The 144,179-nt window shown below is 39.1% G+C and overlaps 1 protein-coding gene across 9 annotated transcripts; it reads left to right on the top strand.

Annotated features, from left to right (window-relative positions):
* Window positions 1–27,471: 27,471 nt before the first annotated feature.
* Window positions 27,472–143,961, top strand: adgrb3 (adhesion G protein-coupled receptor B3). 9 transcript variants are annotated; one of them, XM_026190426.1, is made up of 31 exons: window positions 27,474–28,163; window positions 29,857–30,625; window positions 80,043–80,153; window positions 82,697–82,858; window positions 87,918–88,082; window positions 88,810–88,974; window positions 90,775–90,939; window positions 91,522–91,623; window positions 97,805–97,911; window positions 98,958–99,146; window positions 100,992–101,060; window positions 103,520–103,628; window positions 107,821–107,967; window positions 109,009–109,084; window positions 111,458–111,560; window positions 112,081–112,124; window positions 122,772–122,898; window positions 123,889–123,992; window positions 124,132–124,234; window positions 132,726–132,876; window positions 134,416–134,485; window positions 134,893–134,959; window positions 136,258–136,361; window positions 136,693–136,791; window positions 137,028–137,199; window positions 137,455–137,550; window positions 138,312–138,351; window positions 139,876–140,552; window positions 140,683–140,718; window positions 141,526–141,630; window positions 142,925–143,961. In XM_026190426.1, the coding sequence occupies exons 2-31, from the start codon at window positions 29,872–29,874 to the stop codon at window positions 143,111–143,113; spliced, it is 4,608 nt and encodes a 1,535-aa protein (XP_026046211.1). In that variant the 5' UTR covers window positions 27,474–28,163; window positions 29,857–29,871; the 3' UTR covers window positions 143,114–143,961. The 9 variants fall into 9 exon arrangements, with proteins under 9 accessions (XP_026046216.1, XP_026046214.1, XP_026046211.1 ...); XM_026190428.1 differs by having other exon boundaries at window positions 98,952–99,146; window positions 136,258–136,343; XM_026190425.1 differs by having other exon boundaries at window positions 98,952–99,146.
* Window positions 143,962–144,179: the final 218 nt, after the last annotated feature.

Below are 144,179 nucleotides of genomic sequence, written 5' to 3'. Positions count from 1 at the left end.
ACATCTGGTCCTATAAAATGGTCTCATATTCTTTGGTAGCTACTCATAATGCACTGCAATCATGGGACCTATTGTCTCATGAGCTGGATGTCTATACTATTATAGGACCCCTGCCATCCTGTTAAACAGTCTGCAACAGTCATTGCATTTTGAATGCAGTCTTTTATTTTCTCCAGACTGAAGCTCATTTAGACTTAGAGAAATGACCAAAAGAAAATCATTTTACTGTCTTTCAGTTATTCAGAGGTTGTTTGTGTGTGTGTGTGTTTTAGTTCTGCTTGCTTTGTTAAAACATAATTAATATAACAACATAGTAATTTTCAGTGCAGCACTTATTCTCCAAGCTGTTCTATGTCTATAAATATGTGAAACTGAATTTCAAAACAAATATATATTACTTATATATTTTATTTGCTTTTAATGTGAACAAAGCTTAATGACATGTAAAATGTAACTCAGCTTTAATTTGTTATCGATGTAAGTCATGATTTTATTATCAAGTACAATATTTGTAGGCTTTTAAAATTAAAACCCAAACATTGAGTATTTAAAAAAATAAAAACATTACCTGCCTTTTTTTTATGGCAAAATGACATCATCCAGTTGTATCATATTTTAATCATGTAGATTAATATCATTTCTTATGGAACTGACAAAGGATGCATATTGAAATATTTTCCAGACCAAAGAAATGCATGTCCATTGATGGACGTTCATTTATCAAATTAAATGATGCATTAAAAGTATTGAAAAATATTAAGAGAGTAATACACTAGTCCACTAAGGGCAGTAAAAAATGAGTCTGTCTAATTTTTTTTAATACAAATGTCCTGTTTATTGTATAAGTTTACAGATCTTACACTTACAGGTGGATAGAAAGAGTCTAAAATGTGTTTGAGCTGAGGCAGAGTTCCAGTTGATTTTCATCTTTATCATCAGCGTTTATGCAGTGCAAGTTATAATGTGCAGCCTGAGTCTGGCTCATTTTCCCCAGTGCAGGCCAAACTGTGCTACTGGGGTGTGCAAATCAGCCTGTGGCATAATCTGTGGTAGAATCGACACAAATTCTACACTCAGACTCCTCCTAGCATTCGGTTATCCCAAAAAACTGGTGAAGTGCTACTTGCTACACATAAGCAAAATTAATAAATAAGAGAGCTAAACCATTTATCCTAAATTTTCCTTTCAAAATAACTGAATAAATGATTCTTAAATGTATAATTAAAGATTGTTTTGCATTCCTTCAGTGTACTTGTCATAGAAAAAGGATGTAACTTTTTAAGCAAACTTTTACTGACTCATTAATGTGCAAAACGAGCACTGATTGTTTTCAAATTAGATTCAAGCTTAAGTAGTTCTTGCAGATTTCATACGAGAACGAAGGCGCAAAAATTACAAGACATGAAGACAGTGAAGTAAAATAACAAAGGGATTAAAAGTGACGAACCCTCTATCATACAACTGTCAAGGGGCTATTTTTACAAAAGCAGTTACTTGATAATGGACCTTTAATCTGCAGTGTTTGCCAGAAACCTTGCACCCTTCTACACACTTTTCTCTGTTATTAATTCGTTTTAATCCACCGCAGGACTTGAACAATGAAAAGTTTTTTCTGTTAGTTTATTTCCATTAGTATCTGGATAAATCGATCCAGCAGGATCCAAGACTGAAAAGCTATCTTCTTCTTCTTCATCTTACTATTATTATATTTAATGTCACATTTAATGAAAAGAAAAGGCAATAAAATAAATAAAAAGGCAATTGGACCAGCAAGTCTGAGAAGACTGCCAGTCATTGGAATTCTTTATTACTAATGTGTCGAATAGATAAATGTTGGGTTTTTGGTTATATTTCCAATATTCAATATGTAATGAATTAGGGAACCAAAAAAAAATTCCTAAAAGTCTTAATTTGATAGGGACCACATGTACTAATTTTTTCTTAAATGTTTCCTTTGCCTCAGTGCCTTGTTTTTTGCAAGTTTAGTAAATGACACCAGTAAGGAAATTAATTTATCATTCAGTATGTGCAGATTCACACCCAGCAGGATGAAATCATGCAACAAGCTACCATAGTACTAGCACTCAAATTAAGCAATATACTTATTAATTAATAGCTAACGTGACCACGAACCAAAAAGATAAAGATAAACAGAATAATACAGAGTCAGCGTTTTTCTTTGCATTTCACTTGCTAAAAGGATGATGGTGAAATCATTAACATGAGGTCCATTTAAAGCTAGAGGAACGCTGAAGAATGCAACATCCCAACCCACATACCTAAAGAAATGTATACCCCACATTAATATATATTGGAAACAGTGCAGAGGACATTAATATAAATAGCTATTTTCTATATAGATCAGTTTTACTGGTCAAATGTCATTAGTGTATCACGGGTTTACGAACATCACTGCAGTATTTCAAGCTACATGAAATGAGACTGTTTTGGAAAAGTGATTTGAGTTACTGAAAATAGTGAAAAGTAAGCACTACTGTGCATGCATGACAGCTGCGTGGGTTGCAGTGAGCATTTTAGAAATCCTACGTTCATGACTCCAGAGTCTCACATTAAAACTCAACTGTCTGAAAAATGTACCTTTATATTTAAATGTTATCTTTCTAATAAGGTTCGAAATGTTTTTTTTTTTTTTTTTTTTTACAAAACTACTCTGCTGGTAGAGAATTCAACTGTTTCAGATGTAAATTATATTTCCCTTCTTTTTTTTCTTTTTGCACAACTCCTGACATTTTAAAATAGTATGGCTAATTAATATCAGAATCAGCCTTAAAAACAACAACATTTGTTATATGTGGGATGTAACCTCCTTTAAATGTCATCCTGGAGCAGAATGGTCTCAAAGAAAAATGTATAACAGCTTTTTACAATAAAGAATATATTTTAATCTCATTACTGAATCTTTCCCGTTGTAGTTGTGCTGCTTTTGTTGGTGTTTTTTCTTTTCAATGACATAAAAACTTGACAGATAAGATGATGATGTGGGCAGAAAAAAAGTACTCCACAAATGTAGAACCTTTATTATTAATTTTTTTTTTTATTGTAGTCTTTTCTATTGTTGCTTTGAGAAAAGACTCTCCAATTTTTTATTTTATTTAGGACATGATCTCTGTGTCCTATGTGACACTAAAAAGAAGAAATCACATGTTTCTTTTCCTGACGAGACATCTTGATTGTAGACATTAAAAACAAAATTAATACAAAATAAAATGCAATTATTAACCTACAGTTTTTTTGCAGTTTTGCTACTACAGACTTTTTAAAAAAAAATTAATTTACCATTGTCAATCTTGGATCAGTTATTATGCCAAAAGCTTATGGAAGAGTATGGAAACATAACACACTCCAACAGTGGACAGGTGGACATGAATCAGTCAAATTTAACTAAACTAAACTAAATCCTTTTAACTGTACGTTAGCAAATTGATTTTGTAAAAATTCCTATTGTAAATTATTTTACATTATGGCGATTATCACGTGTGACGACAGAGCAAGCAAAGCAAAAACACTGGAACTGGGCCGTGTTACCATTAACTTATTTCTTCATCAATGTAGGCACTTCTGCTGCTTAAGAATGGGAAACATTTTCCTTTGAGCTCACACTGTTTTTTGACAAGAGAGTATTATATTTGTATACTTTGGTTTTAAACTATACCTGCTGCACAAAAGCAAAATGTGCAAAAAACGCTCTGAGCAGAATCATGCTATCAACTCAGCAGGAATTCAAAGTATGAATATAATGAGGAGAAAAAGCCACTTAAATGACTGCGTAGTTGTATTGAAGCTTTGAAATAAATTTAATTGTAAACCTAAAACATTAATTTTTATGACACATACATACCCATGCTTTCTTGAGTGTTTATCTGTTGTAAAATAATACACATAATTGCCATGTATTCAGCTGTATGCCATAGGTGTTTTCTGTATCTGAAGACACCATGCCTTTTTCTTGAATTAAAAAAAAAAAGTGAACCTATTGTTCCTGTTCTGACTCTGCTTTTTATCCTCCTTCAACAGGTATTATCTGTTTACAGCTCCCACTCTGGGGACCCAGTAAATATTGCTACTTTAACACTCTGCAGCCTCTGAGCTGTTCAACACGCTTCAGTTTTCAATGGATAAAAGCTAAATGTGTTTATCTCCTCTCTGCCACTGGAACTCTAGGAATGAATTTTAAACAAGGAACACAAACCAGCTAGCTACACCACAACATTAACACAACTGCATGTAGAGTCAAGTGGCCAAGTCATTACATTCTGCCCACAACTAGAGATGGGTTAGCTTATATTAAAAATTAATGTCCCAATATGCCTGCAGGGCCATTGTTGCTAACCTTGGTCCAGATACAGGATGCACTGTGTCCTCGGGGAAGGACCCGTGCCACCTGGAGTTACTTGGCTGACCTAAATCCTGGGCAACACTGATAGTGCCTGCTGTGACTCACCTTCTGTCTTTGGGTCTAAGGATATAGCAGGCAGTCTACCTGCTCTTTTGTGTGCTCTCAGTCAATTCCTGCTATAATATCAAAAATAATAAGAGAGTGATCTAGAGTCGTCTTTTACTCCCAGAAATTAGTTATCGTACCAGCAAATGTCTTCACAAACAAGCACAACAAACACAAACTTATGATTATTTTTTTGATGATCAACTAAGGCAGAGACTAGTTGTCCATATTTGTATATATATTGAAAAATATAGAAACTTGCATCAAATGAATGCTCACTATTTAGCTAAATGGAGGTTGTTTGTGGTTTATTTATTCAGTGTTCTTGCTAGGCTGTTGTCACCTTTGAGCAAAAGCTGAAAAAAACCTTACATTCATTGAAGAAAAAAAAATCGATGTTCATATATGTTTCCAGACATATAACATTATCTGTGTTTCATGATCAAGCTCCTGTCATAATCCTTTATAACATGAAAATGAACAAAGATGAATGAAAAATGATCGATGTCTCAATGCGGGCAGCTTATTTATCATCGGAACCTAATTTCTTTGATCTCTGACATCGTAGACAACAACTACTGAATGAAAGCGCTTTTCTCTGCAAACAAAGCCAGCTGCGACTCCACGAAATCATACACTATTTGTCCATCTGCTGGCAGACAATGTTCAAGATTTATCAGTGTCAAACATTTATTTTTTCCCCCTACTGCACACTAAAGTGTGTGTCATATCTAATACGGCTAAAGTGCACACGCTATCCAGACAGTGATTGTGAATAATCATATTCACTCAATTTGAACTTTATAAAGAAAGGTGGAAAGTCTGTTTAAAAGTACTTATGTTGAAGATAATGTAAAAGACTTCCCATTTCCTGTACTTCTTCATTGAGTTGAGAATTGAAGTGGATAATTAAATGTACTGCCCAGTGTAATTTGTCATGTCATGTGAAGGACCCAAGGCATTTTCACAGCGAGCAGATGCTACTCAGCACTTCTGTAGCAAAATCTTTAATATGGGTCACAGTTTCCTTAGCTGTTGTTCATGCCAGATGGCTAAGTTACAGGGTTTTGCCTTTCAAAATCACCTATGCTCACATTTTAATAGGATATAATTGCCTGTATTAATGAGATTCTAGTATATACTTGTCTCTGTGGCTGTGAGAAAAGTAGCTGAATCCCAGTTGCTCATACCGATCAGTAATGCTATATTGGACAGACAGTGTGTGTAGACACACTGGATAAAAAGGAAGAGGGCTGCTGGGTTGTTACATTCCTAATAAAGTCGAAGACATTCAAGAAATAACTATAAAACTAAATTCAACCAAACAGCATAGTTTCACTAAAAAGAAACACATCAGCATGATCGTCATGGCTCTGAACTTTAATATACTGTATGTACAAAGAGCTAAACAAACAATCAAGATTTCAACATTTATTTATGTTTTATCCTAAGAGTAACATTTCTTTTAATAAAGGGTGTCTATATTTACCGCAGATTGTGCGTAACCCTATAAGCACACAATTCCACTTTATAAAAATCTCTATAGTAGTAGATAGATGTGTGCACGACAATAAGGCCAAAAGAACAAGTTTTTCTTTATCAACAGGCAAATAGAAATGTAAAAAATAAAAAAGCTACAGCAGAAAATTACCTGTGACTAATCAAAACTGTAAATTAGAAAAATTATACCAGCCCTACAACAACGAGTCGGTAAGATTGAATCCATAGAAATGATTTTAGAACATTTTCATTTTTAGCTTGACTGCAAAACAAAAATAAATGTTTCATTTTCAAGGAATGTACCGTGCTAGTGCCCATTACAAGAAAATGGCCCATTTAGTGTTTTTTATTGGCCTGGCATCTGTACAGAAACCTCCAGGATACGAGGAGTTAAATACTGAAATGGTCTAAGATGTTATTACACAATTGCACTGACATTTACACAAATCACAAAGTTTTTCTCTGTAGGCTTTAAAAGTTTCTGAAAGTGCACTTTAGCTTAAAGTTTTTTAGTCAATTAGAAATGTATTTTAAGCCCTCCACAATACAAAAGAAAATGCAGAAGACCTGCAAACAAGCATTTATAGGTGCGGAACATGGTCCATCTTCGGTAGACACAGCATGACAGATAGGTTCTTTTGATTTGGCTCAAATGAGAAGCTGAGAGCAAAAGATGTAGCATGCTGAGAAACAAATGTAACCTCTTTTATCTTTTGCAACAAATACAGCCTGTAATCACATTCTGATCACTTCCACATTTATTGCAAAAACAACTCTGTAAGAAATGTACAAGCTAAAAAGGGATGCTGTTCAATTGCTTTCCCCAAAATAATACAGTAAAGTATAACTCGTGCTCTACATCACTTAACATTTCAAACGATGCTTAACCACCTGAAAGTGAGTGAGAAAAATGAATGGCCATGTATCTCATCACATGAATGCCTATGTGAACAGCATAAAGTCTAAATGTATTTATTCAGGCCTAACAAAGCATGCATTTAAATCCAGAAGCTTTTTAGAACCCTACCTTTTACTAAATTTGCATCTTTTTGCATTTAAAGTATTTAATATGTGGATAATATTAGCACTCAGGTGTTATCATTATATACAATTCCATAGCTTAGGAAAGTGCCCTTCTAGGAAGCGTGCTGCTTTCGCTCCACTCTGTGTTGTGATGAAAAAAAAACACTGACTTTATTGATTGTAGCAAAATAGTGGCTGTTGATTAAAAGACAGAACTGTGAGACTTTGACTTTTCAATCAATTTATTTATTTTTATTGAATATGAAAGATTTTAGATTGAATGATAGACTGAATGTCCTAACTCTGCATTATTAAGTCTGTGGTCATCTTTTACCTTGTTATCTTTTAGTCATTAAGCTCTGCAAACCTAATTTACCAGTCATGTCATAGTAAGCCCCTGTCTTAAAGACTGCTGGCTGTGTGCAGGGAGAACATCTGAAGTTATTGATCCACTGGACTCATATGACCTTCTGATCCAAATCACAGTAAGGCCTTATCAGTGACATCCAGGGATTTCTCTAAAGCTCTAATTGTCACTGAAGCTTTAAACATGAATGCTAGACAGAATACCAGAATATGCAACTTTTCTTTAAACGCCTGCTTTTGCCACGTCATAAAGCGAGACACAATGCGGTCCTGTATTAAAAACAATTCACCTGCACCTGTCACTTCTAAAACTCAGTGCCAGCTGCCACCCTGGAGGTTGGCCAAAGTGGCAGATTGTTACGTCAGCTTCCCTGAATTCACCCTAAACCCTCCCAAAAAACTGGCTGGATTTTGCTTATTAAAATACATTAAGTTATGTGTTATTGTGTGACTCATGACACATGCTCATTGGCCAATTTTGTTCTTACACTGACAGTACAGCCAGCTATTTGCAATCAGCACAGTGCCACACCTGCATTTATCTGTCTTATTTTAGTTTATCGAGCAAATATGATTTAATGGGCATTTCTTTTCTTTTGAAACAAATTGGTTAAAATCCTGTGGTTTTGTCTTCACAATGTGTTTTCTATTTCTCAGTGTTTTTCTGAAACTACACACCTTGACAGGCAACAACCAGACAGAGATGTTTGGCTATAATGGTGAAAACCAAACGCACCATATTAGTGCAAAGATCATAATAAAGACCTGGACACCTTGCAGTCAGAGTCGCCCATGAACTCCTCAGTATACCAGAGTCAAATGTCAGGCCATCTGTCTGACAGCTAATGTTGGGCCAAAGTGGGTCATGCAACAGGACAAATATAGAGAATAAAAGAATAAAAAAGAAAAGAATCAAGGTGTTGCAACTGCCTATTCAAAGGCCACAGCTCAACCTGGTAAAACTCTTATGTAAACTTTCTTTTCAGCATCGCTCAATATATTGCTAAAACATTTGTTATGATGCAAAAAAAAGAGGAATAATTAAAAATGTGCAGAAATTACCTTCTGGTGCACCAGGGGCTTCATGCTGAGGATCACACACCTCTGTCTTTCCTGTCATTATCTGATTGATGTGCCAGGAATACCCAGTCATAGCAAAATGCCAAACATTACTGTTACAAAATAATTTGTTACCAAAAATAATGAGCCCTCCTATTATTCACTTTTACAAGCCATCCAACCTGCTGCTATTACAGGACACAGTTCTGAACTATTGGAATTTTCAATCCACTACTGTGATCTGTTTAGTCAATAACAGAGTCCCACAGTTAGACTTGAACTGAGGGCACGCTCAGCATTTTAAAACTATTATACTAACAAAACACCCAGAATGTTTTGTTTATTTGTCATGTCGGTTTCTTGCCAAAGGGTTGTTCAGCATAAATGCATGTCAGCAGTACAAAGACAAACAGCACCAGCTAGGAACATCTGGAGCACTCGTTTCCTTAGTTTAAGATTTCAAGATGATTAATAATATCTTAAATAACCAATTATGTGGGCTTTGTCCATTTGCTTAACATTGAAACAACATCAGTGAATGTACACTGCATCTAAAAGTATTGTATTCATGCCTCGTGACTAAAATTAACATATACAGACACATTGTTGTTGCGGTTCAGGATCAGGGTCAGCCATGGATTTGAGAAATTGCCATTTTCAATCACGAATGAGAAAGATTTCCTTTTTCCAAGCAGATTTTATAAATTGTTTGTTACAGCGGAAAGCAGAGAAAGCTACAAGCAACTGATTCTGTTTGATGAAGCCAGGTGAGGGGCAGCCAGTCAAAAGAAAGCAGGCTTTCACTCATGGGGTCAGGCGCTATTATGGCTTGTTGGCGGCAGTGGATGATTTTATTTATTTAGTTATTTATTTTAGTTAGTTATTCTTAAAAAAAAAAAACGCTGAATGAGGGCTGTTCGATATAACGATATATATCGGATGACGATATAAAAACGTCTATCATTTCATTTTACGCTATCTTTTTTTTTCATGGTGTCGCAAAATAAACTGTTTACGGCTATATTTTTTCATCGTTTTGATGGTCACTGTAGTGGCTATATTAATTTCTTGAAGTTCTCTCTTTCTCTTATATTTAATATAACCACACTACTCGTTAGCAACAACAACGGTAACACCATTGCGTGTCCGCTTGTTTATGTTCCACATAAACCTTTCACAATAAAGCTCAAAATCCTGTTGAGACTTTTCAAAATAAACTGAATCACGTGAAAGAGCAGATTATTTACGGATGAGAAGTAAAAAAGAGCCGCCAGGTGCTTAAAAATAAACCTTAGACTCAAACATTAGAGCAGGCTTTTCCCCGCAGCACGCTTTGTAATAAATACTCACAACTTATGTCTAAAAATGTATAGTTTCATGCATCTGTTGAAACACTGGACTCCAGCTGCATGACGCGCAGCTGGAAACACTTCCCGCAAGTCGAGCTGCACGATATTCACAGAATTTACAGAAAATGTTACATTTTTGTGATTTATATCGTTATCGGACCATAGAATTCTTATTTCGGGATATGATATTTTGGTCATATCGCACAGCCCTACTCTGAATCAAGCAAAGCTTCTCTAGTACAGGTCAAGAACAAAAATAAGCTTCTACAAATGAGATTCGATCCAGTTTAAGATTTGTGAATGATTATGGTTTGGATTGAATGTGAATAAGAATAGTGTCTCAAGACACTGAATAAACCAATAACCTGATCTTTCCCTGCCAGTGCCAAAGCATAACCATAAAAATATAATATTAAAAAGTGACTATGAGATATACAGTACACCGTTTTTTCGATGGGATATGTAATGTATATGGACACAATGTGAAATATGTGAATGTCTTACTTGTTTATTATCAGCACATTGAAAATGTAACTTTAGTTTCTGGAGACAGGGTTGTATCAGTAAAAAAAACCAGCTAACTAATTTATGACTACTGCTGGCATTATCTTGTGCAACACTGACTGCATAATAGAATATTGCTCTCATTCCCAGTTGGGTCAGGGCTAAAAAGTAATACATGAAATCTCTGTGGTCAGATGACCTGCTTCTTTTGACAGAAGCTCACTCTTTGGACACACAAGACGAAGCCATTCAACTCACCCTTCTCCTGCTATCTTTGTTCGATTTAAGAACATCATTATGATTTTCTTTAAGTCACCTTGTAATTTGTATTTATGAAAAGAAACCTTCATCTCTCCATCTTAATGAACTATTTAAAATTAAGTTTCTATGTGAAAAGAGGCTTCTGACCCGGCATACATAAAAACTCCAAATTCTACAAAGAGTCAGCTGGAAAACCTAATAATGACATTTAATACTATTGATTTACTTAGGTTATTCACTTTCAATATGTACCAAAGTTTGCTTTTGTTCTCAGGAATTCTGAATGCAACAAATAAAAACTACTATAGTATAAACTATAATAGGTCTGACTTCTTACCTCTAAAGAGATTAGGATTCATCTCCAGATGCAGAAAACAAACTAAAGTGAAACACAACGACTGTCCTGAGATGACAGATGGATGTTGTAAGCCCACATAATCATCACATATTTAATGTTCCCTTTTTTGTAAGGCCAATGACTCATTGGCATTATAGTCTGCAGTTTCATATAAAATATTAATGTGTCTCTACAAGTCTTTAAAGTCTAGCCAACTTAACACTTGCAGCACACCTAAACCCCATATCAAACAGCAGCAGCTGCAGAGAAGCCCCAAGCCACCTCAGCTTAATCCAATTTGACTGGCCATCACTGTGGGCGATGCTGGATGGAACATTATGTGAGGTGGATAGAGCTTTTTACTCTGCATTAGTGGAAAGGGATTTATCACTCAGCATTTGACTTTGCAGTGAAAAAGTAAATTGGTCAAATCTTAATATTTACACACTTGTGTTCAACGATGGGGCTGTTTGAGTGATAAAATGAGCAATCTACCATTAACAGTAATAGAAACATACAAACAAAATACTGGGTCTTAGTCATTGGAATCTAGTATTTCTTTTATTTTTTCCTTCTACTTTTCATAATTAGAAACATGTAATTTTTTTAAGTAGCTCACAGGATTGTAAGCAATGTTGGCTATCACTCTTTGACCTTGAAATGAAATCGGCTGACTCTTTTTAAGGGTAGATGCACAAGTTGGACAACCTCCATTTCTGCTGCTTGGATGCTTCACAGCCTGCATATAATTTGTAAACTGGTGAATTGTCGGAGGATTCTGAGCTCCAGTGACAGAGAAAGTGCAAAAATAAGCTTTTAGCTAATCCACGCCAAACATATCAGACATCTGTCACTCGCAGTGCCGGCCAGCCTTCTTCTTCGCAAGCTCATTTGGTGCTTGAAACTAAAGATTTCAGGCACCATCTTCAAATTTTGCTGCTATATTGCTCTCTATACCTTTCCAGCTGCATGTACTCTATTTTCACTGCCAACATATCAATGGTTCCCTGTGGTTTAAATGTCAGTAAGATGCTCATTCCAACCGACAGAATTAACTTACAGTCAGCTCAGCAACGGGGGGCCCAAATGATGGGATACACCACATCAGGAGATAATGGCACTCACCTGAGCTGCAGCACAGTGAAAACAACAAAGATGTGAGCAGATGCAGAAGCACGGTGGCACTGTGATGGCCCCAGAAAAAGAAAAGCAAAAAAAAAACATGTGGGATAGTTTTTTTCAGATTTTATTTGAGGGAAAATATGGTAAAATATGTCATGATTCTGCTCTGTCTTTGACAACAAATAAAGCATTAGTGGGTACCGTTCCTTTATATTCACACATTCAAAACATGTACATTCTGTTGCATCTCTCCCTCTGTCTGTCTCTCTGAAAACAGATGGTGAGAAGGATTCAATCCTGGATCAGATGCGCACACAGAACAGGTACCATATATAGCAGCAACTCATTTCTCTTCAGCACTGTGTTACAAAGGAGTCTTTTTCAAAAGTGCTCCACTCTAAGGAACAAAACGTTGCTCAATGGGATAGCCCATAAGCCTAACAGTGCTTGACACAGTTGTTTTTTTAGCACAGCAACTGTTTGTGTCCTAAATGAGCTCTAATTATTAGGAATACTTATGTGATCGTGGCTGAAAGAAAGGAAGAAAAACTGTGCCGAGGAATATTGCAGTATTGTGTTTTTGTGAGTTTTTTAAGAGTGTAAGGAGACCGGCCTTTACATTTGACCCATCCCTCTGTTAACTCGGAGCAATTGGTATAACTCAGCATCTGTATTTCCTTAAAATGTGAAACAGAAACATAATCATGTGCTTTAATGGGGATTTTTAAAAAGTGTGCTTCAGTGGACCTGGGAAATGTAAAACTGAAAAGCTTTGGCACCCTCTGCTGTTAAAGTGATTTCTAGATGGCAGACATTTGTGCAGACCTTTGATACGGATATGGCAGAAAGCAGGAAGGCAGTCGTGCAGGCTGATGAAAAGAAAGATGAGAAATTGATTCTTTGTGAGATTTCAGGCCAGTATTTTGCTGTAAATAAACTTCCTATTGAATTTCTCTTTTTTTACAAGAAGATATCTCACTTTGATTCATGTTGGCTTTTTTGACAAAGCTTTTTTTATTCATTATTTATACAAATTCACTACTCTCCATTGAAAACACACATTTTCTTTTCACGTTGTTCAAAGTTCTTCTACCCAGGTGACGATTCCCAAAGGAACACCAGACTAATTGTTGCTGTTGGCTGTTGCATATCCACATAATGCCGTGCATGTTTTCTCATGCTCCCTGGAGTACTGAGCATTTCCGAGACTGTTATTTGTCGGAACAGCGCTTTGCCTGCATGGTGTATGGTGCGCTCTGGTTATCCAGGGTGAAGTAAGACAAACATTAATTGGTGGTACTGGATCCTTTGCTCTGTACCTGCTGTGAGCCCACACCACGCTTCGGTGTGGCAACCCCATCATCCCTCCCATCCGAAATCTCCTCTGACAGGGCCAGTAGCACAGAGCTCCTGGTTATCATTTATCATCCCAGCAGATTGGCTAGTGTAACATGCGGCAGACTGATGGGTCATCCTCATGCTGGGGACCTGGCTGGAGTAAAGCCGTGGCGAGTTGTCTGCATGATTGGAGAGCTGAGAAATGGAGAGGACGGCTTGTCATTAAAGAGAGAGGCTGGACCTCTCTAATTCATCTCACTAGTCACTGCGTTGTGGTGTAAGTTCTTCAGACAGCTCCAATATCATATTAGCACACCTGCAAAGGCCCCAAGAGGGAAGAACAGGCCTTCGTAGTGGTGTTCCTCACGTGCTCCCTCAGAGATGTACACCAGAGATTGCCCCATTAATATATCCCACAACTCACTGGGGGGTGGGGTGCGAGAGGTAGCGCCGTTCCAATGCACATCTGTAGGATACCACAGGTGGCGTCTTCCCTGCCACCAGGGAGGTAGCTTGATGGTGTTTTTCAGGGCTCATCAGCTCAATTGAGAATTTCTGGTGGGCTCTGTTGGCTGCGGTGTTACATAGTTTACAAGCCATCAAATTACTTTTCCCATTTTGAGTGCAACCCTGTGCAATGTTCAGCCAATTTTATTTTTGACTTAAAACAAGACTTTTCATCTTCACTCCCATTCATTTATTGTGAATGCCTCTGTACCATCAAAGGATGGTAGCTGACAGGGCATCATTTAGTCATAATCTCTCCAAAATGCCTTTGTTCCTCTTAAGAACTTGGGCACGGCAATAAATACACACTCGTACGCATGGACTGTTGTTCTGAAAAGGTCAAAACAAATATACTAATCAAAGATAGTGTGGAGCGATACAAGCTGCTCAATTAACCAGGAGGTGACTTGGTGGACTCCTGGGGATATTTGATGTAGTCTCTACACATTAATGAGTTAATTTCATAGCAATGCTCAGCTAGAGAATCTCTCTCTCTCCCCTGAACGTCACCATGGATACGAACTCTTTTTCAGTGTTAATGGGCCAAACATGGACAGTTTTGCTTTGATGACAAATTGAAGTATTGGCTGGCTTTCATCTGTTTTAGAAGAAATATGGCCTTAGACACGAACCTAGATTTCACCATCCAAGTTTATAGCGGCAATATAAACTGTTTTAAGGTTTTAAAGTGCATTTTTACCTTAATGGAAATCACTTTTATATTTCATCTTTGGCATCCAGTACCTCATCCGTCTTCCTGTTACACATCTCCTGGGATGGACAGCCTCAGACAGGCCCTACTCAATATTGCAGTGTAAACTGTGCCAGATATTTTTAGTGGTTTAATGAACTAAGCTACTGGATAAACAATCATTTGAATAGGTGAAGGGTCTTTAAAACACAACACCGAGTGATCCATTATTTTCATTTCATAGTGGAAGATTTTAACACGTACTATATTAAATTATTTTCTGAGCGCAAAATCTGTCAAAACTCACCCGCTGAGATACAGTATGCAGACATCAACATATTAGCAGCCAAAATGCTAATGGAGGAAATTCTGTGAGGAGTTGGGTGCTGCGATTCAAATGGACTATCTGGTTGTGATGACAGAGGCATAGTTTTACCATGACCATTCATGCTGCTGAAAGCAGCTCTCTGAGCAGATGTGATCAGCAAAGGCAGTACCTCCCTCCAGTCCAGATTGACAAGCCAGACCAGACTCGGGAGATGGATATCACAAGGGACAGCTGAGCTGCAGGAAACCAATGGTGCAGGCAGTTTTCAGCCAGTCTCATTACAGTAGACAGGTTGATCCAGGCAATTGCTCCTCAGACAAGGTTGTCTCCAAAGTACTAATTGTGCAGTGCAGTTTTGGGTGACATTTATGATGCAATTCTTTGGTTTAAAATTGACTGTAAACAACTGGAATGATTGTTTATACCTGAGAAAAACAAATTCATGTCTGAGCTGTAGTCGGCAACACGCTTTGGAAATATTAAACACTAAAGTAAGGTGAGATATACTTTCATTTAGTTCTTTAGACAGGCCACATTATTCAGAATTGAACCAGTGAATGTCCAATAGATTTGAACGATGGAAACATCTGATCTGGAGTTTGCTCATTCACCAAATCTAGCTTTCGTGCATTGTTTACTACTTGTTTACTACTTAGCATAAAATCTGCAGATCACTTATAGCCGCAGTCTGTCTGCATTTCAGCCATGTCTCATGTGCCTCATTCAGCATGGCAAAAACATAATCTCTGAGCATTAATCTTTATTATTCAGCAGAGCCTCTGCAGAATTTAAATCACCAAACATATATTCAAGGTCACGATACACACAAAAAAAGAAAAAAAATGTGCGGAGATTACGAAATCATATTGAATGCCTCAATGAAAATGTAAGTAGAATGCCTGCTATTGACTGAGGCACCTTTATTTTGCTCACTAAAACCATATTAAATACATATTTCATAACACATCCAAAGGCACTAAAGGTATTCAGTTGAAAGATGCATTTCAAATACTGTTTTTATGAATGGGGTGATTAAGCATTCTGAGACTGTAGTTTTTAGAGACATTACAGGTCAGTACTGACCACATACAGCATACATATTGAATTTATCAGAGTCAAATTAGAATTTAAGTTCTTGTTGTCGCTTTAACAGAAGACAATTCTTTTCTTCTTCTTCTTCTTTTAGTCATTTTGTATGAAACACTATATGAAACCATACACCCTTTTTAAAATAACTATAGACAACTCATATTTTGTGTCTACCTAGTAAGCCAGCATGAGAAGCAACATGTTTTTGGCATCACTGTAGCAGACAAAGACTCCTTTGCTTTGCTTGGGTTCTCATTCTGGATCCTATGATGAAAGAGCTTATCTAAGCAATAGTTTCAGACTCGATTAACAGTATAGCAATAGTCCATGTAAAACATAATCAGTGTTTGTGTCCTTACTGTGAAAGGGAATAATTTATACATTATTTGTTACTTTTTACAAAATTGTAATGGATTATGGTTTCCTCCTGGTAGAAAGTAAATCATTACAATAATCGTTACATGACTTTAGTCCCATTTAACAATATAAATCTAAAAAGTCATTTTTTTAAAAAGGAGGCACAAGATCTTTCATCTAGGGTTTGAGTTTTGACACAAAATCGGCTCATCGGTGCCTTTGTTATCTGCTGAAAATCAAGACTTTTTTCTGCTGCTGTCCTTGCAAATGTTTTGCAAAAAGTTGATGTCATGTTAGCAGCAGTGGAAAGCTGTTTCTGGAGCCACCACATTCCTGTCCTTTCATGCAATGCAAATTAAAGTAATGTCTAGGTCATCATTCCTCAACTCTGCTTATTTTCCCTTTCCTCCACACAAACCCAAGTCAGCTGATTAGCACAAACACAAGTCCACAGGAAAAAGATTTTTTTTTCTATCAACCCAATGTCCAGAGATGCATGAATAACTTATGTAGTGCAGGGAACAACATATTTATTTGGTTAGTGTTTGTAAAGTGATTATTAAATGTATTATTTAGAGCAATGTGTTATATTGCATTGCTACAGGAAAATATAATGTGATTACAGTACAGTTTTTTATACCAAACAGTGAATATATGAAACTAGAGGTGCAACTGGATGGACACAGAACATTCACCTAAGAGAGCAGGGTTTGAATCCTACTGTATGTAAAGCGAAAAGCCAGATTCCTGATCCTTAGTGATCATAAAACACATGCTTATACCCATTTAGTTTGAAGGGCTTAGAATGCAGAAGGGAACTTCTCTCTTTTTTCAGATTCTGCCATTTTTTTTCCTAGATTTCTGCCTACAGCAGCTTATATGCTAACTGGCTTGGAATAGCACTTACTGTAATATGGTAAATGTGAGTAAGAATGTAAACAAAACAGAGGGTTTTTATAAACGCAATACACTGGGTTAAGTTATCTTTTGTAAAATGACAGGCTTTTTAAAAAAAAAAAAAAAAAAAAAGCAGATGACTCTGTCACTCACCATTTACTAAGGGCAAACATGAAACCAGTGACTCATAGGAGATAGAGAGTAACAACCAGCCAAACAACCGGGTAGCTATCTTTGAAAGACAGATGTTTGCAGAAATGAGATTGGTCGAAGTCCTAATGAAGAAAATTCTTTGCAAGTGACTACTTGATTTTTTTTTTTTATCATACCTGAATATTTCCTGTAGTTGTGACTTTATTACCCAGTAGTCTCTACAATAAGTTGACTGGACCAAATCAACTGTGGGTCTCCTACAAGTGCATAACTTGAAGCGTAGAAAGAATTGTCTCATAAATGGGATCTTGTGGATGTCCTGAGAATCCAGCTGCCCTACAAGTGTTTGGAATCAAACTGAGCTGTAGTATGCTCACTTTAACATATACACTATATTGAGATTTTCAATTTAGATGAGCCAACACAGAGTTACAGTTCATAATGAAATAATTTCTGACAAAATGGCCATCCACTGATCTTTTGCTCCATCACAACTGTCAGCACATCTCTTTGTTTAATTGTGTGTAGAAATAATGTCCAGTTACACACATCTACTAAGCTGTATATTGATGCATTCCCATAACAACACATAGACTATAGCCTACCAATAGAGACCATGTAGTAGTGAAAAGACTCTTACCTCAAATATTACGCATCAGTTGATGTAGGTCTGCCGTCTAATCATATCGGTCTCTCTCCATCACCGCCATGGGCATGTCAGAATGAAGTCACGAGGAACATTATTGTAAGAGTGACCTATGCCTCAGTGACTAAATGCCATTACCAACAGAGCAACAACAGCATTGCATAGGCTATGACTGAAATTGTCTTATTTGGCTTACTGCCACAATAACAAAATAGTGTGTCACAGATTTGGCTTGAAGCAGCATTTACAAAGGAAGATGCACCAGTGTCAATATATCTCCAATTACTAGTCCAAATAAAAGTTGTGACCGATGAGGATATGCCCTCAGCTGCCTCAACCCACAAATCATTTTCCTGGCCAAATTTCCAATTTCTGAATCTAGCAGACGTACTGCTGTGGCAATGGCTGGAGAAAAGGAATGAGGTGCCACATCTTCCTGTGATTACAAAGAAATATGATAATCATGTTAATTAAAGGTTTGTAAATAAGAAAATATTAACACAAAAACTGTGTAATCAGTCTGCGCTGAGAAATATTGAGGTAAATGGGAAACCACATTTCTTGAGACTTACGAATTATTGTAAAATATCATACATGACAAAAATGAATTTGCATGCGTTCATCATAGATTTCGACACAAATCGTGATTAACAGTGCCAGAAAATGTGTTAATTTACGAGGAAAAAAATTATCTGTATTTTTTTTATGCTACTGAAGTTCTGTTGAAGTGTGGGCATGCTCTCAGGTGAGGAAGCTTATACTGTTAATTAAAATATACACACAAGCATTCCAGTCTAACCAAATTGGGGTTGTCCTGTCGGAAGCAAACGTGAAATGCTTGAAAAGTTTCTTATCACTTCACTTGAGCAAAAGAATTTCACTCTCCATTGTCTGCCAGAGAGGCTAATTATTTTATCACCAAAATTTTAATTAGCTGAATCTCAGCGTTGTCCATGGAGCTACAAAGCTTGATAGAGCCAACAGTGTGTGTGTGTGTGTGTGTGTGTGTCTGAGGCTTTTCATATTAAAAAACTATGCTTCTGCTGGAAGAGTAAAGGATGAATAAGAAAATGTTCCTTACGCTGCTTTAAAAAAAATGTCTGAATAACAATCTGAAATGCATTTTGGGAATGCCCATATTAATGTCGAGCCGATATCACAAGGCAGACCTCTCTGATTCTAGTTTCTACAAACAGTAGCATCAGAGAAAGTGATGAAAGGCTTGTGCAAACATACCAGGATTATCAATAAATTAAACTACTCCAGATCTGCTTGCACAATGCCTGAGATCTGAATTTTACAGCCGTAAAGCGGAATTGAGGGGGTTAAACATGACAGAGACTGAATTTAGTTCATGGCTCATGATTAATTACTGCAACTACAGAATAGAGAACTCAGCGGTGTTAACAGTGTATAACACCAATAGCAAAATTATGGGTTTAACTCACATTTTAGTCTGTTATTAATGACTAAGCAGCTCTTTTCCAATGAACTCCAAGACTGTCAGTTATTTCTATCCCACCCCTCTCATTTCCTCGCTGCATTGAGTAAAACAAATTACAGACAGGAAAATTAAAACGTGGCAGGCGATTTGTCGCAAAGATAGTTTGTTATTGCGTCCATTGAGAATTGATAATTGCCAAGGTGACCCGCGATCTCCTTTATTAACAAGGACAAATCTCTCTATGCTGACTGTTCAGGGGATCTTTCAATGAATGACTTGGTTTTTTTGTATGAAATGAGTTAAAGTGATACGCATCAGTCATCTATCTTTTAATTTATATATTTATAGACTAACACAAGAAAAAAAAGGTTAAATTATTATGTGATCATTAGTTTTTTTCAAAATTCTAATTTTATATTTATACACATACACACAACTGAACATATAACAAGACATTACACTGGCTGTTTTACTTATAAAACATAATGTGGAACTGCAAGGCAAGAGGAAAGATCTAACAACTGGTAAGATGAAGCACTGGGCCCCAAATCATTAAGTTTGGCTTCCAACCTGCTGTTTAACATGATGCTTTTAAGTCAGGAGTAGTTGTCAATCCACAGTGTGGGGGTATGGAATATTTACATAGCCAGAGAAGGGGGTTTGTGGGAGTCTAAGGCCTAGTTGGAACCACATTCAAAGAAAATGGATAAAGGCCCCGAGGAATCATGCAGTGCCGCATTGTCTCTGATGGGGGGGAAAAACAAAAAAAACAGGAACACTGCTGGGGAAAAATACCTTGATTTAAAATTCAGTTCCAAACCCAGGCATGGAAAAGCAAATAGAGGTGCGAGTGGAATGTAAAGCAGAGCTGTATGCACCAGACTGCCATAGTTTAGGTCACACATGCATGACAGGCTCTACATATATTTTTTTCCTGAATATTAAACTCCAGCAATAGAAATAGTGCCTGTTGATTCTTTTCCAGGCAAGACTGCCCTGCAATCATATACAAAGCTCATATACATTTTTAACACTTTATTTCTAATTATTTAATAATAATTCCAAATTATGCATGGTTTAAATGAGGAACGGTTTTAATATATTATTTAGCTCCTTTTTTGTTAACAGGTAACTCTGTAGCTGTGAGATTTGGACTGGTTTGGTGGAGAGCAGTGTCATTTATCTGAAAAAGAAAATTCCTTTGACTGGAAAGCAGAATAGTATATTCAACATAAAAAAAAACCCTAGCAGAGAAAGTAATCAAAGATGCTGGGAAAAAAATAGACGAGTCATCCTGGGAATTATACAATACTCTTGATGTATGATTACCTTTTTTTGTGGTTGCTTGAGATAGAAGCCGCTGATGATACAAAAGACTGGCTTTTAAAAGTTCCAATAAAATGGAAAAATTAGAAAAAGTTTTTATACCTAGTTCATAATTATCTAAAATACAGTGTGTGCATTTCAACAATAAATACCATAAATATGATCAAAATGGTCTAAATCCCATTACTCAATAGTCTGGTGTTTATATATCAAAATTACACACAATTAGACCATTACTGGTTCCTGAACCCATCCATTTTTGCTCAGCCCTCCCATCATATTAAACCTGCAATTTTCAGAGTGGAAATGTAGCATGTCTGTGCTGGTGGCTATAGTGGATTTATTTTTAAGAAACAAGCAATATCCATTACAATGTTTTTCTGGGCACACTTTAGGCCCCTTAGTACCATCTGGGGATCCTTTACCATGCCAGTCCTTTAAGGGCCACAGTGTATGGATTTTCTGATGCTGATTCCAGCAGGACATTATGTCTTGTCACAAAGCTCAAATGACCTCAAACTGGTTTCTTCTACACTGTAATCAAATTGCTTACAGTGCTTGGTTACCAGATCTCACTTCAATAGAGCACATTTGGGATGTGTGGGAATGATCATCTCATCATAGATATGCAGCAGACAAACCTTCAGCAGCTTTACTACGCTATCAAGTCAATGTGGCCCAAACTCTCTGGGGAATGTTTTCAGCACTGTGTTGAATCTTTGTCAGAAATATGTAATGCAGTTGAGTAAGGAGAGTTCTGTTTGAGGAACTGAACATGATTTATTGAGATAGAGAAATTAATCAGTGTATTTTTCAATAAGACTCCCGTGGCCCATCATGGCAGAACATAATCCCAGTGGTAATGGGATTTAGAACAGGACCCCTTTGGAGTCTCGATACCAGTGGTGAAGATGAAGACTGAGACTTGGATGGAGCTCTTAGTGACTTGAGTGAGGTGGAGATAGGGAGGAGGAGGGTTGCACGAAAGAGTCTGAAAGGGAGAATGATGGAGAGCCCAGATTTAAACCACACAAAGGCACGGCTGATTGGCTCAAAGAAGGCTGGCAAGAAGATGATTGGACTAGAGTAATGATGCCAGTATTAAGACTGACAGCGTGGGAAACTGGTAGCGATGTAAAGAACAGACAAGCAGCTGAACACCCAGGAAAGCAAGCGGATGAGTGATTATAGATCTTCCTTATTGAACTTATGCATAGGCTTCATTTCTGAAGGCAAAAGCAGGCCCAATATGCAGTAGTACCAGTAAGGTGTACCTAATAAAGTGTCCAGTAACTGTATTAAAACACAGTGTTTTTGACCATCAACTAATAATCACACAACACACACTAATCCAATTCTGAAAGTCTAGCATTTCAAATGGATCAGCAACTTTAAAAAACACTTTAAAAAATCCCCAAACGTTACCCATGTAGTACTGTTTACTCCTCACAGCACTCATACAGTAACTTTGTTTCTTTGATTTCCACTACCTACAAAAATAACTGTGTGTTATCAATGGTACATTCAATAATTCTGATCATGTTCAAGGTTCAGTTATGCTTTCAGGGCTTTTAGCTGAAAACAAGCAGCGGTAAGGGTTAAAAGCATGGGAGTCATTCCTGCTAAAGATGAGATCATATCACTCCTAAAAAGCATTTTCACTCTGCTGACTGACTTTTAGATCTCCCGGATTTCTGTGAAGACAGCCTGGAAACACCATAGGAGGCAGACCTTGGCCTAATGTCTCTGAGCAGAGACATTTCAAGACTTTGTTCTTACCCTGGATGGTATCAGAGTGCACTATGTCAGTACACCATAGAGTTCACCTCATTAATCACGCAAGGTTATTCTAAAGTGAGGTTTTAAGTTGAGAGAGCATGTCTCTGCAAATAAGGTAGTAAAGAGTCTGTGAAAAACATCAGAAATACATTTTCCCTTGTAAAAGTAATGAAGAATATTTAAACTTTAATGTTTGAAGCCTGTTAAATGCTTTACACACATTAAAGTTTTGATAGAAGTGGACCTCTGATACCTTCCTTTGTTCATTCTGTGTTTAAAAGATAATTTCCTCATGACAAATTTTAGATGATAAAGAATTAATTCTGTCGCTCTTTGTTTCTTTAGGAACTCATTGAGGGAACTTCTCGCTGCATATTGCAATAAATGCAAATATGAGTGGTGTTATTTACACTGTTGCCTGTGTTTGTGAGGAAAACATGGATTAAGGGAGAAAAAAACATAAAACGATATAATGGCATTGTTTTTCACAGCACTGTGTTTGTGAAAACACAACATTTTCTAACGGCATCAAAAATTAAATTAGCACGCTAGCAAACTAAATGTGGTTAATAATGCATTGTTATTGACTAGCAAAGATCATGTGTGCTCAGGAGTCAAAGGGCCTTTTCATGGGGGACTCATTTTAATACACTGATTGCAAGCGACTGTGCGGTCTTAAAAATGCTCTAACTATGCATCTTTTTTTACAGGCATTGATTAGCTCATATGGTTAACATACATTTCCCTTTGCGCCCACTTGAAGTGTTTATCGTTGCCATACAAGAAGTGTAAGAACTGCCCTCAGCACTTAACCCCATCCAGACTCCAGCACTCTGCAATTTCTGCACCAGTTTTTAATTAAACATGAAGAAAAATGGGAAAACAGCCCTTGAAGGGATGCACTCACACTTTAATTTGTTAATAGAGTTGTACATCATTAGGGTAATGATTGCACTGAACCATAAGACACAAGCCTGTATACACTGATAGTGACATCCAGTAGACATGATGCATAAAAAAGCAAAAAAACCTAAACAACCAAAACCATTACCACTAGCATGAATCTTTAATGCAAATACAGCAGTTTATGAATGCATCAGGTGGTCACACATGAAATCTTTGTGGACGCTCACAATCTTACGGTATGTGTAGATATGTTCACAGGAGTCATTGGCATGGCCGTGCCTCTTTGACCACACTCTTTGTGAGTTGAAGTTGCAAGAAAAAGAAAGCTTTTTCAAAGGTTCACAAGAAAAATTCGACAAGATTGTAAGTCAACATGAATGCAGTCTGCTCACTGAGACTCTACAAAGAACAGCAGTGTTGAATGGAAATGTCATTTGCTTAGCAGGTATTTCATAAAAGACGAAAACAAAGCACTAGCAAGGCAGCATTTTGACACAATAATGCACCAAATTTTCTTGTCTTTTTCAACACTTTGACATGGGATAAATATTTGAGAGAAGCACAAAACCACCAGCAATTCTCCTTGTGGACATTCTGAGCATGTGTGCAAAATTTCATCCAGTAGTTGTTGAGCCATATGACTCAAAACCACAGATGTTAACCTCCCACTGGCATTAGAGGGAAAAGTCACAAGATCAACAACGTTCATTGCTTGGGGAGCTTTTATGCCTGGGTAAATTTAGATGCCAGTCTATTCAGTAGGTTTCAAGTTTTCACTTTGTAAGTGACCTGTGTATAATTCTAGATAAAAACTCACTTAAGCAATTAAAAATTCGCTAGAGGTCCTAAAGGTCAGAGGAACTGGAAAGCCCAAATCATTCTCTGGAGGACAAGTAATGTCAGTACATTTCAATGGTTAAGATATTTCAGCCTGTGTTCAAGTGGTTATCCTCCTACCGCTCTCATTTCCATGCTACTTTTGTGGCATAAAAAACAAACAAAACAAAAACAGAGTGACATCTTTGGTAACAGCAATCATTAAACCTAACTAGCTGTGTGTAACGGAGAAGATTAGCTGTAGCACTTCTGCATGGCAATTTGTGGAAGAAAATGTAGCAGTGCAGAAAACAGCAGTGGAAATAAAACAAAAGAAAATACTCCAGAATCTGACAGAAATGCACAACTTCTGTAATGACAAATGGTGTAATAGCTTCTTCCACAACAGCACAGGAGGACGCACAAAAGAACTGAGCACTTCAAGAAAAACTTCCCTCAGATACGCTCATTTGGGGTTTACCAATACGTCATCCAGCTGAGATTCCTACAGGGAGGAGCCCATTATCACTGTGCAGACAGAAGTAACATATGGACTCCCTCGTCGTGATTGAGTTGAGCTGAAAGTCTGAATACATTTCACTGGTGTCTAGAGAATTCACCCTATATGCCTGCATATGTTTATGCACTGCACCATACTGTATGAATTGGTAGGTACACTGAAAACTGGAACCAAACATGTTTCTGTCGCTGATTCAATTTATATATATATTTGTATCCACTCACATGCTAATCATAAAGGTTGATTCACATCAATAAACTGATATTATCACATGATCAAAAGGCTAATGTTTATCACACTGCATTTTGCAACGGCCATGAAATGAAATGCAGCCATAATATCAGAGAGATATACTGTTCGGCACACGCGCACGCACACAAGTGTTAGTGTAGATTTCAGTCACACAAACACACACACAAACAGGAGCAGGTGATAATAGGGCTATTCTATATGCGGGGTCATGAATAATTCAAATTCCATGTGCTCAAACAGACTCGAGTTGACTGAATAATATGACAGATTCCGCAACTGCTATTAGATGAAAAAAAATATCACAAATGTTTTGGAGATTCTAGCAGAGGATAAACTGCCGTGCTGCATGTGCAACTACTACACTTGCTGAATGCAAATCCAAGACATTCAAAAAGAAAATTCAAGAAAAATTCAAGAAAATTCAAAAGCTTCATTGTTATCACACAGTGCAGCACAATCTTTCACTCTTGAGCTGACTGCTTACTTGGGCCACAATTTCTGGACTCACATTCCCTCATGAATGTAATCTTAAACGTAGTAAATGTAATCTTTTCTTCTTGTTGCAGTGACAACAATGCAACCACAGAGCATACCAGCTGGACTCTGGAAATGTCCTTGCAGAGGAGAGTGATGGCTGCATTCCTGGAGCTTGGCAATTGGCCTCCTCGTGAGTCAGTGGAGAGATACTTATTGTGTTTTCATTGTTCAATAAGGCTTTGCATGAATTTCTCCCACCTCTTGGCGTACTGAGCCAAAAGCTCCCTAAACACCCAAGTCTTCATTATGGCCGTGGAAAGTGGGCTGACTCGAGGTCACCCCTGATGTTCCACTGACTGCCTGGGGAAGACTGGAATTAGAAAGCTTCTAGTCACAGGCCACAGAAACCAACAGGACTCCAAGCTCCTTTATAAGTTTGGCAACCGATTAACAATGTTGTAAACGCTGTGTGGGATAGGATGCTGGAGATACAAACAAGTCCTTTCAGATTCTCACAACGCTGCTGCTCTGTGTGGTTCTGTAGCATTCTTTTGGAAAGGCTGGCTTAGAAACACTTCAGATTGAAACTTCCTGGAAATAAATAAACAAACAGCTTCTTCATGCAGCATCTGCTCAGATGGAACGCATTCAGTCAGGGCCTGAAAGAGACGGCCAGGCTAATGAGAGTTAACTATTCGCAGTAAAATGATTAGAGCAGCTGACCAAACTCTCCAAGAAAAAAGAAATCACAAAATAAAACTACACCAAACAGTTGTTTCTGTCTGGACTTACCAATTGAATGTCATCCTTTTTGAATATGCAAATAACCCAAATATGCAAATGAATTGAGCTCCAAGCTATGTGAAAGTCATGCACAATCATTTCTCCATCCATCCAAGCTCTACCCGCTTGTGTCCTGTGGAGAGTGGTGGTTGGCTGGAGCCTATCCCAGCTGGCATTGGGCGAGAGGCGGAGTAGACCCTGGACAACTATCCAGCCCGTGGCATGGCTAAAACAAAGACAGCCATTCCGTTACCATACATTTTCTTTTAAGCACATGATCAGGTCTGTGCTTAGCCTTTGTATGGGATACTGATAAAGAAAAGGCACATATGAAAGCAAAACCCTTCCTCCACCTTCATTTGGAGGGGCGGAGTGATCAGCAGGTGATTTGGATCACCCTGAAGCTCCCTATCCCCATTCCATTACAATTCCATTCTTCCCATGAGTTCAGCCAGTGGGAGATGAAGACTATTGCAGAACCATTTGTGCCTCATTGTCAGCGGCCAGCTGATGAAGCCTGGAGCATTTAGTTCACTACTGATGATTGAATGAATGCACATTTAGACTGTAAGAAAAAAAAAACGTTTGAAAGAGTTCAGGGAAAACATTAAGGCGGTCTGTGCAAGCACTCCCCCGAGAAAGCAGAATAAAGTGAAAGAAAAACAGCAGCTTTAAAGTTGCACCTGTAAGGTGAAGACACCCCGGCACAACTTTCCACAGACGGCACAAGTTGCCCCATAAGCATTTGTTCTTCCAGCAGCGCGAATTCGGGCGAGCAGGAGGACGTGCAGGGTGCTGCACATCGACAAACTGTGAAGAAATCAAAACAGCGGCTGTCACCCATCAGGAGAGAAGGGAAAATTACCAAACACACCAGCGAGCTCTCAAGTCCCACTGATAGAGCGCTCGAGTAGCATTTATGATCACGTTATTCTCACACCCTCCTCTTATCCAGAAAAAAAAATGTAACAAAAAATAAAAATAAAAAAATCCGTGAAATATTCCTGATTGGAGAAGGGCGCAGAAGCAAAGCGCAGTATTGTCTGAAGCACAACTGAGAGGGTCCAGTTCAGGGGGGGAAACCCTTTTGACTCGAATTAAAGGGAGGCTGTATGAGGGGAAAAAGAGAGAGAAAAAAGAAGGAAAGAAAGAAAGAAAGAAAGAAAGAGGGGAGGAGGAGGAGGAGGGCAGGGAAGAAAGTGGTGGCGGTGCCAGACGCAGCGGCAGTAAGAAGCGTACGTACGTGCTTTATCTTAGCGGCTGAGTGTGACGTGATATTGCAGCCTGCTCCTGGAGCTCTGCAAGCACCAAGCAAAGCGCGTCTATTTCTCTCTGTGTTGTAACTCACTGACCCCCCAACATCTCACATCCACCCACTACGGATCTTTTTTTCTTTTTCTTTTCCCTATTCACCCCCTTTTTGCGGAGAGGGGGGGTCGGTGCGCGACTTGATGGAGAAAACATTTCGGTGGGAAATAGAGACGTGGAGTCTGCCGAATTAATTTATGGTAAATACTGTAAGAATTGCTCTCGTCGTCACTCCAAGAATTTCTTCCCCTCTGTCTCTCCTGGTCTTTCTCCTTTCTTCTTCTTCTTCTTCTTCTTCTCCTCTCTCTCTCTTTTTCTCGGTGGCTGTCGTGTGTTGTTGCGCTCCGTTTTGATGGGAAAAACCCAGAAGAAGGAGACGGGGGGATATGTGCGGGCAGACCGGAGTGTAACGCATTTTATTTTCATCCATTGAACCATCTTGTTGCGCCGGACTTCTATTGTCGGGAATGGGGAGTATTGATTCACTGGAGGGCTGCAGAATTTATTTATAAAGGATGTGGTCAAGTATGTGGAAAAAATAGCCATAGCTTCCGCAGTGTAAGGTAAGACATTATTATTATTATTATTATTATTATTATTATTATTATTATTATTATTATTATTATTATGAGATGAAGGTCTTCGAGCAAGTGCAATGGCAATTTTCATATGTCATCTGTCAGTTAAAGTTTAGCCTCCCTCTCTCAAACATTTGCCCCGTATATTCATCACGATGGTTTTGGAGCGTTCATCCGCTCACATTAGTCCAGGGTGCTTAACAGAGGAATTTTAAGAGCTGATCTCTCTCTTAAGAGCCAAAAATCACTTTAAAGTGCCGAGCCTCGAAGTGACACTGCATGAGATGTAGCCCGTGGCCGACGTGTCTCTATATTCAGATTTCCTCTCGAGTCTAAATTGCTCTTAGAAGCCCGGCAATAAAATCAGCGTCTCTTGACCGATTTCTCGTCTCCAGAATACTGATTTTATTTTTCTCGTCTAGCCCTGGTCGTGAATCTTGTGGAAGGACGTGAAATCATGTGAATTTATCGCGGCAGAAAGCTGATCCAACTCAGCACCGCTTCCACAAATCCTTATATAACGCACATATAATTCTGGGGTAATGTGACGGGCGTGATTCACGATTCAAAGAGAAAGAAGTTGAAGACATATGCGCAAATGGATCTATTATGTGAAAACTGGTAGCCCATCTCTAGCCTACTTGCGATTTGAACGCCCACACAGACACACACGCAACACACAGTTCGAGACACGCGCGCGCATACACAGACACACAGGCGCACACGTACACACACCCTCGCGCGCATTCTGCTGTGACACTGCTCACAGCTGCATTGCCTGTAGGATTAAAGCAATCAGGACATCGCATTGCATTCTCTCTCTCTCTCTCTCTCTCTCTCCCACACACACACACATGTAGATCCGCACACGCACACATGCAAGCTCAGACATACAACACACACACACACACACACACACACACACACACACACACACACACACACACACACACACACACACACACCCACCACACACACACACACAGTCTCTTTATCAAATTGCATTGTCAAATATGTCAAGCCCTGACATGCAGGTGGTGTGGAAGAGGCGACAGTTCGCAGTGACCGAGCACACGCCAGGACATTAAAAAAAAACCCCAAATAAATAATAATAAAATATATATAACGTCAGTTTGTCTTCCTCATATTATCTAACTGTCCCGTGAGCAAACATTCACAGAGAACATAGCTTCATGTGCAAAGATACTGGTTACTGCGTAAAATGAGCAGCTGCACATTTTCCACAACTCGCGTGGACTGCGCTGACTTACAAAGGCTGCCACTTTCGCCGTTTCTTCCTTTTTGTCGCCAGATTTTCTAAATAGCTACATTTGTATATCTCCGGGGATTGTGCCGTACCGAATACGACCCAATTAATAAGTCTAAATGACTCACATTATTGCACCCACCTCCCTAAATAAAAATAAATAAATAAATAATAGCCGAAGCAACCACAAGGTGGCAATGCTTGCACAAAGTATAGTGATGAAGGATGGAGATGCAAAACACATGTTGCTGAGGTTTACCTGTGTGTCTTTTTGCCCCCCTTCTTATCATGGCAGGATGTAATAAGAACTATGTAAGCTCGTTAGTCAGACTTGGTAGTGATAATCTATCATGTGTTTATGTGCCCTGCTTTAACACCCCTTTGTGTAATCCTCTTCATCTTTCCCTGCAGGCCAAATGACATAGGATGAAGGCTGTTCGAAACCTGTTGATTTATATATTTTCCACCTATCTTCTGGTTATGTTTGGATTAACTGGTGCCCAAGATTATTGGTGTTCCACTCTGGTCAAGGGGGTCATTTATGGATCATATTCAGTGACTGAAATGTTTCCCAAGAACTATACAAACTGTACATGGACGCTGGAGAACCCTGACCCTACCAAATACAGCATCTACCTGAAGCTATACAAGCGAGACTTGAGCTGCTCTGAATACTCTTTGCTTGCTTATCAGTTTGACCATTACTCACATGAAAAGATCAATGAACTGCTGAGAGTCAACGAGTCTATAGTGTATTTGTGTGATTCAAAGAATATTTACGTATTTTTGCTGTATGACAAGAATTTTGTTCAGCTACGGAGAGTTTTCCCTTATGATTACAATGGATTGACGCCACAGAAGCTGGATGAGGAGGAGAAGTCTATTGTGGAGTTTCTAGTGTTGAACAAGGCCAGCCCTAGCCAATTTGGATGTCAAGTGCTTTGTACATGGCTGGAAAATTGCCTGAAATTAGAAAAAGGGACAGTGGAGACATGTGGGATTGTGTACACGAAATGCACATGTCCTCAGCATTTAGGCGATGGAGAATCAGAGAGCATGCTCATGCTCAACAACGTGGTTTTACCCTTGAATCCACAAACGGAGGGTTGCTTGTCACCCCAACTACAAGCCGGGCAGATCTGCAATCTGACCGCAGAAGTTAAACGGCCTCCTAAAGAAGGTGAGTATCCTGTCATCTTTCTTCTTTATGCTGAAATAGTTGTATATGGAATTAAGTATGCATAGAGAAGATAGCAATCATGTCAAATAAATGTGCACGTCAGTCACTCCTACCTCTGCCCTAATTGCATGTTTGAAGTGTGATGGCCCATGAAACAAAGAGCACACATAGATATATCTAGTGTAGTTGGCTCAGAAATGAGTCAACTTCAAGATAAAAATAAAAGAAGAAGATGAAGGAATAAAAGGGGAAAAAAGCTGCCGGGGGAGTTGGGTGTAGTAAAGACCACACCAGCACAAACCAAACCATCTAAAAAGGGGGTCTTTCATTTGGTTGGACTGAATTCAAAATGCACTATCATTGCTGTGAATTTTAAAATGGCTGTTTTTGTACACATAAGCAGAGTTAAAATGGCTGCAAATCCAAAGATAATTTTTTTTGTGTGTATATACATTTATGTCAGTGTCATCCATACAAAGACCAGCAGCGGTCAATACGGACACATCCTTCATTTTTATTGGCATGCAGCCTGTATGGCAAATGGAACGATTGGGATCATAGATGCAGCAGTGTCCAATTGGAGCACAATGCTCAAGCAATGCAACACATAAAGCTTGTGGATGAGATGTAAGAGTTAAGGATTGTTTAGCTTTGCAGAAAATACGGGAATGTATTTAGGTTATTTAATTTTAAAAACGAGCTTTTTCTTCTTTTCTTTCAAAGCTGTTCTAGAGGGATACTACTTTTGCAGTGCTGCCATAGAGCAATGCAACGTGTTTTCACTGTTTGTTGGAAATGAGCAATAACAATATACAGAGGAAAGACGGCATTTTCAGTTGACATGTAATTCACTAATGTGCATACATGCATCAAGCTCCCATGCATGCACAAACCACCTATTCATCCACACACATTGAAAAGTAGATAAGCGAATTATTATTTATGATAAGGGCTGTTATTTCTCTGTGTATTCGTGTTATCACTTAGTAGGGGGAGTTTTTTTCTTTTTTTAATCTTTTGTTGTTGTGTTTTTTTTCTCACCTACTGCGAAGAAAGCCATTCTCGACACATAACTGCTCGCATTTTAACAGATAGCAGAGAACCGTCCCACCTTGAGGAATACGCTACATACTTCAGGGAAGGGAGGGGTGTTCATCAAGGCACAATGAACCAAAAATAATGAATCAACCTTTTTTGGAGGGGGATGTGGGGAAATAATGATTGCAGGAATGTTATGGAGCTAGTTCCCTGTGGCAAGTACCAAAATAACAGTTGCTATAATAACACTCTGGATAACAGGTGGCAGTTATCTTATCACAAAGAAGAGACAAATATTGATTGCAGTAGTTCAGCTGTTCAGTTGACTGGAGATGAGCGCTGCTATGTGCCACGTCACATTTCCAGGCACGTTTTTCAAACGCACATATGTGGAATTTGTTTATCGTAAGATGCATCAGCACCACAGCATTCAAGATATTTATATGGCTTTTGTAAGAATTACTCTAGCTCTAGATTTCCGTGTGATTTTTAAGGTGGCTAACCTCCATCAAGTTGGATGACAAACCCATTTCGAGAATAGTTTAGCTACTGCTTCTCTAGAGCCCTTAAGCCATAATGCATACACCATCTGAAGAAAATTACCATTAACAATCCAGCCCCCTCACACACACAGTCAAATAGCATGTGGAGTAACAACAGTGAGTATGACTCAGCTGTGTATTTTGTCAGGTAATTTCATCATTTAGTAAATCTTACATTTGTGTCATAAATATTACCGGGAAGCGTTATGCTTCTTTTCACAGAAAATTCCCTGCTCTAAAATAACATTTGACATTTTTCTATCAGCATGTTAATAACAGCTTAAGAGCACAGATTATTTTTTTTCTCTCTCTCTCAGAAGATTTTCCACAAGCTTCTATTTATAGGGTTGGTTGATGGGAGGTTTGAATAAATCCGTTTTCATCTGGATAACGGGGAGATCACCACTGGGTTTTAAAAGAGCACTGCGTCTCCTGTGGCATCGTGGTGACAGAGTGGGTATTCCTGATGAAGAATAAAGCATTACAAACAGTCGACAAGAGCTCTATTTGATAAAATCACGTGTCTTTGATCTTCAGTTCCTGGTAGCGGGTGGCTTCGGAGCACATCAAAGAAAAGCAGGGCCGGAGGTTGTGTACTCCAGCCATGCCACAGAAACACCCCACCGGCGTTTCGCACAGACTGGGGGGTAACAGCAATTTGAAAGTTGATGCTCTTGATTATTTAAGGTGATTATTCAGGGGGGGAAGCAGATCCCATTCGGTGACATTTTGAAAGCCACAGCAATAACAATGAAATCCAGATGTACTACTCTGATGACTCATTTATGCAGTTTTATTTTTATCACATTCTCCCGTTGCATGAATAAAAGTTGTAAAAGGCAGCACAGTGGTGCAGTAGCACTCACAGCATGACAGATTTAATTTTGGGGTCTGTTTTTTTTTTTTGTGGGATTCCTAACACCTTCCACACAATCAAAATTAAGTCGGCTCAAGGCTCCCAGTTGCTCGTAGGTGAATACTCAACTGACTGTGTTCCCTCTTTGTGAGTTCCTGGATGTGTTTTTTTTTCCGCTATCAGCCCAATGAATAGTCGAGAGTGACTCCAGCTAATGTGACTCTGAATTTCAGAGCGCACAAATATAAAACTGCTTTAAGTAAAACCTTGGCAGAAAATGTCTCACACCTTCTATTCTGTCACAATTTTAAAGCATGTGCAAAAAGAGGCTTTCAGCAACCAGACAGCCAGAACAGCGCAACATTTTAAGACAGTTTTCTTACCCAGTTGTCCCCCCACCCCCCACCCATACACACACACACACACACACACACACACACTTTTCAGCCACGTTCTCTGCAAATACTGGTACTTCCATGCAAGCGGCTCTGTTCAAAGAAACCAAGTTTCACTTGGCTTCACAAACGCGGTCACATGGCATTGTCTTGTCTGATCTTTGGCTGAGGACAGATATATTATTCTCTTCCCTCATTTGGTTTAAAGTTGCCAGTTTTCAAGGGTCAGGGTCAAGGGGTGTCACTGTCTGAGAGGGATGTGCTTTGTCATGTTTATGTCAAAATGCCTCACTGTTACATGGAAACAAAACAACTCTACAAAAAACCCCTTCCTTCCTTAAATCACTGTCACTGAAACGCACCGTAGCGTTACACAGTCATCATTTAGAAATGAAAGGGGAAATCTGACTTTTCTCATCCAAACACGGTTTCGATTTGTCAGATAATCTGCCAGGTATGTTAGTTCATCTTACTCCTCTTTCCATGCCTCCTTTTTCTGTGGCGTGATTGAATTTTAGGTAATAGCGAATAAATCTGCCAAATGTGACTGTGGCAATAAGAAGCTTTATGCAGATAAGGGTTAATAATTAGTTTCAAACTTGATAATGCAACACAAAAAAATGAATCTCGTGTCGAAGATTTCGATTAATATTTAATGAGTCCACACAAACTAGGTCTTCAGATTCATTGTAATCACAATAAGTAGGTTAGAAATGTCTTGATTCTCTTTTTTTCCGTGCATGAACATTGATTTGATTCCTTCATGCAATATGCAATATGAATAAACTACATAAATTCTTTAGATGCGTTCTCAGGCTGCTCTTTACAAAGGATAATTTAAGTCGAAGGACAGGGGTTTTACATTTCAGAGGGAGAAAAAACTCTTTAAGACTATGTACAAATGCTTATTTGATGATTACAACTTTTGATGACACAGGCCGCGTGCAATGTGGGAAATGGCAATAGGATTTATTGGCAAATGAAATGTGTGTGAAGCGTTATAACGCACTGTCACCCGCCAAAGTCCTGAGCACTGCAGCAGCTCAGCCTCGCTGGCTCACATAGTGAGGCCTTTTATTCACTTTGGATCTCAGTCAAGTCACTCAGTAGTCACACTGCATTATGCTCACCCCCATTGTTCAGTACACTTGGAGGCCATTTTAGTTCCAATTCAGTGAAGGAGAGAGCTCAGATCAACAGCACAGAATCTGTTTTTATCTGAGACATGCATTATTTGTCTCAAATATTTCATGTGCCAATTCCCCCTGAAATTCTGGGCTCAATTACTGCACCTTTTAGGATTTTTTCGAGTTCCAGCCTGTGCCAGTTGTAATTTTTAGAAACTGTATTGTCTCCTTTTCTCTCTCTCTCTCTCTTTCTCTCTTTTTTACATGTGTCTGCTGTTCCAATTCTTCAGCATCCCTCTTACTAATGTAGTTAAGTGGGCATAGGAATACTAAAGGAAAGTTGTCATGGATTGACAAGGTCAACACTGAAGAATTACTATGAAAGAGCCAGCCATCTTCTTTGTCCATTAACTGTCTATTAAATTTTGCCTATTCAAAAAAGAAGAGATAATGCTGGTTGTGGAATGATTACATTTTATGCTCTAATCAGTTACACAGCTTTGGGTCAATTTCAGTCGGTTTTGTGAAACACACGGGAAACTAATAAAATGTGGTCAGACATTATATCCAAAATTACTTCAGGATCCACGAGTCTGGGATTCCCAGGCATAGATAATGGAGTTTGGAGGTGACTGAGCAGCTCCCCTCTGTGCGTGGCACTTAAATATACATATATAAACTTTACATTGCTTAAATCGTCCAGGTGGTGGCTACTTCCAGATATAAAAGTTCATGAGGCTCTATGGGGACTGTTAAGTCATTTTACACGATGGCAGAACCACAAAAACTGTTGTTACATTTAAAGGTCTTCTTAAACCACTCACGCCGTCACGCATGGATGCAAATGAGCTCTTTGGAAACACAAAAGTCTCTGTTTTACATGGGATACAATTTGATGATAAAGTATAAGGTCCAACATACGAGGCTGACCCTAATGTCATTGAGTGATAGATAATACCAAATAGCACCGTCATAATAATAATAGGAGATTCAAACACGATCCACACGTTTTCACAGTTAACACACATAATTTAGCTGTAGAAGCTACTTTTGAGTTAATTAGTGTTAAGATTGTGCTTTCAATCAATCATCCTGACAGTTTTTTTTATATCTGGAGCTACTTTATATTAACCGTACGCTGTAGGCTGGGCTGAGATTCTAGATATGATAACCTGGCAGCGAGGTGGATGCAGACCAGCTGTGAATATTGTTGTTCATTTGACATGGATTGGTGATCTCAGTCTTGAGCCTCTTTTTCGGCAGCATGACAATTGGGAGTCAGACTGATAACTCCTCCTCTATATGCCCAGACTGTGCACTGCCAACTGCGGCAGAGTAAATTAAAGCCTTGTGTTGTCAAAACTGCTCTGACGTCAGTAAACAGTATACAGTAAATCCAGGAAAACCTGAAATACAATTTAAAAAGTGAGGATATGATTTATTGCATTACGTCTAGAAAACATTACACAGCAAGAACATACCCTCATACACCCCCCCCTCCAAAAAACCACACTGCAAATTATCTCATGATTAATATGTATTAATGTGTAACATGTATGCATTAAAACTAAATAAGAAGTAAAAGAATATTGCCTTTATGAGCTTTATAATATAATACATTATATTATTAGTTAATTTTGCAGCTGGTTGCACGCTGTTTCATTGTACAACTTGCTTTTTATATATATAGCTTGGTATTTTTAACAAATGGCGTTTTCATCTAAATACATCATATTTATTGGCTACATTTATATTTCTTAAAATGTAAAAAAAAAAGAAAGAAAATTCACAAAAAACTGAAACATAAAACTTGACAATATTTTCCTGTGAACTAAACTACTGAGTAGCAACAATTCAAAGTGCTTCAAAAAAATCACATGTAACATACAGTGTAACACATTACAAAATTACACTTGGAAGCTAAGTTCCTTAAATTTGTCCAAACAGGTCCAAATCGTGCATCTACTGAGGGTTAATCTCCAACCTCTTTGCAATGTCATGTAAATGACAGCTTCCCCTTTTCAACTTTACAGCCAGCAATGGACACCACTGCAATTAAATTTGCGAGAAACAGTTGTTGCCTATAATAAAGCCATATTGCAGCAGGAATTGCAATCAGAGTAATGGCTCATGCAGTGTCGTAGCCTGTCTAATTCTCTAATGTTTGGCAGCCACACCCCCTAAAATCTGCAGTGTTTCACTAGCAAAATTCTGCATAAGAAATGAAGAAACGTGCATGTCTGATTTATTAGTGTGTGTATCCCACCTGTAAACTCACTCCTTGCTATGAATTCCAAACGGTGGAACATTTGTGTGCTCATATATCCACGCTGCACCAGCTCCCACAACTACTCATAAATTCTTCTTGAAATGTCACACATTTGCCTGTTTAGAATTCAAGTTCCCATTCAACTCTTTGAGCTTTCCTATTAAATAAAAATAATGCAAAGTGACAAATATAAACCTCAGCCACGTTGTAGGCTGTGAAAATGCTGAACTGAGGCTGGTTTGGTGCACCATTGACGTCACCAGTTAAGCCAGAAACCAATATTTCATTTTCATGCTGTTCATGCTTCCATCAATTAGCATCATGTCCATCAATTTAAAAGTAAATGTTTTGAGTATTTATGCATAATTTAAGATGTGTGCTCTAAAATCACTGTATTGGAAACACTGAAGCAACAGCAAGCATCAGAGGTTTTCAGCTCTTAGAGTCTGTCACTGCAAAAGCCTGTGAAAAACTGAAATGCGTAGGTTTTAGGTAAGGCAAACTTTTTTCAGATCTTTTCAGTGTTCCACTCCAAAGAATTCATTTTAAATCCCATCTTGCAGTACACTGCTGTTGCATGACTTTTGCCACAGTGTGCATGGCTGAAGCTGATACAGCTCTTTGTCAAAGCCTCCAAACAGTAAGCTACTGCAGTTTTTCATCTCCACACAACACATATTTATCATAGAAACATTTCCATTTGCAATCAGGTCTTGCTCGACATCACAGTGTATCAAGTCTCTATTTTGCAATTTATGAGTAGTAATAAGTGGACCAAAATCAAAGGACTACGCACTATTATGATCTTCTTTCCTTTGAAAAGGCTTCTTTATGAATGCAAACATAGCAAGTAATGAATATCTGTAAAAGAGGACGTCTGTCTCGTGTTTCTGTGATATAAATAAGATTTGTTTATTGCCATCTTATGTTTAATTCAGTACAATGACTCTGATTTCATGCTATAGCAAAATAAAATATTCCTGTAGTCACTTTCAGTGGAGCAAAGGTAACGCGCTGTACTTGATTTTATTTTATGTAACTAGAACGCCGTGTGAAATGAAGGTTTGGTATCTTTGTCTCACAGCAAATTGGAGCAATTCAGTACATTGTAAAAACAAATTTGGACAACAGCAATTTGGATTATCATATGACAACTTAATTTAGACTGCTACAGAGCCTCGGCAACTGCCCTATTCATCTTTCTAAGAAAACATGAACAACATTCACATGAGTCTGTTGCGGCTTTGCCCTGCAGTTGTGAGGCTGAGGCATGTCTTTGAAGCTCTTATTGCAAGTAAACATTGTGAAATGTCTTAAACATTTAAAAAAGAACCAAATCATATTCTAACTTTTGTGTGGGCTGGCTTAATATGGTAAATTTTTTATCAAGCCCTTGTTGTATGGTGCCAGAGATTTTAATGGGAATTATGCACTGCTTTCAGCCTCTCAGTTGCATGCTTCTGCATTTCAACCCAGTTAGTTTTGGCCTGTCACTGGATAGCTATTTCAGCCCACAGAGGAGAGGCATTTGCATAAACATCCACCCACAAAACCTGGCAAATGAGTCTGTCACTCAAAAACACTGTCTATGTGGTAAAGTGGAGGCAAAATCCAATTTTTTTTCTCAAGGGGCTTCTTTAGCTGCTCTCACTGGCAGTCCCTCTGCAGGGTATGGCAAGTGTCCTCATGTAGCTGTAATGGATGTTGCTTTTAAACTTACACGGTATACTGTGATCTAGGGCAGCAAACACTGTACACTTAGACGCAGCATCACAACAATACAGTGTGTATTGCCATGTGTGCGATAATGTTGATAAAGCGGAAAATCTAAACTGAATGCAAGGACAAAATTCCTGCGTGCGGTTTGTTCATTTCTTCTATAGAAAGTTATGAACAAGGTTAATAAAATAATCTGCATTACTAATAGTGAAAGTTTTAGACAATGTATTTTTTGTTTGAAGAAAGTGGCATTTTTCTTGCAATATATATTATATATATTTTGTATATTATTTTAGGAAAATTAATAGTTATTGGAGATGTATGTCAATGAGAATGAGAATAAATGAATGAATCCCTTTTAACCATGAACAATTTAGAGTACAGTGCCACAAGAAGTGAAAAAGAACTTCAGGGATATCAAAACCTACATTTTGATCATGTTCGTTAGGCTATATAAAATATATTTCTTTGGATTTATTTTCAAGTGGCAGCATGAATACTTGGCAGATTCAGGATGTGACATTTCAGTGATGGACATCAAAGTAAGACAGCAGACATTTGCTTTCACTGACTGCATGTTTCCACGGAGCATTGTGGTTATTCAGTGCCACAGTGTAAGGAGCACTGTTATGTAACATACAATGAGATTCAGAAATTATCACTCTCACTTTTGTCCAATTGTCAGCTTGTCCACAGTTCTCTGTCCTTCACAGCATGATAGAAACTGAATTGCAGTGATTCTCTTGATAGTCGATCATAACTTAATAATAGTAGCCGGCCATGCAAGTCATGTAAGTCAACAAAGTGACACATGTTTTTGACATGATTTTGGCTTATCACACTTACAGCAAGTCACCTTGCTATTGGAATTTACCAGAAAATTATTAAGTGCCAATATTGGGGCAGGGATAGCTCGGTAGGTAGCGTGGTCACCCCCACGATCGGAAGGTCGGGGGTTTGAATCCACTGAACGGCTACACTGAGGTACCCCTGAGCAAGGTACCGTCCCCACACACTGCTCCCTGGGCGGCTGCCCACTGCTTCACTGAGTGAATAGGTTAAATGCAGACAGAGTAATTTGCCCACGGGGATCAATAAAGTATACATTATTATTGTTAAAAACAAAGGGATTTCAAATGATAATATGTAAAAAAAAAAAGTCTAAATAACTGATATGTTAGGGAAAAACTGCATGTCTTTATGTAATGTAATGCAATGCATATCCTTATTTTACAGAATTCGTGCCCTTATTAATCACATCATCCCAAATCCATTAAATGATTGCATGAAAAGAAAGGGTTTCTATTTTTCCTTGAGTGACACTGGAATCCAGCTTTCCTTCCTTCAGACAATAACAAGCTTAAATAGAAGTAACTCCTAAGTCAGTGCCCATCGCTGTTTGGCTTATCGAGTTAGAAATATATGGACTTAATTTACAAGTCAGCTTTAAACCACATCCATGGCAAATCAGATCTGAGTAGAATTTCTGGACACTGTGCATGTCACAGCCTGCCTTTTTAAATCACATTTCAAACTATCCTTTTCACCACTGGCGACCAACATACAACACTGATGTCACATCCAGAGCAATGTTTTCTACAGTCATTGATCCAGAGCATGGTTAGCCTGCCAGCATTGCTGCACATCCTCAACTCATCTGTCACTGATGCTTTTTGGTGCAGTGGCAGAGTTCTGCATCACAATGGCACCACCGCAAGTGCACAGTAAAAAGGAAAAAAAAAGAAGTTACATGGCAAAATGTCCTGCGGATTTGATCAGATTGTCACCTGTAGGTGATGATGCAATATTGCATCAGATATTACTCTCAGCTATATATGTACACTCTGCAAGACCGCAATGATATAGTGCTTGTGTCAGGATTGTAAATGGTAAACTTGTCAGTCTGTCTTCCATTTAAAATCCTACACTGAGGCAGCTTGTGGGCTTCTTATCACATTTCAGCTGTGACTGTAAAAAGGTTGAGAAAACATTTACATTTGATATTAGTTTAATTAATTACTTTGTTTATAATTTTAATTGTGATGCTAACAATCAATGTTAAATCCTTAGAAATAGGGTCAAAAATATGATATTCCATATGATACACTGTCTTCGAACATTAGTAGAGATTGCTAAAAAACATGAAGAGGGAAATGGGGCTGAAGATCTTACTCTGGTATGCCTGTTAACATACCTGGACACTCCTAAGCTCTCACTATGACAACCAACATAGATGCCATGGAAAAGAAGAATCATTCACTTCTAATAATATAAATAAACAAACAGTAAATAATAGCATGTGATGTGTATATATATATGTGTGTGTGAAGTATTATATTGAATTATATCTATATATTATATATTTATTTCTTTTTCATACCAAATCTATCACTTCTAATCAGTCACAAATAGCAGGGTGATTAGCGCTGGCTATAGACTGAAGAAGTTACACAAAACATATTTTTAGTTATCTAAAGGTCCGGAGAGAATATCTTTTGATTTTGCAACTGCCATAAATGAATTCTGCTTCATCTGTGGACATCAGTGCCATAGCCTACAATAGCTTTAGGGGTTTTAAGCAATTTTCTTTTCTTTTTAATTAATTTTTTTTAGGAAAACAAGTTTTGGATTGCTGCAGTGTCAAAGCTGTGCTAAAGCAGCTAACCTCAAGCCAACAATGGCAGTACTAACATGCTGATGTTTGGCAGATCCCTGCCTTAGGTTAGCATATTCACTAGCACAATGCAACGTGTATAAAAGCTTTATAGGTTAAAAAGACAGCAGAGAGATGGTTCCTTCTTAAAAGAAGAAGAAGAATATACCAGGTTTGCAGGTGGATGGGTGGTTGTGTTAGTATGATACTATGATGTAACTTTTAGGGAAAAAAGCTTATGTCATGCTCAGGTAAAGCGAGGTGAGGTAGAGAAAGCACAAAAATGATTCAAGTAATGAGTAATGAGCAGTTTCTTTGGGAGCTACTTATTTCAATTCCAAGAGATGTATGAATGAATCAGTACCTGCTTATCCATTAATAGAAAATCCGCTCAGTAATTTCCAGTCTGCTGTCCAATAATTACAGTACAAGATTCAGTCACTCTTCACCAACAACAGCACTATTTAAACTGTTATTATTGATCGCTCCTTCCTAAGTAACCGCTCACATTTTTATGTACTATTGTTGAGCGTTATCACAGATTTCTGTTGTGGTTGAAGAAAATGACTGCCAACTCAAATTTGTGCTCTCTGGTATCTGGGTTATTTGTACTGTTGTGTCATGAAAATATTACAAGTTTCCTGGTTTTGCCCATAAGCATAAACGCAGGTTATTTTCACTTGCTTAAATAAATGACCCATGTTGTCAATTTCCCTTAGGAGGCTGCTGCTTTTCTTTCTTTTATGCCTTAATGTAGCAGCACTCTGCAAAGTACTCAAATGACGGACCACTGTTCCTTTACAACAGAATGACCCAATTCACCATAAGCATGCTTTTTAATCTCTAATTGTTAATTCACTCACAGTCTCCCTCCAGTGTCAATAGCAGCATCAGCGTGAGATCTCTTAACAAAATAATATGAGGAAATCGCACCCTACCAAATTAGTGAAAGTCTACTGCAGGGAGTCTTATCCATTGTGCCAATACACACGACACATCAGATGGTTAAATGCTCTCTGCAGTATTGTATTAAAGAGAAAGAGTTTCAGAGCACAGGAGTCATAATGAAATGTGACAGATAAATCAGAAGCACTTGGGAGATGGCTTCGGATTACTGAATCAATACTGTGGCACGACAGCTAGCCCAGACTTCCCAAACCTGCTCTGATTTACTAGCCTCCAGTAAAAGCCTTCAGTTGGGTTTGCGATTATTCATCTTCGGACACTGCTTGTGATTTCAGATTCTGCGCATTTTCCCACCACAACAAAAATCTAAATGCTGATCATTCTTAGAGAAAGCACATCTAAAAATTACAATTAAATTACAAAGTTCTACAACCCCAAATACTGCACGAATAACAACTTCTAAGATGCCACATTTTCATTTTTAAATATGAGTACCAGCTGGGAAGCTATCAGAAATGACGGGGTGCATTAGCACATAGTGACACTGCTCAAGAGGGGGGCAGTAGAACAGTGACTGTATGAAGCACCTTTCCCATGTGAAGCAGAAGATGGCTAGTGTGTCGCTATTTATTTATTTATTTTGGATGCAAAATCGCTGACAAAGTCAAGGCTGGATTTATATAACTCTATTCCCCTGTATGAACTATGCCAACAAATAAATAGCACAGAAAAGCTGAATAAACTCTGTCTTGCAGTGACGATCCCTCTATGAAATACTCTGAAGTGATGGCTGACACAGTTCATCTGTTATTAGAGTTTCATACAATCTCAACCAGTGCTGGATTATAAGAGAGGCGAACCATGCATACTGAATCAGTATCAGCATTCCTCCCTCTGAGAGTTTTCATTACTAGAAACTGAAGCCATGCTGTGGCCATAGTAACCGTTATTCATCCCATCATTGGGCACTCTGGTTATCTGAGTCACACAGCTGACATAAAGGAGATTCAGAAACTTTATGTTAATTTGTAAAAAGTACTTATATTTTAGAAAAAATTCCAATTAATGTAAAAAAAAAAAACCCAAAACAACCCATATAAGTAACGTTAATACTTCATCATCTTTCATAAACTCATGATCGCATCTCTCATGCACATTCATCATCATTATTTTTGTTAACTGGCAGACACGACTAGAAGAAGGTCAAATTATTTAAGACAGTGAGTGATTGCTAAGTGCTTTTTAATGGTTCTAACATTTGTTTTTGTTTTTTTGTTGGTGTATTTTTTTTCCACTGGTTTTGCTGTCTACCACTCTGTGATGCAAATCAAATATGGCTGCCATATAAATTCTGCGTTTTGATTTGATGCATTCAAAGACACCTTTGTTTCCAAAGGAAGCACTAATAGACCATTTCTATGTGTGAAGCAGTTTTACAAGTCTTTGATTTTGTCTCTTTGAAACGCACATCTATAAAAAGAGGTCATGTGATACACAGCTGCTGTGTGTATGCGTGTGTGTGTGAGAGTGCCTGTGTATATTACATCAAACTAATGAATACAGAGCAAATGGCACTCAAGTGATAATGTAGAAAATAATCGCCCTGTGATACTTCGCCCTCTTCTGAAATGCATTTGGTTTCTGTCACTATTAATAAACATTTTTGTACTTCTGCTTCATGATGAGTCAGTGCAATGCAAAACTGTTTTTTTGTGCCTACTTTGAAAATTAAACCAAAGTGCAGCATCTATGAAGTACATGTGAAGATGTACATTAAGTGGCATCCGTAATGTGCCTGCATCTCTTTAGATACACATAACTACATTTACATATTTTTAAAAAGCTGTTTTAAAAGAAAAAAAAACATCAAAATAATGTGCCCATTATTCTTGTGGTAACAATTAACCACTTCATTTCTTCTTATTATTACAGCGGTGTGTTTACTTTTCATGCTATTCTGTTATGACAAGTGGCATAAATCTTGCTCAGTGTCTTAACTATTACAAATGTTGGGAGTTTAAATGCAAAAATCTGCAGAGAATCCTGTAAAAACTATGAACCAAACCACTTTCTTCAACTTACTTTGAGCATAGAAGAATATGATGTCAGTAATCCTTGTTGTAAGGCAAGTTCCCTGCATTGATTTAAAACGTATCAGCACTGTAATGATTTTTTCATAAAAAAAGAACAGTAATATCTGAACTCCTATCTGTAATCTAGACAGGGGTCATACACAGAAAAGGAGTCTATGGAAGAAAACAGTAGGGGCATGGGGTGGGAACAAGGCAAGGTCTAGAAAAAAGGAAGTGGTAATATGTGTGGAAATGAACTATGAGCCACACACACACACACACACACACACACACACACACACACACACGGTTTTTCTTTATTTTCATGACTATTTACATTGTAGATTCTTACTGAAGACACCAAAACTATGAATGAACACAAATGGAATTATGTAGTAAACAAAAAAGTGTGAAATAACTCCAAAGGTATTTTTCTACTGTATTTTAGATTCTTCAAAATAGCCACCCTTTGCTTTCATTACTGCTTTGCACTCTCTTGACATTCTCTCATGAGCTTCATAAGGTAACCACTGGAAATGGTTTTCCAACAGTCTTGAAGGAGTTCCCAGAGATGCTGAGCTCTTCCTGGCACCTTTGCCTTCACTCTCATCCCAAACCATCTCGATTGGGTTTAGGTCAGGTGACTGTGGAGGCCAGGCCGTCTGGTGCAGTTCGGATCATTGTCCTGTTGAAAAATACACGATGGTCCAACTAAAAGCAAACTGGATGGGTGCTGTTAACTGAGGCCGGTGACTCGGGTGAATTTATCCTCAGCAGCAGAGGTGACTCTTGGTCTTTCTTTCCCAGGATGGTCCTCATGTCAGCCAGTTTTGTTAGCGTATCACTGCACTTGAGTACACATTCATAATTTTACCAATTGTGTGGACTGACTGACCTTCAGTTCTTAAAGTGTTGATGAATTGTCACTTCAATTTACTTACCTGATTGGTTCTTGGCATAATATGAATTCTAACAGTTGTCAAATAGGGCTGTCAGCTGTGTACCACACTGACTTCTGCATAACACAACTGATGGTCCCAACCCCATTGAGAAGGCAAGACATTAAACAAATGAACCCTGACAAGGCTCACCTGTGAAGTGAAAACCATTTTAGGTGACAACATCTTGAAGCTCATTGAGAGAAGGCCAAAGATTTGTAGCGCTGTCAATAAAACAAAGGGTGGAAACTTTGATTTATTATTTATCTTTTTTTCTTTGCTACATAGTTCCACATATCTTGCTTCATACATTTGATGTTTTCAGTATTTATCAACAATGAAGAAAGTAGTAAAAATAAAGAAAAACCATTGAACAAGAAGGTGTGTCCAAACTTTTGACTGGTAGTGTATATAGATGTCTATATAGAGACAATAGGAGTGCAACAATACTTGTATCGATATTGAACCGTTCGATACAATGCTTTCGGTTCGCATATGTATCAAACAATAAAAAAAAAATTTTTATATCAACTTTTCTTCTGACGATGCTGTCTGTTTTGACTGCTCAGTGGATCTGCGTTCGACTACTCCGCCTAGGCTGCATTGTCGAGTGTAGATCCACTGAGCGCAGCGCAAGCTAGCAAGACAGAAGCTAAGCTCGTTGCAACATGGCAACTGCCTCAACGCTACCTGAAATTGAACCTCCCCCACCCTCATTCAGATCTGTCGTTTGGAACTATCTTGGTTTTCATGTGAAGCATGACCCTGATGGTAAGCGCTAGTGATGGGCGATACCACTGATTTCCTTTCTGATCCGATACCAAGTAAAATTCAGGGTGTTATCGACGATACTGATCCGATACCGATACTTTGTACAAAAACGTATTTCAGTTATTGTATCTCAAATTATAGCGTCATAATGATTACAGGACATCGGATTACTTGTTCTTATTGCTTAATAATGCACAGTTATCATATAGAAATAAGAAAACTGAAGTTGTGCGCTATTTGAGCATGTTGCCTGCCTGGAGCACTAAAGGACTCTGTGAGAGACGTCTGTCTCGCCCTAGCAGCACCTGTCTCTGTCTACTCCTCCTCTTCAGTTCGGCTCAACATAAGCTTGTCATATTCTGTGATATGATTTACTCTGAAGTGCTTGATGAGGTTAGTAGTGTTGCCACAACACCTCACTTTCTTGCCACATGTATTGCAAACTACGTCTCAACCGTTTGTGCAAGTAAAATACGTCTGCACATGACTCCATTTACGCTCAGCCATTGTTGTGAGTGTGCACACCAAGGGGTTGCGAAACATTTAGGCTACGTTCACACTGCAGGCGAAAGCGCATCAAATCCGATTTTTTTGACCCTATGCGACCCATATCCGATCATGCTATGACAGTGTGAACGGCGCAAATCCGATATTTTCAAATCCGATCTGGGTCACTTTCGTATGTGGTACTGAATCTGATACATATCCGATGTTTTAGAAAGCAACTGCTGTTTGAACGGTCAAGTCGCATTAAATCCGCCTTTTACGTCACCGACACAAGACTGAAGCCAATTATCAGCGCCAGAGAAGCGCCCGAGAAGACATCGCGAACGCTTCCTGGCCATCCAGTGTAGATGTCAGTGAAACTGTTGGGAAGACAACGTAAACATTTTATTTGTACTGTAATCTGCAGATTCTGACAGAAATCTACAGCTATCCTTTGAAGCACCGCTCCTCTCTTAAACGGCAATAAGGATCATTATTAGGTTATCTACATTATTATGTAAATAACAAAATAATTTAAAGCAAAAATTGGGAAACGTGAAGTCCGAAGTCTTTATATTAAGGGCCATCAGTCAAACAATACTGTTGCTCTGGGTCTAAACAGAGCGCGTTGTGTGTGACATCTTCTTTTGCGCATGCGGGCCGCTTTGAGCGTTCACACTAGAGAGCGTTTGCTGTAGCATTTTATTTGTAGTGTGAACGAGCAGACAAAAAAAATCGGATTTGATCAAAAAATCGGAATTGAGCATTAAGACCTGCAGTGTGAACGTAGCCTTATACAGACGTACTTCGCACATGACTATGGCAGGCGGAAGACTAAGTAGTTCCTTCCAATGTAGACAATCCAAATGATATAGTTTCTTTCCACTCTGTTCCTGTTAATGATAACCTACAAATTTACCCTAAATTACTAAAATATCGATATTTTAATATGAGTATCGATTCTAGAACATAAATGACTGGTATCGTAGGAATCGATATTCCAGTATCGATCCGCACATCACTAGTAAGTGCGTCATGGAAAAAGTAAAACAGTATGTCGGATGTGCCACACAATGCTCAATTGGTGGGAACTAGTGCGTTAGCGCAGTTAGCTTGTTAACGTGTTGACGTCGTCCAGCCCCACGCACGGGGCGATCCGCAGTAACTCGTTAACGGAGATTTGCCCCGTTATGTCGTTGATGTCATTTTAGCGATGGCTGCACTAGTGGGAACACAACGAATATGACTGCACATTTACGCCGACATCATCCTAGTGCAAAGACAAGTGGAAGCAGACAAAAACAACAAGCATGCATGCTACAAATTTTACCCGCGTCATTTAGACAGCCGTTAGCACATGATTCTCCTTATGGGCACCTGATATGTTTAATATGCTGCTGAGAATATACCCCAGAAGAAGCGTATAGTATAGCTTTTATTTTGGAAAGAGCCATTTCTCTGTAATAAACTCTCTTTTCCAAAGATGAGTGATTTCTCGATCAGATAGATTTAATTTTTTATCCCTTTGTTGTTTCAGCAACATTAAATTTAAAAACTGTACTTTTGAGTTAAAATATATATTTATAATTTTAATAAATGACAAATTAAAAAGGCATGAACATTTTTTGTATCGAAAAAATATCAAACCGTGACACCAAAGTATCGAACCGAACTGAACCGTGAATTTTGTGTATCGTTGCACCCCTAATAGACATATATATACTCATAGATATATAAGCAAAAGTGACAAGATTAAAGTGACCAGGGAAGACAAAATAACACAGGAAATAATTAAACAGAAACAGGGACCATTGTAAATCCAGGAATAATAGCTAGAGGTGATAATCCCTGTGCATGTGCTGCTCGTGTCATCACTCCTGTAAGCAAAAACGTTTTTTCATTCTATAAGACATAAACAAAAACAATAACTTTGATTAAAAAAAACTATTGATACAAAGCAGTGTTGCAGGAAATTTAGACAGGGAGGTTTACAAATGCATTTATTCAAACATCTATATTAGACTCAGTAAAGTTTGAGATGCTGGCACAGCACGCAGTTAATGCCACATTAGAGTAGTAGTAAAATCATGAGTACTTGATTCCTTTCTCCAAAAAATTGTTTGATAGATAGATTACTAGATGAAAAGTTTTTTAAAGCGCTCCAATTTTATGTATTTGAAATGACGACTAATGTGTACAGTAATGTGCAAAAGTCTTAAGCCATTCCTCATTTTGTTATACTGTGCTTCCAGGAAGACAGAGTGTCTTGTAACTGTTTAAAGTGTTCTTGAGAGGCGTTTTTCCAGACTGAAGGGTTTTCAAAGCTTTTGGCTGCTTTTTTACTTATTTTCAGTCCAGTTCTTGTACGTGACCATTTTCAGAGGAATTGCTTTTTTTGTTTGTTTTTTAAAGCCACTTAACTCAGATCTATTAACTATTATAGCATAAAAAAGATAGCTAACTACAGACAACATAAAAACGAAATCATTTTAAATTGTATGTTCAGACAGCCTGTCGCAAAATCATGTCATTTGTTTCCATTTCTTTGTTTGAATTTACAAAAAAAATGAATAAAAATAATAATCTGACAGACATAAAATAGTATTTTTGTACCAATAAAATATTGTTTTCAAAACTATTTAGAATAGTATTGATCATATAGAGCTGAAAATCTGACATATCTCAGTATGATGTGTAGTGTATCCCTAAAAGGTTGATGAAAGTGGAGGACAAAACAAGTGGCATACGCTCCAATCTCCAAGTCATGTCAAGAAAAAAAATCCAGCAAAGACCTGAAAGATGCATCTGGCCCTTCAGTTGTTCCAGCTGTTTGTTGACACGGACGATCTGATATCCTCGTGTTGGTGTTGTTCCCAGACCATCATGAAAATGTTGTTCCAGGTTCAACATTGCAAGTGACCAATCACATTGTTGTGACGTTATTCTTTTGCGCGCCAAGCCATTCGTGCATTTATGAAATTCCAATGTTGCAAGGACAATATCAATTCTGCTTACTGTTTATTAAAGGGTTATGGTTAGGGTTAGGGTCAGGGTCTGTTGATCAGCGGACAGAGGCGGTTTCACGCAGCTTTAGTACAGTTTTTTGTTTTACGACGGTTTTTCCCGAAGTCGCAAAAGTATGATGTCACAACATTCTGATTGGTCACTTGCAATGTTGATCCTGGAACAACATTTAGTATGATGATCTGGGAACAACACCAACACGAGGATATCAGATCAACCTTGTTGGGACTCCCTGGATGGCCAGCCATCAAGAAGCCAATCTTAAAGAAGGGAAATGGGGACAAAAGACTGAGTTTTGCCAAATTACACAAGAACTAAACTGAAAATTCTTCTCAAATTCAAATTTTATTTGTCACACACACACACAACCATACACAGTATGACATGGGGGTGAAATGCTTGTAGCTGTGCAATGCCTGACCATTAAATGACAGTGGTTTTACAGTATTTACAATTTAAAGGTTACTACAAAAATGTACAAATTAGCTTAGAAATTTACAGTAAAAATGTGCAAATAGCAGAAAGAGATTATAAAGATTATAAATTATAGGAAGTGTGAAAAACCAGAGTGCGTGTGGTGACGTGATGTGTGTGAGAGTCCAGTCTTATAGTGATGTGTGTGGGAGAGTCCAGTCCTACACCTGGTTCAGGGCCCAAATACCCTGGGGGAAGAAGCTCCTCCTCATTCTCTCTGTTTTGGCCTTAAGGGAGCGGAAGCACTTCCCAGACCTCAACAGTGAGAAGCAGGTCTTATGGAATCATTAATCCAAATATGACAGTCTTGGTTTAAAATGCTATTAATATGTATGGAGAAGGTCAGGAGAGAGGTACAATAATGAGTGTCTAGTGCCATCTGTAAACTACAGTGGATTTTCTGTCATGTTGGGGGTGCTGCATTTGAGACAGTGGTCTTGGAGATCTTGTCAAAATGGACAGAATTATGAGCCCAAAAAGTACCGTCAGATTTTTATCCACCGACACCATCTGGAATGCATCTGATTGGCAACAGCTTCATTTTTCAGCATGACAGTGAGACTGATACAAACACACTGCCAATGCAGTAAAAGCATACCCGGATAGAAAAACTCACAATAGAACAGTATCAGTCATGGATTGGCCTCTGCAGAGCCTGGACTGCAAGATTATTATTAACAGTGTGGGATCATCCTCAGAGAACAACAGAACAAAAGGCAGCCAGCATCCAAAGAAGAGCTTTGAATGTCTCCAAGAAGCCTGGAGAGCTATTACTGAAGACTACTTAAAGAAATGGCGAGAAAGCTTGCCTAAGAAAGTTCAGGCAGTGTGGTAGAATTAAGGTGATCACACCAAATATTGACTTTCATGCTAGTTTTACCTTACACACTTTGTTTCCATTTATAGTTGCGCATTTCAATAAATCGCTGCACCTATTTCCCATTTTCCTGGTAAAACATAAAGAAATGAGGCATGGCTATAGGCTTTTTGCAGAGTATTGTACTGATTTCATTTCAAAACTAAAATTACTGGACTTGAACTGTGATTGATGCATTTCATTTGACATTTAATGTGAAATTTAACTCCTGACTGTCAAACATGTTGCTAATAATTTGAATAGAAATATAAAACAAACCCCAATTTTCATGTGTTCAAATTTCTCAAAGAACACCGGTATCCATGGAAACCACTGAAAATGGATTGCACATTCATCGTCAGTGGTGCCAGGTTTCCTGGTCTCTTTAATCACTGTTCACACTGAAGGAGCCTCAGTTTCTATACATACAACAGCATTTGCTTAATAAATAACAAATTATGCCTCAACAATTACCAGCCATGACAGCGCGGCTGGTATTGTTTTCCCCCTTGTGATTCTGTGTGTGTGTGTGTGTGTGTGCCATAATGATACCTACTGCAGCGGGGACTACCACAAAGGCAGTTTTAAATATTGTGGCAGGTGCTGCCTGTGGATGCTTGTGTCTGTCAGCACAACAGTGGTGCTGCGATGCAAGATACAATCACAAAACTTAGCAGATTTGTAGCTGAGATAAAAACGAAGGTCAAGTTTGAAGATGGCCATGGTCTCAGACTGAGAAAATTGATCCCCCGACCCATTATTCATTGGAATTATTGTTATCTGGTGTATAAAAACATACTATTTTCCAAGGTGAGGAGGTCTGAGAAGTCATCGTGGCTTGTGCGTCTCCACTAAAAAATGGTCCTTTAGGAAAAAAGGACTATGCCGAGTTAAAAAGGCAAACATGCTGTGATGAATGTGGTAGTTCCAATTTGTTGCATGAGGTAAGTTTTTGTTTTCTGGGATATTTTACATGATAAAGATGTGACTGAGGTAATGACTGATGGGTTTTTTGTAGTTGCTGATGCAAAATAGTCACACTGTTAATGAGGGTTGGTAGGTTGATTCTTCCTAAAAACCTTCCAGTAGTGGCTAGTTTTTTTATGCATGAGCAACTAAACCGATTAATCCCGTATTTATTTGATGCAGGGTAATTGGGAAACATTAGCAATACTAATTTATTCAAAAAGGTGACTAATGTATTCTGTATCAATATCTAAAATATAACGAATCTATATATGCAAAATACAAATGATTTTTTTTCTTTAATGCTGTACATTCAGTAAGAATTATAACAGGCCTTATAGTCATATACACATGCATACATACTAGGGACAGAAAATGTTAGCCTCTTTAAAATCATCCTGAATTGTTTTGCTTACCAAAGTGTTTATTTTTCTAAAGAGCTGAACTTTCAATTTGAGTTTTAGTGCATAATGTAATCAAGAAAAAATCATATCAGTATACTCACGGTTAGAGCTGGGTAACTAAGAACTGACAAAGGTGATTCATGTCTCTTTAGACACCAACATCTGGAAATGTTTGGGTTTACTGCTCTTTGGGAACATTTATGTGTAAATGTCTAAACAGTACTCTCATGCAGTGATCTAAAGCTATCATTTAGCAGGTGCTTTGGAGCTCTGAGATGCTTTAGTTAAAGAGATCTGCTCCTCAGACCATCTTGCCTAACCGTCAGCTCAGCGGTGTCCAAAGCTCGACTGTTGTGATGTTGTTTCAACAGTTACTGAAGTGCAATAATTGCAGCTTTCTTCTCTGATGTGAGGTGACAATTAGAGGAAGGGGGTGAAAGTAGAGGATTAGCTGTGAGCGTGAGAGAATACTCTGCCATTTGGCAATATGAACACACACATAGTGAATTGTGGGAAAAAGAAAATCAGAGGATTTGTAAACATTGTTCTTTGTGGGTGTCAAGAGTTGCAACGTTGACATTTTTTCCCCCTGAGTGACTCCAGATAAGTGATAAGGCTTGAATGTATTTTCATGCTAACGCGAGGGTTTATTGTGCTGCCTTTTGTTTTCCATTTTTCGCACCGGAAATTATATGGTTCGCCGACTGTAAAGTGCAATCAACATATTTAAGGTCGGTCTTTCCTCATGCCTTTGACCCAAGTGACAAATGAAAAATAGTAGATGAAGATGCTGATTTTGTTATCGGTGTTCTGGCACGGCAATAAGTCTCACAGGTCAGGGTCAGTAGGAGGATGCAGAGATTCTTCATCCTAACGTCAGTGCTTATCACAGCAGTTAGCTCCAAAGTGTCCATGCTTGTGTGACCCCACTATGGTAAGTCTCTGTCCATAGGGCCTTAGTGTTTAGTCCATAATGTGAATTTCACCCTTCATTTCCACCCATTATGGTTCCTCCTCTCCAGCCTGCTGTGCAATTTCCACAGCTTACAGATCTTTGACTTGGAACCAGTTCTCACAGAGATTTCATAGTCTGACATATGTTGCTGGTTGAGCAGTAAAGTGGCCAAGCGGTGTTAATTATTGGTGGATATAAGATCACTGCTGATTTAATAGAAAAAGAAACAAACTCACAGGAGAATTGAATGTAACGCAGTGTTTAAAGACCTTGATTCCCCCCTTACCCAAGCCCTAGTTTTGCTTGATTAGCATGAGAAATTTCTTCTCTTTTAGTCTAATCATTACTTATTGGAAATGATTAAACTATAGTAAAATATGGTAACTATATACATTGTTGGACCAAATGGGCATTTAGCAATATTTAAGTCAAATGAGCTGACAGTTGTCGGGTTGTTTCCTCGTGTTGAAAAGCCACTACTGATGAAATATGATTAAACAACACCCACATGACTGTGATGAAACAATATATTTCAATAAACAAGAAGTCATGCTTTTGTGAGCTCTTATTTGCTACATAGAACCACAAATTAAATTGGACTTTGAACTGGTTGGTTGAGCAACTGAAACAAGCTGATTGCAAATATCTGCCGCTATCTGAAAAGGGGATTTGCCATTCAAAACTATTTTCTGATATTTTGTGGATTAAACAGCAAATCAAAAATACTAGCACTATGTGATATGATTATTAACTGTAGCTTAACTTTATCACAGATAGGTGCACAACGTCAGAGGTGCACGCATATACTTGTGACTGAGGCCACAGATGGGTGCATGTATTTGATGAATGATTTGACTGCTGTGTTTAATTTATATGCTAGACTGAATACTACAACAGTACAGCATCTATTATAATATCAGATGATGCCATACACGTATAACTCTTTAGATGGTAAGCTGAAACAAATGCAATAAGCGGACAGCTGGATATAAAGACTACCAGAGCAATGTCGGGCCAGAATTTCCCCACACATGCTTACACTTGCTACACTTGAGGTAATGCTGTGATTAAATTACATCAGAAAATTTCCTTAGGGTTTCACTGAGCTCGCTGGACCATTCTGAAATGTATTTGACAATTCGTATATTGAGCCAGGAGTTATTTTGACAAAGCAGGCAAGTGGAAGCACGGATGTTACTGGGTGGATCATTATCAAAGTGGTAATACCCTCGAACACACAAAATGATGAACGGCGTATCGAGAGAGGTACAGACGCTGCAGTCAGCTACACGCTATATTAGTGAATCAGAGTTTCAGTTTCAAAATACGCTACAAGATTTTAAACTGTATACAAAAACATGCTGTATGACTATTTGGGATGTACTGCGACTGGGAGGCGACCCAGAAATGTGTTAACCGAGGCGACAAATTGTATCCAAATTGTTTAATAAATGCTAAAAGTTCACAGAGAGAAATCTGGGGTTTGTGTAAATCTATATGGTCTAATATACTTTTATTTCATTGTGTTTTCTTGAGATTGCCTTAAAAGTAATATCGGTCAGCTGTGTGATCTGTGCGTTGTGATTGCTTTCTGATTTGCTGGAGCCTTCGAAATCTCGGCTTTCTCTGAAGAATGAGTGGCCAATTTTACTTTTCTGTCTCACCGTTACCTTCGTCTCTTTCACTCAGTGATTCTTTTTTTTAAAATATTGTAACCATGTCAAGGAACTGATAAGAGGACTCCTATGTGGGTTACTTCATATGAACACAAAACAGTGTACAAATGTCCATGTATACTTTTTACCCTAAGGCCACACTTGTTCACAGAGAAAATCATGTAACACTATTTTATCATTTTTTTTTGTCCTTGAGGGGAGAACATATTTGGATGTTTGGCCACTACTTTATTTGTGCCTGTCCTACAAACGCCCTCCATCAATTTCTTTGCGAGTTAGTTTGAAAAAGCATTGATTTATTGGCCTTGCAGCGTTTTTGGACATTAACAGTGAAAAAACAAATTTGATCTCAGAGGGAGTGTTGCTTCGTGTCCATTCTTGCAGCATGTCAGGTGTGTAACTCCAAGCCTGACTGAATTCCCAGATGGACTGAAGCCATCAGCACTGGCCAGACAGATGAATCTAAAGTAAGCAATGAGATTTCTGCCTTTCAGGACAAAATGGCATTCATGAACTTAGTGTGAAAGAGGTGTTTGGTCTGCCTCCCCTCTTTTTAATGCACAAAATTGAGGCTTTGTTTAGAAGGCCCCTCACGTTCTGTGGTAGGTCAAAGCCTGTCAAACAGGGACTGTCAGAATACCTCCTGTCTTCAACAAAAAGAGGAGCACGCTGATCCCATTTAATTATTCACGACACTGGACTGGCAAGAAAAATAAACGGCACCCATCAGATAATGTCAGTGCTGGCTTCAACCCAATAAACGCCCACGCAAATCTGTCACTACCTTGGTATGTTAGTAGTTTTCACAATATTTAAACATAAGTTGAATATCTGGCTACTACTCATGTTGCCTTCTCTTTTTTTTATGAAAACATTTCTTATTTTTGTATTTTCTTTTTGGCAAGAATCACAGGCATGTATACTCACACTGGGACCGTCTAGGGACCACCAGCTTAAATTAGTATGTCAGTAGTGATAAAAAAAAAGAAAAGAAAAAGAAAACACAGCAATCGATCAGTAAAACAGATTTACTACAAAATAGCTTGAAACTACTTGCCCAACCAAAGACAGAGGTGTCACCACATTACTTTATATTGAGGCTTACAGAATAATTGGTTCTTCTTATTCTTCGAGTTTCCCAAAATCGCTGTTTGAAATAGAAATCTACTCAGAAACTTAGATTTTGAAGTTGGCAAAGGCATGTGTTCGAGGTCTCCATGAAAGGCTTTAAAGAGGAAGATTAAAGTAGCCTGGCTCGTGGGCATTGGTGCATTACATTATCTTCGCATATGCCCCCTTAGGAGACAGATTTTGTTTTCTGTTATGCGAGTGTTGCATACAGTTCTGATTATCCCTAGGCTTGCTCTGTTAGAAATTGTGAGAATGAGATCTAGACAAGCGGAGAGGAAGGCTTGCCCTTTAAAGTCTTCACAGCAACACCGTGGGAGTGAGAGAGAACGCCAGATCACAATTCAAAATCATAAAGCCACATACTGTAACGCCGGTTCTCGAAAGCAAATCGATGATGAAAAATAAAACAGCGCCAATGCTCTTGCTTAAAATGTACCACCCACAAAGTTGCTGCATTTCTCTCCTTTTGTTTCTAAAATGTCCAGAGCACAACCATTCAGGGATAGTGCAGCTGATTCTTCATCACATGCATCTATTACAGTTTGAGGGTTAAAAATGGCAATGCTGTTTTCTTTGTTGATTAAATGGCCTGTAGCTGGGAGGAAAATACATGTTTTATGTATATTTGTGCCAAATACTGTTACCTTACTACACTATATTACATACTAGGTACAAACTACAATGCGGATATGTGTTATCTTGCTCAGGAATAAATTGTAGATATCACAGAGATAACAGAAAAGAGGGAAGGAGAGGGCTTAAAGATGCAAACAAATAAACAGAAAATCATAGTACACTGCATGTCCCTTGCTTTTTGAGCAACCAGGACGTCCCATGGCATGTTATATTTTGATATTTTCATAAACATGTCCTATTATTAGCTTGTCCTCCAGCACTTGTGACATCAGCCTGACTGGAGCAGTCTCCCTTCATGTCTTGGCTTTGCCTATTGCACTTGGTCTGACTCACCAGTGGACTGTGCCTCCCAGCTGGCCATAGGCTGACACTCTCTTCCACCTCATTACCAGGAAGGCCAGTGAATGAAGTGAATGCACCTCCTAGTCTAGTTAGAGGTTGGCACCTGGAGTTGTACAATACCTTATGTCATTTAATGCAGAAGAAAACAGATGCAATGAGTGAGTTAGGTAAGTATTCAGCAGCAGTTGGGAGACTTCTTCTGAATTTTCATATTTGCTCGCACGAGATGTAAATACAGGCTGCATGCATTTCCATTTTTTAATATGCCTCTTGCAGATTACTGATTTGTCAGTTGCCGTCTAGAGACTCACACAACACTCAAAGAATAGCAGGCCCAATTCACATTCTCATATCTTTAATATGCCCTCTGAAAACTGCCATGCTGACATTTCCGCTTTTTATTTTAGCTCAAAAGCAAGCACGACTGTCACAAAATATTCATGCACCCATTGGATGTAGATCTATATGGAATGCATCATTAAACAAGTAATTTGGTATAATAATTTCTTCCACGATAACACAAGCTTTTTTTTTCTTGTTTTGTCTGTGAGCCTGATTTGTGTACGGTAATTGCAGTCATACTTCTTTTCGGAGAGAAACACAATGTATTCACTTTTTAAAAATAAATATTAACTATAGTTTGATGATGATTGTCTTATTCTGTTTAAATGAGCTGAGTTTTAGATTAAAAGTTGAATATGTTTCACATTAACTGTTCAGTTATCTGCTGCCTTTTATATTTAGTCCATGAAGTCTTTTTAAAGGGCAATCTCCATTACTATTAGGTTGTTTGGAGCAAAAGCATAAGGTCACCTTTGTTGCTTTCAGGGACCACACCAGCTTTGCAATTTGAAACTTTGCCATTTCGCTTAATTATGGATGGGCTGAAGTGAACATTTATCATATTTTACACCCAATATTATGACATATTTGTCAGGGCATTAATTTAGATTAATGGCATGGGAAGGGTTTTGGGTGATCTGCAAAGCCCTTGACAGCTCATCCCTTCAGAGTCAGATGGTTTTAATGAAGATGGTCTGTACAGTAGCGAAATGTACAATAAAGCTCAAACTATAAAAAATATTTTATGTGCTGTCTGTGCACATTCTGTTCAAAAGGCAGTGCCAGTGTTTAATGTGCAATAATTGTCTCAAAGTCCATTCACCTATTTAGGCTTGTGTGCAGAATTAAGAGGAAGCAGGTGCTGAAGCCAAATAAATAAATAAATGACACAGTGTGGGGGGGGGGGGGGGGGGGGGGGGGGTACTGTTCTTTTGATAAGAATAGATACAAAGGAAAGAAAAATAGGTTACTTAACAAGGGAGATATCACCTCAGACAGCTTTAGTGACCTTAGTGTTCATTCTAATTTTTGAATACTCTTATGCTTAAAGTCAGCACCTTCTCATTTGTTCCATCGTTAGTACAAAGTCATAAACATAGTGAATGTTAACAGCTTACTTTGCTGAAGGTTAGTCAGGCAGGTGTGTGACCACAAGTAGGAATACTTCAACCATTACCACAGTTCCAGCATTACAGAGCGCTGGGATTTCTGCATTATTCAAATGCATTTTGTGTCACTGTCATCTGTCACGCAGAGGACTGTCAAGTGTCATAAAAAGGTGGGTGGTACTGTCGTGCGCGTCGCGCCCGCTGCTGAACTGAAATGAACTTGACACATAGGAAGAAGCACATAAACATGGGATGAATATTTGTTGTGAGTGTGGATGGCTGTGCAGGGGTGGATGCATTCTGGTTTACATCCTCTCCTGCCTACTTACATGTGCAAAATCGTGCTGCTGTGTCTTTTAAAGAACTGCGCTCATAATAGTAAAGGAGTCAGGATTCCTAAGAACTGCAGCTAAGCAATGACATGCTTTGTTGAGCCACAGAAAATGAATTTTAATTAACCCTTGCAAAAAAAATATAGATTACTGAAATATTGCATTAATAATAATAATAATAATGGATACTTTATTGATCCCCATGGGGAAATTACTTGTTTTTCTCTGCATTTGACCCATTCACTCAGTGAAGCAGTGGGCAGCCCACTAAGCAGGCGCCCGGGGAGCAGTGTGTAGGGACGGTACCTTGCTCAGGGGTACCTCAGGGTAGCCGTTAAGTGGATTCGAACCGCCGACCTTCCGATCATGGGGCGACCACTTTACCTACTGAGCTATCAAATATCAAATATCATCTCTCCCCTCCTTTCTCTTTTCGCTTGTTTTAAAACACCGCAGAGAATTTACTGCTCCAACTAGCATCGGTCGCCAACTGCTTTGGATTCGAGTCACATCAGCTTGGGAGTCTCAATAATGCCCCTAAATGAGCCTAGTTCTCATTGAAGGAATTTCAAACACCCTACTTAGGTTTGATCTGCAGTCCACATTCCTATTGCTTTGTCCATTTACAGAATACGACCAAAAAGAAGTCTTGGAAAACAACAGGGAGCCCCAATTCCACTCATCCTGCCTTTAATATGGACGGAGTGGCATGCACATTGGTTGACTTTGGTTGCTTAGTAACAAGAAGCTAGGCATGCAAGTGCCTTCGCTGTTTTGGGTTTGTTTTTTTAGTTTTTTATAGATTTAATTACGAGGCTGTTTTATAAGTGATAGGTGGGTTAGCTCATTTTGGAAATGTACCCATCTGAGACTATCTGTACTGACCCAGCTCAATATCACACAAACAAACCAGACATCTGCTCCGCTGCACTGAACCGAGGGGCAGTGCTGAAGAGCTGAAAGACTCGCAGAAAATATTTCTAGGCAATGCTTTTAATCCTTGATGCGCTTTACTGAGATTTCAGCTGCAAGTGAAAGTAGAAACAATATTGCAGGCTCAGTAGCTAACATTAATAAACATTGTCATTTTCCAGGACAGAAGCTAAATCAAGCAGACATCAGAGCACTGAACCCCACTGAGTTAGCAAACAAAAGTCTTCTTGTTCTAACTCCAGAAGCTGCACTTTGTGCTGCTTGTGGCATTGCTTTCTCCTTTGCCCTCCCCTTGCTCGCTCAGAAAGGCTGCTGAATAGATAGATGGTGCGACTCTAGTGGGGTTAGATGCAGGAGGAGGTGGATAAAAAAGGGCATCGTGTAAGTGGAGAAAGCCATAATATGATGAGATTAACAGCTCTTTCGTTTTTTGTCTTCATCAGCTGATGTCTGGCCTGATTGCATGAATGTCTTGCATTATGAGATCAAATGAGCTATAGAGCTAACAAGACTGAGTCAACAGCAGCGTTGCCAGCTCTCGTGCTTCAGGCGTGTGGCACGTGCTTTCACCTTTAGTTTCATGCTTTCATGCTGCCCAAACTACAGTCAAGCCAAATACTGGGAAGCCCAAAGCCCTACTTTTATAGAAATAAAAACACGTAAGTTAAACAGGATGTTTTCTGCTCTATGAACTCTGTAGATCAGGCTTTTTTTCTGTGCTTCAGCACCAACACTGATCCATAAATATCGCAGAGCACAAAAGTCACTTCATGTGCTTAAGTTGCCAGAGGTGCACACACAGACCTCTCTTTAAGAGGTTATTAATGAGAGTCACCGGAATGGAATCCTTGTACGTCAAAGTGTTAGCTTTGTGCTTCCGGCTGTTTGTAGGACTCTTTCCTTTTAAATACCTGCAGCTTCACAGGGTTACCTAGAGGATCCATATGCTCTTCTACAAAAACAGCTGAACACATTAACACACTTGGTACAAGGGTGGTAAATTCATTAATTATTCATAACTATTAATTATTCCAGACACAGAGGCGAGATTGGTCAGGACCTAATGGCAAAACATAATCTGTAGTTTTTCTTTTTACCTGAGAGTTACAGTGTTACAGTGCTAGAGTTTAATCATCTGTTACACAGTGGACCTCCTCAGGTGAAGTCCTGAACTCCATCACAGACAGCAGTGTGTGTGTGTGTGTGTGTGTGTGTGTGTGTGTGTGTGTGTGTGTGTGTGTGTGTGTGTGTGTGTGTGTGGCAATCCCGGTCTAGAGGCGTACTGCCAGGCTTTATGTCTGAAATAGCTGCCAAGACATTTTAGTTTGAAACATAATTTCAACCTCATGGCGGCCACAGTGGGAATGTTATAGATTCTGAGATACTTCACAGCAAAAGTGAAAACTTTAACGTGCTGCTAGCTCTAGGGAAAAAGACATAAAAACTAATAAAAAAAAAAATAAGTCATAAAAAAATCATCACGTTTGGGTACAATGAATTTAATAGTGTAGTGTCTGAAAGTAATCCCTCGAATGACCTAAAGTTCATCTGTGACTGATCGTCTGTATCAAATTTAAAGAAATTCCCTCAAGGCGCACTTTAAATATTGCCTTCAGGAGAACGTGAAACAGGCAACCCAAAAATAAAATGTCTCCGACAATTGCTGTTGCTGCCGCAGAGGCATAATGCTATTTAAAGTACCTGCAGTGCTTCAGTCAGTGATGCTGATGATATGTTTTTATCGATTTTGTCTGTTCTTTTAAACACGCAGGACTATGTAAGGTTTACTTTATAGAAAGTGCAGGCAACAGAAAAAAAATTAGAGATGGCACGATACCACTTTTTTAAGTCCGATATCGATACCGATATCATAAATTTGGATATCTGCCGATACCGATATGAATCCGATATAGTTTGTTTTTTAATCAATAAAACTGTTTTTTTTATATCTTGCTCCATTTTGTATAAGTTCATACTCAAGTTTAAATAAACAACAACACTAATACTATTCTGTTATACCTGTATGTAAAAAATGCACTGCACCCAAAATATTTCATAGTTCAGCAACACTGATCAATCTAATAAACTTAAACCTACTCAATCCTTCCTATTCTGGTATTTTACAGAGTACTTAGCAGAAATATTAAGCAACCTAACTAATAGGGTTGCAAACTCCCAGCAGAAAAAAAAAAAAAGGAAACCACCCTCCACCCTCCACCTCATGATGCTTAATCGACATTATCAACTTTAATTTGATGCAGTGTGGGAAAAAATGCACAGAAATAAATTATTTTTCAAGAATAATTAAATAGATTCAACATCTTTCTTCAACAGAATTGCAGAGATGGTATCTTCCCAAAGGAAAAAGTAGTATAGCTTACTATGGTATATTAGACTTAAAAGTTACTATATACAGTAATGGACTTCTATACATTTTACATCAGATTAAAACTTTGGGTGTAAGATTTGGATAATTATTTATTAAAAGCTAGACATTTTAAATGAGAATAAGAAAGAAAAGTATGTCTTTGTGCCCCCATTTTTCCTGTTAATGCCTTATTGGCCCCCCTGGCTAAACTTTGCTAGCTCCGCCCCTGCACAGTTACCAGCCGTCAGCTATGTAGAAAAGGATCCTGGTGTAGAAAGTAATATTAAATAAATTCTAACAACAGCTTATCAAGCTTAAACGTGCTGCTGTTGTTCAGCCGCTGGTTTCCTCTTTCTGGTGCAAAGTGGGCCAAAAACAAAGAAGAGAGACGGACTCACGACAGAAAAGCCAATCAGCTGATCATTGATCAGTTTCATGATTGAAGTAGCAGCAGGAAAGAGAGAGAGGGAGAGAGAAGAGGCAGTCGCACCATATATCGGTTGTTAAGCTTAATGCTGGAATGCTTTACAAACATTCAGAGATGAACTTACACACTTGCTTTACTTCTCTACAAATACATCACGTGAGCACACTGCTCCGACGTGCTACGGATATGAGCCGAGTTACGCCGTGTCAAAAGTTTTGTAATGTGCTTTTTTGATATTTAATGGATCGGATTCCTTTTTTTATTTCTCTCCGATATCCGATCCAGTAATTTACGTCACTATTGGACCGATACCAATGCGTAATATCGGATCGGTCCATCTCTAAAAAAAATACATCAAATCAGTAAAAGCACCACCTGTTTCCTTTCTCCTAGAAACAGTTATGCACAGCTTTCTTCTTCTCACTGACAATCATTATTTATTATTCTGGCTGCATGTGTGGGGTCACTGTTATGACTGAGAATGAATTTGGCACCAATTAGGTGCCTCCCCAGTGGTATATCATGTCACCCAAAAATGTATGTCATAATTCATATTTGATTACTGTTTATACACATTTTAACCACTGAATGCAGCAGTAAAAACTACCAGCTTTATTTATAAGCTAATTTGTGGGTTAATGAATTCTTCCCCTAAGCAGCCCGTGAAGAAACTTGCTTTGTTTAATAAATGCACTAATAAAGTATATTTAATAATAACTTTAATAGGCACTGTAGGCTCCCATTACACTTATTTGTCATCAGGTTTACGACAATAAATTTAATGCCGGAGTTAAAGTTAAACAGTTTATTAAAACCACATTAGGCGGTATTTTTGCAGCTAAAGAAGTCAGCAATATTAGTTTAATAGAAAGCTGTGTGCTGCATCAGCATGAGTGGATATAAGGGTAAGTTGACCCTCAACAGATGTACTTTACAGATGCGATGGTGTAACTGCATTATAAAATAATAGCTGCACTGGGTTGAGTTTATGGAGGTCTATGGAGGCAACAGTATTATATCTGGGCGTTACCCAGATCTCACGCAAGAGGAGAAAATGAGAAAACAAAAAAGGAGAAGTGAGGGATTGAAGCTGTAGTCATGAAAGACTGTGTATCCTGCTCTTCTGAGATTCCCCTTGGAAGTTGCTTTGGCTGTGTGCATCTCATGGTTAAAACACGAAAAGTTAAAGCGGACGTCTCTAACGTGCGGTACAAATGTGGCTTTAACAAAGCAAAAGAGCCCTTTCAGCTAATTGTAAGTTGATCACGGGGGAGGTCACTCGATGCATGCTGCCAAGCCGTGGCTGACCGAGGCATTAAAAGAAGGAGAAACAGGAGCAGCTCATTTGTAATGAATTATTAAGAATGTCATATAATGAATCCTGTCTCCTGTCTCTGTGGGGTGCCTGGAGACACCGGAATTGCTGATTGCTCTAACTTCAAATGAATGTATTGCATTTTGCATTAACTTATAAATATAGTCATGGAGAAAGTGTCTGGGCTCATTAGTTTGAGCTATTTACATGTCACTATGTATTAGATGAAAAGCTACATATATTTTGCAACTTTACAAATAATTATGCTCAACACACAGAATGAAGCAGTATTAGCCGTTCTCCAAATACCAGTATTTGGTTTAAATATTTGTAGTTCTATCAGCAGTATACACAATGCCAAATCTGTAATCACAATAAAAGGTGTTTGCCACTATTTCTATGGGCAGAATTAACACACAAAAAAGAAAAGTAGTGTCATTAAAGTGACCTTGATTTATCAATAGTATTGCTGGGTTGCATCCCACTTATAATGCTCTATGCTTGCCTGATGCCCCTGAAGAATAGCTGTCTTTAATGTTCTTTGAGTATTAACGATGGGCTCATGAGGAAATACATTTACTGTCCCTATTTATGTGCATACCAGCCATTATAGATTACTGGTACTGATGCTTTGGAACAGCTGATCTTGTCATTGAAAAAGAGCTATGCAAATGTGGACAGTGAAACCTGGAAGAAACCTCAACAAGTAATAAAAGTTTGCTTTGAAAGAAGAGAGACAAATCAATAATGTTATGCAAGCAGACCTTTGATTAATTTGAATTGGTCTGCGTTATGTAATTTACACAGTCTGGTATAACAGCATGGTATGGGTGAAGTGTTACCAAATGGTATCAAGTTATGTGTTCTCTTATGAGAGCAGAAATAGAAGCTCAACATATGTAATAGCATTCTGGGTATGTGCTATCAGAAGTAAAGCAAATGACTGTTATAGAACCAGCTATGGATATGTGCGTGAAACTGTCACTGATGCCCCTCGGCTACAATTCATATCTAAAAGGAGTTACATCTGTCAAAGACCAAATTAGGAAATATCTTGAATGATTATATATGTTGTGGTGGGTAGCTGGTTGGATGTGACTGGGACTCATGAGCTGGTCTTCAAATAAGGACTGGAGAACAGGAGCTGTGTGGGAGCTGTTGGAATAGTTCTACCAAGCACTGGATAGAAAAGCCAATGAGAAAGACTACCAAGGCGTTTTATTTTAGGTTAGGCTAAAGTCCTTACTGTCTTGTTTTTGATTTGCATAAACAAGACACTTTGTGCAAACTACAGAAATACCAAACCGATTCCAAAAAAGTTGGGATACTGTGCAGGGTGAATCAGAATGCAATGATTTCCAAATCTCATAAACCCATAGTTTAATCACAATAATAATCACAATAACTGGAAAAAAAATATACCATTTTCAGGAAAATATAAGATCATTTTGAATCTGATGGCAGCAACACATCTTGAAAGGTAAGACATGTTTACAACTGTGCAGCATTTCCTCTTCTTGTATAAACATCTGGGAATTGAAGAGGCCAGTTGTTGGACTTTGCTGTGGAACGTTGTCCAATTCTTGTCTGATATAGGATTGTAGCTGCTCAGAAGCCCTGGGTCTTGTTGTATATTTTGTTTAATGATGTGTCAAATGTTGTAAAAGGTCGGAACTGCAGGCAAGCCAGTTCAGCACCCTGACTCTTCTACTAAAAGGCCATGCTGTAGTAATAAATTAGATGCAGTATGTAGTTTAGCATAATCTTGCTGAAATATGCCAGTTCTTTTTGGATTGAAGAACCTGGTACCTTACTGATGGTGCCTTTTCACATATGCAAGCTGCCAATTCCATAGGCAATAATGCATTCCCATACCATCAGAGATCCAGGCTTTTGAATTGAGTGCTCATAAAAAGCAAGGTGGTTCTTCTCATTTTTGGTCGACAGTGTCCATATTTTTCAAAATGAATTTGAAATTTCAATTTGTCTGGCCACAAAACAATTTCCCACTTTGACACAGTACATTTTAAATTAGGCTAACAGCAGCATTATATGGCTGATGCCTGATTGAGTTTTAAACTGCATCTGAAAATGGAACTGTGAATTGTGTTTATAGACAATCATTTGTCTGAAAGGGTTCCTCAGCCCATTCAATGATTTCCATGACAGACACCATGTCTGTTTTAAATGCAGTGAGCCTCAGCCAGCCTGAGGACCTGGACTCTGGTAACCCTGTGAAGCTGCTAATGTCGATTTTCAGCCTTGTCCTTTGCGCACAGAGATTTCTTCAGATTTTCAGAATTTTTTCAGATGACATTATTTATTGTAGACAATGAGATATTTTGTCTTCATAATATTATGTTTAAGAACATTATTCCAAATCATTCGAAAACATTTGTAGACTTGGTGAATCTCTCTTCCTCTGTATAATGCTCTTTTTTTAATTTCTAATTTTTTATATATACAGTCATGTTACTGATCTATTGCCAACTAATTGCATTAGTTGATAAAAGTCCCTCCAGCTGTTCCTTTGTAGTACCACTTAGTTTCCCAGCCTTTTGTTCCACAATGCGTAAACTTTTGAATGTGTTGCTGCCATCCATCCATCCATCCATCCATTCGCTTCCGCTTATCCTTTCAGGGTCGCGGGGGGCGCTGGAGCCTATCCCAGCTGTCATAGGGCGAGAGGCGGGGTACACCCTGGACAGGTCGCCAGTCTGTCGCAGGGCCAACACACAGGGACAGACAACCATTCGCACTCACATTCATACCTAGTGACAATTTGTGTTGCTGCCATCAAATTCAAAATTAGCTCATATTCTATTTAAAATGATCGATTTTCTCATGTCTACTGTGAATAAAAAACTGGCGTATAAGATTTGTAAATTAAGTTTTTTTTACATTACTTAATTTTTATGTAGAATTCTCAAGGAGTGTTAAATGTTAACAAAATAATCACGATGTTTTGGTAAAAATGGTTACTTGAGATTAGTGCCAAATAATACCATCAGCAGATACTGCTTTAGCCATGAATATAAACATGGGCGCTAATAATTATAAGCTGTGAAAAGTATGCTAATCTTTGCCTGTTTATCCAACTAACAGAACAAATCCCTAGAATTCCTGACATCTGTGAAGCTGTAACAAATGAATGTGCCAAGATCCCAACTTGATTGATCAGGTAATAAAATAACGTTTAAGAGATAAAGATTTATTTTCTTGATAATGACCCGGTAATGCCATAATTCTAGGGATCCTGCCATTTCATGGTAAATATGCATAAAGTGTTCATAAAAAAGTAATCTAAGAGCTGTTTTATTTCATTCATTATAATTATTTACTCGTATCTTAATCAAATTTTCTGCCCAGTGGTTGGAAACTGGTTCTTGAGAGCCAGGAAAGTGAAAAGACATAAAATGGCCTCAAGCGTGTGTGACTGGATGATAAAAGAAGAAAACTGGAAAAAAAAAAGAATAGTAGTTGTAGTTGACGAATGCTTGATGACAAGCTTGCCTAAATCTATAGCATATCCCCACAGAATGATGACAAGCAGAGTGAAACCTATGTAAATTTAAGTCATAAAATAGCATTCTTTACATCTACAGATCAGATTTTTATTCACTCGTTTATATGTTTAGGTACTTTATTAATACACAAACATGCTACCGATGAACACGCTACAAGAAATTCTCCATTTTAACATTTCAAGTCATTTTCTTTCTTTTTTTTTTTTTAAAAGTAAAGTAGTAGAATAAGTAATGTCAAATTATTAGTTTTGTATCTAAGCTGCTGTAAAGTTAGAATTCAGAGTTCCTATTTATACACACAGCAAAGAGTTAAACTGTATGAAGTTCTATACTAATGCAGTAGGGAAATTTGTTTATTTTGGGGAATATGATGAGAATTATTAAACACAACAGAAAAAAAATATATATATAAAATTATATATAGAAATGTTTGCTTGATTATGGGGAACTGTAGCAATAATGAATATTATAAAGATAATCAGTTAAACCACAATTGAAGAACGTAAAGTTACTTAATAAAAAGTAAATTTAAGTAACTAAAGGCAATATTTAAAAGGGAATTTAATTTAAATGAATATAACTTAGAGAATGAAACACAGGCACCATCTTTAGATACATAGAACACTCACTGCTAATGCTACAACAAACAAAGACACAACAATAACACAACAACATAGACACTATTGACACATACACAAAATAAACAAAATAGTGGATAAATGAATGACTGTAAAAGCAGAACTTAGAGAGAAAATACGCAACTTTTGAGTAAATGTTGAGAAGCAGTAATTGTTCCCTCGAAACACCTGATAAATTGAGTGGTGTTTAAAATTGTGTCTCCAAAAAGAAATGAGGTAATAGTAAGTTCAGTATTTTACTGAGTACAGATTGTTCATACCATTGGGATTAGTATATCTTTAAGAAATACGAGGAAAATACTACATAAGAAAGATTATTAACCATTAAATTTTGTCAGACAAGAAAACATATTTCTTACTAGGAATGTTCATGGGGACTAATTTGGTAGTCATTTAAATAACAGAATATCTAGTTTAGACTAGATTAGACTAGACTAGGGTTAAACTAGTCTAAAAGACAGAAAAAGATTTAAAACTGATCTCAATTTAAATCAACAAATTTAACCTGTATTGTGTTGATATATTAGGAGCTATATGGAACTGTATAACATTGCAAACACAAACAACGTCTGATTAGTTTAGAGAGTCTTGTTAAACTAAAGCTAAAGCTTTGGAAGATTTAGCTGTTACCTGGAAGGGAGGTCTGTGCTGACAGATTTAAAATGAGGTGAAAAGGTGCTTTCATGCATTATGATCCATATGCTTATCCATGTGTTGGGAACAGAAAATCTATATGACTCTTGTGAGTCATGTAGAGTGTATTAATACATTTCTGCATCTCTAAAACATAAATGAACAGAAATGTTATACAGTCTACTTTTATTCCATTCTTTGCATCTTAAATGCATCCTTCTATGTAACCATGTCTTTCTATATATTTAGCATATATTTAAAAAACAGTCTGTGCATATAATTTCATATAATTTACATCTAATACATCTTGGTTTAATCCTGCTGTACTATGCCTGCATAGTTTTCTGCTGTAGTACATGGTACAGTATGCCCTCTGATTACCCTTTTTTTTTTTACATCATTTTATGTCCAGGGAGATTCAATTACTGGCTGAATATTGTTGATTTATGTGACCATTCAGCACTGCCTGGATTTAAAATCAGGAGGAAATGCAGAAAATATGCATTCATCAGTGACACTAAATACCATAATGAGGTGAAAGGATAGTCAGGAATAAAATGGTTCCCTCAATGTTGCGCACTATCCTTTTCTAACTATCTAACTCTGTGTTTTGGGGGAAAATGTAGTTATTGATGCCCTTGAACTTCTGCTTAGTTTAATAAATTCTAATTAGATTAGAACCAGGGAGTGCATGAAAAGGCAGCGTCTTTTTCTTTGTTGATTAGGGTGGAAAAAAATATATGCATATGGCTACATTTTGTGCACTGAGAAGTTCATTAAAACTGCTTTCACAGAAGAGTAAGAGAAGCGACAGAAAATGTTTTTGTCATTCAGGCTCACATAGACATCCCATTTTGTTTGTTGTGTGAGAAACACAAAATGGACAAGCGGTTGCCTTCGAGGGAAGCGGATTTCTTTTTAGTGTGACAGCAGTGAATAAGTATTTTATCGATTATAAGTATTGATTAGCTAATGCATGTACTGCCACATTTATCATGAGAATCTGTCAGAATATGAATCAAATTAAATGTAAACACTTGGAGGTAAAAAAAAAAAAAAATCCCAACAAAGTGGGAGATGTTATATGAACACTGACTGGGATGAATTATTTCCTGTAAATTAACTGCTCCTGGTACCATCAGTGAGTTGACAAAGGGATATGCTTTAAATCACCTTCAATTTTTAAGGCTTACTGCACTTTTAACCAGAGGCAGAAGACCTTAGAGCTTTGACTGCATATCAGACAGGTACATCGACAATAATGTGAACTGGCTGACAATAGGTCAGACAGGCTATTCAGCCAAAGCTATTGGGCGGCTTGGGTGTCATGAGCCTTTAAAACTCCACGTTCCTCTGCAGTGAGTGTGTCACCAGCTCCCTATTTCAGTGCTCTGCAGTGCACAGCTGAATGGACAGCAGCCATTGTGTGCCCAGATAATGCACTTCAATCATCCTTAATGTCATCATAGCCAAAAAGGCCCAGAAGCTCAGTTGAAGAGGCTTTATTTCCCTTCATATCCAAGACCAAAAAACAGGGGCTTTAATCACAAGATTAAGGACTGTGATTGTTTAGCGCTAATTATGCTGACCAGCTGTAGAAAAACCATGTTGTGTGTATAAAAAGGGAAATGTGCAAAAGTGTGACTGTTGCAGATGCAACGTTGCTTGAAGCCTCCAGGTGAAAGGCAGTTAAGCAGTCACGTTAAGGAAAAGCTGATGTAACATAATTTGTTGTGTTCAACATTTTTTTTACATAACACTTAATATTCTGGACATGGCAAGCTGCAGGGAAAGCTCGTGGTGTGGTAATCAATTCCATACAATGGCCAACGGTAAGATGTTGAATGGCTAATTGACCACAGTAATGGTGCATGTCTATGTGGTGGTGGACGATGGAGACGTGCACATTAAAAAACAATTAATTTCCAATACTAATGTCACTCTTGGCTGCCTCTGCTGCTGCATATAACAAGAAGCTGTCACTGAGAAGTCATTTCGTACTCCATCTAGGATTTGATCCAAGGAAGACAAAGTTAGAAGGTCTTTTTGGTGGGCCGAGGTACATTTTGTGTTTACTTTTATCGAGGTTACGTGAGAGTTTAGGCTTCTCTTTAGGTTAATGAGTTTATTTAGCACTTCTCTTTCTTTCTTTGTAAGAAATTAATGTCATGGTCTGGTCATGGACGGATTACATTTTCTGCTTCTAGCCACTGAACCAAATTTCTTTTACTCGTGTTTACACTAAACTATTTCAAGCTTCAAGCTTCAACTTTGTACTTTGCCAGCTCCACACGGCAACAAGACATCATGTTAAAATTTTGTGTAATTTTACCATCCATTCATCGAGACATGTCTGTGTTCAGCCATCACTGATGAATACTGCTTTTGGTTGTGAGGTGGGTTTTTTGTTTTTGGAAAATGTTTGCATAGAGTTTTAATTCATGTCGGTTGTTAGCACTCACTGCAATTATATTAAACTCCAAAATAATCACAAAAAGACAGTAACCTAATTTCCCCTTCAATCCACATGTAAGAGAAAAGCCTGATAATGCAGATATTGTTCTGAAAGCTGTGGGAGACTACACAAACATCTTTGTTGGTGTCACATTTGTTGACAAGGTAAACAAAGCACCTTTTTTTCTACTGATGAAAAAAATGCAGATTTTATCTAGAGTAGTGTGTGTGTGTGTGTGTGTGTGTGTGTGTGTGTGTGTGTTATCTCCTATTAGCACTGGCAATACAACTATTTGTACATAGACACACTGTGCTGTTAAGGAGAAAGTCCAGAGAAGGAGAGATTTGCAAATGAACGGGAATTATCTTTCATTTGTTTACTGCCTGGTCTCTTATCATTTTGTATGAGGTTTATTTCAGAAGCTTCTAGTGGATAATAACCCGGAACCTTCTTCAGGACCCCTCTGAAAACATCAGAAATTAATTATCCTGATTTTTTTTTCTAATGTACTCTTCCTTTTCCAATTTCCCTCAAGTGTTTTGGCCTATTGAAATGACAATTATCTCTTAAAAAAACCCAGTCTAATTTCAGCAGCACTATTCAAAATAATTTAAAATCAAGCTAGCACTTATTTACTCTATTAGTTTAGTATTTAGCTTCTCTTTGATCTTTTCTTTGATATGCAATCACAGGTTTCTGGATGCTGGCATTAAACCTGAAATATTTACCCAGCATGATTTAATCATTGTTGTTAAGACTTTTCATGGTTTTTGTGACAGAAAGTAGCAAATGTTACTTATTTAACTTTGCTTTTCTGTTACAAAAAAACTTACAGAGAAAGGCAAGAAAAGACTTTACAGAAGCTAAAATAGGCCAAATTAAAACGTAGCACACAGTAACTTTGTGTTTGTGAATATTATGGCTTTCCAGAGATCATCAAGTGGTTAAATCCCCTGACTCTTGAACTAAATGCTCCTCTTGTCCTGGGACTGAATCCCTACAGAGCTTCCTCTCCTATGTTTCCAATTCTCTGGCTCCCTAAACACTTTATTACAGCCTAAACAGAGAATACAGAAGCACTGCCACCCTTATTTTAAAAAGAAAACTGTACGGAGATGGTAGGAGTTCACCCTTTTCATTTCTCATAAGAAAGGAGAGATTTGCTTAATTTGTGGTTGTTAGTAATAAAGAATTCTGACAAAGAGTTTGTTTTATGTAGTTTGAGGGGTGTTATTTATCCATCTATTTAGAATAAATTCTTATTAATTGCCCATTTTAGTTTAACAAAAGCACAAACATTGCTGTATTTTGTACTAAAATATAGCAGGAGTGTCATATGAACTATAATAAAGCTGGAGCTGTTGGTTATATGGTCTTATTTGAAGAGCTGAATATGAAGAGCTACATTATAATGTCTCCATGCAACCTGTCGGGACAAACAAAAAGTGAAAAATAAAATTCCTACTAAATGAATGAAGCCTAAATTTTGTATGTGCTTCATAATAAAATATTGCAGTCAGGTACAGGCACGCTTTGTTTCAAATCTTGTAATAACTGAGATTGTCTCATGTTTCCCGACTTGGCATCAGAATCCATTAAATGAAAATCCAACTGCGCTGTTGTTATGCCCTGACTTGTCTGAGGACATTTCCGCATCGCTTCTACATCCCTTGTAATTATTTTGGAGAGCGTATTTGGTTTAACATGAGCTTAGCCAATGAGCCAAGACAGGGCATGTTGCAGGCATCTTCCTCATGACTAACTTGCATATGACACAATGTTCCCTGTGCTGATAGATGCAGGGTGGCAGTCTGAAGCAGTGGGTTTTACCACTGCAAAAGGATCCGACGTGATTGGTGCTGTGGAAAAGCTGACAGCATGAATTATGAAAGTCTCATTAGGGCTTGTTGGAAATGATTTATCTTGCTACGAAATATGGTCATCCGACCACATTTGCTTCCATGGTTACAGAGTTCATATTGTGTTTTGCTCATTTAATTTCTTAGGTGTATCATTTTCTGTTTATTAGTGAGGAATTTCCATGAACGGCGAACCATGACTCTATTAAATCGAAGGTCACTACTTGGTATGCCAAGCAAAATGGCTCAGAAAAGGACAAGGTAGGCTCTTTGAAAATTGGCTGCAGTCACAAAGGTGCTAAAAAATGTGTCGTGTTTCTCACTTGACAGATGCATTGCTTGGCATGGTGGCGTTGAGCTTGGCAGTGTGCGTGACTGCCAGGTCATCTACTGTGGTTGTACGTTTCTAAACCGATGCCAGGAGTTGCTGCCATAGTTTTTCAATGTCCCTTAGGTGGTGAATTGTAGTAAAGCATATCTCGGTGAATAATTTTGTAAAATTTACAGCAGCATATTAAGATCATACCCTGCTGCCAGAATAAATACATAAACACATCTCTTGTTTTGAGGTGACTGGCCAAAACAAGAGAATATTTCATGAAATGCTTGAGACTGGTGTCCCAGATTTGAAAGCCATCAGTATTTCTATACAATTCATATAACCTGACTTCCCTTTCTGAAATGGTTTCATTAGTAATCAGCTTCCATCCTTGTTTCTGTCAGTGCACAGTAGTCCTTTCAGTTGTGTCCCTGCAGCAGCCCCACTTTTAGTCATGGCTAGTTCAACAGTGTGGCTTTTTGAAAAGGCTGGTGATTTTGCAAGTTATAAGCTGCAATCTTGGCATTGCTTTCACTTTAAAATGCTCCATAGGCGGATCTATTTTCTGATAGCACCATGCAGCTAAACTGAAAGCACGACATATGCAGTTACCCACACTGTCAAGCACTGGTGCATCTTTGCAAAAAAGATAACTTTAAAATGCATGTCTATATTTTATCTTGTTTCATTTCCCCCCTCTTAAGAGAACCAACGTGCAGTCTACTTGCCAGAGGTTGATTTGCAAGCATTAGTTAACAACCACAATAATGCAGACGGTGCTTTTTGCCTCATTCTTTTAATATAACTCAGCATTTGGACTGTGGAGTCAGCATATAAACTGTGTGGCTTTTGACGGTATACATGTTTGGATCAGTTGAAATAATATAAAAACAGAATGCTGATGCCCATTCCCTGAAGTGTATGGAAAAAGAGGAGGAATGATCTGCTCACGGCACCCAGCAACAGGGCTTCTTGATGCAGTGCTTTGATAACGTCAGAGCTCCATCTAGGTTGCTTTGTGAGGTACTGCTCAATAACCTTGTGATTTAACATTGTGCTGTAAATTATCAATGCAATTTCCACTCATTTGCCTACACATCAGTGATGCAAAATATATCCTCGCTGCTAAGAACAGCCTGCATTCTGAGTGCTTGTCTCACCACACTTGCTCCATTTTTAGGCGACTTCACATGACTTTTCAATGAGGTGCAGTGGCAGTTGCACAGAATTCTAATTTGGCTTCAATCTAAGTCATTAGGAGAGTCAACAGGAAGCAAACAGATGGCAGAAGGAATATGATGGATAATTGTGTGTCTCAGAGGACAATTCGTAATTTGTATCTGATTCCGTGCAACCCCCTCATTTTCTTAATGAAGGACTAATTGAGTTTTTTACATTGGCTCAAGCATATGGTCCCACCAATAGTGAAGGGTTTCTATAATGGTGGTAAGGAGATATCTTGAGGACAACGGAATCAATTTTAAAGACTGTTTCCGGATGGCCTAACATGAGTCAGTTTGGACATGGGAGTCTATTCATGAGCTAAAATATGATGCATCTTCATTACATCATAATCATTGTTATGAGTCATCATCAGTTATCATCACATGTGTTTACTTTTGGACCCTAAAAAGTAGTCTTCCACTGATACTCAGAGAACAAAATGTACTGTCCTGTTTGAGTAAAAATAAAACTTGGTAGTCGAATCTGTACTCTGAATAAATGTATATTTGATGTTTTTATATCATGTTTTCCTTATGTGCTCCACTGTTACACATTATGACTGACTTCCTTGGACTTTTTTGTTGTTTTGTTTGTTTATTAGAACGTTTCTTTCTTTCTTTACTGCAGTATACTCATTGTTAATTAAAGTTATGTTCCTTTTTTGTACAGAACAATCCATAATCCATCAGAAAAGCCTGTGATCATTTTTCTGCATTGATGTTTATGTTTGAATAACAAAGCAGCGAACGGGGCCTTTAGCACAAATAAGACTTTGTTCAGCTATTAATTACAACACAGCTTTTTTTTTTAGCACATTTTCATTCTTACCCTTTTTAAAGACAAACGTCTAGGTTTTTAGGATCTTTAAATATATTTCCATTGTAATTCATGACTTGAACATAAGTCCTAAATATCTAAAAAGGTACCTACTACCCAGAAATATGACTACATTTGACCAAAATTTGTCAGCCTCAGTAGCATAGCTGTTGAGTAATGGATCAAAGTCAAGCCTGAGCTTGAGGGGTATTTCTCTTCCTAGTCTGTATGGACCGTTGTCTCTATTTTTTGAGAAATTACACTTTTCAAAGTGCAGCTGTAATGAAGTGCTTCTCATTAAAAGCTGCGTTTGTGACAGTCAGTCAGTCAGGCAGGAATGCATGGAGGGCAGTAAGTGAGGTACCCCTGATAGAAGCTACTCATAGCAACTTTGGAGTAAAGGCTCATTTCATGCAAGGTTAGACACATCCGTCATTGGACATGGGTCTGGCTTTTACTACCTTTCAATGAAATTACACATGGAATGTGTCCACATATTGAAGATGGACCTGGAAACGGAATGTCTACCACTGGACTCTGTGGCTGCCGTGATCACTTTCAGTGTTAAAAATCCACCGTAGGCAGCGAATCAAAGTCGAATGTTGACAAAGGTCATGGATCCAGGGAACTTGTGCTCTCTTTGATAGTGTGCAAAGTCTTTGTTTGTAATGTGTTTTTGATGCAGTCAGTAGTCACACATTAATTAAATCAAGCATGAATATCTTTGTAAATATGCCCACTAATTAAGCTTTAAGCCCCAAAAATCAGGCTCACATGAATAGTTTGCTCTGGGTTTAAAATATAAAAACACCAGGCTATTCTTCTGGTGTAAGCATCATATGTAATAATCTGCAGAGGTTACAGTCCTGTGGTGACAAGGTCGGTGCTTCCATGTCCATAATCTGAGCAGACATTTTGTAACATTTTGACCAAATACATATTTCTCATTATTGTTTTGGCTGCTCCACGGTTGTCGTGGCTGGTTCTGCATGCAGCACTGGCTTTTCTAACAGATGTACCTCTGGAAATCTAACTGGAACAAAGGCGCTATTTTTCTTTCCATTCCAGAGTGGCCACACATATCTCGCAGTAAGATCAACTTGAGACTAGCCACTCAATCATTTCAGCTCCTTAAAGTTGAGAGGAAGGTACTTTTGCTCAAAAAAGCCTAATCTGATTCTCAACCTCTTTATTACTCACCTGATTTGTTGATAATCCCAGACGGGCAAGCAAAATGGCTGCCATTACAAAACTGATGGCACAGCATGGTAATAGAATTTGCTTGCACCTTTTTAAAGGATCCATTTTATTTTTATTTTTTTTGCACTTACTGAAAATAATTGCAGTTTTGATGCTGCATTACTGAATGGAATGCTAATTCTGCTTCTTCAGTTAGCAAATTAGGAGCTTTTAAAAATGTAAAACGCAAGAAGAGTGTGTGCATTAATTTGTCTGAGGTTTTGTGTATGGATTTGGTAAGAACTGTTGATAGATAGATAGCATTCCTTCAGTTATCAGTACTTTTATGCATTAACTATAAACCAAACATATTAAAAAAAGTAGTTAAGGTGTACATTTGCCATGGCCCTGGCCCCATGTTAAAATGTTGTAGACAGAAAAAAGCAAAATGTGGTTATCACTGATTTATTCACCAAGGACTTTGAAGCAAATAGACCTCCTTTAAGCCAAAGGAATTCCTCCACAAAAAATGTTGCCTATTTCTGGAAAGCAATCCCAGTATTTCTCATTCTGAAATTAGGCTAATAGGCACCAAAGTAGTTGTATTGCGTTTCTTGTCCAAAAATTGCATGCTTTGCCAGTGAAGCATTACATCGAGGTTATGTGCAAGAAAAACTAAGTGAACGAATCAGTCACTGCAGGGTAGCAAAGAAAGGTAACAGTGATGGATTTCTCTAAATGGCATTGTCTTTCCTTTGTTGCGGAAGCATGATGGATATCAACAATAAGTATGCTCTTTAGTCCTGACTGAGAGAGAGACATCTCATAAATCTTAAACTTAATTTTCTTTCAAGCACACATTTTAAAAGTTCTAAATACTGGACCAAACTTCAAAATAATTCTGTCTGAAATGGAAGAAATGTTTTCAAGTAATGACATGCTAAATACATCAACTGCGCTCTCTGCCTTGTAACACAGTGAAGACGCATTGTTTTGGGGTGTCTTTGACAAATGACAACAGCCTATCCCTCCAGTTATTAAAAATCTGGTTTCTCTCTCATATTCATCCTTACATGGCTACAGGCTTGAATACAATCCCAAGTAGTTCAATTATACCTTATTTCCCTGTACTTTTCTGGTGTCGTGTTTTGACATCTTGCTTCTTTTTTTTTTTAATATAAATTCGACCTCAGGCTGTCTAAACACAACATTAGGATTAACATCTTGGCTTTGTGGCATCAAAAGAGGCTCCAATCTCACGGACTTAAAACTGAGATGTCTTCTGCGCTAAATCAGCCAGCGCTAATTTGTGTACCAACAGGTTGAGCCTTTTTAATAGCTGCCTGTCCAGACTGATTTAGAAATAATCACTCAAATATCAGCCACAAAATGATGAATCTGTGACTTCGAAGAAAGACTTGTATTTAAAAATGTGTTAAAAATGTGTGTGTGTGTGTGTGTGTGTGTACTTGCGCTGTAATAATTGCCATCCAAATATCTTACTGACACCACTCTTAATGACATGCTGCAGTGCCTTTGTTGCACTGTTGATCATCAGCTGCTGATTAGGTGTGACTGGCTGCAAGGCTAATATCACCGCTGAGCTGATCAATGTTTCGCAAAGGCACATAATCAACACCATGAAAAAGTATGATAATCATCGATGATTCATGAAGCCAGCGATGTTGATTGGTATCTAAAAATGACAATACAGATTGTCACAGCCCCTGACACCATATGTCCTTTTTGATACCTGAACTGACACCAAGGTCATTATGCTTTGCACCTTTTTGTTTTTTAATCATTGCTTGCACTGAATGCTACTGTTGGAAATGGATATTCATTCAAAAAGACGCATCACTTTAAGGGCACCCAGCTAGCCCCACTGAGCCAAGCGGCAAGCGAGTTTTACTGTATGCCGTCGTGTAGATTTTAGTGTTTTCTTCCATTTGTATGAAATAATTAAAAAGCAGCGCACGCTGTTATTTTTAAAAAATTTCCCACAAAGAAGCAGGCATTCAGACTGACTAAATCAGACAGGCCTTTTATTCTGCCAAATGAGGAATTAGTTTATGATTCAAGACACTACAGGGTAGAGCATGAAACACTGTAAAGCAATAACATGTCAGAGTATCTGCAGCAGTTAGCCTTACACGGCTGAACGTTAGATGAACTGCCTGCTGTTTGTCCAATCATCAGTGTACCTGCTCATTCTTTGTACGACAAAGAGTTCACACTGTGCTTTCTACCTAATTTCAGCAAAACAGATGTGGACATGATCAAATCAGACTGAAAGACCTTTGAACAAGCTTCTAAAGCGTGTTACTTTGTGCAGTCACGGTCCTGAAGATCCCAATCAGCATCAAACGGCTGCGATGTTTGTTTCTACCTGGCGGCTTTCCCTCCTTTCATTGTACCCTCTTAATATTCGAATTTTTTATGCGAGCACAAACACAGTGTCCTTGATGCTATACTGGGTAGTGATGTTGTTTGAATCTAGCTGCCCTGATTTCTTTATTTATTTTTCTTAATCCAATCACGGAACATGTTTGTTGATGTGATTTGGTTAATGCCAACAGTCTGATGCGCGGATTAGACAACTGTCTTTTCTGTACTCAAGTGATTTACCGTATAATTAGTCATAACATTTCTAACTTTCTGTGTAACGTGATCAGATCAGATGACAGATTTCTCCCTCTGTGGCTCACTTTGAGGGAGGTCAGTCTTTCGAGGCTTTCGGCTTGGTGCTGGGATTTAGCAAAACGAGGCTACAAACTCTATTAGGAGAGATCATTTAAGCACTCCTATCAATGGCTGATGCATTGTATTGTCTAATGTACTAACATAAGTTATGTGTAAATCTGTTGTTAATGCATCACCTGCATTGCCTATTTGCGAATGATAAAATCACCTCATTAGGCTCACACTGCCATAAGTAATGCTAGATTTTAATTAAAAACAAGAGTTCAAAAACAATTTGCATGAGCTATTTACAGTATGATACATCTGCTTAAAAGAGCTGATGCAAATTCCTTTCTAATTGCAATATTTCTAGCATCACTTTTCTCGGTGTCGCTTGAAAACACTGTACTCATTGTCTCTTTGTTCCTTTATGGGAAGCAAAGAGGGCATGCATTGTAATGAATACAGCTCAGAATACATTTGTCTAAGCCTCTCAGTCTCCTGGACTTGCCCATCCAAAAATAAATCACACAAAGATGACAAAGTGTTGAGGAAACCGTGGATCAATAGCATGTTATGTCCATGACCCCCCCTCCTCTGTGGCTTTCTGATGGCTTACACATTTTTACTTTCATTTATTTTTCTTTTCTTTTTTGGGTGTGCAGGCGGGTGGGAGGGCGGGCGGGAGGGAGGGAGCTGGTCTAATGAAGTGTTAGTCTTTAAAAACAAACAAACAAACAACAACAAGAAAAAAAACAATGTGAGTTTATCTGCATGTTTGCTATGTGTCTACGCTGTGCTTTCAAGCTCAATTAATACTTCCAACTCACCCGTATAAATTCGTTGCATTGTTCTATGCCATAGAGAAAAGGACAAATTAAATACAACCTTGTGTGGTCTTTGTTTCTAGCCATGTACTGCAGTTGCTTCAAACATCCTGAAAACAGTATGTAATAAGCTTTTTGTTCTCAGAACATCATGTTTAAGCCTAGCTTTCATATGAACCTCTATTCTGTCCCATAGAATATGGAATGATCGGAGAGCATACAGTAAAAAGTCAGCGGCCAAGATCAGTTCATGACACAAAGGCCCTGCAGGAGCAAGCTGAATCTGCTAAATTTATGGCACAAACTGGTAATACAATAGTTATGTTTCTTGACTTTATTTTGTTAACTAAACTTAATTTCATCATGCATGCTCTCTCTTGTACTGCACCTTTTAAGTGGAAATGTTTTGCATTATTATTTTTCCTACTCATTCTCTATTGCTACATATGGACGAGGAAGAAAATTTCCCATTTCTCTAGGAGTATTTACTTTGAATATAGGACATAATTGGGTTTTGTGGGTCTGTTTGTTTTATTGTCACATAGTGAGTTGGCGAGTGGATTACTCATACAGTATATTCGGGGAACATTAATTAAACAGCAGTTTAAAACTACGGCCCAGATGTAGTTAATTATTTCCTCCAAGGCGTGATAAATTAAATGTCATTCGATGAAAAAACCCACCCTTTCGGCCAAATATGAAACACATACTTGGCAAAAGTTGAACTGATAGATGTTGCCCTTAGAGATAAAATGAACCTGTGTGGTTTCAGCAAGTGTAGCGAATTCAAAACTTAAATGATCTAAATTCATTATGGCTTTTACGATCCACCAGTTTTGGCATTTTTTTTTTTAAAATAAAATCAGAAAGTAGTAAAACAAGTTAGGTACAAATCCAAGCAAAATCTTTATTTTGCTTTCATTATTTTTTAAGTATCTTTTGCTTTAATGTAGCTAGACAACATTTGTTTTTAGTGGGTGGGTTTAGTTGTAGCTATTATTAAGTTTTTGGTTTTTTTATTTTAAGTTTTGGGAAATGTTTTATTTTTTTCATGTGTTGTTTCGTTTAAATTGCTGTCATTGTTTAAAAACTCCTTTCCTTTCATTGTCATTTTAATTTATGACGCACTGTACATGCATTCGCACCACTACTAACATATACTCATTAACATCTCTTCATTTTCCCCACGCTGTAGGTACGTTGTTTCCCTGTCGAGTTGCATCCGCTGTGCTTTTCTGTTTTCTCATTCTCACACAATTTACTCTCCCTGTACTGCCTCATTTAACAAATTGATCCACCTCTCAGTCTATTTTATGATCTACAAAATTAAGGGCAGGGTTAAGACCCCTATTTGGCTGAATCTATGTGTCCTTGTTACAACATGCTGTGAAACTACTTTAAATTCTGATATGATTTGATGACTTTCAATGACATAAATGTATTCAGAGCTGAAATTGAAAATATTTCGCTTTGTATTGAATTATCCCTCCAATGCATAAAGCCTCAAAGAAAATGAATTCTTCACCTGGATTTTAACATAATCGTAGAGCAATTATTCGGTGACTACACTCATGTGGGAATTTTATTGTCCACTCACTTGTCACCAAATTATTTATTCTTTTTCTTTCATTCTGGCTATCGTGGCTTTGGAAATCACCCCACTGCCTCATCATACTATGCAGCTTTATTTAGCATCTCATGGCTTTTTTGGGGTACCTTTTGTACCATTAAAATTGAAAGGCTCAATGCGGTTTCTTCCTTTTTATCCTTTAAGTTAACTCAGACATCTCCAAGTTAATGTAACAGCTATGGTCCTTTACCTCGCTAATCTGCTATACTTTCTGCTACGTATGATGATTTAATGATGATAAGTCTGCACGCGGAGTTAAGCAACTGCAAATTCTCCCTATAGATTTAAAGGCCTAGCCCATAAAGACAGACTCACATTCACATCCTGTGGCTTAAATACCACAGATTACACGTCCTTCTGGGCATCCACAATTTAAATTTAAGTGTACGGAAAACCTTCTGCTTTGAGCCACTCATGAAAATGGCTGTGATCTGCTGAATAAAATCAGCTAACTTTCTCATTTTCCTCCATCCCTGCGAGTTAACAACTTGAGCTAGATTAAAAAAGATTTTTTTTTTTGAAGCCATTGTCTAAAACACAGAATTTGCTCCAATGTTGTCAAGGAAACTAGATAGTTTGCTGCAGTGCAAGGAAATCCACATTTAAGACCCCTTTCTGAACTAACACCCATTAAATTCCATTTTTATTTTCTCAGATGTTGTCTTTTCTTGCATGCCACCATGAAATTTTGTTTTTGCTTATAGCGAATTTACTTTTTTAAAACATAATATTGAGTTCCACTGAAATGCATGACCTTTTTTTTTTTTCAATGAATTGAAAGCAATAGATGTAACCCTAGTGTCTACTGTTCATTTTTTCCAACCATAGCTGTACCTTTTCTGTGATCTTTGCATGAATTTGGTGTAAAAAGGCAGATTAATATACAAATTACTCCTACACTGGAGAGCCATTTGTTAATGCTACTACTCCCAGTGATTGCAGCCACAAAAACACTTTTATGCTGCCTGCAAATGGAATCACGAGTCAAAAGAATTAAGCTGCCAATTCAGTATTCATCAAAGATCACATAAAGGTAGAATAGACTGTATGCTAAATTTCTTCTTTAGGACCTGACCTCACCCCACCCCGACGTTACTCATGTTGGCTCCTCCCTCTTTTACTCAAACCTGCCCACATTGCCCCACCCCGCCCAGTATAAGCGGTATAAGCCCCAGGACCATACTACTGCATTTAACTAGTGTCACCCTTCTCCCACACAGGTGAATCAGGTGCAGAGGAGTGGTCCCAGTGGAGCTCATGCTCTGTAACATGCGGTCAAGGGTCGCAGGTGCGAACAAGAACATGTGTCTCACCATACGGAACACACTGCAGCGGCCCTTTAAGAGAATCAAGGGTTTGCAATAACACTGCCCCTTGTCCAGGTAGTGTTAGCCGCAGATTCTTGAATATTAATGTTTTGCACCTTTGTTGTTGATATGGGAGGAAATGTGTTGTTCTGTTTTAACAAATTTCTGAATGTGTCTATATTTCCAAATGTATGCAGTAATAATATAATGAATCTAATGCTTTGTTTCTTTGATGTTATTTTGTGAATGTTGTTTTTCTTTTTTCATTATCATTTTGAGTTTTCCATTTCATATAACTGTGAATCAATTCATCAGCATTGAAATGGTTTAATGACATGTGGATCCACATGGAGCCCGGGGAGCTGTAGATACTGATATATCGTCAGCTTCATTTTCTTGAAGGTCAACTGTGCATTTTAAAATAGCTTTCTTCAAACACCCTTTAAGGCATTTCTTCCTCAATCCATGATGGCATGGCAGATGAGTCACTAGCACTCAGGTATCAGCATCAGATTCTTTGCTGGCTGGTGATTGCAGCATGAAAATGTTTGTCAGAATGAATCTGGTAGAACAGCGTGTCACAAGTAACCCCTGTCAATTTTTATTTTTTTCTCCCTCTTTTTTTACTCCCACAAATAAGTTGATTTAGCTTTCGGGTTTAGTCAAAGTATCTGATGGCGATCATAAACACAGTGCATCCGAGACCGCAAACTCCTAAGTAATTATGGCCGATCAAAAACACTGCAAGCTGCATCCTCTGACATTCTGATTAGTGATGTATTATATCCTATTTTAGATAGAGTCTGTCTAAGTGGGAAGTTGGTGGTTTTCAAAAGGGTCATTCCTTTAGTACGCGTCAACACTGAGAGACAGAAAGAGAATGAGTCATCATTATAAAAGAGCATCATTTCAGCCCTGATGTGACTCTTCAATGCCCAGTATTATTCAGTTCAGAAAGCATAAACCCTGCTGAATTATCACTGTGGTTCCAAAACTTTTTTCAAATAACAATGGAGAAAATCACCATAGAACTGTGCCTTGACACTTAGGGGAAAGTAAAGCAATTAGAAATTTACATTTTTAAAAGAGCAACAAGATAGAGATTCTAATTTGCTTTTCTAATTTTCACTTGTTTAATGAGTTTTTAGTTCAGACCGTATCAATGCACTCCTGCTGTGTTGTTAAATTGCTCTGACTATAATACTTGAAAGATGACGGATTTGCTGTTCTCTTACTTATACTTGAAATCTACCACTAGGATCAAAGAAGTTGTTTTACCAGGTCATCCTTAAAATACTTACATAGCACTAACTATACTTAGTTACCGTAGCAAACTGCTACAAAGAACTCCAGCCTGGCATGGGGCCACATGAAACACAGAGTATACATCTAATATTCTGTAAGGCAGACATATCGATTAGCTTTCTTTGCTCTCTGTGCTATGCCAAGCTTAGAAGAACACCTCCAAAATACATTATGCCTAAAGACACATCACTTCCAGTCAAAAGAAACCTTACCTTATAGTTGCCATGACTGAAAACAGCAACATCGTCTGTGAACGGCGTCCTGAGCGCTGCATCTTGGGATCAAGCATGCTGTTAGAAATCCTGGGCCTACATAAGTTGTGATGCCATACACAACATGATGGAATATGCCAAAATACAGCAACACATCTGCTGTATGAAATATCCCCTGGGTTGTAAAATGCTAGTCCTTTCACAAGCCAAGCAACAAAAACCCATGGCATTTTTCTGTTGAATCTTATTCGCTTTATTCTTAGTAGCACAGTCTACAGGAATTCTGATATCTGACATTTCTTCAGTTCAGGGTTTTCTACAGCACTAACATTCAGTGCATATTTAAGGTTACTGTTAGATTCTTAAACTGTAGCACACAATAAGATATTCATCAGAATAACATTTTTCCTTACATATAAGATAAAACCAGGAGGAAAGTACATATGTCTAAAATCTGATTCCATCCTGAATAAAAGTTGGCATCCTCTGTTTTTTGTAAACACTAATATTATTTCACCATCAGACATTTCACAATGTGAGGTTTGGTAAAATCATAAAGAGCTATACCTTTGACATTAAACCCCTCTGGCTTTCTGTTACTTAAGTTCAGTTAGCCGGCAAGCTTTGCAATGTAAATCCACAGGAAGGCTCTTTGATGCCATCCCTTTGAACACAAGAAGGAAGCATAAACTGTGCTACCTATCTGCATTGCTATGAAGTGTCACCCAAGGTAACAGGTTTATCTTCTTTTTTTTCCTTTTTTGTGTTGTCAATTTTTTTTTAGGAAGGATTATATTCTAAGTAAAGCTAGCTACATCATCAGGTCGGGGTTAATAATTTAAAGTTAGGTTGTTTAATGCCGCTCATACACTCCATAGCTGTCGCTAGCTGCTAGGTTTCCTGGTTTGGTTTGCAGGATATATTCACCTATGTTTAGCATGGGCACTGAGGACAATTACAATGGAATAAAAAATGAAGTGTGTAAAAATAGAAAAATAAGTGGAGAATAAGTAAAACACAGGTCAAAAACCTACACTTTAGAATCAGTACAAATATGTCAAGATTTTACATGCATGATAATGTATAAAATCTTGTTTAGACATTTTGGTTGACAGGTCTTTTTCTATGAAAAAACCCTCTGAATTTAACTGAATTACAGTGTGACAGATGCAAATCTACTCCACTACAGAAGCATTGATTGGGTTATCTGAAGCTACTTCAAACCACTCTGTATCAAAAGAGAAGGCACTCAGAAACAAAATAATAAATACTGTATGGTGACTACAGTTGGGTAAAAGGAGCTAGCTAGCAAGTTAAAAAGGTTAAACTTCACTGGAAAGCAATGAGAAGGCCACCCAAATCCCAGCTTACCTCAAATTAATGAAAACATTCTTGGCAAATGCAGTTGCTTTGTCCATCATCTTGTAGTGGTCCAGGAATTTCACCTCTAGCAGACCAATAGCATTGCTCATGGACATCCCTGTAAATCATGGCTGCAGTTCAGAGAAAAAGTACACAAAGGGACAGAATCCTATTCCATCTTTGCTAGCTGTGGTGACTGCAAGCTTTGAACTCGAATATTTCAAAGTAAAGGCTTCAGTCACCATGGGCCACTTAGCTAAGAGCATCAAAGTAGCGCCTAGAGGCACGGGCCGGGACAGACGGTAGCTTGCCTCATGGCGGACCATAGGCTTGATCCCAAGATCCAACTACTCTACAACTGATCCCGAGATCTAAAAATTTGTACTGCGGGGACTTTAAGCTTCTGCACAAGCTGTGGACAGCGACCCTTCTGAAGAGGATTTATCAAGCCCCAGCGGCCACTGTACAGCAGTCAGACATACATTACTAAGGTCTTAAGTCCTGTTTGTAGTCAAAAGATGATAAGACCACCCGATATGCTGTGTTTACAACAAACCTCTATTAATTGTGCGCATGCTAATTTGCAAGTGCAAGACATGAGAAATTCCTCCCACACTTCTGAAAATGTAGAGCCTAATCACGGCCACAGCACCGTCCAGCTACTGCAGGTTTCTGTTTAACATTTGCTTATTTAAAACATTGGAAGACACACTGAAGCTGAACGCTCATTTTCAATAGCCATCAGAGCTCACCAGAGCCTATACTGCAATGTCATATAGTATTATTTTTTAATATTATGATTTACTTTTGAAAGTGGCCACCTTTCCATTTCTCTCATGCAGAAAATAATCAAGTTAGGTAAGGGTGATATATTAGAGCATAAATATAAGTTTGAAGATTTATAGATAAAAACAGACATTGACTTTTTGGTAACAAACACAGTTTCAGTATTTTCTGGGTTTTATGCAATGCACTTAAAGTTAATGCTGGGCCTTAACTCTGTCAGTAAATGTACTTCAGTGCTGGCATCAAGCTGCCAACAGTTGCATCAGAAACTAATATCAGGGTTAAACTTTTACATTTTGAAAGCAGTGTGTTCATCACTCCATATCTCTGTGTACATTTAGGAGCACTGCCAAGACAAGACAGGAGGTGTCTTACTTCTGTCTGCCTCTCAGATTTCCACATTTCCCTCTCCAAAGTAAAACTATGAGCCAATAGCAAATATTCTCCGCAGTTTTATGAAGACTCACCATCTGTCAACTAGAACCCAGTTAAGCTTACACACAAACCAAGATGCCAGAGGAATGCTGCCTTTTGCCAGCTATTGTTTTAAATTAATTGAAAAAAAAAGCAATTATAGTTTAAAAGTTGCACTTTTGTCAAGAAACATTGTGTTACATTAGAAATATCTATATTTAGAAGCATGTTTCAGTGGAATAAATGATCTGAATAGATAGATCGGAGGGTATTAGAGCATTCGTTTATGTCAAACTCACGGTTGACGTTGAATGCTAGATAGATAATCTCACTGATGTTGGCTTTAATGAGCAGCGGTGACAAAATGTTGTTCAAAAACAACATGCCACAGATTTATAATTCAAAAGGAAACAACATAACCTCCGCAACATCATAATGTTCAATACATTTTCCTTTTTTTAATTTATCCGTCTTTCCTGATATGTAGTCTAAATATTGCACACTTACTCTGAGGACTGGAAGCAGGCTATAGATTGTCTGTTTTGTGCATTACCATGATCAGTATGTTAGTGCAATGACAGCTGTCCAGAACCATTGTCAGCCCACATTATCTTGAAGGTCCCCTGCTATTAGATTCTCAGTCAACCAAGAAGATTCAACAGACTGTGACATTGTTAGACCTGCTGTTCCTGATGGTTACCTTGGTTTAGATAGTCTGGACTCTTATTGTTGGTGTTCTGCACGTCGAAACTCCCTTGTCAGAGATTGACATTTTTATTGTGTTCTACCTGTGCTACTGTATGGCGCGTTGTTAGAGGAGCAGCATTTGCTGTTATTGTGATAAATGTTTGGAGGAGACTGCAGCTTATGGCTGAGCTAGAGAATAGCCCCCACAATGTCTGTGTGCTCTGTGTTTTACTTACATTACTCTGTTGCTAATTCTTTTGATTGATTTTGTTTCATTTATGGCTCAGCGCAGTTCGGTGAGGCCTTTGTTTATGCTGTATCAGAGACAGAGACATTGATTAGGCCTGACGCCTTTTCTGTGCCCGCAGTACACGGTGTGTGGGAGGAGTGGTCACCGTGGAGCCTGTGCTCATTCACATGTGGCAGAGGTCACCGCACTAGGACTAGGATGTGCTCTCCTCCCCAGCATGGAGGCAGGGCTTGTGATGGACCTGAGACCCAGACTAAACTTTGCAACATAGCCCTTTGCCCAGGTATCATCTGTCTGCTCGCTTAATCTGTTAGAAATCATTTTATTAACAGTTATGAGTAAAGCATGGACTCGTTTAAAAGATCAGTTCTGTAAAATGCAATACACCTCACATATATTAGTCAGTGCAATATTTTAAAGGTAAGTAAAAAAAGAAAAGGGAATGGATGCAGACTCTGAGCTTACACAATAAAGCGGTTTAGGTAACCCTGTTGAGAAGGAATACTGTAATACTGACGTCAAAATCACTTACTCGCAGTTGCCTGTGAATGGTAAGCAGATTAGTGATGATGAGTTTCTCCACACAGTAAATGTTAGCTTTGCTGTCCTAGCAGACTCAGTGAAAACAACTCAATTTCAGATGCTTTCCCTCTTCCCTGACAAGAAGGTAGCGGCACTGTGTGCTTTGAACCTCTTAATAATATGAATCTTAATATGAAGCTACTCTTCCAATATCTGTTTTTTTTTATGTCTTATTCTCTTTTGTCTCTGACTTTATTGGGAAATTCTAGTTGAAAAAACAAACAAAAAACAAAGCAGACACCCGACTGAAAGTCTGAGTCTTCAAATTTGACAAGTTGCCCTGTAAATTTTTGCATTTCACATAACATCTGTTTTATTGGCTTTCAGTATGAGAGAGAATAGTGATCTGAATATTTCCTCCCATTTCTGTCTGCCCTCCTTTTCCCTTCACTTGGGACATGCTTGTTGGGTTGTGGTTGGTGCCTCAGTGGACGGACAGTGGCAGGAGTGGAGCTCTTGGAGCGATTGCTCGGTGACCTGTGCCAATGGCACACAGCAGAGGACCAGGCAGTGCTCAGCAGCCGCCCATGGGGGATCTGAGTGTCGCGGTCACTGGGCAGAAAGCAGAGAGTGCCATAATCCTGACTGCACAGGTAAAAAATCCTGAGCCTCTTAATTCCATATCCGCTTTGATGTCTAAATTTGAAAACAACGATTCTAAACAGGGAAGAGAGAGAGAGACAAAAAAAAAAGCCAGCCCGTCCCATATTGTCATCATCATTATTACAGTCATTACCATGTAGCACAATCTATCGCCTTTAACTGAGCTATCTTACTCTCCCTGATGCGTACAGAGAAGCCCTGTAGCAAGAATCAAATCGGCATTGTAAGAATCAAGAGTAATGTTCAAGACCGTGCTCTATCAATTGGATTTGAAAAATCCAGTTAGATATACTGTATGCCTTTCACATAATTCTGGGTTAGCAGCCCGAACTGTCTGTCAACATCATAGATGCATTAGAGGCTCAAAGATGTCTGCTTAGAGGTCTCAATCAGGCTTTGAATTGTCTGATCATGTGAAGGGTCTGAGCACTCTCATAATCTCCTGATGCAAATGTAGCTGCAAAAACAGCTAGGTTTCTAGTCTGTAGCTCGCCGATATGTGTGTGTGGAGCATGGTTTCCTCTTTAGTTTTCAAAGTCATTACAAATGTTGTTTCAATAATCAGCCAGCCCTGTGGTCTGCCGGACCCCTAAAACAGAGGCAAATGCTTGCGAATGCGTATTTTTAATTTGTGCTTATGATAATGAAGAAGGTGATGCTGTTGTTTGCCGTTACAGTGAGAGAATGCATTATACAGTTTATTCATTTAATGAGGCCTATCTATTTAGCAAGTCCTACTTGTTTCCAAGGTGAGAGATCAATCATTAGTGAGAAACACAGCCACTATTTAACAAGTCAGCACAATGTCCATTAGTGCTGGAGGCACTGCTTTGACAAAGAGTTCAAGGCAAAAGCATCATTTTTTCTTTTTAGAACTAGCTAAATGCATGTTTGGTTAGTTCCTAGAAATTATGGTATTTTTTTAATGTAACTGAATAGATTAAAGTCTTTAAAAAAAGCCTAATAACTACAATAAATGCCTGTGCAGGTTTTTGAATCAATGCTATGTGTTTTCAAATGAAAACAATTTCTTCAGAACTGCTGGAACAATGAGCTCTTTGAAACACATGAGCATGCATCTGTTTGAAGAATCAGCTGCTTCATGTGCAGGCAAAGAAATCACTATTCACTGGGATTTGATCAATGTCTTGCAGATAGTTTCAGCCAACAGGTCATCGTGGTTTTTCCTGGTTTTTCTTGCTTCCAGTAGCAATCCCGACAGAGGTTAGTTGTAGGACATGATAAATGCCCGTATAAGTGAAGAAGGGGTAAGTGGAGGTTAGAATGAGCGGTGTGTGTTTCCTGCTCACACGGTGTTGTACCTTTCCATTCAGAAGGGCGTGTGATTTACTACATTGCTGAAGGGGAGCATCTGTTTTTTTGTCTAACGCAGAGTTTAACAGTGTTCATTACAAGGGCATAAATCGTACCTCTGGGTTTGGAAACGTCAGCATAAATGTGTGTGTGTGTGTGTGTGTGGTTTTATTTGTTTTTTTAATATCGTCAAAACGATGTGAATAATCATTTTCTTTAGCCATAAAATACACACACCCCTGATTATTACAGGTGATATTGTTCATTTGTGAAATACTGCCAAGAAATTACGTTTTCAAACTAAAAGCATGAGTAGCAAAATATATAAATGTAATCAAAAGCTAAAGATATCACACACTAAATAAAGACATTTTTATAGCTGTTTCTTTTTAGTTGATCTTCTGCTGTTTTTTTTTTTAAGTAGTTGTTGTATTTGTAATAGTGTCGGTTTCTAACTAGAAATGATTCCATTTTAGCTAATGGCCAGTGGAATCCTTGGGGTCCGTGGAGTGGCTGCTCAAAGTCTTGCGACGGTGGATGGCAGAGGCGTGCTCGGGTGTGTCAGGGGGCAGCGGTGACTGGGCAACAGTGTGATGGGAGCGGAGAAGAAGTCAGAAAGTGCAGTGACCAGCGGTGTCCAGGTGAGTCAGAGCATAATAAGACTTAAGTCTGAGTGGCCACAGAGAAGCTGAATGAAAGTGAGGAGATAATTATCTCTGTGCACTGACTGACATGTCTTGTTATAAGAGATCAGTTAAAACTGAGTCTGAAGAGGGGGTGCAGATTAGCAGAGGTGGATGACTGAAATAAATGAAGAAATTGAAATCATGGTGACGGACATACCGAGAAATTGAAGTATCATCAAAGCTTAAAGTACGGTTTTCAAAATAATCTCCTTTGAAGTAGAGTCTTAAACATGAAGTCACGTAATACTTCTATTCTCTGAAGTAAAGGAAGCAGTGTTCCACAAAAACGTTAAAAACGTTTTTTCCATTATTATAATTAAGAAGTACCTTCCCTCATAAAGACTGAGGCATGTGAAGAGGGTAAATTTTATTATAATCCATAAATGCATTCTCAGACTCTCTGAAACTATACAGCTTTGATCTCCTATATTTCCATACCTCTTAATATGCAGCATGAAGAAATTGTTGCATCATATTGGAAAGACTAAAAAGCTTTTAGCATTGATGTAGTAATGTTTGTATCACTTTGCACTCCAGCACCTTATGAAATTTGTCCTGAGGACTATGCAGTGTCAATGGTGTGGAGACGAACCCCTTCAGGAGAACTCGCCTTCAATAGATGTCCCCCTAATGCCACAGGTGAGGACAGAAGCTACATCATATATTTGTGTATTTTCTTTTTTTTAAATATGAGACTTAGTTGTGTTGCTTTATAGCAACAATGTTCCTGGTTTGAACCGCTTGTGGAGTTTGCACGGTCTCCTTTGGCTCTGTGTACCCTGACTTCTACTCACAGTCCAAAGACATGCATGTTAGGTGAGCTGGTGTTTCTAAATTGGCTGTAGGTGTGAATGAGAGAGTGTGTGGTTGTCTGACTTGGCATTGGCCTGTTCAGGGCATGCTTCTCGCTCAAAGTTAGCCAAGTAAGGCTCCCCTGGATAAGTGGTTAAGAAAATGGATGGATGTAGTAAATGGTGAAAATAAAAGCCGAGTTGCCTCAGGTCTTCTTTCAGTTTGACACTGAACATTTCATTGTTGGCAGCAGTTCCAACACTAGTAAACAAGCTTTAATCTGTGATGTTAGATCTCCTTTTTGATTTCACAGGGAAAATATTGTGGGATTTATAGAATTTAGGTTCATTTTGTGATGATATTGCCACCCACCTCGGCATGGTCAGGAAGTCAAACGCACGGCAAACTCGGGTTGCCTGGAGCAATGTGCATTGATTTGACTTGCAAACAAGTGGCAGTGCAAATTCAAGCAAGCGAACTAATGAAAAAATAATTATTAAACTGTAAGCACTACTGGCAAATGAATGGAACTTGTCTGCAGAGACACAACCCTTGATTTACTTATTTTTTCCACTCAAATTTTCTGGAAATTTAAGATAGCAATCCTGCATGACAAAAAGGTGCAAAAAGACAGACGAAATTACAAATTTTATATTGTACAAATAAGCATTTTACTAAAAAAAAAAAAAAAAGAATACACTGCAATAAAGCTTCTGCTGTAATCACTTTGAATGACATTTTGTAATTAGATGTTCATTTTATTATCACTAGTTTAATTGTCCTTATAGAATGAAGCTTTATTGGTAAGTGTACTCATCTTGTTAAAATCCTATTACTTATCCTCATTCCCCCAAGGGAAAAAAACATATTGGATTCCATCCAATTTAAAATAACAAGACAAGACTTTTCATACATGTATCAGCGCAATTTTGCCACTTCATAAGGTGCAATGCTTGCTGGCCCTAAATGTCGAAGTTCGCCTGCACACTCTCCGGATAGTTGATAAAAGCTCTTCTTTCCATTTCCACATGCGGTGATGTAATTTATGACTGCACCGTCAATACACTGCCTGTGCACTGGATGGGGAAAAAAACGTGATTCTGAGGGCATTGTTAAAGAAAAGCACACTGATGTCTGTTTTCAGACAATAAGCAGAGGCTTTAATGCGTGCATGGAGAGGAGAGCAATTGAAGTTCTGTAACAGATTGAGACTAACTCTGAGCTATTGAAAAGAAGAAAAAGGAGGGGGAAGCTGGGAGAGGATAAAAAAGGGATGCGGCCTCTGATAAATCTGCTGTGATACAGGTTACCTTTGCTCTTGCTGAAGGTCAGTTTGCTAACAGCAGACAGACATCGGCGCAGTGGAGGGCTGTCGTGTGTAGAAAGTTGCATGTGGGTTTGACACAGTAAGCTGTTGCAAAATGCAAAACAGTCTGGCGTTCCTAAAATTACATTTCGTCCCCGACCATAAAATGGCTAACTTGCAAACTAGATGTAGTAGCAAACACACTGTCATTCACAGATGGCTCACCTGCGGCAAAGTTACGCAGAGTAAGATTTAGTAGCATGACATTAGCTTTCTGGCTTGACATTAGTTTTATGGCTAATAACTGTTTGGCACCACTAAGCTATTTCCAGCTTGCGGTGAGGGATTGTGTGTATGTGTGTGTGTGTGTTTATTTGTGTGATGTTGGAAATGCGACACCTTTCTGACCTTTACTAAGAATTTCATTTACACCAAGCGTTGTCTTTATGTGCTAAGTTCGGGTCAGACAAGGCGAGGCTCTATATTCTGCTTTAATGAGCTTTCTTATATTCGCGTGAGCTGCGACACAGAAGATTAATTCAGACCACGTGTTATTTTCTTACATGCAGCTAATTTGGATGCAGTTTCAGATGTGAGCACGCTGTCGCTGCTGCCTGTACTAGGTCAGCACTCTGGGCTGAGTTCTTTGTAACTGCCAGTGTTGGTGGACTTCAAGTTCAAGTCTTCAAGTTCAAGATGTGCTATTGGTACCGTATGTGCAGTACATCTTGAACCCAAAGTGATGTTATCAGGGATGCTATTTCACTTTGCCAAAGAACTGGGTTATACTATAACAGTCTCATAATAAAAAGGTAAAAATCCAGCTAGCAGACATATTTCATGTTTAAGTATAGTGCATCCTCCCTGTCAAAGCTGGCACAGAGGACTGGGAAAAAGATGGTGATAGACAATAGGTCAGGGCAGGTCAAGTTTATCTCTAAAGCCATTAATCACAGTTCTAGAGTCAGCAGGTTTCGGGGAGCATACATTAAGAAACCATAAATGAAAACAACTCTTCAAAGCCTTTGCCCTGGAATTAGATCAAGGTCAGACTCAAACCTTTAGTGAATTTCCTCACTGATAGTCTCATCCTTCCTGGACAGCCTGATACGAAATGGCAGAGGTAAACAAAGATGAAATATTGATCAGAGAAGGTAACTGAAATGTCTGAAGTGGGCAACACGAATGCAGTGTGACGGCACGGGTGAAACATCCGAATGTGTTAGGGGGCTTCAGCACCTACTCACCCATAGCGCCTGTCGTCATCAAGGTCATCACAGAAAGAGCGCTGGGTGCAGGGGCGTCCGCACCGACTTGGTCATCGGCGATGACAACTGCCACCGGAGGCAAGAATGGGGGGAAAAGCGAGACACGTATGGCACATGAATTTGTTCGCAGTGTAGCAGCCAAGCAAAAAATGTCCCCAAACTGGTAAACATGCGAGCTACATTTACATCTACTTTTAGATGCAGAGTGTGCTGAAGCACAATGAAAACTGTAAGATTTTGAGCTTCCATTGCCCATTTATCATAGTCTGGTCCTTCATTAAATAAAGGTGTATGGTTTAATTTGTTTCAGAACAAAAGCAATTTAACAATTAGGTACAACAACAAGGTATTGTTAATGACACAAGATCAGCTACAGCATTAAAGCCATCTGCCAAATCTTGTATAGGTCCACCTCGTGCTAGAAAAACAGCTCTGACCCAGTGACGTTTGCACACAGAACCCTGGAAGCATCATTTAGTGCACGTGATACCGGCAGTAGATCTTTTGAGTACCATGGGTTACTTATTAGGCTTGTTTAGGCTTGTTCCCAAGCATATTCAGGGCGAGTGGGAGGCCGGGCCAGTGCCTTGGGCTCTTTGTTGTGAGCAGATTTTGCAGTACAGCGTTGAGCATTGTCCTGCCGAGGAAGGCAGCTGATGCCGGGGAGTGCCGTTGCCACGGGGGTGTGTGCTTGGCCTGAAACAACGTTTAGATAGGTTGTAGCGTCAAAGGAACACCCACATGAATGCCAGGACCCTAAGTTTCCAAGCAAAACATTGCATTTGTATGAATGGATCGGCGTTATTTGCTAAACCTGCCAGTGGCTGCTCGGTGCAATAAATCCTTTGAGTTTGATTTATATGCCGTTTCTATTCCCGCTAAGACCTGAAGGTACTAGTTACTTTGGCGGAAGATGTTTTGCATTCAAAAGTTCATGTACTGTTATTTATGTGCCCGTGTAATGAGAGCCCCAAATCTCAATTATCAATTAAAGTTCAAGTCATCCAACTGAAAGTGGGAGCAATTAAAGCAGCAACACCACAGGCTATTAAACAAACTCTTCACAGGTTAATGCAGAGAAAATTATCCAGCCGTCTCCAGCAAATAAATTAGACACCACCCTTCACTGGGGAAGGTATTCATTTTTTTATTTGTTAGTTCTACCTTTTCATAATATTAATGGCAGCCATTTCAATCCAAGACGTTTTACTTGTCATATATTCCAGAAACATTTTTTTTAAAGAATGTAAGGGATTTTTTTGTTCTTTTTCACCACCGGATGGTAACCACAGAAATGTTGTTCAAAGCCTCTTTTTAACATTGTCTCGTTTCCAACTCCTCAGCTGGTAAACACTGTTTTAGTATTCCGTCTCGGTGAGGATCACTTGAATAAAAATTCTCTTTTAATGGCACCCAAGTCGAGAGCGCTGTCAAACCAGACAGCGACAGGTCAGCGCCTCAGTGGAGTGCAGCCTTGGTTTTGATCAAGCACATCTCCACTGACCTATATTTCATACTCAACTTACTCCACGTACATCACTGATGATGCAAGGACAGATGACAGATTGGGGCAGAATTACAGCGAAGGCCTCGAGTTTGTGTCTCTAACCCTATTTGATCCCACTAGCAACCCGTTTCAAAGCCAAGGCAGATTGATATCTAATTATATATCTGTACAATATAAACTTCATTTAAAAATAGATCAGTTTGGGAGAAATTCAGTTCACAAAACTGGCAAAAGAAAGACTTACAAATGAATCAGTGTCTATCTCTCAACACTGACCATTCATTAAGCTTCTTTTACTCTTGTTTTGCTGTTTGCATACGGTGGCTTCAGGAGTGCATCTTTCCTGAGCAAGTAAGGTGTGCTTATGGACATATTTATATAAAGTGCAAGTCTGCTATTAGGTTTTATTTTTGCACACTTATAAACCACAATCGAGAGCTCCCCTTTTTCAAACTTAAAATTAGGTTATTTAAATAAAAGATGAGCTCCAGTGCAGGGATTTTACATTAAAATGATTTTGGCCTTGGGTAATTTGTGTCTTTGAGGACTGCTGAAATCACATTAAAATTGCAACATCATACAGTATATTAATAATATAAACACAGGCTACCGGTGACCAAAACATTACCTCTCTTGCTGTTTAACTCCTGCTTCGTGTCTATACGTGGACAAAATTCACATCACTGAGCAACCTCAATGCTTATCAATTTCAAGCAGTTCTTGAATTTGACCTCTTCTTATTGCTCTGTGCCTTTTTGGCAATTCCCACTCAAAGAACCCAACCTTTCTCAGCTTACAGTGACCTTTTGGAATGTCAGAGCCAAAACACTGAAGTGAATGCCTAATTTCTAGGTCTCAAACCATCATAAAACAGACTTTTTACTATCTTTTTGATAAAAATTCAGAGCGAGCATTCTTTTGATTGCTGGCATCCTTAACAGTAGATAGAGTGGTAGAGATTGTGAAGCAAAACTCTAAACCACCCAGGTGAAACCCGCTTTGAGGGACACAAAGGCTCAGCCCAGTGTAAAGCACTGGGCCTCTCCTGCTGCCCCCTGGGTTGTCTCATGGTGATGCATGGTTGCTCCCGGCACACAGCGAGCGTGCACTCTCGGCTTCAGTGGATATCACCAAGTAGTAGCTGTGGAGAAGGTGGGCGTGTGTGTGTGTGTGTGTGTGGGGGGGGGGGGGGTGTTTGTGATTTCTCTTTGTCTGTGTGTGTTAGTGTGCGAAAGTCAGAGAGAGAGCACGGAGGAGAACAAGAGATAGTGAAGGTTTTATGTGAAGCCCGGATGCCAGGGGAAATGTTTTGTGCTGTGGGAGTTTTCCTCAGGATGTCAAGCACCTGTTTTGGAGCGGTGGGGTGATGTGTGAAGTGCACTCCACCAGGTCGACAGCTGGGAAGGTGTGATGTTGGACCCCTATGTAGGCCGTGTGGGTGGATATTGGGTAGTTCTGCTATTTCAGGATTACTGTTTAAATGCCTGACAGCTATCACAGCTGAGTTGCTGCATGTTTGAATAAGCGACTACAAGTTGTATTAGCCGGGCACGCAGAGCATATATTAAAAGGCACGGGACTGTGTCGTTTGGCATAATATTAAACCATTTCTGTTCAAATACTGTAATACTTTCCTTCCATAAACCTTTCTTTATTGCCTTCTCTAACGAGCGGGTTACATCAAATTTTGATGGTGAATGACGGACAAAGAGGAAAAGATAAGACTCTCATTAAAAGTATTAATATTATTCTCTTTCCTTTTTGTCTCTCTCCCCTCCTCTCATATCCAACTAATCCCACTCTACCCCTTCAATCTGCCTTTCTTTGCCCCACCGTTGGTCTTAACTCCACCTACCCCCCCACCTCTTCTGCGCCTGCTCATCTTCTCATCCCTCCCTCGCCAATCCTCCTCTCCAAATCTGTCGCTGTCTCCTTCCTCCTCTACAGGCACCACTAGTCGACGCTGCTCTTTGGATCACCGCGGTATGGCCTTCTGGGAGCAGCCCAGCTATGCTCGATGCATAACAAATGAATTCAGATACTTGCAGCAATCAGTAGGTGCAAAGTCAGCTCCCTCTCACAGCCTCTGTTTCCAATGCACCATAAATTACCTCCCCAGTGTCCCCCTCCCAATTCTCATCACAATGTAGCCAAAAAGATTAACCACTTCCAATAGAGGAGCAAATTTAAGCACACATTTTTTTCCTTTTTTCCCTCCCTGATGTCCTTCAGCTGCTGAATTTAGAGTTCCAGGCATGTTCTCGTCTGTGTTTCTAAATAAATTACAATATTGATGATATCGCGGTTACAATATATGTTGCTCCTCGGTTACTCGTCACTTGCACTTTGCTATGTTTTGGTAAATAGGATCCACTGCAACAACTTGCAATATTTTGTTCATTTAAAATAAGACTTGCAGCATGAAGAAAAAAGTAAATAAGTAAATAAATAAATAACAGTTAGGGAAACTCAGTGAAACGGTATTTTCAGTTTAATAGAATCATATCTTTCCCTCAAGAGAACCTTTTGTGAATTCTCTCTTTTTTTCTTTTCTTTTGTCGTCTGATGAGACTTTTTAATCACACAAAAAGCAGTTTTCATTGAAGCCCGAGTGCATTTTATTGCACCATTTCGAGTACTTTTGCTTTAGTAGGTTTGCCTTCAGCCTGAAAACACAGAAGCGCTTCCACTAGAATAGGTAATTTTGGTAACCCTCCATCACTGTTAAAAATAAAATAATTCAGAAGAGCTGAGATAGCACATATAGCGCTGCACCTGTGAACGTGTATTTATGGACGTAAACCCTGTGCAATGATGTGAGATGTCATTTCACTCTGCAATTTCTGCCTAAATGTGTGTCTTCTGCTCCAGTTAACTCTTTTATTCGTATTGGCTCATTTCAAAACATCCGCGAGGCAGAATACATTTCAGGCCTGGCGTAGATATAAGTGTCACATAAAGGGCCTTAGAGAGTAGAGTCTTTCTTCCTGATTTTTTGCACCCCATTTAATCTAAATGTGTAGCTTAGCGTGTATCTTGCGAACTCAACAGAGGACACCGATGCCCCAAGTTCTGTCCTCTCCTGTTTTTGGAGGTTCAGGGGCACCTTGCCAAGGGCCAGAGGATGCTGGCGGGGGATGGGATGTCCCAGGTCACAAAAAACCTGCTGGATCTCACCCAGAGGAGGAACTTCTATGCTGGTGACCTCCTGTCTTCAGTAGAGATCCTTCGCAATGTGACAGAGACCTTCAAGAGAGCCAGCTATGAGCCGTCATCCGATGACGTGCAAGTAAGTGGACGCTGGCTTCATTTGAACATGTGGACATGAATCTTTGTGAAGTATGCAAGGATGCCATGCCGTTACTTAGGTAACATAAATGTTTTATCATTTTGGGTACCAGAGCTATAATGTGTAATGTGAGAAAAATGAATTCTATTGTGTGTGAAATAGCACAAACACCCAGGGCTCTATTGTATCAGGAGATCTACTCCACATCCTAAGCTGTTTCATCTCATCATGTTGGGCTTGACTGCAGTCTTGATCCTCTTTATGTCAATAGGATGATGGAGATTATAGCAAAAGCCCCACCTCCATCACCAATAAGACAATTTATGCTCCCAGGGCTGTGCCAATTTCAAAGCCACCCTTCACAGGCCTCTTTATTCTGTCCAGCATGCATACATGTTAGGTTTTTATATATATATATGTGGTTGTTTTGCTGCGTGTGCATGTGTGAATGGTTGTGCTATATATGTGTGCAATTTTTTTTTGCTAATTGAGAATAAAATAATTGTTATTATGTGATGCCAAAAGCATACTGTAACAGCATACTACTGTAGTTTATTCGTGAGGTTTCAGGTTTTGTCTGTGTTTGTTACTTGTGGATAAAGTCATGAGTAACAGCTCCAGGAAATTAGAAAAATGCGAGACTTGTCCATCAGCTCTTTGCTGTATAGAAATAGTAATAATTTCTCCTTTATTAGCAGGAAAGTTCAGTTATTTAAATACCAGCCACACAGTTCTCTGCTTACTGATAAGCTCAGTCAGATATTAAATCTGAAATATAGCCGTAGTGTTTGTCATTGTGCTGTTTTCTAGGTTTCAGGTAACTCAAAGCACATAAAGAAAGGCAAAAACAAACAAGCTGTCCTACTTAGGTGATTACAAAACTCTGATCTAATTCAATTAAAAAAAAGAAAAATTCAACTCAATTAATCATGCACCTCCGAAGTGTGGTGATATTTGGACTACAAACTGTCAGAGATGCTCTTTTCTTTAGTTTTCTGTTGGTTTAGTCCACTTTTATCAACAGTTTCCTCTTGATGTAAGGCGCATGGTCCTTTTAATATTCTGCAAAACCCCAAATGTTTTGTCCATGGATGGATACAAAGATGCCATTCATCCGTTTTCCTACCGTAGAAAACCTATGAAATGAGGAAAATGTCCTATCTCTGGTTATTAGGAGCGTGTGTGGGCAGACAGGAGAGCAGTCAGCCAGCCCAACCCCTCCGTGTGTCTCTGCGCTAATGCAGTGTTAAAGTGGGCACATTACCACCAGAGGGAGCATAAGCATTCAAGTAGAAAACAAGATAGCCTGTGTCAAGAGAGAGAGCCACTCCCTCAGGCATATTGTAGACCAAACGAAATAACAAGGCTAAAGATCAGACAGGGGTCCTATTACGACTGCAGGCATGCACCCCAAGCAGTCCCGCTCTCCAGTGCTGAAGAAGACAATCCACACAGCTGCTCAAACATTCCCTTTCATCTTTTTTTTTTCTGATTGCAGCTTGTGCTTTTCTCCTGTAGCATTAAGTGTTTGCTGCAAGCTGCAGGAGGTCCAAGGTGTGTTGCTGTCAGAGCTCAAGCACAAATTCCATCATTTCTCCTATCGTTTACCATCACGGTTTCAGTGGCAGATTTCCTGGTGCTATTGAGCCCTGCGGGAGAAAATCATTATGCCCCTACAGAAATCTCTTATTTTTCGCTATCGTAAATGTTAGTATATTATCCATAACAGTAGGTTTTTGGAGTGCATGGTGTTTATGTCATGATTTGAGAAAAGCGTCTAGCTGCAGTGCCTGTTATGCTGGTGTGTGGGAGTGTTATGCATTTTCCCTTTCATCATCTCCACAGAACTTCTTTCAAATCATCAGCAACCTCCTGGAGGAGGAAAATAAGGAGAAATGGGAAGACGCGCAAAAGGTAAGCATGTGGCAGTACACCTAGTAAATAATTCAGGTTGCTGCATGAACACTGTTTGCCTCAAACTTCGACTCAAAGCTTGTTTGCAGTTTCTCCATCTGAATAGCACAGATTAAGGCAAGTCAGGTGGATTTAGGATTATGTTACACTTACACATATGGTAGTGAGGTAATTTAGCAGGTGTGACATCTGGCCTCATTTAGAAAAAAACTAGTTCCTCCGAGCTCCACTTGGTGGCAGCAGCACCGCCATAGACATTGTCCAACCATCAACACTGCAGGACTCATTCCTTCTGCATTGTTTCACCCAGCTGATGCCGATGAAAGCAACCAGTGTGATTAGGACCTTACTCAGGTCAGTTTTACCATAAAAAAATGAACATTTCAGCAGCAGTCTCCCCTCTTGATATTTATCATATAGTAAAGGTGGATGGCGAAAAATTGTTTCAATATCCTTTAGAAATTGAGAAGCAACATACTGCAACACAGCGGCAATGGTGTGTATGTCAAAATTTAAGTGCCGAAAAGTACCCATTCACAAGACTTGTTTATTCACGAAGATTGGATTCTAGCATCGTCCTGGTTTAGACACATCTCTCAGTTTGAGAGGTGGCAGGTCTTGTTTTCAAAACCGCCACTGGTGTCTGAGACAGCCTGAACCCTGAAATCACACACATCCAGACTCTGACAGAGATGCCATCTGTGATGACTGCGAGTCTGCAAAGGGCATCTGCTCTGTTGTCACCTTCACAGGTAAATTGGGTGTCACCTGCACTGACACATGAGTGAGGTGATGCCTTAAAATGACTTTTTTGTCTTACTTTCTCCACACCTGACTTCAGCTGATGCTATAAGGGGACACAGGCAGTTCAAATATTGCTCAGAGTGCCAGTCCTGGCTGTCTACACAAGGAGTAATTAGGTGTTTACTTACTGGAGCTTTAATTTGGCAGGGCCCCTAAAGGGATGATGTCGGTGAGAGAAGCTCACAAACTAGCAATTTCATCAGCGAGTATGCGTAAGAGATAAGGACAGACAGATCCGAGGAAGTATAGATAAATAAATATAATAAATATATTGTCTCCATGATTTAACACCCAGAAGAAATGTGCGACACTGTTAAATATTCCCGCAGTTATTAATGTGCATGTCTGAGATGTGCTGCTTTAGTTACATCATTATAAAAAGTGAACATGGCCAAGCTGCATCGCCTTATACAGTTTTTCTCACTTGTTGGGTTTCTTGCATTAATGAGTGTTCTCGGCTCAGCTTCCACAGCACCCACACACCAAAAACACGTACATGAAACACCTCACTATTGGGCTTAACTGGCTGTAAAGTTGGCTTTTTGCACTGATCACTATATATTCACCTCCTGCCTCTGTTACCATGGCAAGGAAAGGAACAGCTCTGTCTGCAGAACCTCTGCTGCAGCCATTTCCCTGCACTGCCTTCACGTCTCGCGGTTGCCATGGAGACCAGCAGAATGAGCATTACTGCACTCTGCGTCAGACATGCCGGAAGGGGCGACATGATGTGCTTTTCTCCCCCACTATGGCTTTCACTCTGCTGTGTCAGAGGCTCTCGACTTCAGCACCGCTGATCCGTTATCCTGGCTTAGCCGCGGCACATGAAGAGGCATGTGCACACACACACAAGGTGCTACAGAGGAGGGAAATACCTGCCTCAGGTGTTTGTTGAATATCAACTTAGAGTGAGGTGCTAATTGCTAAATGCCACTCAAAGGCTTCTCTAATTGCCTGACATCACCACTGTGTGCTTACACACTTATTTACGCCCCACGATTACATGAGTCTTGTGCAGAACTGAAAAATGGTTTTGCAGTACAGCACGATATATCCCATTAGATGTGAGACATCGCCAGTAGATGGGCAGCCAGTAGATGGGCAGCCAGGACAGTACTCCAATCTTTTGAAGGTCAATTATTGGATTAACGTGCCTTTGATTTATTGACTTTGGGGAAAAGAGCTGAGTGGACCAGCAGTGTTACCGCTTGTGCTATAGAGCTGTCCGTGGTTCTGAATTCATGCCCCTTCACTCTTATGTGAGTGCTGATGTCCATGGAGCAACACATGAACTGAGGCAATCACCCTTGACTTGGCAGTGCTTTTCCAGAAACAGGCCAGCCACCAAATGTGCTGGCACAGCTGGTGGTTACAGCTCTGATGCTGATGTTATTTGAATGGTTCAAATAGGGCTACAACTAATATATCTTTATATATATATATATATATATATATATATATATATATATATATATATATATATATATATATATATATATATATATATATGTATATATGACTGGTTAATCATTTTCTTTTTTAGCAAGTTTAAAGATTTTATCTTTCATACAAAAATAAGTACAGAGCACCGCATTTTAATCACTGGAGAACTATTTAAATTAAAACTGTCCCCTTGTCTTTATTATCTTGTCCAGATCTACCCCGGAGCAGTGGAGCTCATGCAGGTCATAGAAGATTTCATCCACATTGTTGGACTGGGCATGAAGGATTTCCACAATGCCTATTTGATGACTGGAAACTTAGGTAAGAATCGACCCACTTTGCCTTCGGGCCCACAGCCGCTGAGATCGTTTTACCATTTGTTTTGGCTTGATATGGACACATAATCCCTGTGCTCCTCTGACTCCTTGTGTCAATTTCCCCACCATCATTAATTTAGGATAAATGCTGGGCAGTTGGGGTGGGGGAGTAAAATTACTGCAAATCAATAATGTTGATTAAAAGTGATCTTGCGGTCTTAATGTGCTAAATTCCAATGAAAACATTTAACATTCAATCCAATATCAGTAGCTTACAGCACGGGAAAACCTGCAAGAGTAGTGCCTTCACTAGAATAAATACAGACAATACTTCAAAATAACAACCACGGGTACACATTTTATTGATGCTCAAGTACATTTTAAAACACTGGGGATTTTATAACGTAGTTCAGTAAGAGCAGCACTGCTTTCTTGATATTATAAAGCCTCTCACTAATTACAGACTCTATGTATAGGTTCAAAGTTTTTGGTCAATAATCACATCAAATATTTATGTTATTCTGAAGATGAAATGGTTCGGTTTGACGCTGCACTGAACTGTAGTTCTGTGAGTAAGACTTGATTAGCAGAACATACCCTATAGCGTGTTTTGCAGTTGTACAGCCGCATGAAAAAAATTAATTAAAAGTAAATAAATAAAAGATTGCTTGTCAGTTCCTTGTGAGATTAGCAGTCATGGAAAAAAATACAGTAGGAGGGTCTGATAAAAGGCTGTAAAATTGGAAGTGAAATTACAAGTTTTCTTTGCAGCTGTAATGAGCTTTTCTGCAACGCTGATTTTTGTCGAGATTATGACTTGAAAAACAAAACAAAAAAACCAAAGTGCTGCTGTGGGTTCTTTTAGCTTCGGTCGCGCAGCCTCTCGGATGATCTGAGGTCTCTGTGGCATTTCATTTTTTACTCAGCCACAAATGGTGTCTTACTGGAATGGAAGAGTAGACCGGTGGTCTTCATTTATTCATGCAAGTGAATGTGAGTGTGCACAGCTGTGCCGTTAGGCCATTCCTCTTAAGAGGAACAGAGATGTTTCATCCTTGTATTCTTTACAATAGCTAACATTCAGCTCACTTCGAGCACACTTGCTCTCTGTGTTTCTTTATGGTATGTGATTTCCATAATGATGAATCGGTAGTCTCCAAGAATAGCATACCAAACATGGTTCAATGAATGCACACATCAAAGTACCATTATGAAACACTGTGAGAGTCAAATTAACTAATGGATTTAGACTTGGAAATAAGGTTTGAATGCATTTCACATTGCCAATCATTAATGACTTCTTTCACAGATGTGAGAATATTTCTGTGCTGTTCTCCTACTTTATACTTTATACTTATTTCAATTTGTCTTAATGGCCGTCATCCAAACTCATTGCCAGTGCCTTCTCCTTATGCTCAAAAAAGCATTAACACATGACCCCTGCTTTATACACAAAATGGAATCTGCTCTGTGAAACTGACTCTAAATTGACGGTTAAGTGTTTTATCCACATTCATACAAGTTCCTTGAGCAGTTTAATGCATTTCATAGCTGGGCTTGAATTTAAACTATTTGACTCTTATTACATTAGTCAGCTGTATCACTGTCCTGGCCTCCACTCAAACCTGCTGGACTGTGGACTAAACCGTGTCCATCTGTCAGATGTGATATGACAGGAAATATTTTTGGTAAGCGTGGAGCAATGATGCAACTCACCGCTGTTTCTCAGTCTAATAAAGCACTGAGTGGCATAATCAGGGCACCATATTCAAAACATTCTGAAGTTTTTCTCCCACATGTCCATAGAAAGAAGATATACTGATTTCATGCAACAAGAAATGCAAGAAACTGAAATAATGGAATAATTCCAACACGGTCAACAACATCTTCTTGCTTATTATCATCCGAGTTATTATATTTTGTTTGGGTTTTTTTCTTAATTTATGTATATGCACGCTCATTGTAAAGATTACCTTTATTTTGAAATAACAACAGCGTTACTCGGTGTGAGATCAAAAGGCAAGTAATTAAAAATAAAACTTGTGTTGAGAGGAACTTGATTGTTTTGACTGAAGGAGGAACAGCTACACTAAAAGTGTGCCCACATAAAGTGCAAAGAACACTTGTCGGTAAAAAGCTCATTTGAATAATCCCATCATTTTCTGTTAGAAATCTTAAGGAGCATGAGTGAACCTCTTAATAAGAGTATGTGAATGTTGGAAGCATCATTATTATGTAGAGTGCTAAAGCAGCTTTTCTTTTGGAAAAAGTGAGCACAAAGGCTCGGCAGAGAGGGGGGGCATTTGGCTTTTGAGCAATTATTTGGAGATATAACATTAATGAGTTGCCTCTGGCTAGAATCAACTTGACTGGCTGCTGGTGGTGGTAAAATACAGGGGCCTAGCTGGGAGAAATTATTATGCCAGAATGGAGTCTCTGATTTAATTTTTTCTTTTTTTTCTAATGTCAAAATTAATTACCGCTCCTATAAAATGTTTTCGCATTTGCCACTGCAGAGCTGTTTTCAAAAAACAATCAAGATATGATTCGATACCACATGATTAATACATCGGACTTTCTAATTATCCCATCCGTGGCCAGTGCACCGGCACAGCCAGCCAATGGCAGTGATTTCAGCTCACACACACAGTGCCTTAGCGACCACGTGGCCCTTTTTGATTAAAGAAATGGAAAGTTTTGTGTCTCCATCAGTGAAAGCCAAGTGGAGAGCATCTGGCTGAGTAAGATATTGCGGCATCATTTCGTCACTAATTTATGGCAGCCTCTTGACACCTAGATAAATACTGGCTGTCACCACTGTATCGTCCTGTGTCCTCCTACTTTTAGTCAAATAACCTTGATTGGAAAAGGCTGTCCACTGCAGCAACTTGTTCTCCCTCCTTGCAAGCTAACAGTTGGAGGACAAAGTGAAGCTTGGGACATGCAAAAAAAATTTTTTAACGCAGTCTTGAAGGTGGACTGCATTACGCTCTATTGTCTTTTTTTTTCTGGTTGTCTACTGTGAGGCTGCGTGTCATGGTCGAGAGAATATTTTGACAGTAATAGTGATTAATTTCCACTGCACACACAATAGCTGGAAATGCTCATTAATTTCTTTGCAGGATGTTTATGTTGTCTGACTTCAATGGTTTACTTAACGCTGAACCTCTCATGAACGCATTCAGACGTAATGAGCGATGCAATAAATCCCTCTTATGAAAATGAACCATACAGAATACTCTTAGTGCAATGAATCGCTGTTCAGAGGCGTCACTGTCCGTAATTACTGCTTTATTTGTGCTGCGTAGCCCCATCAGGCGGATTCAAAGCCCCATTTACCTGCAGAATTACCCAGAACTCTGAGAGACAGTCTTCCCAGCACCATGTTGTGTTTCACAGTGTGCCCTGTGACTAAAACCACAAACACGAATAAACATGCACGACGACTGCTGCTCCCGACATCTGGTGCTACGAACGGGCCTCTTTGCAAAAACGGCAGGTCTTGTGGTGCTCTGTGATTTCATGCCCGCTGCAGGATCATCCCAAACACCTAGATGCACCTTCACTGTCACTGATTTCACTCACACATGGAGTCTCGCCAGGATTCAAATTGTACTATTGGCACAGTACAATGAACAATAGAGCTTCTGCATCAATGGTAGGATTAGCCTCAGATTCCCCTTGCTGAAGCACTACCTGACTGGGACTGGATGTGATACCAGGTAGAGAACAGTATAGCTTTATCCTCCTCTTGTAATGCTAAGGCCCTTTCTGTTGATCCTGGGTATTTTCCTTGTCACAGCCTTAGTGCACTGACTGGCCTTTTATGGCACCTCAGCAGGGAGGTGCCATAAAAGGAAAGCGTGATTAAGGTGATTACCTTTCTAGTACTTGTCAGGTGCCAGTTGTAGCTTTGGGTTTGTATTTTGCAGCAAATGAATGCGTCAAAAGCCCAGTTGGCCTGGTATGGCTGACAGATGACCTGCATATTTGCATAATGATTCAGTTTCATGTAAAATCTACCTATTAATTTGTGAGAGAATGCAGACTCTGCATGTTGAACTCGAATCAAAGGACTGCCCTTGTGTTTACTTTTGAATGACAGTGGTGCAGACTGCATGGTTATGTTCATAATTTCATTTAATATGCAATGTTCAAGCAATGCTAATAATCTATATTTCCTCGTTTTTCTGTAGTTGCCAGCATCCAGAGGCTTCCAGCAGTGTCTGTGATGACTGACATTAACTTCCCCATGAAGGGCCGTAAAGGCATGGTTGACTGGGCCAGAAACTCTGAAGATAAAGTGGTCATCCCAAAGGGCCTCTTTGTTTCCCAGTCAGCAGGTATGGGACTATATCACCGAGTCATCTGACTGCTAGTCAAATACATCTTTCTTCAAGAATCAGAGGCACATAAACAGTCTCCACGTGCAAGCTCCATCTGTCTTAGAATATATATTCAGTATATACATACATATATTCTGTCAAGCTTCAGAATTACAACCTGCAGCAACACATCTTAAATGTGCAGGGAAACTGTAGTAGATTCGCAGGATTAATGCTTCATGAATACACAATGATTGATTCACTGGCCACTGTTGAAAATTGGAAAATATATGTCTTCACATCTCAGCAGAAGTGGAATGATTTTAGCTGAGTTGGAGTGTCTGACAAGTTACTAGACTTTCAAGCAGACACATCTGTCTTCTGAAGAATGGTTTTTCCCTTTAATGTTTATGCTTCACCACTCCTTGTTTAGAAAAAGTGAAATAATGGTACAAGCCTCTGAACAGAGCCAGTTTGCTTGCCTGTGCTTGTTCAGTTGCAAGAGTTTTCCATCAGCTCAGCATTTGTAGCGTCCTCTCAAACAATGCCAGTTGCCACTCTATACTGCAATCCAGAGCCAGGCAATTTGGTTGATTGGTGTAATCAGTCTTATCCGAAATATATCAATGATAGCATAACAAGGAATTGATCAGGATGCCACGTGCTTGACCCAAACCAATTCTGCAGTGGATTCTGGCACTTCTCTTGCTGGACAAACAAAATCAGGTGTTAGTTAATGTGATTTGCTTGGAAATAAAAGCACACCTTCAGGTTTCAGTGGGCATTTATGTAAATGATTGTATATTTAATGAGCTAACACCTAATTTGCATATATAAAATGAACTTTAGAAAACTATATACACAACTACATTTTTTTAAATTCAGAATCTAATTTATACATCTGTTTGCCCTGCAAAATATGCTTAAAATGTTTGGGTTTTTTGTGGCTGATGACAGTGTTTCTTTACTTAAAAATTCGCAAAGCATCATCATTTGCAGTAGTAATAAAAAAAGGGAAATCTATCTGACATGACATCAAAGCTTCATTTCCTCCTTCAGATATGGAGGGATCGCCTGTTTTCATTTTGGGAACCGTTCTCTACAAGACTCTTGGACTCATGCTACCTTCACCAAAGTAAGGGCAACATTTCTCATTGTCTGCGTTTTCTGGTCTGCTAGCAGGAGGAAATATGAGACAGATTTAATCCTTTGGAAGCTGCACAGGTGTCCATTTTTATTCACAGTAGCAGATCAAGTCTGAAAAACATGCTGTGCCTTTGTCGCTCCAGTGTCCCTGAAAGTTCCACTTAATACATTGAATAGAAATCTTATTTTGTCCTTCTTACAAGCAAATACTTGCATTTTGCTGCTGTTCTTTTTTTTTTTTTTTTTAGAGCTCTGTGTCACTGTAGCATGCAGTATGTAGTTAATTAAGGATGACATTAGTGTCTGGAAAAGCAGTGGGATGTCCCAAACAAACACCTGGTGTCAGACACCAATCAACAAGTCCCTGGCAGCAACGTCCCAAGGACAAACCGGTCATTCCAGCACCGTTCGGGCCAGCTGTCACAGAGAGAGCAGCAGCCCTGTGGGTAAATGCAGAGAGGAGGTTATAATGGGACACTGAATTGTGTCCTCTGCAGACAAACATGAGGATAAGCTGATCAAATGGCAACTCTGAAAAGAGAAATACCAGGCAATGTGGCTTTTAGTGTACTCGTAATTAGAGAGGCATCTATGTGTCATGTGTTTATTACATTTTAAAATAAGTACGGGAAACAGACATATGCAAAAGTCAGATGACAAATTTGAATTATTTGCTGCTCATCATTATGGACCTGCTGCATTTTCAGCTCTTCTTTTCTTCGTGTGCATGACAATTCTTCTCCCTGGGGGAAAGTACATACTGATTTTTATCTTCATTTCAAAATATAATATGTTCTGTCAACTATACCAAAGCTGGATATCCCATTGAAACATGACTATGATGCTAGCCTGTAAAAGCATATAACACAAAGCATCTTCAGGTGAGCTTTGTAGACTGTGTTTTCTAGTTTCTTTTCTTTTCTTTTTTCTTTACATAATTACTGCCAAATCATCCTGTATAGCATATCTGATGTCTAATGGGCAGCTCTTGTAGTCCTCCTTTACTGACTTTAATATTGAGGTTAGTATTCAGTGCAAGCAGCATTAGAGAAAATATGCTGCCTGACACTGAAACTTGAATTTGAAGAACTCGCACTCTGAAATGTAGATCATTAGATTAGCAGGCAGAGAGGAGCTTTAAATTCAAAAATATATGCACAATATCTTCCCTAAAACACCAAATCAGGTTTTAATACCAGCATGGCCCTTAAGCTTCACTGACTCTAAAGTTATACCTAATCCTTTAGTATTAACAGTAATTTTTCAGACATTATAAAAATGCTAGAATCTAGAGCGTTGGAAATGATGATGCATGATGTTATTCCTAATGAGGGATTCACTGTAACTCGTTTGTGTCTGTTTGCGTAGGTATTTGGCTACACAGGATGAAGGATTATGGCCATGCCACCTACTCAGACGTGTTTGTGTGCAGTCCTCCAAACAACCAACAGCATGTGGCCCAACAGGGGTTACACTATGCGTAGTTTGAATGTTGATTAGTTGAAAAGCGGGCCTGAACAGGAAACTGAGCTTTAGCACACTAGAATTTCACTCATCAAAACTGAAGCACAGACTTGTAGGATGGTCTGATTAGTGAGAGAATCTATTAAACCTACACAAACAGCTCACACATTCAGTGCAGGGATCCAGTTTAATTATGTCACCCAGTCAGCCCCAGCTGCCTGTGTGGGACAGCTGTCAATCAGTGCAGCCACATCCCAAATTCAACTATGGTGGATGAGTTAGAAAAAGAAAAAGAAGAAAAATCACCCCACCCAGCATTGTTAGGAGAGGAGAAACTGATTTGTTTGTTTGTTTTGTTTTTAATAACAGCTTCTAAATATTATTTTTAGTGCTGTAAAATTAGACAGACTCCCTTTTAGATCCATACTCCAGTGGCACTTAGGGGAAATGCAGTTTCTGCACATCAGTGTCTTCATTTTTCTGCTCTGGGGGTTGCCCCTCAGTGTAAATTCATGCACCGTGCTAACACAGCTAAACTTAAAAATAAGCCACACTGATGAACAACACTGAAATGTTAATTGACAAGGACATCTAAGAAGCATTTAGTAAAAAGATCACAACACATATGTGTAAATATGGCTACCTATGCACAAACATAGTTACACATACAGCAATTATTATCATCCATGTTTGTAAAAAGATTTATTATAAATTATTATAATTCTTTTGGTTTTTTGACTTGATCTTCTCCCGGTGAATGCGATGTTAAGCTCTTTTTTTCCCCGTTTGTTTCACATGCCATGTTTATTGTGAAATTTTGTTCGAGTCTTGACTAAATGCAGAATGACACATTTGAATAATTAATTTTGTAATTTTCTCACATCTCTGTTTGATTCAGGAACCACACAGTTGTGAACTCCAAGGTCATAGCTGTGACTGTGAGACCCGAGCCCAAGGCCACTGAGTCCCACCTGGAGATTGAACTGGCTCACTTGGCAAATGTAAGCACAGTAACTAAAATGTTCATACACAAATGCACAGTAAATACTATATATAGTTTGGATCTATAGTTTATTGACCTTCATGTTCCTTTGTTAACACTACACAAAGAGTTTTTGTTTGCTGGCTGAGTGTTCTACAAAGACCACAGCACGTATCATCTCCCATTAGCTGACACACAATGGCGGTTAATTGGCTCGATAATTAATTTGTGTCGGGAGAGAGCACTACGTTCAGATAATTACAAGGACAATCCCTTTTTATGATCCAGACCTTTTTATTCATCTTTGAGATAAAGTGCATGTAAGTCTGAACGTGTCAGCAAATTTGTGCATGCGTGTGTGTGTCTGTGGTAGTGGAGTTCAAAGCTTTTTTGTGTGATCTATGAAACACGTTTTCAAAAAAGCTAAATAAAAGGACAAACGTGCACTTGATTTATAATAATGATGATGGTGGTGATGAAAATGATGATGAGTTATCATCATAATTTACCAAACATTTTGTCCTTTTCCTGCCTTCCAGGGAACAATGAACCCTTACTGTGCGCTGTGGGACAGCACCATGCTGTAAGTGGGCATGCACTTTCACTTCTTTTCACTTTTTTTGTTGTTATAGGTATTCATTGTTTTCTGTGTGTGTTTTTTTGGGATAATTTCCATGTTTAAAATCAGGGTGATACATTTTTCTGGGTAAACCATTACAACATTATTGGAACTGCAAAGAAACTGCATTAAACCTCATTCAGAGCGAACAACACGGTAGGCCAGTTGTAAGTCATATGAGTTTAATGCTTGGCTGTAAAACTCACACGTGTTGATTTAAACCTGTGTTCATACTGACTTTGAGTCAATGATGGCGAGGTCCTGAAGTTGCAGAGTTCTTGTTTAGTGAATGTCATCATGACTCCATCAAGTTTTCTATCAGAACCCAACACGAATCAAACAAATATGAGTTACTAATACTAATGAGTTAGAAAATAGCCCGTCTCACAGCAGTTGAGACATTTATATCTATACCAGTCCTTTACAAAATAGTTTGAGTGCATACAAAACTAAAAGGCAGCATGTATAGGCTTCAGCAGACTTCTTAAAGATATTCATTTTACAGTAAGTGCTGATAAAAGTCACTGCCTAAGGTGCCGTAGCATCAGTCAAAAATACTGCAGAATTATATAACGTATCAGGAGGGAAACTCCCACAAATTATGAGGACACAAAACACAACCGCTTTACCTAAACGAAACACAGCAGCTCATATAGAATGCTTAATTTTATGGTGTAGAAATGTGACACTCCATAAGAATACAACAAATATTACATTTATGTAAAGCCAATGACTTGAGTAACATTACATTTTGCACTTTTGCTTATCTGAATAAGTTGTTTGCTGCTTGATGCATAGTCCTCCAAACTGTGTCTGTGTTTGAGATTGTTGTGCCATTTGTGTTGATTTGATGTCACCTTCTCTGCAGCAAACAGAACAGTCCCGTGATTTCCCATGTTGGATCATTTCCACTCAAAAGTGGAATTTTTTTCGTACTTTACAATAAGACTTGTTCACGGTGTCAGTACGTGTTAATTAGCCTCAAAAAGACATCATGAATGATTGCCCCTGAGGTAGTGTAGAAGGCCAGGTAGACTGCCTCACGGCTGGAAAGAAAAGAAGCATCACATAACAGGTGGGGGGCCAGGGCAAAAGAGGTCAGATGGATGGCCTGAGGGCTGGAAATCTGCTGAGCTAGAGAGTTTAGAGGGTGGCTGCAAGGCTAGGGAGAAAAAAAAAGATGGTTGGAAGAGTTGTGATTGGTGGGCAGTAGTTTTGATCCAGGACAGGTAGACAACTGGGATGCAAATACTTCTGAAGTGGCAGCAAATTAAATATCAGTGCGTCTTACAGTGGCAGACACCAGTCTTAAGACCTGGAGCAATTGGGGTAGTGCCCAGTAGTCATGGCGCAGAGAAGACAGGCTATTGAATATTTGAGGGATGGACATTTCACTGGGTGTTGGCAGGGGCGGCTGATGGATGGTTGGGGTGGCCGATTGAACAGCTTAGGCGGCTACACAAGCAATTACCTGATGAAGAATTCCAGTGCTGGACATCAAAAAGAAAGAGAGAGAGAAAGAACTCTGGTGGCTGTTGGGGCAAATGGCAAGGCAGGATCCAAAGAAAGATTTGCTCCTGGGTGGTTCAATAAAACTTGATAAACCTAAAAATGAAACAGGGTTGGATACTGCAAACAGCAGGCAAGTCAACTCAAACTGCATGAGGGATTTACAGGCAACAATGTCTGCAATGGATATCATCGAGTGGGCGCAAGCCAGCATTTCACATAATGAAGAAAGAAAACATTTGGTGTACTACAATAAGGTTGTAGTTTTGTCTGCATTTGTCTGCATGTGTTATAGGAAAAACAAGACTTTTCCTCCTTCTGTTGCATTTCGGCTGCACAGCCATCGTTTGCGTCATCCACTTGGGCGATACATGTGTCTTTTAAGCTCAACAAAAATACCAGGATTATTATAGAAAACTACTCAAGCTTACCTGAAATCAGTGGAAGAGAAATCGTATTTTTTAGAACTTCAACATGGACAGCGGTATTGTTTTTTCTAAAATAAGAATACTAACACTATGGATGGATCATGTTTTGTAGAACTTTTGTTTAGTTTGTTGTTTATTTTTATTTTTTACCTGTAACAGGATGGAAATGTATTTACTAGAAATATGTTTGATTCCAGTTTCACTTAATTGTGTACAACCTAACAGCAATAGTGGATGAACAGATCTCTGGCAAAGGCATATAAAAGCTTGTTACTTTCACTGTGAAATAGCATCTGAATTGTGCGCGGTCTGTCCTCTATCACAGTATTTGAGGGCAGCTGGTCTATTTTTGAACAGCAATGATACAACTGGGACAACTCAGCTACATTCTCTCTGTCTGACTTTCACAAACCTAGTGTTAACTATCTGATTTTTTCCCCCCCATACTACATTAGGTAATTTTAATCATAGCACCACTGAATGACTCCATGGTATGATAATCATTTTTCAAACATTTGGCTCTTTCTATTATCCAATAGGATCCACTCTTAGGACTCATTGAGGGGATGATGTGCCATCTGTCAGCCATGTTGGTTCAAACCAAATGAGAGTGCTCATGTTGACAATTAGCAGAGAGAAAACATTTGCAAGTGGAGAGCTATGGTCCACGTGCAGGTTATGTGAACACTGAGCTGGACTTTAACATAAACTACACGATCAAAGTATTTTTAAACAAATGTGAACAAATCTTTCAGAATAGGCTTTATTTATATAAGACTTACAAATAATGAAATGTTGAAATTGACTATAACTAACTTCCAATGTAATATTAAAGTAGTGACCATAATATTAAACTGCTTGAAAACAGTGAGGGCTCAATTCACATCATTATTATGGAGGCCTATAGGTGAATCTGCTGCAGTTGGCTAGCTTTGAAAACGACAGAGAAATATAAACAAACACCACACACTGAGTTCTAAAATATCCAATATCTTTTTTAAATTTACTCTTCCGGTCTCCAGGTCCACAGCACTGAGTGTAAACATATCAGATGCATACACTTTTATTACTTTTTCAAATGTCAATATTTTTTTTTCTTTTTTTCTTTCAAATAACCTCGAAATTACCAATATCCCACCACTGTGCCAAGGGAACAATAAAAAGTGCAACCCAGTGACTTCAGATCAGTTAACATCCCTGTTGTGGTCAAAAATAAATATTTAGGGAGAATTAATCTGCCTGACAACTCACTTCACCTTATCCCTAGCTTTCATAAATAACATTTTAACTATATATATATTAATCCATCTTAGAATATCTTAGAAGTGATATGACACTGTGAGTCTACCATAAGGTTATTTTACAGTTCTGACTTGTCTCTTTCTAATGCTACGATATAAAAACAAACTAGTTGTAAAACTAGGCGGTTTTCTTCCTTACTGCCCCCAAACTTGTAGAAAAAATAAAAATGCAGAATGACGTTCCAAGCTAGTTCTGGCCTTTTGACGTTGCCTTGCAATTAACTGCTTTTAAAAATCCTCTGATGCTTGGGAAGCAGTGCATGGAAAGCCATATGAGTGTCTTTTTGACATTTTAATCGCAGATGCTTCAGGACCCTTTCTCGGATTATCAAACAGAGTCTCGTGGAAGCTAAACATCAAACGGCTGAGAACATTTGCAGATCCTTAAATAAGGATTCACAAGTCAGCATCTTGGCCCTTCATTAAGACATCTTTAAAACAGAGAATTTCACTGCCTTTTATTTCACCCTCAAGGTTATTTTCTTGTTTAATGTGTTTACTCTAAGCAAGACAATGAAGTACGAAATTATTGTTATTTAAATATTAAATAATGACTTTCTAGTCAAATATATTGATGGATAAAGTCTTTTTTCCTAGCATGCAAAGACACGTGTTTGACACAAGTTTCGAATAAAACAAAAATAAAGTATAGCAAGGACTCGAGCAGTAAAACGTGTTTTAAACAATTATGTGTAAAAACAAAACAAAACCGCCGATTACAACGGAAAGCGCTTTCAAGTCACGTCTTTAGCTTTTACTGAAAATTATGCACCTCGTTAGTTTTATCTGGCATTTCTAAGTGCTGCACAATTCTTAGCAAGAATTTACCGGGAGCACTCCACTTCCTGAGAAATTAAACCTTTTTAATCATTTAGATGTTAACGTGTGAAAGCAGCTGTCACTGCTTCGAGTTCTACAAACATCTGGAGAAGCTGAATTTGAGCCAAAAAGGCTGCACCCTACACTCTCCAACTGCTCCAAATCCTATGAATCAAGAGAAACCTCTGCAACAGCAACATTTGCTTTCCATTTGGACATTTAAAAAAAAACCCAGCAGCTTCATGGCGGTGTGTTTAAGTGTTGAATCAAAATGTATCTACTACAGCAACAAAGAAGATGCCGCCATCCACAAGTTTGTCTGTGTGGTTCAGTGGTAGTCGTTTACTCCATGAGCTGGGTGGAAGCTGGGACGGAGTTCATGCAACCACACCTAACCTAGTTTTTGAATATAACATTAAATCTGTGACAAGTCAAACAGTAACATTACTGCTAAGAGAGAATTTACATTTACTAATAAATTTGATAAGCATTGCTTTCATTTTAGTTGTGCCTGGTTTCATGTGAATAATGCTGTATCTGTTCACTTCAGTCATGTCCACGGTCAACTCTGCCTGCAGCATAATGCCATGTAAAACTCAAAATCACGTCTCACTTTATCTTTCAGCTAATGCGGTATTTGATTTTAGGTTTGGGGGTTTTTTGGGGGGTATTTTGTCTTTGTTGTTGTTGTTTTGAAGAACTCTCCAATGGTTTCCCCTGTTTGACGTCAATCTTATTTGACATTTTCATATCTGTGATCAGCAGCTGTCAAGCTTTTTCACAGCATAGGACCACAAAGAGACACATTCGCTCCATAGACTCGCACTTCATCAGATTTAGTCTCAGGGACCCATGTGGAAAGATTTATGTCAATTTCCGAGGGCTGCTTTTGAGTGGAAACTGTTGACAGTGCAGATGTAGAGACAATAATGGTGAAAGCGCCTTTATGTCTGGTGGCTGAAATCAAAAGGATGGCACCAGGCGAGAAGTGACAGTATGAGTGATGTTTAATAATTCTAATTGTAAGCTTTAGTCAAACAAGGGCTGATAGTGGACTGATAACGACTCTTAACTATGAATTAATTCACAGTAAAAGGTATTTTTGCATTTGTGCATGGGCCAGAGGTTGGGGTAATGCACATGTACATACAGTGAAGTATGGCATGCAATACTAATGCACCAGCCCCTTGCAGGCGATAATTATCTGATACTTTATGCATGCAGGAATTCTATCTGACTCCATTATTATTTAACTTAGATAATAGATGTATTTTTATATTCGTATAGATGACCAAAGAAAACTTGTGTACTTTCAATTATGGCTGTCTGAACTTACAGTTCGCAACACAATTTAAATTTACCAGTCACATAAAGTTTAAATATTGGTATTTAATACCAAACATTGGACAGTAGATGCAGTGCAGTACAGTGCAGACAGTAGTGGATGCACTAAAGGTCAACTAAACTGAGGATAACAGGCAGGCCATTAAGCCAAGCTCAGCCGGATATGCTGGTAGATCACCTGATAACAGCTCATCTCAGTTCAAATGATACCCTTTTAGGCATCCAATTGTCAAATCTCATAGGGAGGTCTCATTGGCTACACAGAGTTGCTGCATCTTCAAACCACTTTGCACCACCACCCCTCCACCTTCATGCTGTCTCTGACTTAATCAGTTTTCTGTCTGTCACTCATGCATGCTGTTTTGTACTGAGTGCTTTCCATCAATCCATGCACTTTTTTAACCACGTATCCAGTTTAGGACCACAGGGATGTCTGGAGCCTATCCTAGCAGGCAAATGACAAAAGGTGGGGTAGACCCTGGACAGGTTGTGACACCCAGAAGAACCAGACTGACAAATAAAAATGTTTGCTAATGAAAAAAAAATCTCTCTGTTACTACAGTGACCCTAATGAACTGTAGTGATGCTTGTCCCTTGGTGTATTTTATTAAACAGATACACGATACATTTCATTTGTATGCACCTGTAGGGCTAGTCACACCCTCACTAATAAATACAGATGTCACGTTATCTTGTTTGTCTGCCTCGTTTTGAAGGGTCTTGTCCCACTCAGGGAATGTTAGGGATTAATCCGATTTCCCTGATACACAAGAATATGCGCTCATTTTTCTTTTCTCTTCACTCAGTTAACACACACAATGTGGCCCACAGGCTGATATAAATTGCCCATCATCAAGAGATCCAAGATGGATGGAATCATTTCCCAGCATTGCCCCCTCCCTCCTCTGCCTGCCATTGTGTGTCAGTCTTTCAAGACTTTATAAAATTGCCTTAAGTGCATAGCCTAAGGCACACTTTAAGCTCCCATCTCGGTGTCTGCCTAATCTAATGTGGGCATGCAAGGAATTTAAAGGTTTTTGCATCCCTATAGAAACATACGGTTAGCCTTGCTTATGTGCAGTGTGACAAGTGAGGTTAAACAACTGCAGCTATGGTCATGTAGCGTATACAGCAGCGCCACCATGTTGGCTTAAAAATAATGATACAGATTTACTGTTTGACTTATGCTGTAAGTATAATGTCTAAACATGTGGGTAAGGTGTACATTTAGTAACAGGATGTGTAGAGGGGCTCAGTCTTTCAAAGTTAAGTTGTGGTTTAGCAAGACTCAAAGGTTTAAATACTGAATGTGCTTAAAACTTTGTGAGCTTTCTTTGTAACTCTTGCTGTCACTTATCTTGCGGCTTGACACCGAACTGCGTAAAAACCGGAGCCCCATCAAGTTCTGTCAGAAATTTTAAGTCCTGTAAGTTTTGATGTAAAGTTGTCAATAGATCACTGCGTGGATATAAAGTGGTCAGCAGTTGGTGTGTGATGAATGTCATGTCATCAGTCTTACTGTGGTCAAAAATGTCACTTTCTCTTGGGGATGTTTTATATTCTTGGGCCACCGAGCCCCAATAAGGTCAGGCAACACATCAAACGTGGCATACATAAATCCCCAGGCAGGGATTGTTCTCCTGTCAGCTTCCCCCCGGCACAGAGGATAAGCAAACATCTAACAAGTCAAAAGTTAGAAACAGATCATGCCAAGGATTGAGTTTTCACCAGGGGAGAGATGGATTCATCCCAAAGTTACAAAGCATCACACATTGTGTCAATCTGTCACGTCAAAAGAAAGCCTGCATTGGAAAGTAGGTTGTATTAGATCGTGACAATCAGTTTGAGTATGTAATAGCACCCTACTTGTTACCTTATGGTACCTCATCACTCTCCTACAGGAATTACCCAAAGTGCTGAAAAGTGTGCACTATTGTTATAAAATATGTGCACAGCAGTTTTGTCACGTTAAAAGATTCTTTTCTAACCTTTACTCTGCAGCTGTGCAAAGATGTACTGACTACAGTGTTGTGAAGAAGTGTTTTCCTTTCCTGATTTCTTAGTTTTGCATATTTGTCACACTTACATGTTTATCTTGTAATATTAGATAAAGATAACCTGAGTAAATACAATGTTTTTAAATCATGATTTCATGTATTAAGGGGAAAAAAGCTATTTGAACCTACCTGGCACTGTTAAAAAAAACAATTGCCACATCTCCCCAACCCCACTCCCTTTGTTAAATCATTAATTTAATGGAATTTACCACAATTTTTGGAAAGCTGAGTTGAATTTAAGCAGCCACACCCAGACCTTCTGAATCAAGAAGTCACTTTAGAACCTCTCTGACAAAGTGAAGTAGGTTAAAAGATCTCAAAAAGCAACACATCATGCCATGAGCTAAAGGAACTTAAGAACAAATAAGAAAACAAGTCACATCAACCTTGGAAGGGTTCCTAAGGCATTGGGACTTCATCAAACGATGGTGAGAGTCATTTTCCACAAAAAGAGAGAACTAGGAACAGTGTTGAGGCTTCCAAGGAGTGTTCGGACTATCAAAATCACTCCAAGAGTGCATCAATGACTCATACACGAGGTCCAAAACAACGCAGAAAAGCATCTAAAGAACTGCAGGCCTCACTTGCCTCAATTAAGGTCAGCATTTATGATTCAACAATAAAAAAGAGACTGGGCGAAGGTGGCATCCACAGGAGAGCTCCAAGGAGAAAACCACTGCTGACGATCCCCAAAACTTCTGGAGAAATAATCTGTGGATTGAAAAGACAACAGTCAAGTATGGTGATGGTGGTAATGTGGTATGTGATGGTAATGTGATGGTCTGAGGCTGCTTTGTTGTGTCAGGACATGAATGACTTGTTGTAATTGATGGATCGATGAATTCTGCTCTCTACTAGAAATCCTGAAGGAGAATGCCCAGCCACAAGTTTGTTCCCTGAAACTCAAGTACACTTGGATTATAGAGCATGATAATGATCTGAATATCAAATGCTTGATTGTGGTTGTTGCTGCCAAGGGTGGCACAACTAGATATTAGATTTAGGAGGTAATTATATTTTCGCACAGGGCCAGTTTGGTTTGAATAGCATTTTTTCCCCCTTAATAAATAAAATTATCATTGAAAACTGCATTTTGTTCTTGCTTAAGTGTCCTTTGTCTAATGTTAAAATTTGTTTGATGATCTTAAACATTTAAGTGTGACAAATAAGCAAAAAGAAAGTCGTGGTGATATTGCGTACAGTTTCTCACTGGGTTCATATAGCTGTAAATAGATTTGCACTTGCTTAAACCAACATTAATCTTAATGTTGAAACTGGAACATCTGGAGAGCCACACACCTGTACAGACAAAAAAATGATGGAAAGTCCAACATGCAATTTCAACATTGAACTACTTCTGCAATCATCAGCAGTGCGGTATCATAAAATCCTTCTCAGCTATCATATGACTCCTATTCCAGGGCTAAACTTGCTCCATATTTCACCCACAGGTGCTTCTTTGGTGACTTGTAGACATGTTGTTTATTTGCTTCAAACGTTCATTTTGCACCAGTTTTGAAGAAATTAATGTTTCTGATATGACCAATTGGTAGAGGTTCTGCTGTATGTATAAATACATATAGTTTAATTTATTTATAAACTGTGATTCAAATTTATAACTAAACTTTTTTAAGAACTGCTGATGCTAGCTTAATGAGTGGGTCATTCGCTTTTTTCTCTTTTATCCTTTCTTTCTTTTTCTTTTGGTTTTTGTCTTAATTGGTTTATGCTTTTTGTTTTAGCATGCAGTCTGCTGAAAAGCACATATCAGTTGTGTACACAGAATGGTCACAGCCCAGTTAAGAAGAGAAGCAAAAGGGGGAGGATATCCGTTTATCGTTTCATTGCTGTGCACACACAAACAACCCACAGTGTCGGTTGGCCCTGGCTGGAAATTTGCAACTGGCTCCATGGTCTCTTCCAGGAATAATAAATATTTCTGCCACATTGATCAAATGACAAAGCAGGATTAGCTCGCACAGCAGCCACTGCCCGCTTAAACAAATCAAAAGCCAGTACGTCTATATTGTCTTGAATCACTAGTATGCATCTTTTTCCCTTTTTTTCTTCTTCTTGGCTTTATAAAATTAGTAGTAGGGTGAGCAGAGCGCCTTGCAGGACAACAGGTGTTTGCTAGTGACGGCACGAAGCTAAAAGTCAGGTTGGGTGTTGCGGCAAAGGCTGTGTTCAGAATAAAGCCTCGGTGATATTTAATCAGCAAGGATGGTATTTCTGAAGGCACAAAATGAGTCGGGGGTGAATGACAAATGGAAGAGAGACGCTCCTTTCATTTCACCTACTAGTGGTGTGAAGTGGGGACTGGCTGCAACCATTTGCGCTGCCTCCGCGGGGTGGTATTAGTTCTGCGGTGTTTTTTTAGGGGAGCGCTTCACGCCGGGGAGCGACAACTTTCGTGTAAAATGACTTTCAGGAATGACCCAAAAGCATCCTTTATTCCCGTCATATCACTAGACTCGAAGCCGAATAAGCAAACCTTGCGACGGCGTGCGTTTATTTTTTCACTGCATCTGCCTCCCCCCCTCACACCAGCAGAGAGGAACAGAGTATCAATCTGATGCTGTCCACCGTTTCCAGGGTGAAAATCCCCCTAAGGAAGCATTCAAAAGCTGCTAATTAAAACAGCTGAGGGGGGGAAAAATCAGCCGAAAGTGGGGGGGGTAAAAAAGGACAGGATAACCGGGGGGGGGGGAAGAGGATTATAGTCGTTTGGAAAAGATCTCTAGAAGAATATAAAGCACGCAGAGAGGCAAACAGGTAAATATAAAGGCTTTTAACTTGTGCGTGAAGAGGAAATAACGCTGTTTTCTGTATCACTCGACTCGTTGGTATTTATCTGCGTATAGCGAATCAATCAGCACCGGTCTGCTTGGACAGCTCCGTGCGTCCTCCCCCTCCTCCGTCTCTGCCTCTCTATCTGCTCCAGCTGAAATGCTGCTCGTAGCCACACCAGAGCCGTGTCGATTAGTCTGTTCGCTTTTTTTCTTCTTCTTTCTCTCTATGAAACAATCTCTCCAGCTCTCGAGTCATATTAGTAATAATTAAATAAAAACGCCGAAGCGATGTCGAGAAGTCCTGTGAAGTCGTGTCACCGCTGGAATTAAACCTCTAATTGCCTCTGCCTCCTCCTTGCAGGAACGATTCTTGGGGAGCCTGGTCCACAAAAGGATGTAAAACGGTGCTTACAGATGCATCCCATACAAAATGCTTATGTGATCGTGTATCTACCTTCGCCATTTTGGCTCAGCAACCAAGAGAAATAGTAAGTAGGCTATTGATTTGCTATTCGATGTGGGTTTCATGAGCTCATGTAAAGGAGAAAGGCTCCCTGTTCGTGTGTGTATGTGTGTGTGTCTGTGTGTGTGCTGGTGAGAATGAAAATTGAATCTTCGTGTGTGCTAATCCTGTTAAATAGTAATACAGTGGTAAAGGGGAGATTGTGGGGGGGAGTATTTTCTAGTTTGGGCATAGACTTAGATAGATAGATTGTGTATGGGCATGCAGAGGGGGAGGGTGTGTGCGTGCTGGTGCTTGTCTTTAAGTGTCTCCTCATCAATCATGTTAGGGAAGAGATAAAGATAAAGTTCACCTTTTTTGGGTGCTGTTTTCTTTACTGACCTGTCCACAAAAAAAGCTGACAAATTCTTGCAGGTGAGATCTTTAAATTGTGTTTTGAGCACAATTGTGTGTTGCAATTAGACTGGGGTAAAGGAAGCAGGAGCCTGTAATTTCCTGAAAAGATAAAGTAATTAAATCTGAGAACATGCAGTACTTACACTGTGGCCTTCCTCTCTGTCAGGCCTAAATCATACAGCATCATTTTTCTTGCAGCAAAGTGCTTATTTTGTCTAGCTTTGATTTACTGAATATGGTTTATAATATGGGAAACCGCATTAGTGTATGTGAAGGAAGCCTCAGTGGCTGGCCCGCGATTGGCCAGCCTCCTTGACTTCCAAGTGTGACTGAGAAAACACAGCATAAAACAAAAACATTGGTTATAATTACTTCCACTGTTTATTCTCCTGCAACATGATCTCCTGGAAAGTTTTATGCAAGTATCTAAACAAGCTTCAAGCCCACACATGCAACTAAAACCTCAATGTAAATTAAGTCGCACTGTGGATTATTCATATTGTTGGTGGTGGTTGTTTTGATTGCTTCCCTCTCTGGCCAATAATAAAGATTTACTGTCCTGCATGAACCACATCCAGCCTCCCACTGACTGGTTCGTCTTGCTCTGTCATCCCTACAGACCATGGAGTACTCAGGGGTCCCATCTGTGACATTGATAGTTGGCTGTGGCTTGTCTTGCCTCGCCTTGATCACATTGGCAGTGATCTACGCAGTGCTATGGCGGTAACTGCAACGCTTTAAGTGCATACATTTCAACCAAACAATAATAATAATTCTCAGTTGTTATGTGATGTTTCATAATCTGGTGAAAGTTCTGGTAAAACTTAAAGTCTGGTTAATTCTCTTCCCTTGTTTTTTTTAGATATATCCGCTCTGAGCGATCCATCATCCTGCTCAACTTCTGCTTATCTATAGTCTGCTCAAACATATTGATCCTTGTTGGGCAAACACAGACCCACAATGTGGTAAGTGCAATTTAAGGATTTATTGGGCACAGATTCCAAAGTGTGGAGGTGCATGGGTTAGAAAGATCCAAATGACACCACGCTCACCTACACCAGCTTTAACACAGCTCAGCCTTCTTAATTTTCATTCTGGCATTTCTTTGAGCTCAACAGGTAATAGTTTACCATGCAGAATTATGCAGAGCTGTGCATATTATCATGTAGAATGTAATGAGGTATTGAGGATGAAAAGATATGCTACAAATGCTCCATCATATTCACCTGTTCCCAGTCAGCTGGAGAAGTGTTAGTCAAATTTGCTCATCTTTAAGGCAGAGATTTGAATCAATAATCAGTCCCATTCTTCATCTGCCAACTCTTATCTTCAAAATAGCACCTTTTGAACTCCAGATTTCTTTAAAGAATATCTTTTTTAAAGAATCTAGTAGTTAGCATTTTGCTGTGTTCAAGTAAATTACTCGTTTTCTTTTAGGTCTCACAGAAGCCTTTTATATTCATTCCAAATGGAAAATAATGTGTGTCTAATGCCTCCTTAAGATGCAGACCTACTCTGCCTTGGCTTAGAACCATACATATTACTCTGGTGAAACTTGAGACAACCCCCAATCTGTTGGCACTGAAACTACAGTGATATTCAGACACAGTTAAAAGTGCAAAGCAATAAAAGAATTAACATAAAAGACTGTCGGGACCTTCTATATATTATAGAGTTCCTTAAAAAGTCAAGATAGGTTGGCAGCAAGTAGTGTAAGAGCAGAAAGGCAGACATTTTGCACACCAGCACACATGGTGCATGGGTCAAACGCAGGAAATTAGCATTCTGTCCTGCTAAGACTGAATGTGGATTTGGCATTGCTGCAGTGACTCAAAAGCATCGCGGAGAGATAGCAAATCATTTTTTTTTCTTCAGATATCAACAAGAGCTGAATTTCTGATCAAGTCACGGCAGGATTCGAAAACCCAGCTGCTGCTGGAGAAGCGCTTCCAGTAAAATGCGTCGTTTCCTTCCTCCTGCTTTGTCACTGGCCAGCGAACAAGTAGCTAATGTAAAAGATTGTTTGGCAAAAAAGCAGTTAGGATTTACAAGCTGCCCACACAGATGCCCTTCTCGGTCATTTGGCAGCACTACAGTGTGACACATTGTCTGATTACAGGCATTTTATTGTGTAACCACTTTCTCGGTATATCTTTACCTTTTGCGAGACACACATGGCTTTTTGTCCCTCATCTCATTATTCCTCAGTGTTTCTCGTATTCGCTTCCATTTTGTTTTTGTTTGTTTGTTTGTTTGTTTTGTTTTTTCAGCTCATTAATAAGGCACATCTGGATATTCTCATATCGCAGCAGTCAAAGATTTTAGAATCTAAATCACAGACAAAAATCCCTTTAAAATGCTTGTAAAAATGAAAGAAATGTGTCAAAAGAGTTAGGGGGTCTTTTGTCATTAGAAGTATTGCTGGTGCTGTATAACACGAGTACTGACTTGCCACTCTTACCTTCTAGTACTTTAGGACCAGATGGGCCAACTAGTGGTTCTTACTACTCATAAATCAAAATACTGCTTGTTAATTTTCCCGAGTTCATCGAAAATGGAAACATGGACAACAAATGAATAAGGAAACTAATCTAATAAGAATCAACAAGATAAATTATGGACAAAAATGTGCTAGTTGTTAGCATCGTGACGCGAACCCGAGCTGGTTCATTACAAACAGTCTCGTAAAATAACAAAAACAGCATCCGCACATAACAAGTTCATCTGTGTCCCTGCTGGCCCTCGCATCTCTGGCACACTGTAGTAGCCAAGACGCTGAATCCACAAAGCTTCAGGGCATTTTTTAAAGCTGAGCTGATTTGAAGCCCTGTCAGATTTAATCAGGGCTTCAGCCATCTCCTGTCTTGATTGTAAGGACCACCACTTAACATGGAATACTCACTCGGCTCGCCTCTAATAGGATGTCTGTCTATGAAATCTGTAAAGAGATTAGGTGTTTTTCCCCCCCGAAAATCCACTGACATACTGAAGATGTAATTTCAGCATCTGTTAGACTGACTCAACAAGCTACCTTGTCAGACTCACGGGGATCAAAATAAGCAGTGCTGACAGATTTGTTTGGAACGGACCAACACTGTTATTAATACTGAACTTTGAAGCTACACAAATCTGGATCAAGGTTGTTGGTGTAATTGAACCCACAGAATTGTAACCTGGCTTTGAAATTCCTCTTAGTTTCACTGAAATTTTCAGCAGCTTTAAACTTATTGTTTTGTCTGGTTCAGTTTTTATGATCTGTTTTATCCATTAGTAAACAGGTGTTTTTGTATAAAGCAGAAGCAAGTGGCTGCTGAGCTAAACTATAGATTCTGCTTTCAGTAAGTGACTAGAAAAACCACCCAAAGATTCATTACTTGCAGATTTTGCCTCATTCTTACATTAGCAGATTTAGAATTTTGAGCCAAGCACACTATTATCAAACTGCTGTTGTGGCTTCTGTGCATAAACAAAAAACTAATTAAGTTATTGCCGTCATTGTTTTTGTCTGGTCTTCATGAGCAAGAGAATCAGGAAAAAAATCCAAGGTTAAATTATCTTTACTTCTAAAGCAAGCACACAAAAAGCACAAATGTGCTTATTTACCATGGCCTCGAGAACCAAAACTAGATTTAATTGGGGACCTCAAAACTCAGCTAGCTGAGTACTGTCGTCAAGAGTAGTAAAATGTATTTATTCAAGTGCAGCTGCGCTGTAGATAAAACTTCCCAAACAATGCAATTATTACTAGTGTCCCTTTGCTCTGTATTGAACACTCTGTTGTAACAATATTTGAGAAAATGCTCATCTGTTTGATCAGACACTCTGTAGAAGCCGGTGTTTGAGTGATAGGCCACCAAGAGGAGAAAACAGTCCCTGTGTGGGTTTAATTGCCATGCTGCCTGACACAGCCTCACTTGTTTTTCCTCCATCTCCTGTAAGAAGTGCACATAATTGGCTCCACTGTTTGTGGATTCCGAGTTGCTCATCATCTAATAGAAATCATCTTTTTGCTATGGAGGTGTCCTCTGGGAGCAGGAAGACAGTGAATCACCTTTGCCTGTGTATGCTTTTCCTTTGTCCTCTGTTTCTGTTGATCCTGGTTTATAGAAAGACAAACAAAGACAAGCAGGAGCTGTTGGCTTTGCCTGGGAAGATGCAATTAGAGAGTCTTGGAGCTAGAGAGGCCGTTCCACTAAAATGCTCTTACTATGAAATACATAAGGCAGATGGGGTCAAGGTGTCATAAGTCTTCTGAAATGAGAACCAGTTTATAGCTTTATCTTCATTTTAAACCTCCTGATGTTACAAGTTATCACAAGTGAATTGCTGGCAGTCACTCCCTTTGTGACATTACAGTGTTTATACACTTTGATCTGCGACAGCATTGCAGATGCTTGCCTGGCTTATTTGATGTTTGCTTTGAGAGGGGATTTTTTTCTAAACTCCTACTGCCTGTTCCCACTGTCACAGGCAAGTCAGAGGCATTTCAGCAGAGTTAGGGAGGTTTTCCTTACATATAGATATCGGATAGGTGACAGATTTTGATATGAAATGGCCATTGCATGTCCTCTGAAAGTTTCAGGTGGATTGTAAAGATGGTTGTAATGATGAAGAGCCAGACAGAGATTTTTTGTTTTTTTAATGGTGGTTATAGTCCTTTATTGATGCTGCTTAGCAACAGCAGCAACTTAGTTGGGCTCCACACTGAATTAGTGCTCTGTGATTTAGGGTTAAAGTCAACCCTCCATGAAGTGATTCACTCATCACCCACTGGTCATTAGTAGCCATTTAAGGCTCACAGTCCTTATGTCACCCTGCTTTTGTATATTGCTCACCTTGCAGTGTGCCAGTCAACTTATTCTTCGCACCCATTGATTGTTACTTACCTCAGAGTTGAAGTTACTGTAACTTGGTTCATGGTCACTTTACATCAATAGCAATTATTTCCTTTCATGTCTTCAATTTGCTGAGTTTTATTGCAATCCACATTTGCTTTTTGCCATATTATTGCTTGTCTCTTAATGTGTGTACAGCCCTTTGAGAAATGTTGACACCACTTAAAAGGAATACAGTTAAAGATGGTCATCTACCTTGATGCTTCCTTTAAGGTGTTTATCAAGCATTAGTTAATGTTACCAATGCACTTATGTGAGTCTGCATGCATGAAAGCATTGAATGTTGATGATTCATCTTCAGCATTTGATGATGAAGGCCTCACAAGGCCTCACAAGCCACAATCTCTGATTTGTGGCCCGTCACACAGCGACAAGTGTCAGGTGTCAGTCTGTAGCTTCATGTGACCGGATTCCTGTGAAAATCACTTGTAGGCTTGTGCTCCTTCACCTGAGACGGAAACATATGTTTAGGGTTCAGGACTGGAAATTACCACAATGACTGTCCCCTGTTAATACAAAGCCTAAGTCGCCGCTGTTACCAGGCAACATTACATGATCCTGAATACAGATCATAAAAGTCAGTGTGACATCATCAGTGCTGCATAGCAACAGTAACCAGGAGATTCAAAGCCGATGACAGTCGGTAGTCTTTGCCGCTGATCTAAAGGCACTCTGAGGATACTGTTGTGGTTTCTCGGGGGCTGATTTCATGTTGTCAGCACCTCATCATAAACAGCATCGCTGAGAAAGCAGCACTTTGTTTAGAATCTTTCTTTGTGTTGCGTGAACTGACGCCAACACTGACGCTAACAGGAGCGTGACAGTGAGGTCAAGAATGGTGACAGGCACACATTATCACTGTACTTTTACTCTTTCTGTGCAGCAACATGAAGGAAACCATGAAATGAGACCACCCCTCATCCATCCATTCTCTTCCATTTATCCTTATCAGGGTCACAGGGGGCAGAAGCCTAACTCAGCCATCATAGGGCGAGAGGCAGAGTACATTTCAGATAAGTCACCATCACAGGACCAACTCATAGAGGCAGACAACCATTCAAACTCACATTATTCCTCATCCAAATGACCTTAAATTCAACACTGCACTTACTCGGATCCTCAGCAGTGCACGTCAAGTTTGAAGTAGACAGGATAAACAGATAGATCCCTGAGATGTGCAGCATTATTTTGACAGAGTAGTTAAAAATAATGGAATTGGAAGAATGAAGCTTTTTTGCCATTTACTACCATTAAAACATGCATAATATATGCACTTAGTCATCGTTTATTAAACATAATCAAGGGTCCATGCACCAAATATTCGACATACAATAACTGCAACACACAATAGCACATAGTTTCAGCACACTACAGGCTTCATCTCCTTAGGATGAGGTGCACGGAAGTGGGATTTGGTTCATCCTCTTCAATCCAGTTCAAGGTTTCACTTTAACTAAATTGATGTCACACAGAGTAGAAAGTGACTAAATCAACATGCTGCTCATTCCTACATACTTGGCAGGAATCCTCTGATTATGTTGGAGAGAATAACTGGATGTACTGTTTAGAGCCTTGGGAGTGTTGTATATTGAGATAAAGTAGGCAGAAGTAGAATTGTTATCGGGATGAGTTCACTTCAGGTTCATGTGAGGCACATCCACAGACCAGGAAGTAGAAGTAGCCATTTTCTGGCTGTAGTGGCAAAGTCAATACATTTTTTTCAGCGTTCCTCTGCGGTTCAACAACTCTTTGCCACTACCACTTTTGTTGTTTGGAGTTTTTTAACGTCCTCCACCCAAGCACCCACTGTGTAACACACTGGGGCGCTTGCTGCTTGATTCAGAAGGAGGGTGCTTCAGTCAAAATAACCACCAGCCTCCTCCTCCTACAGTGATTCAGTACAGTTGGGAAGATAAAAGCAATGTTATATAGTCCAGTTCAGATTGTTCTACAGCATTTTAAATAATGTTGTAGGTCTCTGCTGCGAAAACACAGTGAGTAATCTATTTCTTCAGGTTTCATTAAAATTTAGAGTTTTAACCTGACAGTGTATGACTTTGAGTATTCTCATAAAACCAGTTAATGAACCTATAAATAATGGAAATAACCAAATATTGAATATTAATTGGACCCTGAAAACAATTTAATCAGCAACAGTAGTGTGAACAAGTAATAACATAATAGAAAGTTATGTATGAATAATATGTCACTGCTCTTTTTTACTTTGTGGCTTTGAAGGTAGAAGTGTCAGAGACCTTTTAGTCAGAGTTTAGGCAGGACACATTAATTCTTCAAATGTCCTGTCCTCATCTTAAACTGTCACTGCTGAACAGGCTTGAAGCATACCCCATCACCACCTACCCTTACCTCAGCGTCTATTAGCTCTGCGATGTTTTAATGTTGGTCCCTTCCTCGGTTCCTCTGTTTCCATGGATACCGACACAGTGTACTCAGCATCTCAGAGCATTTGCCTTTTTAAAGGGCAACGTGAACTCTGGGTTTCAGCCTCGTTTCTGTATAGCTGCCTTCCTTCAACCGATGCCATCGTAATATCCTCATAGTGTGGCTTCCTCTCTCTTCAAATGCACAGCTTTCATTTTGGAGGACTAATGAGGCTGGACGGCACAGGCATCCAAGTGAACCATGAAGCATAGTGGTTGCATATGACCCGTTTCCAGGAAACAAGGCAGGCTCTATTTTCAGCACCTTGGACAGCACATGAGCAACAGCAACGCTAGAATTAGCTTTGGGTGCAAGTCTACAAGCTGTCTAGCTACTGTATGGTTTCCCATTTCCCTTTTGTCTCCTTCACAAAATCAGGATGTGAAATTGCTGGAGGTTTTTTTGGTCACGTACTCCATCCAGTAATGATCACTGCCAGTAACAATCACAGTGCATGCTAACATGTGGATATAGGTTACTAAATTTTAAAAAATCCATATTGAAAGGTCAGAATTTGTCAAAAGTGGGCAGACTCCCACATACATGCCTTTTCTTAATCTCAGTTTATCAAAGATTTATAGCGCAGCATGTTTGTGATTTCTAAAACGGCACCTGTAATTACCACACGAGCAGGTGGCAATGCGTCATGGGAGTGTGATGTGTTATGATTGTTGTGGGTTTCTTTCTTCTTTCTTTTTTTTCCCTGTTGCTTCGATACTACCGTCTGCAGCATTAGCCACAAGTGTATTGAATCCCCCTAAACCTCACAAAAACAAAATAGTTTTCCTTCACCATTTATAGTAACATAAATACTATACGTGTTTACGGATTTTAAAGCTTTTAAAGTTGCAGTTGGATTGCTTTGTTTCCAGTTAGACTCTGTGGAAAAAGCAAAAGTTTCCAGAAATGATTGTCACACTTGCAGGTACATTTAGGCTGACATTTTTGCACTTAATGAAATGTGTAAATGAACACACTGCTGATTATTTAACAGTTGGAACCTGCCAAAACTGACTAATATTCTACTTCGGTGCTTTGGATTATTTTGCTACATTAGCAAAGCATTATTTTACCAGCAGCTCTTCTTTGCAACCAGTAATGAAATTCCTTTAACTTCCTTAATCCACAGTGACTGCTGAATTAAAAAAATATCCAAAAGCATTTAAGTATCTAAGAAAATGACAAATACATACTGCACCTGAATGCATCCTACATGAATTTTCCACTTGAATGCACATTTATGTAATTAATATCCCTCGTGGGTGTCGTTTAACAGAATTTCCCACTTCCCGGGAATAAGGTAATGCAGGATTATTGTCTCGCATAAACCCCGTGAGCACTACAGGGGATAGATGGATTTAGTGCGCCTTTCACAGTGGGGATGAAAAAGTGTATGGGAGATCTCACAGCATGGTGTATACTCCCCCGGACGAGATGATGCACTTCAATCTTTTGCGTCTTTGTACAGTATTACTCAGTTTACCAAATCTTCACAGTGCAAACAATCTGAGCAAAAAGAAAAAAAGCTTAATCTCTTCTCGCTCACAAATGTCAGCATGTAATGACAAGATTCTCAAGGATACTTCTTCATTTCTAATCCTCTTCTAAACGATCCCATTTGGAGCGTGGGACAAAGATGGACAAACTAATGAAGATGAAAAGTGGCATCAATCCAATGTGCTGCCTCCGACACATGCGTTCTCTAACGTTTAAGCAGTGTTGTGGGTTTGTTGCCCCTTCTGTCTGTGTAAAACAGTTGACCTTGGTTCACATGGCTCCAGGTTGGATCGTCTGCATACTAATGAGGTTTAGTGTGGAGGAATGCTACGCTGTGTTTTTTTGTGTTGGCTAGACTGGCTTTGATCTAAACTACTATCGCTGACTCTGTTGGTGCAAGGCAGACTTTCCCTGAGCTGCACAGGATACTAATGGATGGTCTGTGTTGTTCGTATGGCCGGAATGATTCAAGGAAATGAGGGATTATCAATAGAATTGATGCATCTCCGTAGGAAGCCTGTTGCTTCAAAGGAATCTATATTTATTAGCTGTTAGTAAACTGCATTTCTTTTAAATATGAAGCTCTGCCTCTGTCTGACATGTTTTGTTCTCCATCCAATAGAGCGTCTGCATCATGACAACAGCCTTCCTGCACTTCTTCTTCCTGGCGTCGTTCTGCTGGGTCCTAACAGAGGCCTGGCAGTCCTACATGGCAGTGACAGGAAAGGTTCGGACCAGGCTCATCCGTAAGCGCTTTCTGTGTCTGGGTTGGGGTAAGTAAAGCAGCATGTTTCTCTAAACCTCTCCATTATCTCCCATCATCCCAGCAGCTGCCATTTTCTCACAATATCTCTGGCCGCGGTGTCTTTCCAAGTAACTGCACCGTCTTTTCCTATTCATCCTCTCCGTGGGGCTGCTAGATCCTCATCCTGTCAGGCGCTTTTGTTGTGATGCTTTTTCCAGTCAAGCTCTCTAAGGGCTGGGTAAATGGACCAGTCATGAGCAGTGTGGGGGGGAAGGACAGACTGGTGCGGCTCTTCAATTGCAGGTTACAATGACCTTATGTCTGATAAAGAGGGTCTGAGCCAGGCATTCACACTGCAGCAGAATACATTTCATCTGAAACCCTCTGATGTACAGTTTAGAAGAAGGAAATGTTTGCAGAGGCAAAATGCACTGAATGCAACTAGTACAGCATATGTATCATCTTTCTTTACAGATTTTAATCATAAGCACCATACAAATATCAATAAATACACGCGGCATCAAAACCTACAAGATTTCCCTTCATTTGATAACTGCCAGTATCAATCCCTGTCCAAACAGCCTTTTCTTACAAAAATCTCTCCTAAAAAAAAAAAAAATCAATTTGATTATGAAAGAGCCCACACTCATTCTTCTTGTTACCTAGCAACAAACAAGGCTCTCTTAGTCATTGCAGTGCCATGGCTTGCAAAAAAAATGGACAAAGCCTGTTCTGCAATCACACAGATTTCTAAAAAAGTACTAATATACATTTTGACAAATAAATGAGATTGTGTCGTCCCACAGTGATGTTGCATTGCAGTACAGATTACTCTATTCGTTTACTCATGCCACAACAAGAACATAATTCTTTAATCCTCTACAGATTACGACCTTATTCAAACAAAACACTGATCTAAAAGAGACAAGCAGCACAGAGTGCCTGTGGTCTCTTAATTCACCTGTTTGAAGCGCAGTGTCTCCACCAGATTGTTGCCTGCGCTGTGATTTACGACATGCTTGCGAACACCCAGCACTCTATACCTCTCCGGCACTGCAGAGAAGCACTGGATGGCAACGGGGTCTTCGGCTCGTGCCTCCAGGAAACTGATTACATCAATAGCACCTGCTTGCGCTGCTTGGAGAGGGATAGTGTTAATATTCCAAGTACATAGTAGCAAGAACCGAATCAATTACACCAATCTATAATGAGGAGACGTACAGCCAAATCCCTTCTTGTAAAAGGTGTGGAAGGTGGAGACGTGTTGTACAGTACAGTGATGAAATTTCTGGACATGATGCACTGCTGCCCTTTTGTCGAAGCCGCGTACAGTCTGTTCTTTTCTGCCACTTAAAGAAATAAATTGAATTGCCCATACTTGATCATATACTCTCAGATGTCTGTATAGTCTCATACTGTGGCTTCTAATGAAATCAATTGGGTTGCACTTTCCTTAATGACTGGAAGGCACAGTTGACTTCTTCTCCCTTGAAGTGGGTTTATGCTCTCAGCTCTAACAAGCTACTAGAACTGCTCAAATAACTATTGATTGTTTTCTCCTTTGAAGGATTACCAGCTTTAGTTGTTGCGGTTTCGATGGGATTTACCAAAACAAAGGGCTATGGGACACCCTTATAGTAAGTTTTTTTTCCTCTCTTTCTAACTGTGTTTAGTATTCAGTGGGCACATCGTAGGTTCGTCTGTAAAATCTAAGGGTAATGATTGCACGCGTCTGCAGTGGCTTAGTTATCCTAAATAGTATCATAAACAAAGTCCCAAGAAGCCAATCAAATTTCAAAATAGCACAGCAAGACCCCAATTCTATGTGAGTTGTATCCCTGCTGGATACCAAATGCATAAACACTGCTTAAAATCTCTTTAGAATCTTATTACCCCGTGAAACTTTGGATATGGAGTTACAACATATGGCACTTCTCCCCTGACAATTGTGGAAAACACAACTGTATGCTGGTGTGCACCATTAACTTGGATGTTAATGCCTTAGTGGGAGTTAACTGTGTTTTTTCCTCTGCTTTTCCTGCAGCTGTTGGCTGTCTTTGGAGGGCGGGCTCCTGTACGCCTTTGTTGGACCTGCAGCTGCTGTTGTTCTGGTATGTCTCAGCCACCACTGTCTGTTTTTTGTTTTGTTGGGGTTGGGGTTTTTTTTGCTTTTCTGTATAATGTAATGTAAAGGAAATGTACATTAAAGGAAAAACTGCCAGCACTAGCAGCAACAAATTCTTCAATAAACATGACTTTGCAGTGCTTGTGAATTGTTCTGGTTGCACTCAAAGACCAGCACTCACACGAGCCACGCGATTCTAGCGGTGGTATGGTGTGAATATGGTACAACTGTGCTGTGCTGAAACCCGACACAAAAAATGATGCTTTGAAAATGTTTGACTTGAGGAACCAACTGTGGTTTCAAAGTCAAAGTAATGAGCGTCCCATCAGGCAATGTGCTCGAGTAACCCCCTTTCATTTACCATAATGGCCCTCCATAAAGCTGTGAGGTTATTAAGTATTTATGCATTAGATTTGTCCAAAATCTAATATACTGGGGTATTTTAATCATTTTGTATTTACATAGCTGTACAGAGAAAATTACACAAAGAATGTGATTATGCAAATCACTAAGTCTGTGTCAGAGGGACGGACGACTCGGAATGTGTAATAATATTGTTCACTGTCAAATTCCTGTTCTCTGCTGGGATTTGAAATGAAGCGATTTCAGATATATGTATTTTTTAAGTGACTAAACCTCTTGTTTGAGCACAAAGACTCGGAAGTCTCGCCGCTCCGTGGTTATTATTTGCAGCGAATCTCAGAGGAACACAAGCTAATCTCTGCAAAAAAACAAAACAAAAAAAAAAAGCAGAAACAACCATCTGCAGTGAGAATGCACGCCACACCGTGCTGCTGTTATCACTATATCGATAGTCAGATGTCTCACAGTAACAGAGCTTGTTGGATAAAAACTTCCCCGAATGTATTTGCATAAATACTTAATGAGTTCTTCTCACAGTTATGGGGGATTTTAAATAGACTACAGTGCACTGTTTTAAACAATGGTCCAGCCAGCGAGTGTAAAGCTCCCTCACTTCTTTGCTAATAATAGGAGAAGGTGCCTTTGAGGAGACGAGTGCTTCTTGTCAGGCAGATCCTTTCTTAAGGCTGTTGTGCCGGGGCTGAGTGTGCGGGGCATGTCTCTTCCATTGGCTGAAATGTCACAGAGAAGAGCAAATAATAGAAGCTACAGGTCAAAGTTAATGCAGATGGAAAATGACACTAACCATTGGCTACTTAAGGAGAATGTCATGCTGGGAAATTAAAAACATTGCTCTTAAAATCCTCTCGTTGTGGATGATTTATTGAAAACAAATATTCCTGTTCTCCTTTCTCGTGACAGGTCAACATGGTGATTGGCATTTTGGTGTTTAACAAACTAGTGTCCAGAGATGGTATACTGGACAAGAAGCTGAAGCACCGAGCAGGGTATGACAGCACATCCTTGTTAGTACCTGCTTTTTCTTTTCTTCTCTTAAAATCATGCAAAAATATACATACAGTGTGCTTTGAGTTGTTGTACATATGGAGATTTAGACCTCCTTTTTTCTGCCATTGAAAGGAAATTACAGGCATAAACATAAAGAGGTCAGATCTCTCTCGGGAGCGACATGGTTTCGTATTTCTTTGGCAGAATCAGTCCAAGATGAAAAAAACCACACACACACGCCCACACATTGGCTGCTTCTGTTGTAGATAATATGACGGTGGGAGATTTTAAAGTGGAGTTAGTGGCTCTCAGCGTTGTTTGTCATGATGTTGTCTCTATGTCCCACAGACAGATGAGTGAGCCGCATACAGGATTAACTCTCAAGTGTGCCAAATGTGGCGTTGTATCAACAACTGCTTTATCAGCAACTACAGCTAGCAATGCAATGTAAGTGCCTGTCAGTGTCTGTGAATCAATAAGGCGGTGCTGCGGGGAGTCTCTGTATGTACAGCATGTCCACCTCTGCAGTTCTGATCATCTCGCTGCCCACTGCAATGCAAATTTACGTTTCAGTGTTGAAACGGTTGAGATTTGAGATTTTAGTCAGCACTGTAGACTGTATATATCACCACCAGTTTGCCTGCCTTTATTTCTTCTACACGGTGCTCCTTCTTTTCTCTCAGGGCGTCCTTGTGGAGTTCCTGTGTCGTGCTGCCTCTGCTGGCTTTGACCTGGATGTCTGCGGTACTTGCCATAACGGACAAGCGCTCCATCCTCTTTCAGATCCTCTTTGCTGTCTTTGACTCGCTGCAGGGTTTTGTCATTGTGATGGTGCACTGTATCCTACGGAGAGAGGTAGAGGATGATTTCATTTCCTCCCCCTCTTCACCTGTGATCTCTTTTAACTGCCTGTATGTCAGCAGATTATGCTCCTGCAAATGCTATTAACTATTAATTGCTTTCGAATCCTAAACTCACTAACAGCCTAAAGCAACAGTTCTTTCCCTGTAGGATTTTGCATATTTAAAAAGAAATGTTTAAAGGATATCACAGACATAATAAGCTGTATTGTTAACATATTCCCTAACACTTATTCCCTCTTGTGCATAGGTCCAGGATGCTTTTAGATGTCGGCTCAGAAACTGCCAAGATCCAATCAGCGGTGATGCAACAGGAACTTTCCCTAATGGGCATGCTCAGATAATGGTAGGCACAGTTACCCCGCTGTTATCTGCAGCCGTTAGATCCTCTGTAATTTGAGCAATGTTCCCTGGTTATTTATAATACATGGGCACACCCCTTTGTTCTCTACTAACCTTAATTTGTCTTTTATTACTATCCTATTTTTTTTTTAGGTTTCTATGACCTCTACACCGTGAGGCATTGTTTTCTATAGGTTAATAATTTTGCATGGTGTGCTTTTATAAAGCTCAGATTATACGCGGTGAAGACACTTGGCCCCTTGATAAATGGTATTAGTTTCCTTTGGTCTTCTTAGCCCCTGAGCTCAGTCTTTTATTTCTATTTGATTGAACTTACTGGCCATATTTGCCGTCCATCCCTCTCATTTCCTCTCACTGGGTAATAGAGGACTGTTCCCTCTATGACCTTTGACTGGGACGCCAGTCTCTTCATCTAGCATGACGATGCCACCGGCACATTGAAGCAATGATCTGCCATTAGTATTGTAATACCATCCAGAGTGAAACAGTTTTCACAATAGCAGAATGGTGTCAGGCCCTCTCGTTCAATGCGATCATTAGCAGCAAGCACAAAATGCTCCCCAGCTGCTGCAGCCAATTTTTTTTTTTTTCAGCCACACACATTTTGCTGAAATATTATTGGGATTCTTTTCATGTATCATAACAATAGAATAGCATTGATCTCACTTTTGTAGCTGGTTTCTTTTTTAAAATATGCTTTTTATTTTTAGAAATATTGAACATTTCACTGTCCTTCACTTACAGACGGACTTTGAGAAGGATGTGGACATCGCCTGCCGATCAGGTAAAGAACACACACTCTCTGATTAACTAGATTCCTCTTGGCTTGCATGTTGAAAAAAACAAAAAAACAAAGAGGTTAGACAGTAAAAAATAGCTCAGGTTATATAACAACCAACAATCCCCACAGGAGTTTTTTCACAGTTACAAAAACACTGACTTTAATCTGAGAACAAAACAGTATAAAGAGAGCTGTTGGAGTTTTCACTGTAATTTCCAGCGTCACTGTAATAGATAACTGCAGTAAATTGAAATAGCGGCAGCTTTCCTCATCTTTCGGCAGTTCCATTTGCAATTATGTCTTTTCATTAACGTCGTGATACCATCTAAGGATAGGTATGTAGGTCCTTCGTGTCTAATTGTGGGAGGATTTTCTTTCTAAGTTATCTCACTGGGGAGATACAATGTTTTCTGATTCCTCTGTCGCGCTCTTTTGTATTTTTGGGCCACAGTAGTTTTATGATTTAATAAAACTGAGGAGAATAAAAGAGACTGTGCAAGTTATCTCGCGTTAGAAACCTGCACAGGCTTGAAACCTCTCCTTTTCCCACTCCCTTCCACATCCTAAATGTGGAGGGAGCAACCAAGCTGGCCATTATTCAGAGCTCTCTGAAACGGCACTTGTTAAGTAACAAAAAGGGGCTCCCTGGCTCTTCTGGCCTGCCCTACTTCATTCTGTGCTCGTCTAAAGCTAAAGTGGGCATACCTGATACAAAAAGGAAGAAAAGACAGGTGTCATTTATAAATTATGACCTGATATGGACCGAAGTGGAGCTGCAGTCTGAGAGAAATGCACTTAACGGACCACTCTGCGGGCTCACGGTGTTAAAGCTGGTTGTTTACAAGCTTGGGTTATTGTCAGCAGCAGAAGTAATATTCTGCAGCGTCACACTACAGAACACAGGGTAAACTTAGATCAAAGGACTTCTTCAGAGCGAATACCACACTGTTTTCCCCATGTCCACACTGAGCATTAAATTAGCCTCGAACAGAGAGGGGAGTATTGCGCTTGTTTGCTATTCTTGTAATGTCCTTGCAGGCCTTTTGTCAGCAGATAATATAATTCCTAGGCAAAGATTAAAATACACACAGGGGAGGATTCAGTGTTTCCTATAACCAGAGGGTATTTTGGAATAGATATCTGCTCCTTGGTAGAATATTTTTCACAGGACAAGTTCACCAGCAATTACTAAGTTTGGATTAGGATGTGAAATGCTGTACTCTGAATGGCGGAGGGAGTTTCAGGGATGGATGAAACTATATGAGCCCATTTACAGTAATATCCTCGAGAGACAGCAGTGTCTGCTGTTGTGTCCCTTTGTATTTGGGCGTGATGTCACACTCGGTGCATATTCACAGTTATTTATCCCGTACTTTATTCCCTCTGTACTGCATATTCCGCCGAGAGTTCTTTCGCATTGATTTGAATCCCCTTGTTCTTTCAGTCACATGCTGAAAAATATAAAACAGAGTCTGACACCCATTACTGAGAAATTCCAACTAATCCTTGTATCACCCTGCCCCGCAGCACTCCACAAAGACATGGGCTCTTGTCGCGCCGCCACCATAACAGGCACCCTCTCCCGCATTTCCCTCAATGATGAGGAGGACGAGAAGGCCCCCGAGGGCCTCAACTACTCCACACTGCCTGGCAACATCATCTCCAAAGTGATTATCCAGCAGCCTTCCGCTCTGCACATGCCGATGGGAATGGGCGAGCTGAAAGAGCAGTGCATGGTGGACACCACCGCCGACATTCGCCGCACCGTTTACCTTTGCACCGACGACGCCCTGCGCCAGAGCGACCAAGACATGGGCATCCACGACAAGGAGGGCCATCCCATGCAGAGTCAGATGATGGAGACAGACTACATAGTCATGCCCCGTGCCTCCGCAGCCGTGTCGGGGTCGGGTAACGTGCCCACCCTCCTGAAAGACGACACCAAGATGAACATCACTATGGATACACTGCCACACGAGAGGCTAATGCATTACAAGATGAGCCCTGACTTCAATATCAACCCGTCAGGCATGGACCACATGAATGTGAACCTGGAGCAGCAGTATCCGAGCGCTCCAGAGCAGATGCAAAACCTGCCCTTTGAACCTCGCACGGCTGTTAAGAACTTCCTCGCTGAAATGGAGGAATCCACGGGGCTTTCTAGGAGTGAGACAGGGTCAACAATATCTATGAGCTCTCTGGAGGTACATATGCTCATGTGGATGAAGCACAGAAGATTCAGTTGCACTTTAACACTTTTATGTTAAAATACTCCAAACATCTGTATTGGGGCCCATGGCTGCTTCATAATACTTTCCGATTTTCTGTTTACAGAGAAGAAAGTCACGTTACTCCGATCTGGACTTTGAGGTATGTAAAACCATAATGTTTCCTTCCTTGGTACATGCATCTAGCTTTTTATGCAGAGAAAGGCCATTTTTGCAGTTGTGTTTGTCATTTGATTTACTAGTTCTTGTTGTGCCTCTTAAGCTTATTGGAGTTACACAGCCTTGACTCAGTGAGATTTATTGGCACGCTGTGTAGTTAAGGTAAAAGCAAGGCTGTCAACTGACAAACAGGGCAACAGTTCTCATCTACATTTTGTCCTCCTCCATCTCCTACATCCATTAGCTATATGTTGATTTCCAAAATGTATGCTTTTAAAGTCATTTGCACATTTCACATCTGATTTTTACCACTGGTTTCAGCAGTGATTTTATTGGCTTGCAAACACATAGTCAAACCCCCTTTGGCAGGTTATAGCATTTCCTTTGCAATGTTAAATCAGGCTTTGCTGCATATATATTGTAAACTCTGTCAAAATCAAGGAAACATGGCATCTAGTTTGGCTTGGGGTGTGTTTTCTTTTAGCTTGGGCTTAAATGGAAAATTAGTGCCAAGGTTTGATTACGAGGGTTTCCCTGACACCAACAAAACTAAGAGTGTAGGTTATTCAGCGTTTCAGTGTCCTCTAACCCTAACTTTAATTACAGTGCTGTTTCCTTTATTTTGGCAGTCACTTGTGTATATGCAGTGACAGGTAGATTTGTTTCAAACCTGGCCTATAAGTAAACTACCATGACACTAACAAATTGAGCAGAGCTGGAGGGGGTGGGGAGGAAGATGCATTTCCATTATTGGCTGTCAATACCAAAAGAAAAACCCTTGCTATTGCAGAAAGTCATGCACACCAGGAAAAGACACATGGAGCTGTTCCAGGAACTGAATCAGAAATTTCAAACCCTGGACCGATTTCGAGACATACCAAATATGGGCAGCATGGTGAGTAACAGGAAACCAGGGGGGTGGCGGTCAGCCAGTGAAACAGAGCAATATCCAAATACTCTATTTAGATACCCGGTGCAGGACACATAGTGTGTGATTGTGCAAATGAGTGGTTATGTAGCTAAAGTACATGCAGAAGTGAACCGGCCAGTAAAGCAGCGGGCCTGCCAGCAGCTGGCGAAGGCTGAGTGACGGGGGCCGACCCTTAAAAGCATTGAAGCATTTTTTCCACGAGGCCAGGGGAAAAAGGACCTTTGGTTTTCTTGTCGCAGTAGAGTGCATCCATTCCAATGCAAGGCCATGAATGCACTTTTATTTACATGCACATTTATCTACTTAGCAACACCATCATTTTTTCCATAAATGCATGGCAGATTATTTAATCTATCAGCATCGTATACAACTTTGACCTTAATGCCGTTGCACTCCTCTGGCGGCTGTGTGTGTGTGTGGGGGGGAAACGTTCCTTTATCACGCTCGGTCCAGAAGTCAGGCTGCTTCTATGAATTAGTCCTGACCTCGCTGCAAATCAAAAGTCTTACCATCTGTCTTCGCACCTGACTACAGCTGCAGACTGTGAGGATATAAGGCTTCACGCGTCTGCCTCACGCAAGCAGCATTTAATGTTTATACTGAAAGCACAAATTGGGTTGGTGACCAAACACATCTGATAAAAGGATATGTCAGTACCTTTGGTCGCATATAATCCCTTTTCAATCAGCCCTACAGTACAATGTAATTCAAGGCCTGTTGCTTAGTTACCAATACAGGATCTTTTGTATAGAAAACTACAGCACATTCTCACTCCCCCATTTTTTCTTTTTCTCTCTCTTTTTCTTTTTTTTTTTTTTTTTTTTTACCTAAATGAATCTACTGCAGAGCTGGCTGCAGACATTAGTATCCATTTTATATTCCCTGACTGGGAGCAGCTTCTCTCCTTTATTTGCAATAGCATCTTTGGGACTCTCAGTAAGAGCACATTCAGATGAATGGCTCACATATGGAGCCCATATAATAAAGCAGTTTTAGAACTTTGGGAAAACACAGTTCTGCTATGACTCCATGATAATAGCGTAAGCATGTTCACCTTTAATACACTACCATTATCTTTTGTTATTTGATGCTTTCCACAGCATTAATCCATTATTTTCAATTAGAAGTGGGTTCATATATGAGTTCAGATAATGCCCTTTTGAGTGAACTGACTTTCAACTATGTAAAAGACAGAAAATGGTTTAGCTGCAGAGGATATCATGCCACTAACATCACACCCCACCGGCCATGTTCACAGGACAAGGCAATGCCAAACAAGAACCCATGGGAGAGCTACAATCCAGCCTGTGAGTACCAGAACTACGCCACTATGAATGTACTAGAATCTGACACCAAGGACTCACTGGAGATGACGCCTGCAGAGTGGGAAAAGTGTGTCAACTTACCCTTAGATGTCCAGGAGGGAGACTTCCAAACAGAGGTCTAGAGGGCGGAGAAGGTGAAATGCAAACTAGGAAATGAGGAGAAAAGGGGATGTAATTTGCACTGAACAAAGCAACAGACTTTTCTAACAGCCTTGGCATACATATCTGGATAATACGAGTGTGGCAGGGACATTATGTGCCAATACAATATAAGGACTGGTGAGAGAGAAAAAAAGAAGAAAAAAAAGGGATAAAAACATCAGTGTTACTTTTTGTATTCTCACTAGTGTACTTAGTGTGGGGCAGCCTGGTGTACAATATTTACCATCATGTGTTTCGAATTATCTTTTGAGGAATTGGCGAAAAGAAAGCGGATTAAAAAAAAAAGGTAAACCTCACAAAGCAAAGACATGCCATGTGGTCCCAGCTTCATCGGGTCTAGTTTTGATTTCCTAAAACTAGACCCGGGAGCACAATGTATATATTTATGCAGGTTTTTAAAAAGTTTATAACAGTCTGTTTGGCCATTACTACACTTTTTACTTTATAATATAAAACATGGGAGGCAAAGAGGATTTTTTCTGTCATATTAAAATGAATGTTTGTCAAGCTACATTCTTCATTGCTTTAAATGCAATAAAGATAATACTCACTTTTATATAAATAATATATTTCACAACTTTATTACTGCAGAATCTGCTTGAAGGATCCCAGCAAGCTCTCTCATCTGCAGCTCTGTATAAAATATTTAAAAACAAAATGTTGTATGGTGTAAATAAACTTTTGTCTACATATGTTTTACTTGTGCCAATTTATTTTAATGAGAAAAAAAATGCCAACCTGATCAAAAAGTTATAGCGAAAAATGTTAACATTTGAAAAGGAATGTAAATAAAAGAGGAAATATGTTCGTACTGCTTCAGAGGTTGTGTCAAGTTTATGGCGTTGGGTGGCTGTGACATGCTTGGTTAAGAGATTAAGATTCGTGCTATAAATTGCTTTTGTTCAATATCCAATTTACTCCCGGCTTGATGTGAACTGTCAAAAAAAGTGCCTCGTGTAACACTGCTGTGGAAGGTTTGACATGGAAAGTTTCCTGCCTCGGCTCATAAACTCATATGAAATTTCT

This window comes from Astatotilapia calliptera, chromosome 13, assembly GCF_900246225.1.
Source record: "Astatotilapia calliptera chromosome 13, fAstCal1.2, whole genome shotgun sequence".
NCBI classification, from domain to species: Eukaryota; Metazoa; Chordata; class Actinopteri; order Cichliformes; family Cichlidae; genus Astatotilapia; species Astatotilapia calliptera.
The sequence above is the reverse complement of the archived record's forward strand: the minus strand, read 5'-3'. Positions and strand labels throughout refer to the sequence as shown.

Bases quoted from the DNA above. Each gene is read 5' to 3' on its own strand.
- adgrb3 (XM_026190424.1), top strand. From the start codon at position 29,872: ATGAAGGCTGTTCGAAACCTGTTGATTTATATATTTTCCACCTATCTT. The intron at 136,792-137,027 runs GTAAGTGCCTGT...CTTTTCTCTCAG, and splicing joins ACTACAGCTAGCAATGCAAT to GGCGTCCTTGTGGAGTTCCT. The intron at 137,200-137,454 runs GTAGAGGATGAT...TCTTGTGCATAG, and splicing joins ACTGTATCCTACGGAGAGAG to GTCCAGGATGCTTTTAGATG.